General features: G+C 39.8%; 8 protein-coding genes across 17 annotated transcripts; 3 read left to right on the top strand and 5 right to left on the bottom strand.

The window, feature by feature from the left end:
- Positions 1-16,871: 16,871 nt before the first annotated feature.
- On the bottom strand, positions 16,872-31,096 carry LOC122990497 (E3 ubiquitin-protein ligase RNF38-like). Its single transcript, XM_044363863.1, has 12 exons — positions 29,574-31,096; positions 26,018-26,070; positions 25,658-25,839; positions 24,436-24,862; positions 23,058-23,198; positions 22,678-22,866; positions 21,343-21,504; positions 21,082-21,185; positions 19,818-19,899; positions 19,597-19,718; positions 18,709-18,808; positions 16,872-17,992 (listed from the first exon to the last, which is right to left on the bottom strand). The coding sequence occupies exons 1-12, from the start codon at positions 29,860-29,862 to the stop codon at positions 17,930-17,932; spliced, it is 1,914 nt and encodes a 637-aa protein (XP_044219798.1). The 5' UTR covers positions 29,863-31,096; the 3' UTR covers positions 16,872-17,929.
- A 300-nt stretch (positions 31,097-31,396) lies between these two features.
- Positions 31,397-38,618, bottom strand: LOC122990989 (zinc finger CCHC domain-containing protein 7-like). Its single transcript, XM_044364578.1, has 9 exons — positions 38,357-38,618; positions 37,639-38,034; positions 36,163-36,215; positions 35,876-35,986; positions 34,777-34,947; positions 34,493-34,528; positions 34,134-34,238; positions 33,598-33,715; positions 31,397-32,372 (listed from the first exon to the last, which is right to left on the bottom strand). Exons 2-9 carry the CDS (start codon positions 38,018-38,020, stop codon positions 31,873-31,875), a joined length of 1,476 nt encoding a protein of 491 aa, XP_044220513.1. The 5' UTR covers positions 38,021-38,034; positions 38,357-38,618; the 3' UTR covers positions 31,397-31,872.
- A 1,379-nt stretch (positions 38,619-39,997) lies between these two features.
- Positions 39,998-43,770, top strand: LOC122990678 (paired box protein Pax-5-like). Its single transcript, XM_044364125.1, has 7 exons — positions 39,998-40,451; positions 40,571-40,736; positions 41,151-41,348; positions 41,424-41,464; positions 41,541-41,645; positions 43,364-43,507; positions 43,604-43,770. The coding sequence occupies exons 1-7, from the start codon at positions 40,409-40,411 to the stop codon at positions 43,624-43,626; spliced, it is 720 nt and encodes a 239-aa protein (XP_044220060.1). The 5' UTR covers positions 39,998-40,408; the 3' UTR covers positions 43,627-43,770.
- A 2,511-nt stretch (positions 43,771-46,281) lies between these two features.
- Positions 46,282-49,246, top strand: LOC122990679. 3 transcript variants are annotated; one of them, XM_044364127.1, is made up of 6 exons: positions 46,282-46,559; positions 46,765-46,876; positions 47,365-47,585; positions 48,438-48,510; positions 48,623-48,663; positions 48,832-49,246. In XM_044364127.1, the coding sequence occupies exons 3-6, from the start codon at positions 47,373-47,375 to the stop codon at positions 49,126-49,128; spliced, it is 624 nt and encodes a 207-aa protein (XP_044220062.1). In that variant the 5' UTR covers positions 46,282-46,559; positions 46,765-46,876; positions 47,365-47,372; the 3' UTR covers positions 49,129-49,246. The 3 variants fall into 3 exon arrangements, 2 of the variants coding, with proteins under 2 accessions (XP_044220062.1, XP_044220063.1); XR_006405438.1 differs by lacking the exon at positions 46,765-46,876 and having other exon boundaries at positions 47,528-47,585; XM_044364128.1 differs by lacking the exon at positions 46,765-46,876.
- A 753-nt stretch (positions 49,247-49,999) lies between these two features.
- On the top strand, positions 50,000-55,450 carry LOC122990675 (signal-transducing adaptor protein 1-like). 2 transcript variants are annotated; one of them, XM_044364119.1, is made up of 12 exons: positions 50,000-50,319; positions 50,492-50,563; positions 50,894-51,010; positions 51,245-51,301; positions 51,875-52,092; positions 52,363-52,494; positions 53,287-53,356; positions 53,910-54,012; positions 54,098-54,286; positions 54,488-54,595; positions 54,800-54,907; positions 55,142-55,450. In XM_044364119.1, the coding sequence occupies exons 1-12, from the start codon at positions 50,218-50,220 to the stop codon at positions 55,276-55,278; spliced, it is 1,413 nt and encodes a 470-aa protein (XP_044220054.1). In that variant the 5' UTR covers positions 50,000-50,217; the 3' UTR covers positions 55,279-55,450. The 2 variants fall into 2 exon arrangements, with proteins under 2 accessions (XP_044220054.1, XP_044220055.1); XM_044364120.1 differs by lacking the exon at positions 54,800-54,907.
- A 595-nt stretch (positions 55,451-56,045) lies between these two features.
- ankrd13d (ankyrin repeat domain 13 family, member D) lies at positions 56,046-68,211 on the bottom strand. The gene is made up of 16 exons (XM_044364118.1): positions 67,288-68,211; positions 67,059-67,194; positions 66,304-66,428; positions 66,106-66,151; positions 64,220-64,363; positions 63,834-64,023; positions 63,402-63,468; positions 62,389-62,470; positions 61,208-61,269; positions 60,978-61,108; positions 60,033-60,190; positions 59,540-59,653; positions 59,132-59,307; positions 58,793-58,872; positions 57,870-58,103; positions 56,046-56,589 (listed from the first exon to the last, which is right to left on the bottom strand). Exons 1-16 carry the CDS (start codon positions 67,369-67,371, stop codon positions 56,526-56,528), a joined length of 1,893 nt encoding a protein of 630 aa, XP_044220053.1. The 5' UTR covers positions 67,372-68,211; the 3' UTR covers positions 56,046-56,525.
- Positions 68,212-68,617: 406 nt separating this feature from the next.
- Positions 68,618-82,304, bottom strand: kdm2ab (lysine (K)-specific demethylase 2Ab). 3 transcript variants are annotated; one of them, XM_044364116.1, is made up of 23 exons: positions 81,999-82,304; positions 81,641-81,678; positions 79,690-79,828; positions 79,377-79,455; positions 78,572-78,618; positions 78,156-78,334; positions 77,777-77,883; positions 77,514-77,607; positions 77,111-77,264; positions 76,907-77,022; positions 76,219-76,345; positions 75,830-76,107; positions 75,580-75,657; positions 74,829-75,083; positions 74,226-74,354; positions 74,021-74,107; positions 73,621-73,845; positions 72,901-72,930; positions 71,568-72,601; positions 71,203-71,366; positions 70,761-70,907; positions 70,377-70,592; positions 68,618-70,287 (listed from the first exon to the last, which is right to left on the bottom strand). In XM_044364116.1, the coding sequence occupies exons 2-23, from the start codon at positions 81,671-81,673 to the stop codon at positions 70,106-70,108; spliced, it is 3,900 nt and encodes a 1,299-aa protein (XP_044220051.1). In that variant the 5' UTR covers positions 81,674-81,678; positions 81,999-82,304; the 3' UTR covers positions 68,618-70,105. The 3 variants fall into 3 exon arrangements, with proteins under 3 accessions (XP_044220051.1, XP_044220050.1, XP_044220052.1); XM_044364115.1 differs by having other exon boundaries at positions 82,117-82,304; XM_044364117.1 differs by lacking the exon at positions 81,999-82,304 and adding an exon at positions 81,793-81,941.
- A 1,647-nt stretch (positions 82,305-83,951) lies between these two features.
- Positions 83,952-100,487, bottom strand: stx3a (syntaxin 3A). 5 transcript variants are annotated; one of them, XM_044364124.1, is made up of 12 exons: positions 100,071-100,487; positions 93,408-93,482; positions 93,208-93,307; positions 92,725-92,799; positions 92,506-92,576; positions 92,270-92,378; positions 92,092-92,165; positions 90,665-90,799; positions 89,761-89,871; positions 89,366-89,476; positions 84,712-84,804; positions 83,952-84,609 (listed from the first exon to the last, which is right to left on the bottom strand). In XM_044364124.1, exons 1-11 carry the CDS (start codon positions 100,098-100,100, stop codon positions 84,727-84,729), a joined length of 969 nt encoding a protein of 322 aa, XP_044220059.1. In that variant the 5' UTR covers positions 100,101-100,487; the 3' UTR covers positions 83,952-84,609; positions 84,712-84,726. The 5 variants fall into 5 exon arrangements, 4 of the variants coding, with proteins under 4 accessions (XP_044220059.1, XP_044220058.1, XP_044220056.1 ...); XM_044364123.1 differs by lacking the exon at positions 89,761-89,871; XM_044364121.1 differs by lacking the exons at positions 83,952-84,609; positions 84,712-84,804; positions 89,366-89,476 and adding exons at positions 85,199-87,449; positions 87,856-87,975 and having other exon boundaries at positions 100,071-100,484.
- Positions 100,488-102,575: the final 2,088 nt, after the last annotated feature.

Here is a 102,575-nt window from a genome sequence, read left to right as displayed (position 1 = left end):
TGCAGTTGTGGCAAGGAGTCCTTCCCTCACAGAGGCTGGTCAGGGTGTGGGAGCGGTGAGGGGGTCATGACGTGTGAAAACCTTTAGGTCTTGGCAGCCATTTGAAATAAAAAGAATGCAGCAAATGTGATATTTTATTGATCGCTGTGGGGCAATTGTCCTCCTCTCCACAGGGAGGTCAGAGGTCAGGGTCAGCTACAGGACAACATAGACAGAGACACTGAGAAGTAAAGACAGTCTTGTAATCATCATGAGGTAGGAAAGCTGATGGCTGAAATCATTATCAGTTCATCTAAACAATTGTTTAAATTCATCACAAACACAAAGACAGCACTGCAAGAACAAACCCAAATTATTGTTCGTCAAATTTGCCTTTCCCAGTCAAAATAGATTCAGCCTCTTCTCTCATATGAGCTTCATGTCAGGTTACAGAGAGTCAAAGTGTGTAGAAACCACATGCTGAAGCCTTTGTTGTATAACACTAGATCAACAAGGGTGACCATGATGGGCAATACTTTTTCTTGCACACTGATGTGGTGAGGCAGCCACAGCTGGTGGGTCATGGGTCTGTCTGTGTGTGTGTGTGTGTGTGTGTGTGTGTGTGTGTGTGTGTGTGTGTGTGTTGGTGTGTGTGTGTGAAGGCTGCAGGCTCCCTTAGTCTGCACACTTCAGTGCGGTATAACTGCCCCAGAGGTCCCTTCAGTGATGTGAGGAGAGGAAAGGGCAAGAGGAAGACGTGGCCTTAAATGTGCTTCACAAAAGGATTTCCGGCTACTTATTTCATAGAGTGGACAGAGGCGAGAAGAGGAGAAGGAAGCAAAGGGGGGGGGGGTATAAAGAGTAGGTTGTCTATTACAGATTGTGAAGAAGAGAAGGGGGAGGTTGTTTTTCGAATATAATCATTGTGGAGAAAAAGGTGCGGAGACTGTTACAGGAGTAGGAACAGGAAACAGCTAGCCTGACTCTGTCTAAAGGTCTCTGCCCACTGGCACCTTTAAAGCTCACAGTTGGTTTCATCACTCAGCAGTGACTTTCTGTAACCTTGTTGTCTCCACGAGGTTGTTGAGACTCCACAAAGTTACTGCTCCCAACCAAGAAATAGTCCAGCACATAATGTACTGTAAAACAACAGTGTGATGTGTTAATTCATGAGCAGTAGAGGTGCTGGTAGGGGGATTTTGTTACCTTAATTGGGACAATAACAGGTTTGCTGTTTCCCCGTTGCTTCATACGGTAAATATGAAGCTCTCCTCTGCTGGCAGCTGGGAGCTTCATATTTACCGTACAGACATGAATCTCATCCAACTAACTCTTGCCAAGAAAGCAAATAAGCGTATTTCCCAAAATGTCAACCATTTCCTTTAAGCATCAGTCATGGCTATAAATCCTAAGTAAGACAGTGTTCATCAAAATATTAGCTGCTCTATACTGCTGGAGCTTTTGGAGACGTACAGTTTTCCTGAGTTGGATCAATGAGCAAAACTTCTGCCAAACTGCTTCATAATATGTGACTCCTTTAACATGTGCAGCCAAGAGAAACTACGGCAAAACAGGTCTCACACTCACCTGAACTTTGGCTTTACTCAATCCCAAAACAACCGAGGCACTTTACGTTTCATACATTAATGCACACACTCTATAAAATTAACCCCTAGTCACAACTCCAAATGAATCCAAATTGTATTACACTCCCATTTCTCCCCATTACAGCCACAATTTAGCAACATGCGAGCATCTCGAATCCCAAAGTCCCCGCCTGTCTCTCTTAATGAACATTATCTCTGCATTCTAAAAGCCGTGTAGAGGAGCAGAGGGAGGCCAAATTTAATCTGAGCTACTTAGAGCTCGCTGTGGGGTCGGCCGGGGCTCTGAAGAGCCAGGCCGAAAAACACACACACTCACACACACACACACACACACATACACACATTAAGGATAAAATCTGTGAAGATTTTGTTCCCCTGTTCTGTACATAACATAACTGATAACTGGAAGATTAACATTATCTCATGCATGCACTCATACAAATTAACAGACACACACTTGCACATATACTGTACATATTGTTTCATTATAGCATTTATAACATCTCAACATCTTTAACATTTATCCAAAAGTAAACCTTCCTATAATTCTATTAAAAAAACTATACTGGTGGTTTTGGATGTTTTAACTCATTAAGTACAAATTGTGGCAATTTTAAACCAGTGCTGACCATTTTGCAAAGCACAAAAAAGAGTTTAGACTGATTATCTGCTATTGTTTTCTATTCATTTGTGGTACTGGAAACACCTGCTGAGACTTAAAAGTTGTTTGGAATAAGTAATCTATTAAAGTGAAAATGTATTTTGCTTATCAAAGTCACACAATTGCAAGCAAAGATATTTTTCTTCCTGGTTCGCACTTTTAGAACTTGTGGGAAGGTTTTGAGAGTTAGCTTCCATATAACATTTCATTCATTGGTTATGTTGTTGAAAAAACAAACCCATAAGACGAACAAGAATAAATCATGTGGGAGCCATCATGAAAAACAAAAGGATGTGGATTATCTTGCTTTTTGCATTAAGCAACAATGCTGGTGACAAAATGTTTATTTTTTTAAACACCTTGCACATCTGCGATACACCCACACAGGTGTTTTCACTTACCTTGCCTGATTAGACCTCCACTCAGGACTGTGTAGGCATGTGCAGACTCAGCTTGTTTGGAATCTTTTGTGTGTGTGTGTGTGTGTGTGTGTGTGTGTGTGTGTGTGTGTGTGTGTGTGTGTGTGTGTGTGTGTGTGTGTGTGTGGCATTTTTGCTTTCATTGGACAGTCGATAGTGAAGTGGCAGACAGGAAACAAGGGAGAGAGGTGGCATGCAACAAAGGACCCTGGCTGAATCAGAGACGTGACAGTTATGTGACATGCGCAGCTACCAAGGCGCTCCTTGTCAGTTTTGTTGCACCAATTAGGGCAGGACAACTTTAAAATATATCATTCCTATTAAGCCATGTGATATTATGCCTCTGTCATGTGGCAATTATTGTACTTCTTGCAAACTTGTAAATAGAATTTCCTGAAAGCTGTGATATATCCAACTTTATGCCCACGAATACAAAACATCCTGAAAAGGCAAACAAATACAGACACCTCAGGTTAGCCAACATTTGATTTTCAAGATAATTAAACCCAAATTTAATAGATGTAGTTCTACATAGTCAATACATGTAGTACATGACCAATTCAAATCATCAAATCATACAAACATTTTGAGTTGTCTGAAGATGTGAATGCTCACAAGTCATAAACATGGGAATCTCTCCCATCTCTGCCATACCTCCAATACAACATGAAGGCAACATCAGCACATACGGTAGCATTCGGAGATCTCTCTCATCCTGTGCTAATGAAAACACCTTAGTGGGTATGCAGCAAATAGTAGCTTCCTGGAGGGTGAAATATTCACATAAAAAGTTGTGAAACATTGGCAAAACAACACCTTTAACCTTTAATTGAAACTTTAAAAAATGAATCATAAAACGACAAAAATCCTCATTTTGGAGGATTTATCTCATTTTACAGAGGTAAAAAAAACTCATACCTTTGGTTCAGTCTGGTTGTCACATTTACATCTCTCTTCCTACAGTAATGATAATCTGATATCTACTGGAGCCAAACCACTCAGTCATCATAATCCAATTAACCATAGGTATTGCACACACTGTGTGTGTGTGTGTGTGTAGTGTATCCTCCCTGTACCCACACACAAAAAACACATTCTACACCTTGTGTCTCCTCCTCCACACACTCCTTGGAGTGACAGCAAACTCACAACATCTGCATCTGTTTTCCAACAGCTGCATCATCATATTGTATATCATTCAAGTGGATTAAGTTTGTTTAGTTTACTCCTCTCCAAAGACCCTCCTCACCAGCTTCTTCTTCTCATCTAACAGTGTGTTTGTTTGCCTCCAGGCAGCATAGTCGGAGACAGTGTGCCCCGGTGTAGTGGCCGATTCCTCCACTGCATTAATGTTATCATAAATTCATGTCACTAGGGGGCATTTGTGTCTTGGACTGACAGTATGAGATGGGGCTCGGTAAATTCCAGGCTGGTAGGCTGTCACAGCTGGTCATTGTCCTGCTCCGGTGGGGCAGAATCAGTATGATGGGACCTCCCGGATGTGTAGTGATAAGTGCATCTCATCATCTATCTTTATCTGTTTCTCATCTTCCTATTGCTGGTATGTGTTCTTGCCATTGTCGCTCGCCCTCGGTCTCTATTTGTCTCCTTTATTTGCAGTCTTGGTGCGCTTCTAGTCCTTTTGTTCCGTTCATGTGCCTGCTCCCTTTTTCACCTCCTTCTTATCTCCACATCTGCCTCTCAGTGCTCCTCTGCTTACTTATTTCTTCTTGAGTCCTCTGCATACCCTGTCATTCTCCTCTTATCTGTCTTAAACTAAATAGGCATAGAAACCCCTGCTGAGCTCCCAGTGGGTGGGGGAAAAATGTTGGAAAATTTGTAAGAATCTTATCATGGCTGAACTCAATTAAATGTTCTGACGGAGCCCGCAGCCTTTTAGAGCATAGAGTCTCCAAACTGCTTGTGAGTGTCCCTGCTGCTCTGCCACATCCTGGCTCATTTGGTCTTCTGTAATGTTAAAAAAGGAAGGTGGATGTCCAAAACTTTGGAAAGTCTAGGAAGTGAGAAAATCCAATGTACAGTATACGCACAGTCCTTCCTACATGTACATACTACTAAGTGTTAGTACTGAAAAGCATTAGAAGCTGTGCAACCTTTGGTGATGTGAACAATTCCCATCAGAGCAAATATTTTCAACCACACAACTGCAAGTATGTAGGTCGATCAAATTTTAAAACGGTCTTATAGGGCTGAGGGTGTGAAGGGTGGTGTGTACATGCATGGCTGTGCTGTCTCTGTGGCAGCCCTCCTCCACATAAAGCCTCTCATGTCATCTTTACTGCAGGCCAAGAAGATTCAGCACTGCACATAATCCAGAGGCACCAACAATCTGACAGGCTTGGACCCCGCGCACATGTACTATAGAGGAAATATGACAGCGTTACACAATCCAGCATGTTCCTATGACAGAGACATGCTCCACTCTCAGAGATGAGCGAGGGGGGATGAAGAAGAGACTAAAGAGAAACCAGATAATGGAGGTTGAAAAAAAAAAGCTGGTGTTCTATCATATATATGAACATCTTTGGGTTGTTTATTGATTTTAGGAGACATCTATGATTGGACAATGAACTGACGGTGAGCAAGCCGTACGCACTCTGCATTCGGTTTTCTTCAACTGTAAAAATGTTTTGGTCGGACAACTACGACCTGCAAGGAGAGGATCACGTGACCGATGGAGACAGTTTAAGGTGTGAGTAGGCTAGTTTTTGATAGCCTTGCTAGCTTGCCTAACATGAGGTAAGCAGCGAAGAAGAACAAAACACAACTGTCACTGGAAAACTTGTTAATCAACCAACCTTATTTCTTTTTTCTCGTCTGTTTAGTTTCAACCAATTGCAATCGGAACAACACTAAAAACATTTGCAAATGTTACAAACGGTAAAACGAAAAGAAAACAAACTAGACAGTTGTAGAAGCCAGCCTTCCTCCAAAATATGACATACTCATTATGAATATTTATGCAAACAAAACGTCAAATTTATGAGATTTTGAAAACCACATTCAAGGATCCTTAAGTTACTTTCCATTAGTTCTACAAACAGAATTTTCCCTCAAATTCCCTCAAAGACTTTGTCCAACTCTGATCAGAAAAACACAACAAATGTCATTTTTAATAGTACCCAGCCTGCATTTCAAAGTATATTCACGGATGAATCAACGTCGTAGATCAACGTTGAATCACTACTGAATTTTGTTTCTTCGATTTTGAAAACCGAATCTACGTTGATATTGAATCGTTTCAGCATCTTGCTTTTCAACGTTGAATAAACTACAGATTGTGTTTCCTTTTCATTCTACTGTACAAAATTGTGCATTCAATTATATTATAACCTAGTTGGCAATTGGATCAACACATGACAATACTGACTGAATCAGTGATTTACATATTCCATGTTTTCAACCCATTGTTCAAGTTTTGATTACATGTGTGCAACTGGCTGTGCATAACTTGCAATACCACTATACCAATACCTTATACACAAAAAATAAACACCTCTGAATAACTCAGTAATAAAGCTTGAATAGGTTCAAATGAAACTGCCTGGACAAAGAGATTATGGCACCTTCCTGAATCAATATGAGGGAAAGCAGCTGTTACAATTTATCTTCTATAGATGGAAAGACATTCTTTCACTGACATACTCAGATTTCTAAACTATTCTACACACCAAAAAATGCCGGGTTCAATATAACCCAACTTGGGTTGTTTCTGCAACCCAATACTGCATCAAATATTGACTAACCCAGCACTAAAGTCCTACTAAAATCTGTCTGCTTTACATTTTGAATTAAAAACCCCTAGTTAGTGTGTCTATAAGATGTATCAGCTTGCAAAGTGTTCAGTCAGTAGTTAATCTAGATTAGCTCACTAGCAGAAGGGCTAGCTTGGCTACCCTCTTCAGTTACATGAATTGTCCTTGCCCTTGCTTGGTAAATGCTAGACTGGATGGGCTGGAGGGACAAACTCTTGCAAATGCGGTTAGGGTCAGGGTCAAGGTTAAGGTTAGAGTCAGGGTCAAGTTTAAGGTTAGGATTAGCATACAAATCTTGTGAGAGTTTCGCAAATCGTCCCTCTGGCCCATCCAATCTAGCAGCAAACCTTGCAAGTGGTAGTTGTCCGTCGGGAGCATGTTCCTGTCATCATGAGATATTCAGCCAACTGACCAACATTACCATCCATAGAACTACACCTCTAGAATGAAAACACACAATACAGGCTGAAAAATTTACTTAAAATAATCTACCATCGCTGATTCAAGAGCCACAAAACAAGATGAAGGGAGTATAAGTATGAGTATAAGTAACATTTCTTATTTAAATTTAAAAACCTATTTCTGACAGTAATGAAGGGCTTTTTTTTAAGGGATCTGTTTTCGTTTTACCACTTTTTCACACAAACAAACAACTATTAATGTCTTTAACTGATGACTGTAATTATGTAATTCTCCTAAGTCATCCAGTAGGTCAGTGCCCAATGTTTAATGTTCAGTCATCATCATCATCATCCAAAAATGATAACACAAAATAATAAATTGGAATGTTAGCGCATAGAGTCATGGTTGAACGGGAAGTTTGTGTTTCATTAAATCCATACAGCTCTCACTTAGCATGAAATTTGAATATCTAAACTCTGCTTGCATGTTGGTCTCATAGGTTGAGATGCAGGTGTTGCTTTAAATTCCATATATCCAGGTGCACTTATATGAACATGAACACTCATGAATAATAAAGTGCTCCATACTGTCGCTCTCCCCCTTCTTCTCCTCTCAACACTAGACTTATGGGTGGATCTGTTTATTACATGACTGGTTACTCACTCATGGCTAATTGAATTAAATAGAAGGTGAGTGGATTCAAATGGCTCAAAGCAGCATCTTCACCTTCTATTTGCAATGCTTGGATTGTAAAACAGAAACAGCTGGTCATCACTAGAGATGCCTCAGGTAAGGAAGAGATCCTCAGATGAGTTGAAAACATTGTTGATGGTAATGGCCTCTGATGCAAAAGAATGCAAACTGGATAAACAGTTAAGTAGCACTTATGTGCAGAATTAATTGCTGGTATAAAATCTTTTGACCTTTTTTAATGTTCAAAATGTAGTTTCTGATATTTGCTTTTGCAGAGTAAAGTCACTTAAATTGTTGCAAATTAATCACCCTCAACAGTTTGAATTTGGTTTGATACTGCACATTTTTTCATTCTTCAGTCTTTCCAAATTGATGGGGCAGAAGGTGAATGAAGCACAAGTCTAGAAGCACAGAAGTGGCCTAGTTAAAACCTCAGACCTCCTGTTCTCCATGCCATATGTAAACAGATCAGCAGAGATCCCATAGGTTGAACCTAGCTTGCACTACAGCGTAAAAAACAAGATGTGAAGTAATTATCTGGGGCAGAACATACACTGTGCCGTGGAACACATGAGCCCCATGGAATAGGTCAGAGTTGGAGCATGAAAAGGTTGCTGCCGCAGTCCAAGTCACTGCCGAAAAACAGCCTGGCAGACCTCTGGTGCTTTGCTTTGGGGTTTTTTTATGAGGAATGTTGATGATTTAGATCACATTTATACAATATCAGCTGGCTATTCTCTCCATTGTACTGTCATGGCAGTAGATGAAATACTGACAACATGATGTAACAACAGTATTTGGGGTCAGATACATTTGAGTTTTTACATGCATGTAGAATATAGTTAATATACAATAATAAATTACTAAATGTGAATGCAGATTAACTACTTTCTCTATATTTAAATTACCAGTTTAATCACACAGAGTGAAAACGCTGACAAACTTCGTGCTATTTAGACGATTAAAAAAGCCGAGATGGGGCTCTAATCCTCGAAGGAAACACCAGGTGACAGCAAATTAGTTTTCCATTTGCCAACAAATCAAACACAGGTCAGCGAACAGACAACAAGGAGACAACATACTCCTGAAAAAAGTCTTCATACACACACACCAATGCTTTGCAGGGGAAGAGAACTAGAAAATACAAAACTCTGTGCGTGTGTATTCCATTAAAGTTCTGACTGAGATGTTTACACCCTGTGCAGTGTAATGTCAGCGTGACTCAGTCCGTGTCTGACCTCCACACACCTGACTCAGGCTGCTACGTGGCCTGTAGCCTCGTCCTGAAATGACGTGTCTACAAACACACACAAACAGATGCACCGCTTACATGCATAGGTGAGGGCGCATTCATAAACAGACACGCAAAAGGAGACACAGAAAGCAAATGTACTGATGTACGTATTCAACGGTGATGTGAACGAACTATATAGTCAGTGACTCTCTGAATTGAACTGAACAAAACAACTCAAATCTGGAACGTGATTCATGATTTCCACCTTTATCCAAAAGTTAGATGAGAAGATTGATACCTCTCTCTCCAGAAAGCACCCAGCGAAGAAAATAGTCCAGCTCATTACTGCCTGTAAACCCAACAACATGTCATTTTACATATACATACAGTTTTTTTCTACAGATTAAACAAACAAGATACAAAGTGTTAATCAGTGAGCTTATAGGCTGATTTTGTTACCTTTGAAAGACACAGCCTAGATGTTTCCTCTATTCTATTATTCTATTCTTTTAAGCAAAGACACATTTTTCTGTCTCTTAACATGCATCATGATAACCGTGTTTCTCTTTATGTTTATATTTTTCATATCTTTTATTTCTCATCCACCCACTGCGTATGGGTATGGATATACATATAGTAAATAATATATTCTCTACTTTTGGTCTGTATGTGAGTTGTAGAGAGAGACAGCAGCTGATCCTCTGGGTAAAATGAGTGTGTTTATTTACATTTGAGATATATTCCACTCATGTTGCACATAGACACGCACTTTATACTGAGCACTGATCTGTTTAGAACCTATATGACATATTTATGTATTATCTTGAGTATTATTATAATCATTTACTGTTAGGCGTCCTGCTAGCCTAGGGGGGGGAAACGCGTGGACGTAACTGTAGTGTCCCTGTTTTGAATGCGGCCAGAGACCTTTGTTACATGTCATTCCCTTTCACCCCCGTCTTCTGTAATTCTCTACTAGCTACTATCAATAAAGAAAAACATGCCCCGAACAATAATAATAATCTACTGTCATATTAATGCAGATATGATTATTTGAGCCTCCTAAGAACTTACTGAGCTCTTGTTGAAGATATAATAAGTTAGTGAAGTTATAATATATAATACAAAGCCATGAGAGGCAGCAGGCTGACATTCTGCAAAGCTTTTACATAAGATAAAAAAGGATTGAATGTAAAATTTGAGTGACTACTTGAGCATTAGAAAACAGCAGTTTAATGAGGTTAACTGCGACAAGGATGCAGCGTGGGCTTCTACATTATTTATTCAATTATTTAAGACCATAAGTTCCACATAGCACATGTTCTTTTTGTCTTCAAATAATAACTGGAGCCATATATTAAGGGGGAAGGTCAAGATTATATTTGTTACATCTAAGAATGAAAACAGAGTTGAAATGAATATTAGACTTACATTCATCAGGTGGACAGAAACACAGCTCTAAATAAATAATAATGTTGATCTGTGTCTCCTTGATATGTAAATATAGGCAACTGATTGCTTTGTCCACTTTTATAAGGTAGCAATATGTCATTGTTTCATATTTGTCATATTTCTGAGCGATGGTCAACACTTCAGTGGAGAGAAGCACATACAAGCCTTTGATGTCTTATTGCTGAGAATGTTTATTGAAGTTACTTGATCAAGGAGAACTGTAAACAGCGAACATCCAAGTTGGTGTAACTCGGATACTGTCTCTTCCCGTTCTGCCCTCTGACAGTCTGAGTGTCAGTATTTAACCCAAGCAGATTGGCCTATGATATGAAAAATCAGTCTAATCGGTTCACTAGTTTCTATTTGGCTACACATACCACCTATCTTTGTTGTCTAGAAGGGTCCTCTCTGGCCTTGGCCTACCATCGCAGTGCTGATGTACTCTTTATCAGAGGTTTCTGCTTTCACCAAAACATCACAGACAACTGACGTCTTGAGGAGAGATTAAGAATTACAGCGAGGCCAAAATATCAAACCAAAAAATCTATTTTTGTAAGTTTAAGTTAGTTATAGAATTTGATGGTTAATTTCAGAAATTAGTTGGTAAAATTTGCCTTTCTCTTTTATCCAATTGATTTTTAAATTCTGTGAACATAAAGTGTGTGTAGATGTTTGTCGGAGGTTTCCATCAAAACAACCAGAACCTCACAGCTCTGTTCAATTCATAGATAGATGGTGTCATATGCTGTAAAGCTCCTAGAGGCAAATTTGTGATTTGTGATATTGGGCTGTATAAATAGAATTGATTTGACTCAATTTCATGGCACAAATTGTAGCCATCATCGCTTTCAGGAGGTAACATATGTGGCTAATATTTTCTCAGCGCAACTTTGACCTGTCTACCAAACCTCCTTGAGACAGAGCGTAATACTTTTCCATTTTCAGTGTCTCAAAACGTTGCCTTGGAGCCATCACTTACACAGTGCTATAAATTTTGTTTCTATGGCCTGATTTGCTATACTGGCATGAGGTGACATAAACCCCTGGACAAAAAATTACCCCCAGACAAATTATCAAGCCAGCTGGCATCAGATGTACTTTTCAGCCTCTTAAATAATATCAAATCACTGGAGAAAACTGATGTAACACCACATGATAAATAAAATGATAACCAAAGGGACAGATACATATATATATATATATATATATATATATATATATATATATATATATAGCAAGAGAGAGAGAGACAGAGAGAGAGAGAGACAGAGAGAGAGAGAGAAAGTGAAAATATGGCTGATGTCACTCACATTAAAGATGATTTTGTATTAGAACATCAGTCACATTTATTGCATATTTTATTTGTCTGTGTTTGTTGATTTATGTGTTATGTGTGTGTGTGTGTGTGTATTCATAGATTCATAGAGGCATGAATGTGTGTGTTCTAATACTTCCATCAATGTGAGAATGAAGTTAATTTGATTTAGACTTTCTGAGTCATTTTTGCAGGTTTTCATAAGATGAAAGTTCATTGTCAGGGCTGAGGTTTGTTTTGAGGCTAGAATAAAGATAAGGTTTGGACCTGAGTTAGGATTTGGATTAAAAAACATGAAGGTGCAATTTTGTTAAAACCTTTTGAAGAAAAGTAAACTGGGATATGAGTCTGCAAGAATTAATGAAGCCTTTAGATGAATAGGGTGAATGCATTTTCAAACATTAAAGAGTCCAAAAATGAATAAAGCCATTTTAAATAATTTTCATAATCAGATCTTAAGATCTTCATGTCTACAATCAACTTGTACTGTATAGTACTGGAGGAATTTAAGATATCTTTCAGGGTTTTGTCGAGCCATTTGATGGAAAATTGACACTCTTAAATCATCATAGTATGTACATTACTATTTAATAATCAGAAATATATGTATGACAAAATGGCAACATAACAACAATTGTCTTTCATAATCTTCATTATCTGTCTTCAGAACAAAATGTATCTCAGATTTCCCAGTTCAATACTTGATGAGTACATAAATACAGTCTTAAAATAATCTACATTGTAATTGTTTCATACTGTGAGTTTTACATTAATTTCAAATGATTATCATGTAATATGCTAGATTTTATTTCTGCGTAAGGGGCATGATTTGAAAGTTTTTCTGTTTTGGACTGAAACTCTTTTTAAACTGAAAAAAGCTAACTGACAATGATGGCTTCATGAACTTTGCTCCTCTCTACATGGCTCATACCAGCTCCCTGGAGAGGGAATTATCCAGTAGACTGGGAAGAAGACCGGAGGGTCCTGCTGTCCGTGTACAGTGCATACAGTATATCACACAGTGTGTATATATCACAAACACGTGGGGTGCACTCTGCCTCCAAGCTCGCCTCTCCTCACCGACTAAATGTGTCAAATGGAAAGCCTTTGCCTGACGCTGCCACTCCCACTGAGCCCTCAATACTGCACTGTTTCCACTCCACCTATCCTCACACACACACACACTCTCACGTACACATACACACATCCTAGTTCCGTCTGTCTCTCTGTTCCCATCTTGTCTCTCCCTCACTCTGTCTCTCTCTCTCTCACACACACCTCATGTCCCACAAGTGACAGTGATGTCCTTTGACAGCTCAGAACATGATGACATGGCCAGCAGCCACCCAGCATGCAGAGGGGGAAATCCCTATGAAATAAATATTACACACACACACCCACGCACACTTCACTCTGGGAGATAGGCAGGAAACAACCTGCCTTGCTGACGTTACCACATTTAACCCTCACACTGCTGAGTGCGTTCATGTGTAGAGAGTGAAAGAAAGAAGATACAGTGCGTGCAAGCGTGCACATGCGTGCGTGAGCATGTGTGTACCGTATATGAGTGTGAGTAGAAGTGAAGCGGGAAGAGCTTGATGCCCTCACTTTCTTTTTATATACAAGCAGGATGGAGAATCCATGTAGCCTGTCAGCTTGAGACAGTCTGCACAACACAGAAACACACACACTTAAACACACAGTCTTGCATTTAGACATTAAAAGTGTGGGCTGTCTGGAGGAGAGGAGCAGAGACAGCTGAGGTGTAAAAGCTTCTCCTCTGTTGGTTCAGAGGGAGGAGAGAATGAAGGAAGACAAAAATATGAGAAATTAAGTACTTTTTTATTGTAGAAAAAATGATGTAGGTCCTAATCATTGCAGTATTAGTATATAATTTTGTACATCACAGAATTATTTATGGAGTTTTTTTCCCTGTTGAAGCAACTTGTTTTTGTCCCAAAGACTTATACATTCGATAGAAACACAGCACAGTTAAATATGGGCCTCAATACTTTCATCCAATAGGTGTTTGCTGCTGCTGGTGAGGTTTGATTTGTGACTCTATGCACACAGAGGAAATAGAGACACTGTACTGACATTAATTTATCCTGACCCTTGGCCTAACTGTAATCCTTTATCTGTCCTTTTTCTACCTCCTTGCAGTCTTGACAACTAACAATTCATTGTGAGAACAGACCAAAATTACTTCACAAATCATAATGTTCTTCTAAGACTGTCACAATTCAGTTCTCACAAGCATAGAGAGACTAAAGCAGAAATAAAAAGCCAAATAGAAGCAGTGCCTGAGGTTTGCCCTGAGTAGTCGTCAGCAATGACGTCATTGCTTTTATTTTCACATTGTAACTAGTCCAGAGCAGCAGCTCCTTCACTTTAAACTGTTAAAATGCTTTAAAAAGTCAGAGCCTTCAACACATGCAACCACACATTCTGTATAAATACACAAAAACAGCCATATATCAGCAGAGCAGGGTTCTACATTTAGTAAGGTAACTCAAGGAAGTCATAATAGAATACAGAGGCAGTTTAGGCAATGTCCCTAATAGTCTCCTGAAAGTTTATATATAGAAACAATAAGCTGCATGTGCAAAAATACAGAAATTCAAGTGGGTCTTCTTGTTTTTCTTGCTCTTGTTCTTCTGCTGCTTCTTCCCCTCTGTTTGACCTGCAACTGACAGACTTGAAGAAAGTTCCTCTTCTTCACAGTCCAGGCGCAGCCTGAGGACAGACAGACACGAGTGATTGGAGTGCAGCTACACATTTAAAGCAGAATTTTTACCCGTGGGACCCCTCTTGGCAGCTACAGTGTTACTGTAAGAAGAAAGTTATTTTGGTAAGTTTATGCAGATTTTACACTGCAGTCAGGGTGTAAATGTGAATATGATGCTGTTAAGATGTACAACTATACACAACCAAACTAATACCTGGTCATTGCTGCATTTTGAAGTATTGAGTGTGGGATCATCTGCCATCAAAGTTTAGGCGAATGATGGCCTCATAAAACCCCGGTCAGAAAATTAGAGATGGGCGAGTGAGAAAGAGAAAGCAAGACAAGACAAATATTGTTTGCTCCCTGAGGTGGGTAACGGGGCAGACAGTTTTAGGCAGAAATCCCCTAATCGCTTCTACTTCACTGCGCTGCAGCGCAGCTGCAGTTAAAGGAGTGGGTGGTGATCACAGCAGAGGCAAGAAGAGAGGATGCATAAGTAAAAAGACAGCAGAGGAGAAGGAACAGAGTGGTGAGAAAGTAGAAAACAGAGTGGAAGGGGGAAAGTGCAGGAGGAAGACAGGAGAAAGAAGAAGATCAAAGTCATTGGAGGAAAGGATAGAAGTGGTAGAGGAAAGATAAACAAAATCAGAAAAGGGAGGTGATAGAAGGATGAGAAGTAAAACCAACTAAAAGGAAGAGAAGCAGAGAAATGGCAGATTAGAGGCGATAAGGAAGAATTGAAAGATAGAAGGAGACAGGAGGCAAACAGTTGCACAGATTGAAGCACAAGGAAGAGAAGACAGTGAGTCATTAGGCCAGGAGGCTTCTCATTTAATTAAACATGAACTTGAAAAATATACACTCTTCTCTCTCTGAAACTTTCTGACTTTTGCAAGTTTTAGATGGCATAAACCTGCATCACCCTATTCTGTATGTTTTGACTACTGTTGTGCAGTTTACATCCAAGGCTGGACTCCAAATAAGAAAACTGGCTACTAGACCGTGTATTAAAAAAAAATCATAGTTATATCTACACTTTGATTGAATGCATATCTGACACAAAATCTTACTGATGAAAGCACAAAACCAGTATCTTCAGCCTTAGGTCACCATAAGTTCTTCCACAAGTTGAAAGACAGCAAAAACTGCACCAAAAACAGGGTGTGTTTATATCTATCAGGATGAATGGCACTATGAATAATAAAATTGTCCTTAACTTCTGTCGTATTCTTTGTAAATGTGCTCTATAAATTGTCTCCAGTGGAAAAACAGTGACATTTGTGTTCTCTGTGCCTCAAGCAAGTTACTTTCAAAACTGCAGCCATTTCTGCTGTAGAGCCTAGAGGTGACATCTGCCTTTTAGAATTCATCTGCAGATTTCCTGTTAAATATACTGTATTCATACGTACAATAACACGACTCCTGTAACTGTTCATCGACAGAAGGCACAAGACAACAGGTGTGTGCTGCTAGGGGAACAGCTGTGTGCGGTCAGGGAAACAAACAGTGACGGAGGAGAAACAGGCGCAAGCTGTGAGTGCCTGTGTGTAAACCAACTGTATGTTGACATTTATATATTAATATTGTTTTAATATTTAATGTTGATATTTAATATTGTTATAGAAGATAAAGGAGCAATTCACTGATAATGCACTCAGTTCATCAAGTTGTTTACAGTGGTCTTTAATTGATTGATTGGTTGCTCCAACTCCTTTGTTTGTTGTTCCGTTTGTTCTTTAACTTTCAGATTCACACACACTCATAATCTTACTGTACTTGTTGATTTATTTTAACTTATCTAGTTTACCTTAATCATTCATGTTGTGGGTTTGAGCTGTATAACGCACTGTAGTACATTATACATTTTTGAATGATTCAACTGTTGGACTGTTTCATATTTTAGGTCTAATATATTCTTATTATTTGTCACTTACATAGCTGTAACTGTTATTATTGTTTGTGTGAAGCCTTTAAGTTGCTCGTTCATGCCCCCTTGATTCAGGCTGATTTATTTCCTACCTGTGGTTGTTTTATGGATATGTACAGGCGTAACTGCAGCGTCGAGAGTCTGGTGTGAACCTCAGAGACTGATGTTGGGAAAGCTTAATACCTACAGCCCAGAGTGATCGGAAAATGAAGAACTCCAGGTTAAACAATCTGTGTGTCCCTGTGGAAGACGGTTACTATTTAGAGTCACCACTGTCTCACTTCATCCAAGGTCAACAAGCCAGCTCAAAATGTATTTTTATGTATAAAGGCTGTAATGTGCACTTTCTGTTTAACAAATCCTATATAAATAGTGTTAAATACATACTGTTTACCTGTAAAACAAAATATATATATATCAGGAGAAATAAAACACTAGGACCACAATTTGGGCAGATGTGGAATGATGGTAAAGAGGAAGAGCAGTGACACCACCTAGTGGCTGCTTGAAGCCATCGCAACACCAGACCAAAATCTGAAAAAAATCAAACCATCTGAATGAAGCACCAGTCTGCAGTCGACCACCAATACAAATCTAACACAGAAATCCGGTACTAGCTCTTTATCTGCTGCTAAGAAAAAGCAAAAAATATATATACAAAATGCAAAGTTTAAAAAGTTCATATCAAGCCTTTTATTTGGTATACAGATATTCATAGATTTATACAGTATATATAGATATATATATAGATATATATATATATATATCTCACATGTGCCACTGCAAAGTCACAGACAAACTTATTTTTGCTAAGAAAAGAAAGGAAAAGAAAATATATATAATGTGCTTAATTTCAAAGTAGTGCTGTGAAGCGCTTGTAATGAATGATGACCAAAACCGGAATGATGAGGTAACTGCCAGGCAGGAAAACAATCACTTAAAATGGTCGAGTAATAATAATAATAATAATAATAATAATAATAATAATAATAATAATAATAATAATAATAATAATAATAATCTACTGAAACAAGCGGATCAAATAGGCAACCGAGAAGTATAGTGGCAGCATGGACCCTTAGTGTCAAACTAGAGAAAAGGCTTAAAGTCTATAACATACATACACACATAGTATGCATACAGACAGACAGTGCATAAACGTACAAACAGGAAGTAAAGTCAGTCACTCATGAGAGCAAAAAGTCTCAGATGTCATTACTCTTGTCTGATACACAACAGACACTCAGGCATGCTCCAGGACGTCTAAAAATCTCTCACTCTCACTCTCACACACACACACACACACACACACACTCACTCACTCACACACATACTGAAAACACACACTATCATGTAAGGGCTGACGTTGTTTGGTCAGCCCAATTTAGGGCTGACTAAACAACATTTGCACAGTTGTGGTGCATGCACGTGTAGACACACACACAGACACACAGAATTCAAAATGGTGGGTCAGGCAGGTCATTCACTGAAAGAGGTGAGAGCCTGCATGCATGTGAAAAAGGGAGAGAAAACGACTCAAGAAGCAAAAAGGAGAGAGGATAGACACAACTTAAAACAGGAAGGATGAAGGAGCAGAAAGTGTTACACAAAAAGGTAAGGAAACAGTGTGTGAATGTGTGTGTGTACAAACACGTGCATGTGTATGTTTAGATCAGGAGCAGGCAGTGCTGAACGTGTTCGACAGACAATCAGGAGTGTCTGGCTCTGTCATGTGATCACTCTGAGTCTCTCTGGACCTCAGAGGCGTCAGCCCGACAAATGGGACACGTCCTGTTGGCCTGTGGACAGAGAGAGGAAACAAAAAGTTAGTCTAGAGGCAGTTCATATCGTTCAAACAGGTTGTGAATCACAAAGTGGACATTTGAACATTAACTAAACTCAATACTAGGTTGCCTTGTAAAAAAAAAAAAAAAAAAAAAAGGTTTTGGCTACAGATTTTAAATTAGTGATTTGTAATCCTTATAACCCAATTCAGACTGAGGCTTTGGGCAACATCTCATGCTTGTAAATCACAAGACTGTGTTCTGATTAAGGAAAGAACTTGGATGTTCAAGTGTGTCTTTTTTAGCATTTTCAGAGGGAAATCACATGTCGAGGTATGTGTGCAGCTTTTTTAGATGTTCCTGTCCTGGGTTTAGTGTGGTTTACACATTTTACTGACGTTTGTGTAGTCAGACATAAGTCTGATTCTCACAACATTTCTATAATTAAAAAGGTGCCTGTGTCACTCAGTTAATACATACTTAGAGAGTGTTTGCAACGTTAACCAAAAGTTTTCTCTCTTTTAGAGACAATAAACAAGTTATTGATGAGTCCCCAGATGAAGCAAAACAGTTTGCAAGAAGTCATCAATGGGTTATTATATGATACTTCTGTTTTGAGACACACATTCAATTCCCAACAATGTGTAATAAGCCTCAAATTAAGTCATGGGTTGCATATCTGTGTTACGAGCTCAGTGTGAGTCAGCAGGGTCTATGGGAGGGGTACTTACCCTCAGCCACTTGTCGACACACTTCCCGTGGAACTCATGGCTGCAGGGCAAAACTCGCAGCAGTTGGCGGGATTCAAAATCACTCATACACACCACACACCTGCAACACAACAGGTATTAGCATGTCAAGTATGGAAACACAAGAAGCCTCATGTTTAACACACTTTCCAGATGACACACAGGGCATTAAGACAGATTTAGGTTGAACTGTTACTGATGAGACTACAGAATTCAGGAGAGATTATTTCAAAAAGACCATGTCTGTTTACTGAATGATATTTAGATGATCAAATAAACATTTAATCATAGAAGCCTTCACTATTAACAGCGTTTCCCCTAGGTGGACTGCTTTTGGGTGGTGGCACCGGCCTTGAGTGTGGGGGTGGGGCAGTGTACTGAGCAAAACTTGGGAGAGACTCAGCAGCCACACATTTCTCTGTTCTCTGTTTCTCTGTTTAGTGTTGTCAGGTTAGACTGACCCATTGGTGCAAACTTTGGAGATAACCCCCTTCACTTTTCCAACAGTTGGGGAAACAACAGATGAGACTTTTCTTCATCTTGAGAAGCTGCCAGATTGACAATTTACTGCTAACCTTTTCCTCTGCTCCGCTCACATTCACTGTTACTTTTCTGCTGCTTGCACTCGCTCAACCACTCACTCGCTACGCACACACATCACACACTTCTCTATTCCTTAAAAAGGAGCAACACTACTAAGAGTTTCCCGGGCAACGACACAGAGGTTGATTCACACAAATGATTTCCAAATGAGTGGGGTATTTGGTGTTATTTTTGGCATTTAAAAAAAAGACTTTTTTTGGCCTGGCAGGGGTTCTTGTTGGTACAATTATTGGGGAAACACTGCTATTAACATGTGATGGCACTTACAGTGTTTGTTCAGACTGATGGTTATTAGGATTGAACCGATAGGAGGGAAGCTGTTCAATGTCTCCCTTGGTCAGTCCTCGGAGTTTGGCCTCTCCCAGACGCTCAGCGAGGTTCAGGAGGGCCTGTTCATCAAAACATTAGCAACACCACAACAATCAATCAGAGTCTGCAATCTAGCAAACATATAGACAAAAGAATAAAAACATTTAAAAAAGACAAACCTCATAATTTTCCACTTCTCCATCATCAACATCCAGCTCTAGACTGATCGCAGGACCTGTGGGCTGGACTGGCAGCATTGAGCTACAGAGGGAGAGATTTAACACAGAACTTTGATGCTCAGTGTCTCAAAAAAGCAAATTAAGCAACTAAGCTGTGTAGATCTTAACTTTCTCTTAAAACTTTACAAATAGAAGCTCTGATAACATTCATATTCATGTTCTATAGGTGATGATCAGGGCTGCACAATTAACCGAAATTTTATCGAAATCGCAATATGGCCTACTGCAAGTTTCAAATCGCAGGAGGGACAATATTTGTTAAAGGCGAAATGTGTCAAATGTGTGACAATATTTAATTAAATTAAATATTGTCATGCTGCAGAGATGTCCCGGCCTACACACCATATTCTACAGACTTAGAAAGCATCTTTGTTTGGTACAGATTCCCACAAAAATCACACCATAATCATTTGAATATGTTATTCAATGAAAATGAGAATTATAATGTAAAAATTATAATTCCCTCTAATATCACAAATCATATTATAATTGCAATTAGATATTGTTTCAAAATCGTTCAGCTCGAGTGATGACTCAAAATGTTTTTTCCCCCATCCGATTTAAAATATTTAAATCTTGCTTAAAAATATTTTTTGAATGATTTCTATGTTTAAGACTCAGGAAATGTTTCACCTTTTCCCTTTATCCAATGATTCTGCCTTTTTATAGTCCAAAAAGCAACAATGCAACAAATCCTTTGTTGAATCATTAAATTCTCTCTGTTTTCCAGATGTAATTAACGTCTAAATTAGTAAGACCTCTAAAAAGTTCCTTATCCTGCAGACAACTTTCAACATGCTTGTCTCTGTAAAACTTTAATTATTGAAAGTTTGAACAAAATAAAATGACATGACTTTATCTTCAGTTTAGAAATGACACAAAAGATGATAAGAAAAAATAATCCGCTCTGACGGCCTTCTTTTACCTAATAACTAATCAAATGAGTTCTCTGAAAATACCAGATATCAACCAGGTCAAATTTATCCTTAAGATTACTCATTTTCGTAAGGACGACAGCTGGGGGATTTCCTTGTCTGTTCGATCTTAAGTAATATTAGTCACGCAACATAATCATCAACATCATGCAACTGGTTGCAAATTTCAAAAATAAATATCAGGTCATCTACCACCTTTACAAATTAAAAATACAACCTTTTCTTCTTAACTGTCTTCTCTTTGTATGTTAGTTTACTGATCTACTTACAGGAAGTAAGGCAGGAGGCTAGGGTGGTAAGGCGAAGGTGGCAGTGGCTGTTGCGAGCGGTACCGTCGCCCCGGGAGACGTCGAGGAATGAAGTTTGGATAAGACTAAAGACACACAACACATACATGTCAAATCATTCATGTGGACTTTTATTTTCGCCAGCAGTTAAATGATTAAAAAAAAAAACCTGAGTGCATCAATAAAAACTTCTGCAAAGGAAGGAATGAATAATTCATTCATTAATTTATTCTTATTGCTCACCACTCCGAAGAACTCCTGCGGCAGGGGATCATGGGAGAGGAAGTGAAGCTGTGTGGAGTGTGGGGTGAGGGCCGGGTGGGTGGCAGGGGGATAGTGGAGCCCCGCACCCAAAGACAGGTGCTCTCCAAGCAGCTCCACGTCATTCTCTATCCTCTGTAACGGCTGGAGGAGATGAGTGGAAAAGCAAAGGTTGATGGAGGAGACAAGTAACCATCCGTTACGTTACCATCCGAGTTGGTTTCATGTGATCACAGCAAAAGGAGGAATTGAAACACTAGAAAACAGACACATTTTTATGAGGAATACATGTGTGAGATGGAGTCCTGTCAAAAATGTGTTTTTTCACTTTTTCACTTGGAGGTTTGAGCTTCACTTGACACTAGAAAACTGTTTTCACATTCACCTGCTGAAGAAAGAGTTTAAGGTGTTTACATGCACATGATTCGTGACATCACAACTAGTTTGGAGCCAATTGTGGTCCAGTATACAACTTACAGAATTGTGATGCGAAATCTTGAAACCTCAAGTGCACAAACACTGAGAATGGACTTTTCAGTGAAGTAGGAGAAATCTTGAGTCCAGTAGTTAAAGATCCCCTCTATGTGTATACGTATATGTGTCGTCTTTGAATAATAACTGTGTCTGATATGGCTTTACCACAAAAAAAAGTTCAATCATCTTGTAAAAGTCCTTAAAATTGCATCTCCTCCTTCTACCTCATTAAAAATTCCAGAATCTATAAATATGTAAATATATTTAATTTCTGTTGGACACAAGATGTCTCCTACTTCACTGTAAAGTCCGTTCTCAGTGTTTGTGCACTGGAGGCTTCCAGTTTCTACATCACACTTGTTGAATATTAGACCTGAATTGGCTTCCAAACCATTTGTGATGTCACAAATCATGTAATCAGTAGGCCCCTTAAAATTGGATTTTAAAAAAGGAGCTCAGAGAAACTTTCCTCCTTCAGCAGATGAATGTGAAAACAAACTCTGCACAAACATCATTCTGCACAGTGAAGCTCAAACATTCAACTGTAGGAACAAGAAGAAAAACATATTTTTGAGTGGAGAGGGACTTTAAACTTTTAAAACAAAATATATTTGCATATTTGTAGATTCTGGATTTTTCAATGGGGGAGAAGGAAGAGATGACATTTAACATTTTAACATACATTTGACATTCAGTAGTTATTATTCAAATAATAAATGACATTATACTGTAATTTAAGAGGCTCAAACAATTGTGTGGTTTGATCATTATCTTAAAAATGTATCACTAAAAAGATGTGTCTTTCAGTATATATATTTTTTATCCATGTGCTTTCCTACTCACTGATCGGGCCTGCTGTGTCGGGTACGGTCCAAACTGTCCAGCCTGGGGCAGGTGAGGTGGATGGTGGGAAAGGTGTGTGGGAGGATGGGGGAGGTGAGGAGGGGGAAGCAGGAAGGCCGGGTCACTGGACAGCAGAGATGGGAATGGGTAGGGCATGGGTAAGTGCTGCACAGAGCAAGTCTGAAGGACCTAATAGAGACCAGAAAGAGATAGAGGAGAGTTCAGTATATGTTGCAAACAGTATTTAAGAACTGCATGAATACACAGAAATAACAAATACATGATGCTGACTGATAAAATGAAAATAAAGACCCTCAAAAAAATGTGCAATTGACTACTATCTGGAAAAATTACTTTTCCTTTCTTATACAAACGCTTACAGGAGGAGGTACGCTGCAGACGGGATAGTGTTGTCCACTGAAGACCACCGAGCATGCTGGGATCTGTTGCGGGGCAGAGCGAGGCGGCAGGCCGGGTGGAGCTCCAGGAGGAGACACAGGATACGATACTGGAGCTGAACCCTGAATGTGGAAAGCAAAGGTCCTCAGCTTTATTCAGTTGGACTGTGATTTAAAACTGGAGTTATGACACAGAGGACCTATGAACATCCTCCAGGTAGCAAATAAAGCATAAACCTTGTCTATCAGCGATGACACAACAGATGTGTCTTTGGTGTTAACCACCTATTCAGATTTTTATTATACCTGACAGACCTCTTTCTATTTGTAATTTAATGATGCTTATGAGAGGACGTAGCCTGGTTCCAGACAACTGAATCTCTGGCCACAGCTCCGATTTCTCCAGCAATTCAAATAGTAAATGAATTCAAATGAAACTGATTGAGGTCAAACATCTAAACTCACTTATTCATCCGCAAACAGCCTCCAGATGACGATTACACCCGTAGCAATTCTGACCAACATGAGTTTATCTATTCACGTGAACCGCTCCTATCAAATCAAATTAGTGCCATAATGTGTTTCACTATTTCTAGAGTCAACTTAAATGTACGTATTACCACCAGAATTAGTGATAGCCAGAAACAATTTGTTAAATAATGAATATGAAGCTTTAAAATTAAATTTAAGTCCTGCTTGTATCTGACTTTATGAATTGATTGATGATACCAGCCAAAATTTCTCCAGGGGTGAAGTTTCCATTTTGCCAATAAACTCCACCACCCTGGCCTATTAGAAAACTTATTTTAACTGAATCATCCTCCACTGGAAAAAAAAAAAACAAAAAAAAACAGACAAGTCAGACATGCCCACATTAGTTAACTGAATCTTTCATCTACACAGTGATGAGTTTACCTTGATAAATTATAGGAAATGTAGCTGCTGATAAAACTGCTTCAAGATCAAAACAGATCTCAGTGAAACATTGAAAAAAAACACATTAGTCATACTCTCTGTAGTCGACATCTTCAACTGCAAACAAGTTAATATTCCCATGAGTAGCTGAGCTCACATTTTAAATTGCATTGCTTTTTTTTTTTTTTTATATATGTCCTAGAAGTACATCCAACTGGTTCAATGGTCATATCCACACATATGAGCTGCACAGGAAGATGACTTTTCATCTTCACACTGTTTCCTAAGCACACAACAACAATTTAAAAAAAAAATAATAATATTTATATATATATATATATATATAAATAAACTCTTCACCAAAACCTATCTCAAGTGTAAAACTGCTTGTGTAAGTCAGTGGTAAAACTTTTTTTCCACATAAACCATCATCTTTTATACTTACCTGCTCATGGAGGTCCAGCACCACATTGCTCTGCTGCTGGGATGGGTGGGGGTGGGGGTGAGGGTGCTGTGGATGTGCCGCAGGATGCAGCAGCCTGGGAGACAGGTTTGGTGACTGATGAAGGGGCCTTGGAGAGGGGTTTGGGGGATGGTAACCCGGGCGCTCTTCAGGCCCGGGCCCTGGCCCTCTGGGAGGCTGCTGGCTGTAGGGTGGGTAGCCCTGAGGGGGAGCCAGGTGACGATAGTTCTCATCCTGGTGGCCTGGCGACGGGCCGTGATGGGAGTGCAGGTGGTGGTGGTGGTGATGGTGGGCGTTTGGGTGGTGATGGTGGTTGTTGTTGCCGTTGTAATGATGGTGGTTGTTGTGTGCGTGGTGGTGGTGGCGGGTCAGACGGTCTCTCCGGCCACGCTGGCGTCTCATTGGAGGGCTGAGGTGGAAGAAAGAGGGGAAAACTAAAGAAGAGGCAAAACGAGCTATATGATCATGTGCATCATCATAAATACTAGAGCTGTCACCTATTGCAAAAAGTTAGGTCTGACTATGAACACATTTAGATTTTTGACATTCAAAAATCTAAATTTCATTCAAAGAGCCCTAAAGAATAGAACAGGTTAATCAGTGGCATCACTAGACATTACTGTGTAAACACCACTATTTCACTGCAATATATTTAAGCAGTTTGTTCTGTGTGAGCTCATCTGGTTTAAAACCTTGAATCAAAATCTAAATGTTTTCAATGTAGGGCTGCCACTAATAGTTATTTCAATTATCAATCTCAATTCAATTATTTTCTCCATTCACTGATTAAATAATTTAATCAATCTTCACTTCAAATGTCTTTTTTCCATTTTTTTGTCCAAAAATTATCAATATACAATTATATAAACCAGAGAAAAGCAGCAAATCTTCACATCTGAGAGTCTGGAACCAGAGAATGTTTGACATCTTTACTTGAAAAGCGATAAATCTGTTATCAAAATAGTAGATACATTTTCTAATCTGCAACTATTTGTCAGTTAAATTTTCTGTTAATATAAAATATATTAATCAGATAATTGTTTTGTAAATTAAATAATTTCACTAGTACCTATTTAGCACTTTGAGGTGACACAAATTATAATAAAAATTCAGATAGATAGATTATTTTTGACATTTTATAGGCTGAACAATTACCAGATTAATAATGAAGACAATGTGTTTTTTGTCACATACACACACTTACCTGCGACGGTTGCGAACAGGCGTGTGGCATCTCTCTGGCATGTAATGGGGGTGTGGTCTACGACTGGGAGGGAGCTCCCAGGGGCGAATGGGAGAGGAAGGGGTAGAAGGAGGGGCGGAGTTTAGATCCAACATGGACTGCTGGGAAAGACGCTGCCTTTTCGGGCTTGGGCTGTCTTCCATCTGCACACAGAGGTGAAAGAGGAGGGATGGAAGCAGGAGGACGGTGGGTCAGGAAAAAACAAAGGAGGACAGACACAAAAAAAAAGAATGAATAAAAGAGAGAAAACAATGACACACAAATCCTATTCAAACCAGGAGCAAATCAAGGCAACAGGCCGGGGTCATGTTTCATACTTACTTTGTCCCGATCCTCACTGCACACGTTATCTGGATGAAAATGTAGCACTCCTCCTGCAGGCCAGAGAGGAAAAAAAAAACATAATCAGATAAGATAGAGCTGAGAAAAACATCAACATCACAAGACACATGGCCATACGCTTGCTAAGCCAACAGAAATACAACAACACACAGGCAGCTGGGTGCCTTTGATTTTGTTTTCCATTCTACGAACACAGCAGATGCCAAAAAAAGTGATTATTGTGATGCAGCGCAGCTTTGGCTGATCTGCTTTAACAGTTCTACCACCTTAACGGCACTAAATCCAACAGTGATGATAAAAATGCACATCTGACATCTCGCTAACCAAACAGTACTACACCCCTCCTGTCTTCAGCTAGGGTGTCTTCCAAACAGGCTTTTCAAATCCCTGCTTTAAAAAAAAAAAAAGAAAGAAAGAAAGAAAGAAAAAAGCAGCACAAGAAAGGAAGCCATCTTCATAGAAGTCACAATGGACTCATCTTCTCTGGCTCTCACAGACAAATCATTCCCTCTGATCTACCAAGAAAAGCATTCTGCTCTCAGCTTTCCAAAGTTAACACATTAGATTGTTTGAATCCAGTCAATAACTCTTCATCAGCACTAGAGAGTAGTGACGATTGGACCTAACCATTAACAGAAGGCCTGGGTTCGAGTCCCTGTGTTGAGAAGTGCCCCTGAGCAAAACAGTGAACCATTATCAGCTCTTTAGCAACTGCTCAGTAGCGTGTCTCACCCTATTCGTTGATCTCCATGTGATAAAAATCTCTCTCCAAAGACCAAATGACATCACAAGAAAGAGATCTGCATAACAGCTGGATTTCTTTCCTTACTTACATGATTGAGATTGGCATGTCCAAAAAAAAAAATGTTTAATGCTAAAAAAAAAAAGAGAGAAATCACATCTCTGAATAAAGCAGTAATGTCATAAACATAATCTCAGAAAACCACAATGCACTCCCAGCTGTTTATCTGACAGTCCACATGTGCAATCTGGATGCAGCATGTGCACACAGACATTTCTGCAGCTTAAGAAGGATGTCCTTGAACTCAGCTGACAAGAGTTTCCTCTAAGCAGGGCCCCAAAAACCTTTAATCACCAAAAAGATGGGAAAAAAAAAACTCTCCTCCCCTCATCTTTCTGTTTCTCCCTTTATGCCTCCCTCATCCAAACAGCCTCTTCTGCCTCCTCAGAAACAACAGATCTGAGAGCAACCCCCCCACCCCTTTTTTCGTCTTTGCGACGCCTCTCCAGAGCCATGTGAAGTCTGCCGATAGTGACAGCTCAAAGACGCCCTGCTAGTGGCTGTGGAGAACAGAGGGACAGGCGGTTGACTGACTAGCCGACAGTAGGGGCAACACGCTGGCTTGCATCTTTATTCATCTACCGTCTCTTTTCTTTAGACCTCATGGGGTCCTGGGTCTTAGCCGCCTATGTGTTTTGTGGAGAACTAGGTCTGTTAATGCTGATTCACCCCAGGGGCCATAGGAGAGGGGATGGTGAGGCGGACTGGACGGGTTCTGTTGGCGAGAAGACACGACCTTGTTTCCTCCGAGCATGGCTGCTGGGGAAGACTGACACCATTTTTTTTTTTTTCCTACAACTGACAATTGAGTCAAGCAGGGTAGTAAACTTTGAGTATCAGCTGTCACCTAGTAGCAATTTCTTCCTGGTCTTTCACTGAAATACAAAGACTTGAACTATTATTTAGGAGTAACATGCCAAAAATAGTGAAACAATCTATTTTATTTCACATAACGGTATTAAAGAAAATCTGGGGAAAAAAAATGGTTGCTATGCCAGGAGGTTGTGGGTTGAAACAATCACTATTAAAGCTATACTGGGTGATAACGTGGTTGAAAGTGGAGGAGTGAAAGAGAAGGAAGAGAAAGAGGATAAAAAATAAAAAAAAAAACAGGGGTAAAACAGAGGAACACAACTCCCCCAAACCCAATCCTGACACATTCTTTGTGATGCCAAAAGGCGTAATACAAAACAAGCAAGTGCAGACAAATACTCTCACACACAGCACATGTTACACACACACACAAAAAACACACATACAGAGCAGAGACCCCAGCCATCGAGGAAGAGGCAATATGCAGCTGCTGAGAGGAGATCACACAGCTGGGAGATACACTGTTTAAGTCATTCACACAAACCCCTCTGTTGTCTCTCAATTTAGGAAACATGTGTTTGTGTGTGTGTGTGTGCGTGTGTGTGTGTGTGCGCCCCCCCTCTGTGTGGGTTATTTTGGGTGTTTGGCAACAGTGTTGCTATTAAAACAGGGGCCCATTAACAGCCTGCTTTCATTCATTCACTGCACTTTTTTTGCCTTTGAGGCAATCCAATCTGGTATTACAGAAGGTTCCTCTAGTCACTTTCCATTGGTCAGCAATAGGAAGCTGCTGAACATTACACAGACTGGTGTCAATGTTTAAAGCATTGAAAAACTGCTTTTAAAAAAAAGGAGGCTGAGATGCAGTCTCTCCAGAGGTTTCATACGTTTTTCCCCACATATTCCCTGAGGGTTTTTAGGGTTTTGGGGGGTTGGGGTGAGTTTGGGTTGGGTTGGGTCAGGAACCAATGCTATTGTGAACTTAACGAAATCCAACAGCACGTCAACACAGGTCAATTGTTCATTTGTCTTGGTTCGTTTGTATTTGGATAATGTTTCAAAACTACCACACCTTACTTAACACCTTATCTAACACTACTCCACAATAAACCACTAGATGAGAGATCTGTTTTTTGTTTTTTTAGGATGGTGGAGGCAGTACACAGCTTTGCAAAGGCTAAAGGGTAACTTTAAAAACTTGAATAGCATTAATGCTTAAATATAATAGGGCTGATGGTGAAATTAGATGGAAAACTGTGCCATTGTTGTAAAAAAGATAAAATTGTTATAATGGAAGAACTTAGCTTTCACAGCATCTACAAACATGTTCAGTGCTCTTTTCAAAGATAAAAATTGCTCTTTTAATCAGTTTACAAAATTTCCATTGACCAACCAGCAGACATATTTATTTCCTTTTCATTCTATGTATGTCTACATATTGCTGGGTATAATCATCTCAAACTTTAACTCTAATTTAAATACCTACAGGATTGCTTCCTTACTTTAGCATGAGCAGCATAATATGATCTGCGGGCCTTCAGCACCACATTTTCTGGACAATCCAAAAGAAAATCCTGCAGTGCTAAACTCCCACTGAGGGCCAGGATAATTTGCAAGGTGCATTGTGATACAAGTATAAAGCCAAGCAATGATATACAAATCCCAGTTGCCCTTATTTACCTGAGTTAATGCTATCCAAACCTCTAAAACAGAGCCTCCTCTACAACACCTGACATAGCACACAGCTGGCCGTTCAAGCAACAGCTGGCAGTGGAAGCACCAAGCCTTTTAGTTAAATATCTCAAAGCCTGCTAGTGGTCTTCCTCCCTCCCTCAGGGGGTGTATCTTGTGTGAGTGAGTGTGTGTGTGTAATGATGCATCTAGCTGGGCTGCAGGCCCTGTTTGCTGAAGCCTGCTTACCGGCCCCGGGGTGTCTGTGAGCTCCGTGCGAAGAGTGGCGCTGTGCCCCTGCGGACAGGTAGCTCCCCTGGGTGTGCTGCTGCTGCTGGCTCTCCGGGTAGCTGCGGCCACCGTGGTGCGGCGCCCAGCCGGCGTTGCTCTGCTGCGTGTAGTTCACCCCTCCTCCGCTGGCGTTCATCATGCTCCCGTTACCGACTGCGTTACCACTGCTGTTGCCTCCAACGCTGCTGTTCATGCCGAAATGATAGAAGCCAGACCGAGACCGCGACCGAGTCCTCGGGGGGTCCATGGCTGGAGAGGAGGAGGGCGGTGCTGGATGGACGTGATGAAGGCAGGCTGGAGAGATGGACGCTCAGAAACGGGCAGGAACCTCCCTTTTCAGTCCGCGTCTCTCTACCCAGCTAGTTACCTTTGATGACGGCCGGATGAGTGTTTTCTAATGCATCTAAAGCTGGTGTTTTAAAATGAGATGAGATACCTGGAAGCAGCTCAGGGAAGCTTATGTCGCACAAGCACCATCCACTCTTCGTCTCCCCCTTAATTATTTCACCACTTTTCAACGCCCACAAGTAAATCAAAAATATTCTACTTATATAAGCATGTAGTATAACAAAACTGTGATGAAATACTATTTTTTCTAAGCTCGTTATCTCTGGTTAACGTCGTTACCACAACAACAGTCTCCGGCTCTCTTTTGTCTTTTCACAGCGGAGCTCTGACTGGCTTTGACACAGTGAAATAAAGTATTTTTATAAGCATTAATATAAAGCAATTAGGTCCCAAACAAGTGAGCTCATTACCGACGAATATATTAATAGGAAATTGCAACTAACTGAGGTGAATATCGGCACCAGAGAGCTGGCCAAGTTAAATACTTAAATCCCTCAACACAAGCAAGATGGCTAGCTACCGAGCGTTAGCAAACTAAAAGAAACCAGCTGCCCTGATAGCTGGCTGTGAAACAAAGTTATTAGCATAAGTTCGTGAAAAAAAATACAAATAAACTGCAACAGGTAGCCCACTCTACGTAGTTAAGTTACACCCCTTTGCGTTGGCTAACTATACCTGCTCGTTCATTAGCATAATTTCTGATTTTTCCAGCTAGCCCAAGGCTAACAGGAAGCAGGATCTGGCAGGGAAAACAAGTCCAACAGTGCCGACATTACCAGCTAGCAAACGTCGCTTTGTATCGATGTTAGACTACTAGTTAACTAGTGCTACTAGCGGATTAGCTCATACCGCATGAGCGAAAACGATAGCTACCTTATGCGTCAAGTAAGCTGGACAATATTTGTCCAATTTAAATCCCCTCTCGTATTCGCTGTCGAGTGTTTTCTCCGGTCAGCGGGGAGTGTAGTGGAGATCAATCAATGGGAGTTTCACATCTCTGCCGAGTCACTCCCAATCGATCACAGAGAAACATGTAGCTCGTAACAGGCGAGATCCGGTTTGTATTTGCGAGCAAATCACACAAACTTAAAAGCCAATTAACGCTAAAATCCGTACAACACGCCGCAAAACAAGATTCCTTTGATCAGCGGCTGTCAAAGTCGATTTTTAAATAGCAGCTTGTTATCAGGTTTGACTACTTCTGTCTGGCAATCCGCGGGCAACTGCTGAGCTCATTAATAATTCAGCAGCTTCATACCAGAAATACTATAAGCTTTGAAAGAGATCAGCTTCATACAGCTTTTCTACACACGCTTAAGCTGGAAGACTAAATGAACCTTTACCCCACATGTTTTATTACTACCCTAATATGTTTTAACGTATCAAGCATCACACAATAATCCTCTATCGTTAAGCACAAACGCTACATGATGTTATTTGTAAATTCATGTTTATTGTCGTTGTCTTTACAATATAAATATTAACCTTTACACTTGCCAATTTAAGGTGTGTGACCTGGTTTCAAGTATTTTAATGACAGAAAAGGCTACAGCACCGTAAAAATATCTTTATATTTAAGAAGATAACAAACCAGCCCCAAAACACACGATACATATGGGTCAAATAAAACAGGCACAGTGTGTAAAAACATATTCCAAAATATGCTGAAAACTGTACATGCTTAAAATTTGGCCCCGCCAGTTTCATAGTAGTAGATGCACACACAAACCAAGGTTAAAGTACTAAAATACATTCATACAGTTACACTAAAAATTAGCATCCTTCAACTGTATATCCTCCTATTCTACAGGTCTTTGTATTGACATTAAATAAATGAATTACTCAAAAGAAAACAAAACACAAAATCTTTTTTGTTGTTATTAGTTACAACAAAAGAAAAAAAATTACTTTATCTTCTTCGGTGGCGTACCCTCTGCTTTGGGGAAAGAAGGTTTTTACTACCGCTGTCGAGGTCAACATAGGGATATAAATCCCCACGTTTCATCCCTCCTCTCTTCTTCCACCTCTCTGCCTCTCTGCTCTTCCTGCTCCTTCTGCCACCTGCCTCATCCTTCCTCTTCTTCTTCTGTGGAGGGGGTGTGGACTGTCCATGACCATGGAGGGGGGACCTTAGGGGATCTGCAGTGCAGGCTTCATCATCAGAGTGACCCCGGGACCTCACCAGTAGTCCTCCTTCACGTCTGGCCTGAGCCTCCCTCCTCAGCCTCTTCACCTCCTGTCTCTCTCTGCGCCTTTCAGGCCAAGTCTTCCTCCTGCCGCCATGGCTCCGTGCCTCCTGGTTCCTCTTGCTCCTCCCCTGTACCGGCTGATTCTCCTCGCCGCTCTCCCCTGTTGGTTCGGACAAGTGCTGCTGCTCTGAGAGCAACAGGGATCCAGCACTCACAAGCTCTGAAAATAACATTGACAACAGGATTTGTTGTTATATTAAAAAGGGAAACTCTTTAAAATTATGGGTGCTGGAGAATATTACTGCATGTGAAAAAAGATGTATAAAGCCTGAATGTGGTTCTAGAGGGAGCTGCGCAAAGTCTGATAAATTGTCTCAAGGGATATCTCTTGATCTCACTTGAGTCAGCATGAGTTGCAGCTAAAGACTACAAGTCTGCAAATGAAAACGATCTGGGCTGTGGAGTTAGAAAGATCAAGTGAGGTTACCAGACCTCGGTAGCCCGCTCCTAATCTCTACTTAAAAGCTAACGGCTCAGAGCTACATTAGCTTCTACTAGCATAACACACCAGAATCTCTGACCAAACTGTTGGTGGTTGAATTGCATTGAATTTTTTACATCCTCACACAGGCAGAAAAATGAAAGTCACATGTAGTCTACCTATTGAAATGTCTTTGTGAGTTTTGTTATGTGGGCAAGACAGAAAGGGGAATTGAGAATTAGGATCTCTGAGCATAAGAGTAGCATCAAAAATATGGATGAGAGGTCTCCTGTAGCCAGACACTTTAATTCTGCTGGCTATGGAGTTTGTAGGCTACTGTTCACGGGTATTAAGGCTGTTAGGCGACTGATGAGGGGAGAAGATGAAGAGAGGAAACTTCTCCAAAGAGAAGCCTAATGGATCCACTACTTACAGACTAGGTATCCTGGCAGCTTAAATGATTAATTGTTTTTGTCTTGTTTTTTTATGAATACAGATGGGTATTATATATGCATTTGTATTTTCTATGGAGGTTCTAGACATGATGAGTTTACATACGTATATACATGCATTTTCTTATTCTTAGTGTGTAAATTATTTGGTCACTTATCTGGTTGTTGCAATAACAGAATGAGATGTTTTTCTTCTTATGACTTAATTTTCTTTACTACTATTTTTCTTACTAGTATTTGCCTTTTGAAGATGTTTTTTGATGATTCGTATCAGCTGGTTGTTAATGACCAGCAGGTCCCCGGCTGCTGTTTAATAGGGGTCACACCCACATATGTCTCCGAAACGCTGAGGAAAGCCTAGGGCTGGAACACGTCCGTTTCCTTCTGCTGCTGTGCATTATTAAAAGTGTTACATACTTATTTGCAAGTGCTGACAACTTAATTTGCTATTTGTCTGTGTGTGTCTGTGTGTGTGTGTGTGTGTGTGTGTGCACGTGTTTGTGCAGTATTACCTTTAGCTCTCCTCAGCATCCTGGTGCGACGTTGGAGGATGTCTTCCATGGTGTCGTAGTGGCAAACATAAGGCAGGGAGGGAGACGAACCACTGACCATCCTCCTTTTAGTGCACTCCTGATACCGACACAGGCACAGAAGAACGGAGACGACCAAACAAAGAGAGGTAAGTGAGGGATGGATGCACGATATTAGAGAACGGTGCTGTTGCAGAGAAATAATCAGAGATAAAGTGATGGGGGAGAGAAGAGAGAATACTGTAGATGTATTGAAAAAGTGAGGGCGCAAGATTATCAAAGCGGGGCAGGTACAGAGAAGTCTGACCCAAAAGGAGATGCAGAGAGAGAGAAGGGGAGAGCATGTTGGACAGAGGTATATAGAGGAGTAAGACAGTGTTACAGAAAAAAGAAAGAGACACAGAAGAACTATTAAGTCTTAGAAAGTGAGTGTAGGCAGATGAAGATCAGTCAAGTGGAAAAAGAGAGATGGTAAAAGTAAGACTGACAGTAAAGGATTCCTTTCATTGGCCACTTACATAGCCATAATGTCCCCTCCTAGAGCAGTTGTAACAATGAACAGGGCGTTTCTTATGTTTGAGGGAGTGGACTTTCCATGGCCCGGGGGGAATCTCTAACCGGATCTGGAAACAAAGTCAAACAAGGGAACATTTTTAAATGTGGAAAAAGTTGATTTCTTGGAGGTTTTATCAATACACACCCATGTTTTCAGGATTACAGTTTCACCAAGTTAATAAAAAACACCTGATTAACACCTGTTTGAATGATTTTAATTCCTTGATCCTGAGCAAAATCATTAAAAAACAAAATCAGTGACATTTTGCTTATTAAAGACAGCGAGATGAGAAAGTGTACTAAACTAAAAGCTTCAACTCACTGTCATGTGATACTGTCTCCATATATCAGGGCAGGCCTGTGGAAAACAGAGGAGAAAATTAGTCTTCTGAGCAAGAATACTGGAAAAAAAAAGCATTGTGTAACTGCACTGAAGATGAGGAACTGTTTGCCAAGTTCAAACAACACTTCATAAATGCGGCCCACACACGCCTGAGGCTAAAGAATCTGTCAACACACAACTGACAACTGCTTCAACGTGACAACACACACTCCAACACAAACACTCACAGGGGCCAGGCCTAGGGGGCTAACGGACAAACTCACATCAGAGAGGTGTCCTGTCACCCCACAGCGCTGGCAGTGTTGGTTCCATGTTGGGGGATTTTCACAGGGCCTGAGGCCATGTGAGGGCAGTCCACAGCTGGGGCAGGGGCGGCACGGACAGTCCCTCTGGATGTGGCCCTGGATCCCACAAAGGATACAGGTGGGACATTTCTGCAGACACAGAGACGAAAAATTGATTTTCTTACAAGGGTGTTAAGATGGATGTTATTATCTTTTCATTAACAAAAAAAAAATCTACAGGTGGCCTTAAGATTGCAACAACACTGATATCTCTAGTGCAGCTTATGGCAGCCTGTAAAAGACAGAAACATTGTGTCTAATTATGTTTTTTCCACAAAATAAGGTTCAATTATCTTGTTAAAATTCTTAAAATTACATCTTCTCTTTCTCCCTCATTAAAAATTCCAGAATTTATGAATATGCAAATATTTTTCTTTTTGAAGGTTTAACTATTGGACACAAGATGTCTCTTAATTGTCTGAAAAAGTCCACTCTCAGTGTTTGTACACTGTAGGTTTCAAGTTTCCACATCAAACAATTGAATTCCAACAAGTTGTGATGTCACAAACCATGCTCATAGGGACACATCTTAAACTCAGATTTAACATGAGCACAGAGAAACTTTCCCCCTTCAGCAGATAATTGTGAAAACAGCCTTCTAGTGTCAAACTCTGCACATACATCATTCTGCACAGTGAAGCTCAAACATCCAACTAAAGGAACAAGAATCAAAACAGTGGAGAGGGACTTTTAAAGACTGAATAAGCTAGTAAATTAGAGCAGCGATCAATCAAACAGAAATATGTAGTGACATGTATTTCACAGCAATATCCTCAATATTTCAATCAACATAAAAGATAGTTTTAACATTTTGCCATAACTGGATAGTTTAAAGTTTAGAGCAGCTTGAAACATTGGGAGGGCGAGAAGGTGAACTCACACCAGGGTTGTCACATTTACACGGTGAGCATTTTAGACCATTGGGACACCAGGAAGAATACATTAGTTTTTCCTACAAGACCATGAAATCTGGATCTGTAAGTATGTCAAGTTTATGTATGTGTGTGTGTTACTTTACCTTGTGGATGTAGCAGCTTTTGGCCTGGTGTCCCGTCCTGTTGCAGATGTGACACATCAGAGAACGGCCGCGCACGAAGTAGCGGCTGAGCAGAGACTGATCAGCAAAACACTAGATAATGTAAGTGGATAAAGACATGAAAGGCAATATTTGAAATTCCACACTGCAATATTAGACTGCAGGAAAATGAAATTACGGGATGAAAAAAAAGACAAAGAACACACATATTTTATAATAAATTTGCTTCCCTTTTGTATTCCTGAACATTGGTTGATATTAAAAGTTACCTTGTCTTTCTCCGATACAGCCCAGGTATCTTCAACTGATTTTATATTCTGATCTATGATGGAGAGAATGACCAAAAAAAAAATTATGAAGTCATAAATTTGTTCCACCATGACAAATCTAACTGTATGGCTCTCAGGCAGAGATATTTCTTGAACCCTTACAAAAACAGGAGTTTTCACAAGCCTAATAAACGAAGTCTTTCTCAGGTATTCTGTCTTGTAAAAAGCTGTAGCTCTCGGGACTTTAAAAATTGATGAAACACACTTGACCTTCCTATAAAAACTATCACTGAGATGTAAGGAAATACTTCAACTCCCTCCGCTCCAGTGGAGTTGTTGGCTGGCAAGACAAGATGAAGTGGTTGTGTAGGGCAGCTTCTCGGTGTGAATGCGAGTATCTTCATTAATGTGAAGGTGAAACCCAGAGTACATGCTCAGCAAACCTTCCCTATATGTTTAAAAATAAACTGCAACTCCACAGATTTACAGAAATCTCTCTGTACTGTTTTTGCATAAATGTATCCACAGAAATTATCTTCTATCAGGATCTATCTTTTTTTGTCTATATCTCCTAACTAGAGTAAATCTGAGCTGAAAACTCCACAGTCTATAAAGTATCACTATTCATGGAGTTATTTATGTCGTATAGGACCTATTTTTCAGGGGAGAACAAAAAATAGTTGTACAGGGTTTTTAATAAAAACTTTTTTCCAGCTCAGAGTCCCTTAATAGCAACAGTTTTGTCTTGTATCACCTTGAATCTTTAAGTGAAAATATACATGTAGACACTGATGATAATGGGACAGAAAACTAAGGGACAACTGAGAAGTGTTTTCACACAATTTCAGCTAAAATCACAATATATTGCACCTAATTTGAACAAAACTGTTGTAAATAAAAGTGCAGACATTTCTGAGGCCTTTTCATTTAACAAATATTTTTTTCTTACTAGTTTTACCCTTTGTATTGCTCCATGCCACTGGCTATCAGCTGTAAACTGTAGCCATTCACTTTCTCATGGACGTTATGTGAACAATCGATGATTGACCAAATGTGTGTTAAAAGAAAATAAGGAAATGACTTTGCAGAGTGGCAAGAGCACCTTGTTTGATCACATTTCTATTTAAGACCCCCTCCAGACGTGTTCTGTTCACAGGGCTCAAAATTAGCACCAGCCACCAGTCAAGTGCTGGTAAAATATGCAAGTGGCTGGTAGATGCTGTAGCCTGTATACTGTAACACTAGTATACAGTGGCTGAGCCCAAACACATGTTACTTTGGGACTAAATGGTTTCCTATTTGATTCTTGTTTTGTTATTTTTCTTACTACCTTACGTGGCAAATTGAGATGCTGCTTGTACTTCAGTGAGATACATTTGGATCCCACAACATAGACCCCTATCAATACTATTTTCTTGCACTAGCAGAGAGACTTTTGAGTTAGTAGGACAGATTGAGGCACCCAAAAGCTCTCACCTTCATCTCCAGAGTCATCGCCAGAGATGCTGCTCCAGTAGCTCAGATTGAGCTGGATGCTTGAGTCTCCCTCCTGCTCTCCTCCTCCCAGGATCATCCAGTCCTCGATGTGCTGGTCACTGTCCTCCTCTTCCTGTAAGTCGGAGCTGGGGCTGCTGTCCTGCAGCAGCCGTCCAGTTGTGACGGAGAAGGCCAGGAGGAGCGGAGGAGAGCTTCCCCTGCCCCGCTCAGTGGCTTGTTTGCAGCTGCTGTGCTGCTTCTGGTGACTAAACTTGGTCTTTTCTTCACTTTCTGAACAGCTGGAGCCCTCAATAAAGAAGCGCTCATCCTCGCCACCGGCTTCTTCACCATCATCATCTTCGTTTTCTTTCGTGAAGTCCATAATACAACCTTTACCTGGCAAAAACTGCAGCTGAACAGCGCCACCCAACGAGCACTCACGGCACTGCTAGCAAACAGCGGCGGCTAATGTTGCTCATTTACCACAACTTTTTTCTTAATAATTAGCATTGTGGCCGATATAAAAGTGTCTGACTGGATGCAGGATTTCTTTCGTACATATAATGCATGAGGTGGTTGGGAAACGTCTTCATATCTCGACACGTGGGTTAACATTAGGCTAACCGGTGCTATGCTAATGCTAGCTAGCTCCGTAGTAGCCTTGTCAAATTAGCAAACACAACTAAGATAAAGTCTGTGGACATTTTCTGTTGCTTACCGTTTTAGCTCAGTATATCTCGGCTGCAATTTCACACAATACACCATTTAAAATGTTCCCTCCAGGGCTGTTATTTACTTCCACGCGTGTTTACATGTTTGAATAAAATGTTGGACAACCAAAACTGAACCACGACGCTCAAGTCAACTTCCGATTCGGGTTAAAGAGAAAGTTACAGGAAAACATAAATAATTATATTTAGCGGCTGTTTCTTTGTTTTTGCACCACTTACACAAATTAAAGAGTGTTAGACATCGTGGCAAAAGCCTTAACGCTGTTTAAATCCTATACTACACTTACTTAAATCTTAAGTAAATTAACAAGGAGAAAGAAAATGTTTAAAAGTCTAGTATAGTGGTTTTTGATCTGGATCGGGATGGAGAAATATCATTGAAATCGCCCCTTTTTCAGTTTTCACGAATAGAATAAAAGTTTCACAAATCTGAAACTATGTTTTTAATGAGTCTTTGGAGTCTCCTTGTCAATCTAGTCCAGATTTGACAAGTCTAAGTAGGCCTACTGTGGTTTTTGATCTGGACATGGTCTGATGAGGTCTGGATGGAGGGGAAAGCAGTGAAATCGCCCTTTTTCAGTTTTCACAAATAGAACAAAGGTTTCACAAATCTGAAACTATGTATTAATGAGTCTCTGGAGTCTCCTTGTTTATCTATTCCAATTAATCGAAATTTTATCAAAATCGCAATATGTCCTACTGCAATTTTCAAATCGCAGGAGGTTTGTTAAAGGAGAAATGTGTGTCAAAATACTTTTTCAAATTAAATATTGTGGTGCTGCAGAGTCATCCTGGCCTACACGATATTATACAGACTTTGTTTGGTACAGATCACCACAAAAATCACATCATTTTTATTTTTTTCAATGAAAATGACAATAATGAAAATGTAAAAAATATCATTCACTCTAATATCGCAAATCATATTGCGATTGCAAATTCAAAAATATATAGTCAAAATAATCACAATTAGATATTTTTTCAATTTTGTTTTCAAAATTGTTTTTTCAAAACCGTTCAGCCCTAGTCTGATGTGGTCTGGATGGAGAGCAGTGAAATCACCCTTTTTTGTCTGTTTTCATAAGGAAAATAAAGGTTTCACAAATCTGAAAGGAGGTTTAAACAGCATTAAGGCTTTTGCTATGATGTCAAACACTTTTTCATAAGTGTAAGTGGTGGAAAAAAACACAGAATCAGACGCTAAATATCAGTATTTATGTTAATCTTAACTTTTCCCTGAAACAGAGTTTGCCTGCTAGTTCCATCCCCAAAAGCCCTTAAATTGAAAGTGGCCCGGTCATTTGGTCAATTATCAAAATAGTTGCAGATTAATTTCCTGATCATTAGTCAATTGGCAGAAGATTAATCGATTAATCGACTAAGCATTGCAGCTCTAAATGTCATAATTAAAAGGATTTCTTTGGCCATTTCAGGGCTTCCACTCATACAAACCAGTTTGTTTTAATCAGTTGTCATTTTAATAATGCTTGTCTACTTATTTCAAAATACTAACATTACTATCTGTAAAATCTGAAACTGCACTTTGTGGGAACAACTGAAATTATATCTCACACTCCTTGTTTTAGAAAGTCTTGAATTTTGAATCTGAGTGGGGAGAAGACATTGAAACAATATTTAGACCTTCATGTTGGGAAAACTATAACCTAATTAAAAAAATAATTATGAAAAATCCAAATAATGTATCATTTTAGAGACTTGTGGGTGGTCAGGGGGACTTTGACTCATGACTTCTGTATTTCTAAAATACTGGCTTCTTTACCACTAAAAGCAAGAAGGTAACTCAGCGTGTGTGCACAGTGCGCGTGCGTCCAATCAAAGGCTCCTGTCGCTGTCCGGCGCTCAGGTGCTGAAAGCAGCAGAGAGACAGCGCGTCCTGACACTGCTCACCCAAACAACAGCAGAGGCTCTTCACGGTGCTCTCATAAAACTTTTTGTTTTACTTTTCTGTTTGAATGCGTAAGAAATGTTGCGTCTTCGTACCAAACTAGACTGTAAGTAGCCTGAAAGACTTTTTTAACATGGAAATACACTTTGGACAGGTGCCACTCACCGTTACGCACAGTAAGTAACAGTGATGTATCTCAGGTGTCACCGCCGTACGCGTAGTGGCGCTTATTAACAGTTAATTGGCTTGAAAGTTTGTGTGTAGTGATGTTTCTTTGATCCGCTCCGGTGCTCAGGGCACGGCGGGGTGAACCAGCTCGGCGGAGTCTTCATTAACGGGCGCCCGTTACCGCAAGCGGTGAGACAGCGCATCGTGGAGCTCGCGCAACGGGGCGTGCGTCCCTGTGAGATCTCCCGCCGCCTGCGCGTCAGTCATGGCTGTGTCAGCAAAATACTGGCCAGGTAAAGAGACTTCAGTCATTTAAATACTTTAATTCATATTGAAAGTGATGGAATTAGCCTATTTGTAATTAAGAAGATAATGTATAGGTTTGATGTTACTACACATTCAAACAACAAAAGCCTGTTGTAGCCTGCATATGTACACAAAAGAAAACCAGACTCACACATAGACCTATATACTGTGGAAATGTACAGTATATGAATATAAAAAAATATCCACTTTTATGTCAAATATGGACAGAAAGTCTTTTCGGTTGAGAATATTTAGATTTATCTGATCACAGGAAATATGATGTGTTGCTCTTTGTTTTTTTGTTTTTTTTACCATGAGCATCAGCATCCATATTCATCAAACCCCCTTCTCGCAGGTAAAACATCAACATCTCCTGATAGATATCAACATTGTTTATTCAGGTACAATGAGACGGGGAGCATCACACCAGGGGCGATTGGAGGCTCTAAGCCTAAAGTGGCTACACCCAGGGTGGTGCAAATGATACTGCACCTGAAGCACACAAACCCCACCATGTTCGCCTGGGAGATCCGGGACAGACTCCTGCTGGAGCGAGTGTGTGGTGACAACAGCGTGCCCAGCATCAGCTCTATCAACAGGTAACATGTGTCATTATGTTATGTGAGTGTGTTTCAACTTAAGAAGAACGTTTAGTGACTTCTCTGTTTTTGCAGGATCATTAGAAGCAACGTCCGGTCAGAGTCTTGTGAAATTGGTAAGTCTTTCTCTCTGTTGATCTCTCAGTGTCTCACTCTCCAGTGTTTCATGACACCGCCTTCTGATCTTTGCAGTGTCATCGGCATCATCTGTTGCCATGGGAACAGCCTGTTCTTCTGAGTCCACCTATTCCATCAGTGGAATCCTGGGAATCAGAAAATGCTGCAAACATAAGGAAGGTAAGATAGTTTCAAAGCGTGCATGCGTGTGAGTGTGTGTGAGCATATGAAAGAATCACTACATACAGCTTTCCATCTCAACGACAGACTGTAGAAAATACATGAATGTAGGATCGGTAATATCAGCCATAGGTTTCTGAAGCCCAAAGTAAGTAGCCTAGTGAGAAGACATTTTGGCACAAAGGTGTGGAGTCTGAGCAAGCAACATCCACCACGGTTGACTGTGACACCTGACATTCACACTGACATCCAAAATCATCTATATCTTCTTACAGTGCAAGATACAGTACAGAAGTAAAATTAATAATCTGACCTCAACCTTTTGTGGATTTTGAGGTTTGGATGAAGCTGAATGATGTTTCCATCAATTTAGTGTGTTATCTTGCGTTTAGTGGGTTTTATATATAGATTTCTTGTCTCTTCTTCTGTATAAAGTGTCTTTCAGTACCTTCAAAAGCGCTCTAGAACCTAAATAAAATATATTATTATTAGTAGTAGTAGTGGCAGTAGTAGTTGTAGTTTAAATAACAGTCCCAACAACAGTATACTGTTATACAGGAATCAAGAAATTGTTGTAGTAATATAAAAAAGATGCAGACAAATACTGGCAGATGTCCCTCACACTGCTATAGCCAGTATTAAATGTGGAAACTTAACCAAGAAAAATCAGAATGTTTTTTATTTATTCATTTATTTATTTTTCAAGCTGTCTCTACATCATCCACAATTTGGTTTAATTGTTTCCTGTATAATGAAACAATTATGTCTTTCAATATCCCAATCAAAAAACACATTTGGTCTGCATACTGACCACTTTGAGTATTCACTTGTTCTGTGTGGGTGCATCAAATCAGTGAATTGAATTTGTAATGTCGTATCAAACTGGGACACAAGGTTCTTGGAACAAGCATCTAATGACTAATGGAAATGTACTTAAAGACACTTCACAGATTAGTTGTGCTGTTTGTTCCTTGATTTCAAAAAGTAATTCAGTTTCACACTCGGTTATAAAATCTTCCAATTTCTTGTTTTCTTTACTTCAGACAATCTAAGGGTGATGTCACTGATCCTCATGTTTTTCTGTGTCCTTGCATTTTGCAGTTTTCTCGGAATTAATATCCGAAAGTAAAGCAGAAGACAAATCGCCCCACTTATATCAAGAAAATGATATTCATATTTAAAAAAAGTTGTTTTTCATTGCAACAAGAGAAATTGACACCTTCTATTCCTGTGTTTCAAAAACAAAATGTAAGACTCCACAGGTAAAACATTGTTTTGAAGATGGATGTTTTGCAGAGCAGACACAAAGATTACACTGGATCCTCTGTGGTACAGCAGACTGATGTGTAGAGCTGCTGGCTCTGTGTTAGTATTAGTCTGACCGAAACAGCCTCCACAGCAGGAAATCCACCTCACAGCCCCAGGCTTCTGTCCTCTCAGTCAGCAGGTTGTCTCCTCCTCCTTTCCTCCCCTTCACCTCGGCCTCTCATTACAGGCCTGCTTTCACCTCCAATCCTCAATCACTGAAACCATTAGAATAGGAGATCACAGAGATAAATACACACAGTTACACCTGGGACACGTGTGTGCACATGTATGTATTTTGTCATTCTACTAATTAGAACAAGTGAATATAGCAGTGGGAGGATAGAGGTAGAAAGGGGTACTTTATATCTGAAATAAAAGCAAACTTGTACAGAAGATGTTTTGTTTTCCAGACGGGGACGTTTCCTGCAACGTCTACCACCAGCAGCCATGTTCCTGTAATGACGCCTGGGGGCGGTCTGACCCCTGTCTGACTTCTATCTCCAGCCTGACCTTTTACCCCGGCCTGCCAGCTAATCAAAATCCAGACCTGTTAGGTCAGTCTGCATCAAAATATGATCACTTATCTCTAATAAGAGTTCAGCTTTGATGTGTTTCTCAAAGGGTTTTCTCTCATCTGTGCTCTTGTTTAGGGTCTTCATGTCATTACAGCTGAACGAGGCTGCAAAAGACCTCAGCTGGAAAAAATATCATCTTCTTGGTGCCAAAAAACGGATTGACTGAAATTACATTTATTACAACACAACTGACATCAAGATAGAAACCTACAATATATCACAATTACAAGTATGTTCAAATAAAATGGAAATTACATGTCACTTGTTTTTCATGTTTTATTTACATAAATTGATGTCAAAGAATATACACATGCTGTTGTCTCAGAGGCTTAATAGAGCTTCATCAGTCCGCCATATTATCCTCTGTCCCTGTCACCCCTGTGGCCATTTTCTCCTCAGTCAGTGGTTGAAGAGAAGCATCATTAGGGGCCCTGTGATGGAGAACAGTGACTGTTTTTCTCTCCTTAGTGTGCATCTCCCTGGCCTCCCCTCCAGGATGAGGGATTAAAGGAGAGGATGGGAGCTGCCAGAGGGACCAGCAGGGTCAAAGAACACCGCTGAGAAGGAAAATCTGTGGCCAGCAGTGGGCATCAGTCTACAGTTTGCATGTAGAGAACAGACACATGGTGGCAAATGTTTTTAAAGTTTACCTACAGGCATATGCACACGCCAACATGTATAAGCACACATGTTGTATTTCTAAAACGGGTTGGGAACGTTGTGTCATAGAAATTGGACACTTTGCCAAAAGCTGTCATCCGAGTGCAAACTATAGAAGAAGGTCAAGTCGATTTTATTTATAGAGCACCAAATCACAACAGAAGTTATCTCAGGGCACTTTTCACATAGAGCAGGTCTAGACCGTACTCTTTATGTCACAGAGACCCAACATTCTCCTATGAGCAAGCAGTCGTTGACAGTGGCAAGGAAAAACTCCACTTTAAGCAGGAAGAAACCTCAAGCAGAACCGGGCTCTAGGTGGGCGGCCATCTGCTTTGACCGGTTGGGTTGAGAGAGAAAGAGGGAGGGAGGGGGAGAGGGGACAGAGATAGAGAAGCACAACAACAACAATAATAACAATAACAACTATAATAATAATAGAAATATGACTACGACCACGGCAGCACAGTGTCCCCACAGCCACAACCCACGGAAGCTCTCAGTCCATAACTAGGTGGTCCACGATCATGGTCCATAGGAACCTGTGAGATGAGAAAGCATAAAGACCAGCCAGATTTTTGCGTACAGATGTGAAGGAGTAGGAGGAGAGAGGAGCTCAGTGCATCATGGGAAGTCCCCCTGGCAGTCAAGGCCTTCATAGTTTAACTAGGGGCTGGTCCAAAGCAAGCCTGGGCCGGCCCTAACTATAAGCTTTATCAAAAAGGAAAGTTTTAAGCCTACTATTAAACATATAGAGGGTGTCTGCCCCCCAGACCTAAACTGGATGATGGTTCCACAGGAGAGGAGCCTGATAACTGAAGGCTCTGTCTCCCATTTCACTTTTGGAGACTGTAAGAACCACAAGTAAACCTGCACACTGGGAGTACAGTGTTCTAGTGGGGTAAAAGGGTACTATGAGCTCTTTAAGATATGATGGTGTCTGACCATTAAAAGCTTTGTAGGTGAGGAGAAGGACTTTAAATTGTATTCTGGATTTTACAGGGAGGCAGTGCAGAGAAGCTAAAATGGGAGAAATGTGATCTATTTTTCTAGTTTTTGTCAGAACACGTGCAGCTGCATTCTGGACCAGCTGGAGAGTCTTTAGAGACTTGTTAGGGCAGCTTGATAATAATGAACTGCAATAATCCAGCCTAGAGGTAACAAATGCATGGACTAGTTTTTCTGCATCTTTTTGAGACAGGATGTGACAGGAAGAAGGTGTGTGTTTATTTAACATGTGTACATATCTGTACACACATACACATTCAATATTGACTCAGTATAGAATCATGAATGAAAACAAACCATGCAGACCAGGTTGGGACATTTACTTCAAATTCAAAAGTTACAAGCAAAGCGTGCTTCAAACAACTTTTTGCATAATGAGCCTTCACGCTGGATGCAACTATTTTGACATCTCACAAAAGTCAGATCAGTTTTACTTATAAAGTCCTAAATCACAAATTTTCCTCACAAATACATCTCTTTCTTTACAATCTGCATATTATAAAACACCTTCTGTACTCTAAAAAACATTCTGAGGAAGAGCAACAGAGAATAGATCCTTTTTCCAGGACGGATAAACGGTGTTTTACATACAGAGTAGATAGAAGAGGCAGGAGTAGAATTACAGCATGGAGAAACAGAATCTCTATTAAATGGAATAAAACAAATAAATTATCATTATTGGTGAATTATTGATTAAATAAAGTACAAAGATGATATTAAGCATCAGTTTCAAGTTTCTTCAGAAAATGGTTCTCATTGACACCTAATTGGAAGGAGTCATCATTCATATAATTAGTTGCACCTGTGCTTTTAATACTGTGAGAAGTCAAAATGTCTCCTGTGATTAAGGTCTTTAAATTCCCAGTTGTAACATGGTTGCAGGGTTCTTTTACTATAAATTGAAGATTGTACTATGTGAACACCACTATATCTAGTAGAAGTTTGCATCAGTAATACAAAGAAAGTACTTTGCTTTGTAAACTTGTTCGGTAGCCATAAAGTTTGTTCAGAACTGTCACTTTCAAGCTGCAACTCGTTAAGACATCTCGTTAAAACAAGCCAGATACACTTGTACAAACAACAGGGGTGTGCTCTGCCTACAGGCAAACCTTTGTTTTTAGGTGTTCATTTCGTACAGCCAATTCTTCAGTGCACTTACATTGTGAGACAAGCTGCGGTTGCTTGGAGAATAGTGACACGCAAGTGCACAGCCAGACAATCAGAGGGGAGCTCTTATTTTAGGTCTAGACAACAAAACCTGCCAGGACCTGACCATAAACCTCAGGCTGTGTTCTGTGAGCCGGGACTGGAGCCAGGCCTGTCAGTGTGTAAAAACTGATTAAACCAACTCTGAAACTAAAATGTAAACATGAAACAAATCACTGAGATGTGTTAGTCAACCTTTAATTATCATTCACTCTCACCTGCTCCCTCAGCAGAGCCTCCCTCACTTAAATTACTTATATTACTCGTGTGTGTGTGTATGTGTCTATGCATAGACAACCAAAAACATTTCCAGATTTTTTTAAAAATAAGCCTGTGCATTTGTTTTTTAAATGTGTTGTTAGTGAGATGTTTGTTTAAGGGTGTCCTAGAGGATGATAATGTGAAAGGCAGCAATGCACCCAGTGTGATATGCAGACAGACCAGTTCCACCCACTGAGTCATTCCTCCAAACAGGTGCCTTTTACAGAACACTGAAACAGAAATAGGACACATAGAAGTTTGTTTTTTGCTCACAACATTGAAGAAAATACACCCTAAAACTGTTTTCATTGGGAATTAGCAGGTTGGTATGTTGTAACATGCCTACTCATTGTTTTACCTGCATAAAGATATAATTTACTGGATATTTTTAAAATACATTATGAGAAACATTACAAAAGAAAGAAGACATAAGTACAATGTTTACTTTATTGCACATGATAATGTTTAATACTTGTTCTGTGTTTCATTCCTGTCTGAAGTTGAAAATATAATGTGGCTTCAAAAGAAAAAAAAAAAAGTTTTAACAGTGACATAGTGAATGCAACACTGTTAAGTATTTTACATAAAAGCACCACATCAGAGGCACTGATCTGTTCTTCTAGCCTCCTGTTAGTTTCATTTTCCCGTTCCTTTTGGCCCAGAGAGGATAAACCTGCTCTGTCACCTCTCGACCGTCACAGTAGTAACAATGTGCAGCCGCTGCCCAGACTGCTGTCTTAACAACCTGAGGGACACTGGTGGTGGTGATGATGATGAGGATGATGATGATCTTTGCCCACTGTGTCAATCACCCAGCAGCTGTGATGACTTTAAACACCACCGCTGTCTGTTTCACATTATTAGCATCTGCAGGAAGTATGAGCACACAGCAGAGGGCGTTTTCTGTCCAGGTGTTTCACAGGTAAGAGGAAGTAAAAAAGCTTTATGCTGCTTCTGTTGTTATTACTGCCAGCAGTGACTTATGCAACTCTTTATAGACCAAATATAGTTTTATAGGAGTGGAGTTGAAACATGTACATGTACGTACAACAGGTAGGTTGTTTCTATTGATACCAATAACACCACCAGTATCTACTACCAATATCAGTTAAATGTAAACTACTCCAGCTTCTGAAACTTAAGTTATTTAAACTTACTTAAAATTAGGCTATAAATAAATCCATGGAAAGCTCATTTCAAGTTTTTAAGTGACTTTTTAAAAGTTTCAATGCATCATAAAATCAGATTTTGTCCATGTTTTGATTTAGTTTGATTTAAATTTCAATTGTAGCCTACTTTCCTTTTTCAAGACCAGACTTAAGTCAAAAAACTTAAACTTAAAAAAACACTTCAAAGCAGTTGAACAGTAGGCTATTTTAGTTTTTTGTTTGTTTGTTTGTTTGTTTGTTTTTTTAAAGAAACAGAATGGTTTTGATTCATTTTAATGAAAAAACTTAGGTTTTTAGTTTTAGACTTAAGTTTTTTGACTTAAGTCTGCTCTAGAAACTAAAAAACTTTTAAAAATAACACATCAGAGCAAGTGGACAGTTTTTTTTAAAAGTGATCTCTAAATGGTTTTGATGAAGTTGAATAATTTTAATGAACCCAGACTTTTCATATCAATGTTGGCTTCCCAACCACAAATCAATAAATGGTGATGGATATATGTATTGATAAACTCATTATAGATTAGTAGGAATTATGTTTACAAAATGTCTGTACAATAAAAAAAATACATATCATTCAGATTTGTTCTGATATAAAAACACTTCAGGTTCAACCACCAAGACAAAAATGGCTGCTGATGATCTGTGGACTACTCTTCCTCCTGCTCTTCACTTTCCTCAGTAAGTGACAGAGTTGGCATGTTGATAAAAAAAAATATGTTCACAGCTGAATTTCCTTAATATGCACAAATGTGTATGATTTATGATTGTTTTTGTCTTTTTCTTGCTAAAGTGGCAGCTGTTAGCAGGGAAGAACATGATGCTCAAGACTATGTAAGCACACAAAAACCCAAACACTCTGTCAACACATTCACAGCTTCCTAATAAACAAAAACAGAGTAATATTCTCTCTCTCTCTCTCTCTCTCTCTCTCTCTCTCTCTCTCTCTCTCTCTCTCTCTCTCTCTCTCTCTCTCTCTCTCTCTCTCTCTCTCTCTCTCAGGATGCAGATGTTGTTCTTCCATCCAAAGCCTTGTGGTTGTTGGGCTCTCTGCTGTTCTGGACCATTTGGTTGCTCCTGCACCTCCTCCAGATGTTCCTCCGGTTGATCAAAGTTCTGCTGTGGTTCATCAACGTCTTTGCTTCCCCGCTGTGTCACTGTTTGTCGTTCATTCTGTCCTGTGTGCTGCTGCTTCTACATTACACGTGTGATGCTGTGTATTTTGCAACCACAAGCCCCGTGTACATATATGGCATGCTTCTCAGTGTTGGCTTTTCACTGCTCATTTTCACCAGGTGAAAGCTGTAAATAAAATATTTATTTTATAGAGACAAATCATGTTATATAGAGATTAAATAGATCATTTCACATCAATCAATGGGCTCTAAAATGGAACTGGAAAAAAATAAAATGATCATAATCACATGCAAATTGATTTTTTTTTTATGACATAACATCACATCTGATGTATTACAGAAATGTATGCATGGAGTAATGTGATTATAGATTTATTATATAATTTATGATCCAATCAATAAATGATACATGCAGGAGTTTATTAGAAAAGTTTTCAATACGGCTGCAATAAGCATCTTACTCTACAGTACCAGTCAAAAGTTTGGACCTTCCCATTCACTTCAATGAGAAAGTGTATCCAAACTTTTGACTGGTTGACTGGTTTGACTGGTACTGTATGTGAAGGTTGTTGTTGAATACTTCACATGTATATCTATTAATAAAAACAAATTACTACATTTATTTGATATTTTAACTAATTGAATATACATTTCTCCGACAACTGAACTCACAGCCATCAGCTGCACCAATGAGTGTCCAGTCTATGAACTGGGTGTGTATAAGACAACAACAACAACAAAACACTCGTGTGAGTGTTGCCTTTAAAACGTGAGCTGTTTTAGTGCATGTAGGTGATATTGTGCCCTTGTGTGTGTGTGTGTGTGCGCACGTGGACACATGCCTGCATGCTTCCTTGCCTCTTCTTGTATGTTGTAAAACTGTCCTCCTTGAGTTATACACAGGTTCAAAGTACAAGAGATCTACTAATTTATACTAACTACTTCCTTTTTTGTAAATCATTGCCGCATTTCCTCATTGTCAGTAACAGCACAGAGACTGAAGGGAAAGGGGGAGAGAAGCTTATCAGTGCAGGTTTATAGACCAATAATCATCTCAGGTATACTGAAGACGCAGCTTTAATCCATCATTGCTTTGAGAGCCCCACGAGAGAACAACAAGGAACAAAACTCTCAGGATCCAACTGCACTGAACTGTTTATTAATGACAACACTGCTGGACTGAACAGACGTGAACTGAGGCATATCAAAACCTGGTCAGAAGACGTACACAGATCTGACTGAGCTCTGGAGGATGTCTGTGCACCCCAGAGTTGTCCACAGGAGGAGAGCCACCATCACGGCTCTGCCTCTCTACTTCTCTGGACCCCTGTTGAAGAAAAATAACAAAGAGAAGGTGAGAACAAGGATGGAAAAGTTCCAGACTGTAAAAGCTAGAAAAGAAAAAGTAACATCTCTAAATATGTGAAGAATAAAATAAAAAAAATGTTTATGTAAATTCTTTTTAATTAATTGATGTGAATTTTGTGTTAAAAGCAGAAATTCAAAATGACATTTATGATTTTCAGGATTTCAAGAACTACTATGGAGAGCTCCGCGGAGCCACACTGTTTCTGTACAAAGATGACACACAAGATACAGTAAGCAAACACTCTTAACTTTACAAGTAATTACAAACATTAGAAATATTAAAATGTAAGTATGATTAATTAAACAGTGAAGGCAGCATGTGTTTCTCCATAAATCAATGTACAATGCTGACAGTTTAATGAACCTGGGGAAATAGGAGTATAAGGAAGTGGGTATAAAAGATGCAGAGGGTGCAGTGAAGACCAAAAACATACATCATTTTTACATATAATGAAATTACAATTAACCATTAACCTTACTTCAGATGAATCAATGCATATTATAGCAATCAAGCATGTACCAAGTGTTAATTTGCATATCTGTCTGTTTTACTTTGTCAGTACACAGAGAAACTGGACCTGGAGCAGCTGAAGTCCATGACATTAGATTCTCCGTATCGGAAAAAGACGGCGACCATCTTCACCCTCAAGCTGCACACAGAGAAGGTGCAGCTGAAGGTGTGTAGTAGTGAAATCTGACACTTCTTTGCTCATTGAAACAAACATAAAAAGATGCATATCCAAAGTAATTATCAGTGTTACCTGAGCTCCAGTTTCAAGGATTTGATTAAGAGGAGAGGGCTATACATGGTGTATATAGAGAATATCATTTTTCTGCCTTTCTTTTTCACATTTCATTGTCATTCTTTGCAGCACGTAACCAAAATGTCTGTTGTTTGTGTGACTGTGCAGATGGACAACCCTGACACAGGAGAGGTGTGGAGGGGTTACATCCTGACCGTTGCCAAAGTAAGCAAACACACTTACAGACACAGTGATACTAACAGACCTACAGTACAGTCGCTGGTGCTAATAGTTGAGAATATTACAGAATTCCCATGAACAACAACAACAAACGCTTTTAATGTCTGAGACCTCTCAAACCTGCTCCAAGGACAGATGTTCAACTCACTGGTGTTGTGTTGTGACACACCTTGTAGTTTCAAAATTCTTTAGAAAATAATCATTTTCTGTATGCAATACTTCACCTACTTGACACACAAAGTCAAGCATAACTAACAACAGGAAACAAGTACTTCCTGGTTAACAATAAGCCGGTAATTATTCTCATGATTCTTCTAGGAACAAACTCTCATTGAGACTAACTGAAAATAAGACTACAAATAATTTAATTACAGTATGTATCAGATTATTTCGTGTTTATTTTCAGTGTTTGTGTGTTTAATTTCTTATATTATCATTTCAGGGATTATTATAAATTTTACAAGACTATACCACGATGTGTCTTGTTATAATCTGTGTAAAATGTTATTGGTAATAATAATGAGTAAACCGGTGTTGACGAGCTCCGTTTCCCTGTAGAAAGAGATTCCCAGTAAGCTGCAGCTGCTGCCTGGCCAGATGTTGCTGCTTGAGGATGTCCTGGTCGAGGAGAAGAGGAGAAATCCCCCAACACGTCCACCCCTCCCACCCCGTCCATCTTTCCTTCGCCCAGCCTCCTCCCTCTCCTCCCCCTCCTCCCGCGCCCCCCCTCCTCCGCCCAAAGACAATCCTGACCACAGCGGCTCTGAGATGCCTCCGTAAGTCAGTTTACAGAAATGTTTCTTTTCAGATCCGTCCTCTTCATTAATGCTCTTTCTCACAGACTGCAAGTCATTCTTCCTCTTCCTGCAATTTCTATTTTTCTGACAACAAATACGGTAAAAACAGCAAAACAAAACATGACAAAACACAAATAAGACAGGATTTGTGTGTGTGTTTTGCCCTTTGCCCTCTAAAACAACATACCTGTCCTTTTATTGGCGCCACTGCCAATAAGGAAGTCTTCACATTTTATCTGATTCCTGTAGGTGTTTCTTCAATGTGACTCGGAGGGAGGCGGAGGAGATGTTGGAGGCGAACCCAGAATATGGAAGCATCATCCTCCGCCCATCCACCATGGTCAACAACTACGCCCTGACCCTCAGACACCTCACACCCAGGTCTGATGCTCCGGCTCAAGCTCTGAACTGTATCACTGACTAAAAAATAATACAGAAGTTTATAGTCGTATTTCGATTCTCACAAGACTAAGTGGCAGAGCGTTTTTTAAAAGAACTAAAACAATAAAAAGGTAAAAGATATATAAAAGACACATAAAAGATAGTATATCATCCTAGTCCAAGATAAAGTAAACAACAACAAATAGAACAAAGTCAGAGTAGTAAATATCAGGTTTTCTTTCCTCGCCTCAGCTTTTGCTACTGTTCATTCATCACATAAATATGGATATTTGGTTTTATAGTTTTTCTTTTAGATCAGAGCTGTGTTATGTTATGCCATCTAACACACATGACACATTGGAAATAATTCCTAATCAATCAAAATATTTTGCCCAACAAACCAAAGCCACATCCGGGTCTTTTTATTTGAATCACCTGATTAATCGGAGCTGGAATTCGTTTCAGTTTTGCACAGGAGTTAATTTGAAGTTTGTTTTGTAAAATCTGATTGTAAAAGGGTGATAAGCCTAAATAAAAATGTAACAAGTGTTACTGTAGACTTATTAGTTTCTTATTGACAGTCCCTCATTGGCATTATCATTGTAACTTCCTGATAAAAAGTAATCATGACTACATTTGATAAAGGGCTGAATGATTTGACAACTATTTATTATTTTTTGCTTATTCTAGTTGTTAAAATGTCATATGAAAATACAAAAAAAAAATCAACATGTTGTTGTTTAAGCCCCTGTCAGCTGTAAGCAAATAATCCTCCTCTTCCTTGTGTTTCAGTGGTCCCATCACGAAGAACTTCAGGTTGACGTCCACAAACACAGGCTTTGTCATTGGACTGGAAACAGCAGTACGTCCCACAGCTCTCACCTCCCCACAACTGTTAACTAATCAGAATTACACTCAACTACTTTTAAATTCAATGACATTCAATGAAGGAACATCTTAATTTGCCGTAACATATGTTCCATGTTGGCTACTAAAAATATACTTTGTTTGAAAATTAAAACTGGAAGGCAAACAATTCATGTCCTGCAAAGAAAAGCATGGATCAGGCTCCATGTGTATCAATTTAAACAATAAGTTAAAACTGAATGGCTTAACAATTCACCCATGCTGTATAAAAGTGTAACTGTGAAACTGTGGGGTAAATCTTCAAACAGTCCAGTCTATGTTTCCAGTAGCATTAGTGCCTCAAGATGGAAAAGTAAATAATTTTTCAGTGGATTATGACTTGTAGTTACAAAATAGGATTATACAGATTTCATTGACTTTACTCAGGGGGAATACAAGGACAATATTCAATGGCCACAGTAAAGGAAACTGCAATCAAATATAAATTTTCATACATGTAAAACCTATTCTTCCTCTTTGCTTTTCTTCATGTGTCTGTTTCTCTGTAGGTGACAGTCTCCTCCTTGAATGATGTACTTCAATACTTCCTTGAGAAGACAGAATACCGTCTCCAACCTTACGCGGTGTCTGACATCTACGACATTCACATTGGTGAGAAAAGCATTGCTGTTAAAAACAGTCTCGGCTTTACTGACACCTACAGGTGCACAACTCCTAACATGTGTTTGTTCAACAGGGGCGTCACCTGCTCCAAAGCCTGTCAGCGTCAACTCACCGTCGGCCAAAACTCTACCCAAGGCACAAGTAGCACCCATGATGCGTTCGCAGACCAAAGAGGAGCTTCTGCCCCCTCCAACCACGCCAGAGGAGGGTGAATACGTGGTTCCTGAGGACCAAAGTCCGGATTACAAAAACCTAAAGCAAGGTATGAATGAGTTGGAGTATATGGATATTGCATGTCAGTGTTGTTACATGAGAAAATATTTTAACATTAGTACTTATGTGCTATTTGAGATTTGTTTGAGTGCCATACAAATAGAATTATTATTATTTATATCGAGGTGTATGTATGAGTGAGTAAAGTCAGTCTAAATCAGTGACATTTGTGTGTTTTTGTCTAAACCAGTTGAGTTGGCAATTGAAGAGGAGCTTCTGCCCCCTCCAACCATGCCAGAGGAGGGTGAATATATGGTTCCTGATGACCAAAGCCCGAATTACAACAACCTAAAGCAAGGTATGAATGAGTTGGAGTATATGGATATTGCATGTAAGTGTTGTTACATGAGAAAATATTTTAGCATTAGTACTTATGTGCTATTTGAGATTTGTTTGAGTGCCATACAAATAGAATTATTATTATTATTTATATCGAGGTGTATGTATGAGTGAGTAAAGTCAGTCTAAATCAGTGACATTTGTGTGTTTTTGTCTAAACCAGTTGAGTTGGCAATTGAAGAGGAGCTTCTGCCTCCTCCAACCACGCCAGAGGAGGGTGAATATGTGGTTCCTGATGACCAAAGCCTGAATTACAACAACCTAAAGCAAGGTATGAATGAGTTGGAGTATACGGAAGTACATTAGTGTCAAAAATCACACGCGCACATGATTGCATGTCAGTGTTGTTACATGAGAAAATATTTTAACATTAGTACTTATGTACTATTTGAGATTTGTTTGAGTGCCATACAAATAGAATTATTATTATTTATATCGAAGCGTATGTATGAGTGAGTTGAGTCAGTCTAAATCAGTGACATTTGTATGTTTTTGTCTAAACCAGTTACGTTGGAAAGTGAGCTTCGGGAAGTTTTACAAATACGGCGGGGAAGCCTCTATGCTATGACCAGCAAGGACAAAGGCAACATGAACAAGAATGAAACCACTGGAAAATCCCACTGTGCTGTGCGGTCAAATTAAAATGAAAGCAATTATTTTTTATTTTTTGAAACAGGGGTCTCAAACCTTAATTACCTGGAGTTACTGGTCAGGTTGCTAAATGAACAGCTAGCTAAATGCTATAAATGGGATCTAAAATTATAAAATATATTGTAAATACATTATTATTATTATTATCATATATTAATTATATGATTATAAAAATATTAAATAGTTTTATGTTCATATTTTGCATCCTTCCCAGAAACTTTAGTGATTAATCTAAAAAAAAAAAAATCTAAGTGGGCAAAAAAAACATTTACAGATTTAAAGATGAATTTTAAACATGTGGGGGCATAAATCCATTATATCCGACCTCCACGCTGTTAGTTTGACATCCCTGCTTTAGAGGTTTGGACATTTTGGACACATGAGATTATATCATTATTGTTGATGGAGAAGGCTGGTTTACATACCACTATACTAAACTGTAAGTCAGAGTTTAATCATGTGATAAGGCAGATAGCTGTAGATAAGACCTCTTTGTACTTTATGTCCCAGATTAGATTACAATATGGTTTCAACTACACAATTCATACTTTTTGTGTCTCAAAGCTTTAAAAGCTTATGAAGCTTTCTGTTTTTATTCATAATGGAACATTAGACCAACATTGAATGAGCAAAATGTTGTACAGATCACAATTATTGTCCATTTTTGATATGAAAGAATGATCAAACTGTAAAAATAAAAAAATTCTGACGCATTTGAATCTTTTGTTCATAAGCATTAAAGGAAAAACATACTGTAATCCAGGATTATCATTATTCTTTATTTTTCACACATAGGAGTAAGTCAACATAAATGTTTCAAATGTTATAATCATATTTCTGTAAGATATTCCATTAAGATTGTATTTTTTTAAATTTTTCATCAGTATCATATTATAGGTTTAAAGTTTAAGGATCATTCATCACTCAATAAAGACAGCAAGACTGTGAAAAATATTCAATAAAAAAAGAAAAACAAAGACTCTCCCTTTTGTCTCCTTCACTGTAGTGTTTTTCAGAGTACCTGTTTCCCCTTTTCTTACCCCTTCCACCTGTTTCACTCACACTCACATTGCTTTTTCTGGTCCTTTATACTCTCTTTTAGCAGCCTTCATGTGAGAAAAAGATAAATAAAACATTTGTAATAACTTAACATCTCTGGATTTAAAAAATAAAAACAGAATAATTTAAGAGGATTTGTTGCCCATTGAAAACCCGCCTCCGTCGCTGTTGACGTGACATTACTTCTCAGTGAGTGACAGCTGCAGGATCCTCTCCAGCTCCTCCTCTTCCTCTTTCTGCTTCCTGTGACAATGGAAAGAGATACAGTTCATCAGAGGAGCAATGACGGTGATTTACCATTTTTTATTGTTTTCATCCACATACGGTTTGTTTTTAGCTGCAGAAAACACAGCAAAGAAGAAGAAACAGAAATTGTATACAGAATCATTTGATCCTCTGTTTTTTTTTAGCGTTTCCTCTTATCAGTTTAAATTTGAGTGGTTATACTGGAGCGTCTCAACATCTTTATAGTGCTGAGTGACCTGATGTTATTACTGGGTGCAGAGGCAGGGAAGGATAATCTGTTGCATCTGTTCGGCATGTTGTTTTGCTATGATGGCAGTGGATTGAAGCACGGCAGCACTGATCCTGGATGCCTCGCTGTAACGTGGGCTATCTTATGTAATCATTGCTCCAGTTATTGCAAACCTTGTGTTGAACCACCTTTACTGTTGGTGTTTACAGATTTTCCTTCATAATCATTCATTCACACAGCTGTCATTTTAGCTTGACAAGTGATTGAAAGAAACTGCTACAGCTGAAAGCAGTTATATTACTGTATTAACGGCATTTCAAGGTCACAGTTTAGTGTTTTTTTAGTGCTACAGTAGCAGGCTAGTAGCATCAATATGATCTGGAGAAGGTAAAGGGGAGTAGATGTTAAGGAGAATTCCCTGTAAATACTTGAATCTTAATTCCTGGTATTCGACTCTAGTCACAGATTAAAGAAGCCTGGGGAAAAACTGTCCAAAACTGAAATTGAAAGCCGCAGAGACGGGGGAAACTTTAACCCTAAAATTAACTACCTTGTTTGAAAAAATTAACAAAGGTATAAATGTCAAGTTTAAGTGAATCTGACTGTTTTATCCAAGCAGCCAATGAGCAGTCATCTTAGGGTGCCCACTACATGGCTGTTGCAAATTACAATATATTCTTGTGCCGTCTCTGTATTAATGCACGCAATTAACAACATGGAACAGATGAGGAGCTCCCTGGGTGAGACTCTGACACCCTACTATTACAAAAAACAAACCCTACTGAGCCAAAGTGGAGTGAAATGCAAGAGCACACTGCGGCACTAACTGTGTGCTCACTTACTTGTAGTGAAAAAGAAAAAAAGAAGAGGACTAGATGACAAATTTGGAGAAGAGAATAGCTGTGGCTTAGAAGTTTTCCAAATGTGGAACGATTCCTTTAGTTCCAGTTAAAGAAACAGTTCCACATTTCAGCAGATACTCTTATTTGCTTTCTTGCAAAGAATTTTGTGAGAAGATCAGTACCACTCTCATATATGTCTGCCTCACCTGTCCATCTCCTCCTGCTCCCGGCAAGACAGCTCCATGGCGATGCGCAGCTGCTCGTCGAAGCTGCTCGCCACACCGAAGTGTCCCGATAACCGCGGATCTGTGGCTGTGTTGAAGGAGAGCGGGGAATTGGCAGCGGGGTCCAACGGGGAGACAGAGGAGGGCTGGCTGGGGTCGGACATGTCGTCTCCCTCTCTGCTGGCCAGCGAGATGGACAGGGACTCCTGGATTGCCCTGTTAAAGATACAATTAAAGAGGAAAGAACTGAAACATTGTTAAACAAAAGAAAGGAAAGTTTCACTGCTGGGCTTCATTACAGGATGTCTGGGAGGAACTGTTCCCATGAGAAGGTCAAAAGAAAGAGCTAATCACTGAGTTCTATTCAGAGAAGTTTAATTAAATTACTGCACATGCCAGAGGTTTTCCTGAATAAAAAAGAAGCAGACATGAATTGAACCTCAATGGTTTTACAGTAACAACTATAAATGCTCATACTTAGAATAAACTCTACATCTGGTTGGGGTGGACTGCATAAAAGTTATATCTTGTGTAAGGATATATTATACTAAGCAAAGCAAAGTTACACTAATGCACTAACATCTTGACAAGTAAGTTTTTGACTAAATTATTCACCCTTTTCTTTACAAAACGATCTGTACACAATACACAAAATTAAAGAAAAATCTAAGAGAAATGACAAAAAATATATTTTTTAGCAGATGTGTCAATCGTCATTTGGTCGGTCTATCAGTTTGTACATCAGTCTAACATAAAAGATGATCAGCATGGCTCTCTGGTTTCTATGCTTGACATTGACTTCAGAATTCAAGGCCAGAAAATGATTAATATACTGTCAAATGAGTAGTTTCCTTGAAGTTAGGACCTCCTGCCTGTTAGTGTAATATGACAGAAGGTTAGCTCACCTCTCCAGCTGAGAGTCTTCCTCATACAGCGGAGACTGGGGCACCGGGCGGCTGTTGGTCAGAGCCTCCCAGATGGTCACCTAAAAAAAATAACGAAAAACAAAACACACATATGAAGGTGTGAGAGAGAAAGTGGAGTTTAACAACTGGCTTCAGATATAAAGAGAAACCTGAAGAGACACTTTGTTGCCTCAACAAAACTGATCACTAACTTTTAAAAGATTTATTGGAGGCATATTTTGGATCAAACATAAAGGAAAAAAGAAAAGAAAGAACCACAAATAGCATTCTGCATATATAATAAATCTTTGACTGGTAACTTTCAGGCTGTGCTCTGACCTGGTCACTCTCTGTACCAGCGTCCAGCAGGCTCTGCTGGATGGCAAACTGCAGCAGGTTGTCGTCCTCGTCCCTCATTGGCTCGCTGCGACCCGGACCAAGGGTGGTGTAGTCTGGCGGGGGCTCAAACACAGAGGGGTCCACCTCACAGTTGAAGGGAGCAGAGGGAGACTGACCTGGATGAAGATAATTTACAACTTTACTGTACTGAATTATTTTTAGAATCTCATTTTGGAAACGACTTCAATTTTGAGCTTCTTTTTTATCCTCAAACAAAAATGCATTATTCTGTACAAATGTGAGTTTTAGATTCCTGCTCATTACAGGTCACTGTAATGAGGCACTGAAATGTATTTTAATCATTTAATGTTATTTTAATGACTTGTGTATGTGTGAATGGATTGTTACCAGTTTCTTCAGAGCCCTCCGGTTTGTGAACCGTCACCGAGCTCACCGGCTCGTCACAGCCACACAGGTTACTGAAGGTCACTCTGGCGTTCAACACATGAAACAAAGGAATCTCTGGAGGACAAACAGAGAGTTTGATTCAGTCAGAAGGTGTGATGGGGTCAAGTAGCAACAAGTATATAGTATAAGTATGTAGTAAAGAACCGGACAATAAAAGAGTTTTATTTCGTTTTGGGAGATTCAGATGGCTGATTATCCCTGTAGGAACAGTGGGCAGTAGGGATGAAAACATACAGGAAGAATCATGAATGCTAAGATGTGATGGCACCACATAAAGCGTGAACCAGGAGCCAAGAATGTCCTCATTATTTTGGTCATAACATGTCAAAATAAAAAGCTGCAGCCTAACTACAGGCCCAGAGCTGGTGGGGAATCTGTTTTTGCTCCGCATGTGAGCTTCAACCTATGTTAAAAAGTGACTCCTCACACTCACCTATCTTGACCGGGAAGCCTGGCGGCAAGCGCAAAGTGATGAAGTCACGCAGCTTGGCAAAGTGGGCGTTGGAGATGGCCATGAGGTCGATGATGGGTGTCACCTGCTCAGCCAGGGACAGAGGGTGAGATTCACTCAACCACAGGGTCGCTTTAAACCTGGAGACGACACAGAGAGAGACAGACAGAGGGGAGGAGAAAGAAAAGACGTTACTAGTTTAACTACATTTCTCAGTAGCGTGGTGGTAGCGTGGCTGTTTATTGAATCAAATAGCTTTTCAGTAGCAAAGCTCTTTTATTGATCAAGTAGTGCAGTAGTGTCACACACAGACACATAACCCACACTGTTGCACACTGCTCCTAATACCACTGTGAAGAGATATTCAGAGCCAAGTGTGCCTCACAATTCATCACTTTTTACTGTGCAACACCAGACCAGTTGTTGTTGGTAATCTGCCTACAGGCTGGTTTTAGGAACAACAATAATCAACTGACAAGAAGGAATTGATTTATAGGTTGGATTTAGCATAAACATGAATATTAATATACAAATGCTACAGTATGACATAACCCCCACAGATGGTTATAAACAAATATTAACAATTAATCTTCTTGATTGTGTTATGTATCTTTTATGTAGCCTAAATTAAACCTACCTGCCTCTAGCTAATTTGATTTAATTGCTTTGTATTTCTCCTCTCAGCTCCTGAATGTAACACTGTTAGCTTCAATGTAGCAAACTACTTTTGCCATGTTGCTGTAGCTTAGCTTGCTACATTATAGCATTTAATGTAGTGGAGATTCATTTAATGTAGAGTATCTGGTAGCTTGGCTCACTTCACTTTCCAAGTAGCTTCCCAACACTGACAAAGACGCATTAAAAAAGCTTTTAAGCGCTGCAGCTTTCTATGCGTGGTCGTGTTTTGTTGCCGTGGCTCAGTCATACCTTTGGACTTTGCTGGTAAGCTCGACGGGACGTCCGATGTCCCGGCCGTTCAGGTTGAACTCTGCGTTGAAGTATTCCTCTGCTGTGATGGCTGTGGGGTTGTGAGGACTGGCACACTGGGACACATTACTCTGACAGAAAGAGAGAGACTTATATGTGACGCTGTTCATCCAAGGAGGCTGCAGGTGGTGTATGTGGATGTGATGCAAAGGCACTGTGGAGATTCTTACCCCATTGTGAGCTGTATGCTGCTCAGCAATTCCTAGGAAGGACTGCAGAGGAGTCTTTGAGCCTGAGTGGGAATAATGTAGAGAGATCATTATCAACCTGCAATGAAAATTCATTATATTTTTGGCTGGACCAGCAACGAACAAGCCCAATGACTGCGGTTGTCCACGAGTGAGTGATGAAGCTACACCACTGGTCGGCCGGCAGAGTGTTGAAGTTGGCCGTTGCTCTTTCAAAATGAATCAGCTCTGATGCTCTCAGCTCCAGTGTTAAATGCAGAAAAGTCAGCTAAACTCCTGTTTAAAACAGTCGCATACCAGCGTGTCATCGACTCTCCGGCTGGCAGCGCTGTCAGCAGCCAGCAGGAGAAACACTCTGTGCTGCGCTTGCATTTTATAGCTGAACTAATACCAGGAGGCAAGCTTTTTATTTCTCTGACGTTTTCACATCACAAACGTTGAACAACAGCTTTAAAACATGAGTTTTGAAAGTAAAACATGCGACTCATGTAGCTGTTATATCAGTTTAGTGTGGGGTGACTGCTCTGCAGGTGCGCTTGATTTGGCTGTAACTGCAGTAACCAGGTGGAGATAAGCCTCATGAATTTGCACCCAAAATGCTGTCAAAACATTCATTTACAATTTCCACCGCAGCCTCCATGATCATCAACCGGAAAAAAGCAGAAAAAAGGTGCATAAAGGCATGAGGGAGTTAAAAAGCACCTCAAATAACCATCACTCTGACAAAACCCTCAATACAGAGTGAAAAACGAGAGACATCCATAGAGTGAAACACATGGTTTAACCATGTCATGTGATATGCTACTTCAGTACACTTTGACAATAAATATTACTGGGACCACTACAGAAAATTGAAGATGAATATTTAATATCCAGGAATTCACATTATAGACACTACCACCGACTATCCCTGTAGCAAACTGGCCACAATTTCACACACTGACCATGCACAGTGCAGCTGTATACAAGGTTTTGACCTAGTTTTGTTTGTCATCCGCAGCATTTCACAAAATTTTACATAACACAAATAACCTATGAGTCAAAAAGAACTAATATACTTTAAATGTTATTTTTGGGCCTAAAAAAGTGTTTATCAGTTGAAGTGCCACATGATATTACTTTACGACCACTACAAATGTGTGTGTATGTGTTTGTGTGTTCACCTTTGCTCCTCGACTTATCCTGGTCTGATAGATGCTCCGTCCTTGACCGAGTCACCAGCTCCACATTGGTAGCACTGTAAACCTGCACATATCAACACACAAAGGAAAAACAAACTGTTTTTACACTTAGTTTTACTGAAGCTTCATTCAAAACAGTTTTAAGGACCAAGAAAACATTAATTTACTGTAAAACAGCAGGAGGTAAAACTGGCCTTTAGTGTAAAGATCTAAATTCCTCCCTGGTTTATCTTCGAGAGAACGTACAGAATATTGTTACTGTTTTGTTTGTAACTTATCACGTTAATTTCTAAACCGCATCTTCTTTGTGATTAATTTTCAATCTCAGATAGAGAAACCAGAATAAATATAATATTTATGCTGAAAAACACCATAAATAATCTGTCCACCGACAGCTGATTTGGAGCTTCGGCGACCAAAGACAGAAAATTATAGGACCAAATTCTCACAATGTTACTGCTGCTACAACCCACATCTACAAACCAACCAATCAGAATATGACATGAGGTGATGCAGAATACACTAACAGGAGCAACGTTTCATTAAAAGGTTTAGTTTATGGGGGGGGGGGGGGGGCGAAAAAACACACAGACCAAAATGATCGAGGTAAAACGTACATTAAGTTTATGCAAGAGAGAAAACCCTCTTTGCTTTGCTGCATTTTGAAAACACAAGAGTGGCACAGATACACACATTCATCACATAATCTGACATGTCCAAATTCATATCATCGAGTCCAACACAAGTCATGATCAAGATTTTATTAGACACCACTGTGCCATGCAATAAACTTACACAATCATACTGTCTATATGTGCCTGAAAAGGAAAATTCAGACAATGCTGGACAATTTGCGGTCTCTGAAGAATGTTACTGTCAATTTTCAGGGACTGTCAAATGGTCTGGGCCACATGGTTCGGCTTTGTTACTACAAATAAATTAAAGCCTATAATAAGAATTATTTGAAAAATCTGGCTGGCTCAGCAGTCAGTTACCTTGGCTTCATATCCGCTGACCACCTCACTCTTCTCAGAGCGCCAGCCCCAGATTCCCGACTTGTTTCTAAAAATAAAAGAAAAAGGAAGCAAAGGGATAAAGTAAAGCTTATGGTAGTTTTTTAATATTTCATTTTAATAATTTCCATGCTAAAATAACTACAAGCTTTCATTGTTTGACTCAGGTTTGAACCAGGTCGATGGCCTCAAGATATGTTAAAAAAAACTCAACTGAAAACATGCCAAGAAAACAATTTAAGGTCAAGTTAGCAGCTCCACAAAACATTTAGTGACATCTTATAGTTTCATCTAAGCATATTTGAATCATAAGATTTCTGCACATGGCTTGCAGAAACACAAACAAAATCAAGTGTGCATGCTGGTGAAATGACTGTGTTTTGTGACTTTGTCTGCAGTGTGTGTTTGTTTTACCGCTCGAATGCAATGTTGCGTGTGTTGAGGTGTGTGGAGACGATGGGCGACGTGAGTCTCTGGGCCGTGTTCTCCTGCGACGGCTGCATGGCTGCCAGCAGGGAGGGCGCGTCACGAGGGGACAACACGAGCGGCTCTGTGTACACCACCTGCTTCTCATGGTCCACCTCCATCACCACGGCCCCGTCATCTAAGAGGAGCACACAGGCGGATTAGGACGGCAGAGGATGCAACAACCTGAACTAAGGATTGACTAGAAGCATGATATCTCTGCATTCATCCAAGTCCAAGTCACGTCTTTATGAGAAAAGTGCAGGTCGAGGTGCACACAAACAAAGTCTCTGTATGGGAACGACAAGTAATGCAGATTCTAGGAGCATACTAACCCCCGCCCTTGAAGATATAGCTGCGTCGTCCTTTCAGCCAGGTCATGTGTTCGAAGCCCAGGAGAGTGGTGTCCACACGTAGACACGAGCCACTTTTCCAGACCCGATAGACGTCACTGGGACACACTTTAGACACCAAGGGCACTGAGAGGGGAATTGAAGAGGAAATATTTTAGAAACAGCAAAAAAGAGGCAAAGAGAGAGAGGGAACCAAACAAGGAAACGCAGATTCACATAGGAAGATGAGATATTTTCCTGAAAAATTTCTAAATATCACTCACTACATTAGAGCTACAACTAATGATTATTCATATAAAAGTAAAAAGATAAATACCCATCATGCTTTACCGAAGTGAAGTTAAAATTGCTGTTTGTGTTCTCACTAAAAGCCAAAATACTAAAAGCAAGTATTGAACTTATAATGATATGAAACATAGGAAAAGATAAATGAACAGAAAGATTAATTTATTGTAAATAGTAGAATTGAGTAATTTCCTGCTGACAGATAAATGTTTTAAGATACAAATCATTTCAGCACATTATTTAAAAAAATGACTAAGATATGGCTGACCATTACAAATTCCTTGTTCTAAAGTCACTAATATACTGCAAAAACATGTTATTAATCTTAAGTACCAGCTGATAATTACTGTAAATAATATTAACAACATTACCCAGATTTCAGGTTGCAAAATTGAATTAAATGTTCATGTCAGCAGATTTTGTAGATTAGAGAAGGCAAATTAATCCACCAGCGACCAACTGAACTGAGTAATCCTGTCAAATACATGACAGACAATAACTCTAACGGGTCACATTCTGAAACCATCCTGTGTTAAACTTTCCCTCCCGTCACATCCCTCAAAGCCTGCTGAGCGACAGCTGCTGCGACGGGAGCTGTTCAACTGCCGTGGTGCTGAAACTGACCTTGGTTAAAAACTACGGTGGCCCTGAGAGCTCACTGCACTGTAACTTCAGTAAGCACAAGGCAAATTAAGAAAACATCATCAATTTGACAACACATGTGCAGCATTTAAAAAAAAAACATGCTGCAAATACAGACAACACAACACATTACAGACACGATGGAAGTGTTTCCAGAGGATACTTAAAAGTAGAGATGCACTGATATCGGATATCGGTCCGATACTGACTCAAATAGCTGGATCGGGTATCGGTGACATTGGGCTGATCTGGTATCAGATACCCTTATTTTAATACATGACAATTCAGTAAATGTGTATCTATGTATTAATTTGTTTCATTTTGTTTTACAAAGTTAGGAAAGCAACTTTTAAGTCAAGCCTGATGTTGCCTTACACATGATAGAATGATCCCAGTCTCTTCCACACAGTGAGGCATACAGCTTATTAATTCAACACTGGTATCAGTACTCTGTATCGGCCAATACCCAAAGCCCAGGTATCGGTATTGGGACTGATAAAGTCAGATTAGTGCATCCCTACTTAAAAGTGATGAACACGTCTGGACAAGCTTGTTGTTGCCACGGTTTGTGACTCACGACGTTATTGAAGTCGGCTATCTGTCAGCGGTGTTGGAAAATGAGCTGAGATGTAAGTATTTTTAGTTTATTTTAACATTGTGATCACAAGTTCAGACGTGTTCATCACTTTTAAGTGTCCTCTGGGAACACTTCCATTGTGTTGTCTAAAATGTGTTGCGTTGTCTGTATTTGCAGCTTGTTTCTGGAATATGTTGTGTTGTCTGAAAATGCTACGTATGTGTTGTCAAATTGACGTAGATGTTTTCTTAATTTTCTTGTGTTTTGTCTATTGGCATGTGTTTTCTTAAGTTGCAATGTGTTGAGTTTTCAGGGCCACTTTAAAAAAAAAACAAACACATATATATTTATGAAAAACACTCACCCCAACTGGTGAACTCCCACTTCATCTCAACATAGAAGTCCCGCGCCTGGAAGAGACCGAGGAAATCAGGTGACTGAAAAAAGAACTTTCCAGAAATCTTTAACAAAGCTTTGAGCAGTTGCTGAGCATCTGACGTGTTTCTCCGTGCAACAGGTAGAGTGTCAGACCCAGAGTTGAACCACTGTGAGGCCTTGATACCTGTCTTAGTTTGCTGAGCAGTTCTGGGATGCCCGCCAGTCTCTCAGTGGCACGCTTGAAATCTCTGTACTGAAGCACCAGCTGAACAAGCTCAGGGTCCCCGGTGCTCACCGCCTCCTGCAAGACTGGAACATACAGAGGTGTCTTAGTAAGGTGTTGGGCCACCACGTGCCACCAGAACAGCTTCAGTGCACCTTGGCATTGATCCAACAAGTCTACTGGAGGGATGAACACCATTCTTCCAAAAGGTATTTCCTCATTTGGTGTTTTGATGATGGTGGTGGAGAGCGCTGTCTAACATCTCCCATAAATCATAAAATCTCCCATAGGTGTTGAGATCTGGTGACTGTGAAGGCCATAGTATATCATTCACATCATTTTCGTACTCATCGAACCATTCAGTGACCTCTCGTGCCCTATGTATGGGGGCATTGTCATCCTAGAAGAGACCACTCTCATCAGGATAGAAATGTTTCATCATAGGATAAAGGTGATCACTCAGAACAACTTTGTATTGATTTGCAGTGACTCTTCCCTCTAAGGGGACAAGTGGACCCAAACCATGCCAGCAAAATGCCCCCCACAGCATAACAGAGCCACCAGATCCCCTCACTGTAGGGGTCAAGCATTCAGATCTGTACTGTTTTTTTACTTTAATTTGTCACCCATCTGTACATTTACGTTTAACAGTAGGTATTTGTTACTCCCTCAGCAGCCTCAGGACATGAAACTGGAAGCCACAGCAGAGCACTCACTGGTCCAGCCCTGTGCGTTGCAGTGTGTTGGGTCTGCAGAGTGTCTGAGCAGCACTCGGGTTGACTCTAGGTGGCCCAGACACACAGCCAGCTCCAGTGGGCTGCGCCCCCTCGGATCCAGGCGCTCCACATCCTGCTGCAGAACCAAACACACGAGCAGCGTCAGCGCAATGCAGTGCGACATAACAAACCACCAAGCACCAGCTGCAAAATAAACCTCCCTGCTCACCTCTCTCTTCTGCAGCTCTCGGTCCAGCTCCAGGTACTGATTGTTCCAGACCAGAACATGCAGAGGAAACGCTTCTTGAGCCATGGTTGTCGCTCGCTTGACAGTTAAAACAATAGTAAAAGCTACAGTATGTTTGCAATATGACAACAGATTGCAGTGACACCACAGCAGCAGCAGCAGCAGCAGCGACTTCAGTGCTGGTCTGCACAGCTGGTTGGGCAGCTAGCTCAGTTAACACAGCAGAAAAATGGACAACTTAAACGCCGGAGGGGAAAGTGTTTCACCCGCAAAACCTGTCAGTAAGCAAATATGTCAAAAGAGCCACCGTTAGGCAGTCAACAAACTGGTATGTTGTGTGTACCTATTTAAATTAGTGGGCTGAGTTAGTCTGGCTAACTCAGCCCACTAATTTGATGTAGTAACAGCTAGCTGAGCTAACGTTAGCTAACTGGCTAATAACAACATTGTTCCCTGTTCTTCTCGGCACCTGTTTTCCATTCTGCACAACGCAGGAAAATACTTCACACCGCTAACAATTTACATCCGTTCATTTTCCCCCCCTACACACACGATGGAAATGTTGTCGACGAAAGAAAAAATATGAGTGAAATTGCCGGCTGGTAAAGTTGGCTTAGCTACCCCGCCGCCGCCGCTGCTGCTGCGACCATCCCCTGTTTATATCGCAGAGCTCAAAATAAAGAGAGATACGGCCTTTATTATTCCAGTTTCACATCCAGGTCACTCCAGTTTAAGTCCGATGTTGGTGAGAAACAGTCCTGCTTGTCTTAAAGAGTATTAAAACCACATCACATCTGTTGTCTGCTGGCATGCGTGTAAAAAAAACCCCAGCTTTGTTAAGATGAAGACATTTTTTTTTTATAGCTGCAGCGTTATTTGTTTATTATTTATTTATTTATGTAGGCGTCGCTTCATTTCCAGGTTATAGAGAGATGCTGGGTGGAGCCAGGGAGGAGCTGATGCTTCAGTCCTGCACATGAACTGCAGTCATAACATAATAATAGGCAGTAATAACTACGGATACAGTCGATTGGTCGATCAATCAATTAGTCGACTGACAGAAGTTTAATTGGCAGCTATTTAGATGATCCGACTAATTATCTGTTTGCCACGTGCTTGTTCTTTTAATGAGGATTGGCTGCTTTTCTGTCACTGAATGTCTTGAAATTTTGGACTGTTGCTCAAACAAAAGATTTCTACAGATTAATCAATTAATTTAAATAATCAGCCAATTCGATAATAAAAATTGTTAATTGAAATGGTTGACATTATTATGCTTAATCAATCCCTCTGTAAGAATAGAAGTTGCCCATTGTTTATCATTTTTTTTTATTTTTCTTGAAAAATAACACAAATAACATAAAGTGAAAAACACTTCTGAAAATAATTACAATGCTACAGGATTCCCGTTTTGATAATCTAAAAGAGGAAAACACATTTACACAAAAGTATATATTTATATATTTATATTCATTTGAAGGGATATGGCCAGGAGAGCAGTCTGGGAGGAGACCTTTTGATACAGAACCACTATACTTGTAGGGAACAAAGAAATAAGCAACGCCTCCCCCCCAAAATAAAAATCTTACATCTCTACATTGAATTGGACAAGGTCATGAAATTCAGTGAAAAGTAGATGCTCACATTTTCATCCATGAAAAGAGAAAAAAAAGTGTATCAAAGAGGGGTGGGGGAGCAATTTTGCCTAGAATATTAATATTTTTGCTCTAAATGTTGTCTCTGTACAAAAAAACAAAGCAAAAAGGAGTTTGGAAATAATAGCACCTGAAGTCTAACGGTTGTTTGAAAATGCACCATTTATCTGACACCTAATCCTTGGCTTTACCCCCAACACTTAATGCAACCTGCCCTAGTTGGGGTGAGGTCTTGTTGCCAGTTGATTGACTTCACACATTGTCTTTTTTTTTTGTCCATGTATACTCTTATCACGCATACCACTGGAAAGTTGCACCCAAAATGCCTTTTTCAAGCTTAACATACAGCTGGTCAACAGGCAATTACAGAATCTCACTTTACACGTCACCTTTAGTCGTCATTAAAAAAAAAAAAAAAATCTCAACGCATAGTTTTTGTGCATAAAGCATAAGTCTTCAAAATGAGATATCGGCCGGTGAGTCCACTGTTGCTCTCAAATGTGACAGAAGACAATCCAACATTTAAAAAGGAGCATCTAAATGTAGCTGAAATTAAAAGAAGTTCAAATGAGTCACTTGATAAATATTAGTTTATGGGGAAAACAGCAAAACAGAAGACAGTTATTCCCCCCAAATATGAAACTCAAAAGTCTTTATCAGTTGCATTCGCAAGGCAGGAGTTTGTGTTGGGAGTCAAGATTGGCATTTGACCAAGGACGATTTAAGCCAGCTTTGTCATAAAGCAGTTACCCAATGACTGTGTAGTCTAGTACAGCTAATTAACTGTCCGTGTTCTCCCATTTCTGGCGATAAAAAAAAAAAAAAAAAAATCTGCTGTCACACAACATTTAAAAAAAAAAAAAAAAAGAAAAAAAGAAAAGCTCCTGAGTCTCTTTTTAGGTACACGGAAAAAAGAAATGTAGGTAACATTGAAAAGAAACCTTGTTCCAGCGTGACAACCCCCTTTAACCAACACCACTTAAGTGAGTTAAGCACCCCCAGTTAAAGACCCCACCCCTGCTTTTACGTGAAACAGGTGCATGTGAACTTCCCTGCCTTTCTGTGTCCTTTTGTGTCACACAGATTCACATTAGGATCCACTCCCCCCCGCCACCGCCACCTCTGCTATCAGAGGGGGCAGGTGCTTAAGATATCCTCTGGATCAGTTTTTCATCTGATAGGCAGTAGAGAGTGTTGACTGACAGCTCAGAGATGAAGGCCTCACAGGCCTTGCGGGAGACTCCTTTACAGCCTCGCAGGTCGAGCAGTGATATGCAAGACAGGCGGCGGAGATATTTGAGACACGTGTCTGTCAGTTTACTGCAACCTGGGAAAGAAACAGATACAAAGACAGATCAATACTCGTGAAATCAAATAAACACATTGTGTGTGTGCATATTTCCATCCATCTCTCACCTCCTAGGTTGAGATCTGCAAGTGTGTTTCGGGTGGACGAGCCCACAGCAGTCAGCAGGTTGATGGAGTGGTCTGTAAGGCTGTTGCAGTGGGAAAGGTCCAGTTTTGTTAAGTGGGGCATGTGGCGGATCACCAGGCGCAGAGTGGAGTCACTGATGTCCAGGCCAGCTAGTCGCAGACACTGCATGGTCCGTAGCTGGCTGCGATTGTCACAGCCTGGAACAAAGGGGTCATTTGGAAAAAGGCAAGGAAGAGGAAAATGCAGGGAGTTTGTTAAGGGATTTGAGAAGAAAGGTAGAATAGATACACAATAATTACTGGATAAATTAACTAATGCTACTATCATGCACCCACTTGATCAAACTGAAGCTACTCTTTTCTCACCTGGTGGGGTGACTAGGTCCCTGATCTGAGAATCTTTGACCCCATCTGCATACCGCAGGTCCAGAGAACGGAGGAGAGGGCAACCAGAAGAGCAGAGAGCTGAAATAGATGACCAGGAACAACCTGCCAGCATCAGATCCTTCAGCCCTGAAACAAAGACAAAGATTGAAATATACATACATTGTTGGAAACATGAATTCACTGGAAAACTCAAATATAAATAAAAGATATTATGGAAGAAACAAATTAATACATAAATATGGAAAGATATAAATACATATATGTTTACATACATGGATTTTTATATTTTACTGAATTTATTGTTATGATTATTACATCAAGTCTTGGCTGTTTTGGTATTCCACAGATATTGTTTGACAGAGAGAGAAAGTGGTGTTTTGTGTGTGTGTGTGTGTGTGTGTGTGTGTGTGTGTGTGTTTACCAGGCAGGCGGCCAACGAGCCAATTGAGCTGTTTTTTGGAGATGTTGGTCCAGGAGAGATCGAGTGTGACTGGCTGTCTCTTTATGATGCCTGTTAGGGCCTGAGGACTGATGGTGCGCTTGATGCTCAGGTCAATCCGCGCCCACAGCCGCTTGTCTAAGCACCTACAGACCAACAAATACTCATGAAGGAAACGTCTACCTATCTATTGTCTATTTACAGAGACATATGCTAACACAGACCTTATTGTTATACTGTGTGAAAAAAATAAATACAACGCACAGGGTTGCTTGTCACTTTGCACAACTTTACATGCTTTAACATTATCTCAGTAATGAGTTTGCAATAAAAAACAGAGGTCTTACCATTTGTACCAGTTCTTGCAGACGGCCATGCAAACGCAGAGATCTGCTCGACTTAAGTAGCGGAAGACAGAAACCCACACCTCCCTCTCACAGCCCGGCCCATTCCCACCGTTCTCCCTGTCTGCCTCGCTCCCGCCTTCCTGCAGGGCGGACAACGGGATGCGGAGATGAGGAAGCTCAGCGGATGAAGAAGAGGAGGCTCCATTGCTCAGTTTAGCTGGTCGGTTCAACCTTGTTCTTTTAGAGGCCTCTAGCCTCTCTGGGTGCGAGGGGCGAGTGTCTGTGTGTTTACTGCGAGTGAGTGGTGGTGTGTGCCTACTGGAGTGTTGATCGGGACAGCGATTTCTGATGGGCGGCCTGACGAGGGGTCTGGTCTGGTTGTGTATTGTGGAAGTGGCAGTTTGAGGGGCAATAGCCTCTAATTTGGGGACAATGGCTGACGGGTCCCGCTTGGCCCTGGTTGGCCTTTGGAGTGTCACTTTAAGATATGAGCCATCTTTGTCCCCCATTTGACTGTCCTGCTCCATCTCCTCCTCATCCTCCTCCTCCGCACCATTTTGGTTGGCCACCTCACTCTCTTCCTCTTCTCTTTCTTTGGCTCTCCGTCCTTGCCTCGATTGCGGCTGGTTCTCTTTATCGCCTCCCCTCCCGTTGTTCTGCCCCGTCTCCTCTTCCTCGTCATCGTCGCTGCTGCTGCTGTTGGTGCTGCTGCTGCTGCTGTCCTCGCTCTCCTCCTCCAGTTCTCCATGGCTTCTACCACTTGTGATTCCTCTTCCTGCTCCTCCCCCCCGCAGCCTCACCCCTCTTCCCCTCCCTCTGCGGGGCTCACCCGTCGACTCAAGTACCAGACCGATGGAAGACTGCTGCTGCTGTTGGAAGGACCCAGACCCTCCTGGAGAGCTGTGGTAAGGGGAGCCACTCGCCCAGGTGGGGCTCCGGCCTCTGCCCTGAGATAGTCTGCTGGTTGGGGAACGTAGCCGGGACAGTAGTCTGGAGCCCAACAGCCTGGGAGACCGATCTAGAGACGACTGTTTCTGTTGGGAGGGAAAAGGACAAATAAGATGACAAATGAGAGCAGGATAATGCACGATTCAAATATCAAATCCAGTCTTACAACAGGGTATAAATGGTATTATAAATGGTCCATTTATCATTTAAACAGTATTATTAATCATCTATCACTTATATTTACAAAAATAATCATAATGGCTATAATGCATCTTTGATGTACCAACTTGCTTGTACAGAACCACCTCTTAGAACAATACTACATACATACCCAATGTAGTATTAGGCAATACAGAATCATTGCAGAAATAAGTGCTTTGCTTACCGCTAAGATCTTGCTGCGCTCCAATTTTATCTGCAATGAGAGCAAAAGGGGTTGGGGAATGAGGTATACATCAAATAAGGAAAATAATCATAGTCAGTCAATATAGTCGTGGCTTTTCCTGACACATCATATATGTGGAATCTGCCAAACAGGTTTCAGGTGGTCTGCAAGTTACACAAAGATAAAGCAGAGATTCTTCAAGGTCTTTTTAATCACCAAAACAAAACTGAGAAATGAAAAAAGAAGAAGAAAAATCTCTGATGATGACAAAAGTCTGTATTACTGGACTGATTTCTCACTTCTAGGCCAGGTTGAATTTTCAGTGCATTAAAATCTCGACAATGTTTAAGCATCTAAAACTTTTTAAGACATGTAGATATGTGGAATTTGATGCCAAAATTTCAATTTGTCATAACTTGCTTTTGATCATTAGGAAAAGTCAGAAAAGCATCTAAATCCGAATTAAAAAAAAAAAAAAAAAATCAAAATCCAATTAAGTTTGCGAAGCTGGCAGCAGTTATTGTTTCTGGCCAATCATGTTGAATGTTTAGACAACCAATGAAGGGATGTCTTTTGCTGCTGTTCTTGTTTGGTAGATTAGAGCTGTGTTATTAATGCTTAATGCTGACTGATTGGAAACATGTAGCCAAAGTTAAAAGTCTTCCAACAGAAAAAAAATGCAGGAAAATGTTTCATGACATCTCCTTTCCTCTCCCTTACCCTCTTCTTCAGTCTGAGCTCCAGTGCATTTGCTCGTTTGCGGTTCTGTTGATGCTGCAGTAGCAGTCTCTGAGAGGGCGGAGGTGCTGTGGGTCGTGCTGGGGGTCTGCCACGTCTCGCTCGTCTCACCCTTTCGCCTACACCGATGCCTTCCCGATATGCAAGTTTGGACGGTGGCAAGGAGGTTGAGCCCTCTGACTCGCCACTTTCCTCGTCACTGGAAGACTGGTGTGGCAGGGACAGGAAGAGATGAAATGTGTCATTGCAATTTCAACATCAACCACATGGTGAAATAGTAACAGTAAAGGAAACTTTTCTGAGTGGAAAAAGTGTCTTATAGATTGAATAAACTGGGAACAGAGAGACAGATCAAGTTAAAGAGAGAATGTATGTTTGGTACCTCTGATGCTGAGTCTTTGCCTTGGTAACATTTGGGACATTCCCAGCAGCTCGGCAAATCCTTATTAACCTTCCCCTCACCAGGTTCCTGACAAAGAGAACAGATAAGAGTTTGAAACAGCAACCAGCAAACCTGAATTGTAAACAGCAAAACCAAACACACAGTAACTGTGTTATGGATTCAGTGTATACTGTGGTATACTCACCTTAATGCACTGACGATGGGCAATCTGGGAACAGACAGAGCACTCCATGAGTGTGTGAGTGCTTGGGTTTGACTCCTCCGATTCTCCCTCTCCACATATGGCACATCGCGCTGTGTTCGGCAAGGCAGGCTAGAGAAAGAGAAGGTAATATTTTCTAGTTAGCAGTGTCTGGTAATGAAACAGAAACTAAACTTACTTTTTGAAGTTACAAGAGGAATAAATAATTCAACTAGGGGTAAACTGAAATTATTTGATCCGATACAAATACAAATTATTGTGAGGTTTCTGAAAACTGATATATGCAGTATAATCAGTATAAATGTTGCTTTTTTTATGTCAGAGTTTAAAAATTAAAACAAAAGACAACAATCCCATTTGGTTATATTAATAAGTATCTAAGAATCATTTTGGAGGAAGTTCTAGAGATGTAAAAGAAAAGCAACATAACAACATAAGTATGACATCAGTCATAAAACACAGATTTGAGTAACTACTTCCTCCTAGAATGTACAGTGCACACACAGACAGATGGACAGCCTCAGCTGCTGCCCAGCTGGTCAAAGTGCCACATACACAGAAGCAATGATGGGTATCACAACTCACTGCTAGACACTGTCTCATGATGCAGCTCTTCTTCATGCGTCCAGGCCCACCAAACTTCCTCATGTCGTGGCAGTACTGGCAGATGCCGCACTCCTTTCTGCAGCAGGCGGTACAGCGCTTGCACCTCACCCGTCTGCGCCTCAGGGCAGAGATGGAGGAGCGTTTGGTGGATCTCTGACCCAGAGGCTTGTGGTTGTTGGGGCGGGGACGGTAAAGCATGGGAGCAGGAGGTGTGGGAGGCTGGTACCATGACGGCTGTATGAGAGACAGTAGCAGGAAAGGGCAAAGAAAAAAAACAAGGAGTTAAGAGTTGTGTCCAACCTTGTTTTGCTGAAAAATAATAAATTGTGAAAAAGAAACAATATTTGTAAAGTAATCAGATAGTAGCCGAGGTAAAAATATACACATTTTACTAATTTGTTAAAATCACAAATGCTGACAGTGTATGCTAAAAGCCAAACAGCAAGTTACCAAAGAGGGGTAAAACTCATTTTAGTACACTCCTAAACCCATTTTCCATCAAATACTATACTGAGATTACATAATTAAGACTGAGAGTAACATCAAGGTATTTCACAGCACTGTTATTTTATGTGTTTCTTGGTGGAGGAGGCAGTGCATGTCTGCAAAACATGCTGATGCTGCATTTACAGAAGAAGCAGAAGGGCTGGATCTGAATCATAATGAAACTGTGGCGTCATTTCGGAGAACTGTGTAGCTGAAAGTGTGTAAACATTTGTTCTTTACTCACCCTTTTGGGCCACTTGACAATTGGCTCTCCAGTGTAGGACAGCTTGGGGTTATCGTTGGCATGCTCCTTCAGAACAGCCTGAACGTAAGTTGAGGAGAAGAAAAAAGGAGAAGTAAGACAAATAAAAGATGAACCATATCAGGGTTTTCACCAAGGGATAGCAGCCTAAAAGAACTAATGACAAGCGGTGTAAAATCTGTTCATCGTGAAGTGAACCTACCACTGTACAAGAAACTTAGCTGACACTCACCCTCATGTCCTCTAGCAGGGCTGCAGCATTCCTGATCCCTGCAGGGACACACTTTTTGTGTGCCGGCAGCTCCTCCAGCTTCCCCAAGAGGTTCCACAGTCCCTCCAGCTCAAAGGGGGTCAGTGCGTGCTGAGGTTTGATAACTTCCGCTGCCTCTTCTACTTTGATTTCTTCTTCCTCCTTCAACTTGATCTCCTGGATTTCAGCGTCACTGTCAACTCCATTGGAGGCGCCATTCCTGGGTTGATCATTGGTTTCAAGGTCAGCTTGAGTCAGCCCTGACGAGAGAGAGGACATGATTAGTAGAGGCTCATCAGTCGACGAATCGATTTATGTGTGAATGTAAGAAAAGAGTGCAGCAATGTTTGCTCATGTTCATCAGTCCTCACCTATGCCTAGGGAGTATTTTTGGAACTCAGGGGTGAGGTGGGAGATGTTAGTCAGACAGTAGAGGTATCTCTCCAGAACATACCAGCACATCTCATAGTAGAACGGGTAGCGAAACTTTGCTGGCACCTAGAGGACGAGGACAGAAACAAGTCAGGGAAAATATTTCTCAGTTAATTTATACACAAAGGCATGTTTTCTGCTTCTTTAACAAAATGCTCTTAATAACATGAAGCATTTGTCCCAACTCTCCTAGGCTGTGTACTTCTGCTTGAGAGGAGATGGGAAAAATATGTTGCAGCTGCAGTGACTCGAGTCAGGATGTGTGTTGAGGGTTAGTTGTTGTGCTACTGGATATGTCTGAGAGAAGTTCCCAGTTGTTACACTGAGGAAAGTTGGCATCATGCAACTTTCCTCAACCCACTCACTGAGGCATCTAGACAGATTTAAGATCAGATTTCACTGACATCCACTAAAAATCTATTTCAACAGGTGACAGGATTTTACATTAACTTTATTATATGAATACACAGATTTAAGCATGCAACGTAAAGAGTGTTAAAAAGTCACATTATGATTCTGTCATTACAGTTTTTCTATTATTAGTATTTCCCCAGTATGTCAAGAGGGGGGCAGTTGTATACTGTATCAGAAGTGAGACATGTATAGTAAACGTGAGGTCTTACTCACCCGTGTGCGATCCTCAATACTGTAGATGTTGAGCTGCATGGGAATGTTAAAGCTGTGGAGGAAATTTCCTCCAAATACTAACGTATCCTCTGGGGTGTACACAGCATGGATCCAGCCTACAATGTACAAGAAACAGGATGGTTGAGTGTGTGCGTTTTTTTTATATAGGGAATTGTACAGCCAGTGTTTGTGTGAGTGACAGACCTGACGGGATCATGAAGGTGTTGCCCTGCTTGAGCTCTATCCTTTGACAGTCATGACACTTGTCTCCCAAGAAGATATCTCCCTGTTTTCCTGATAAAACCCAGTTCTCATACATCTCCAGGTTCTGGGGTGTGGGTGGAATCAACCAGAACACCTGCAGTAGTCACAGGTAAAAGGTCATGTATACAATCTCAATAGAGACATAAAGCAATGTCCATGGCACCTAATATGCACGTACAGGATGTTGAAAAGCAAGACTGAGTGTTACCCCAGGACCACATTTTATTTTCATTTAGTCAGCATGACTGAACTTAACAGAAACTAATGAATTTCAAGGATTGTCACAACAAAAAACCAACCTCTACAACTGATAAATCTTTAGGGATGTAAGACTGAGACTGACCTTTCCTCCTCGCAGTATGTGGTACCAGACTGAAGTGCCACCAAAGTCAATATGGAAATCTGTGAAGCAGCCCTGCACACTCATTAGACAATACCTGCGAGAAGTGAAGGAAAGAGAGAAAACACAAGGTAGAAATAAGAAAACAAAGGCATTAAGAGATTTATGAATCAAGAGTATCACTAATGTAGGGGATACCGTCGATATTGCTGTTAAATTAAAGCACATCAAATGTAATACATTTCTGATGTCTTTAAGATACTCACTTCTGTACTTTGGGATAATGCATGTCTATGATGGCATTAGTGGAGTCCCTCTGTCTCTCCTTGAGATGGCGGGGCCACATGTTGTCCACCCAGTCAATAAGATCCACCTGGATAAAGAGAAGAAATAATTGGTACAACTCATACATTCAAGTGGTCTGAAGCAAACATCAGCCTGTGATTAATTACTGACAATACTCTCTGTATGTAGAGAAATGACATTATCTTGGGATCACATAATGTCACTGACACATAATCATATAATGACCACACAATAATGTGAACTTTGTTTAAATATATCTAGTTTATATGTATCTGTAAACTATGTGCACATTTGGATACGTTGTAAAACCCCACTTTGGGAGATTGTTAGTCTTCTTACCGAAGCTGGTCGTTGTACTAGATTCTCCAGTCTGGTGTGGCTGAACTCCAGACTGATGACATTGTAGAGTTTCTCTCTTTCTGATGGTGGCGTCTCATAGTAGCGCCGCCACTGAGCCATTGACATCTCGATTCCCTTCTGAGTGTTCACGTCCATCACGTCTACAATGCGTCGACTACCTGTGACAGAATTAACAGGAGTTCAATAACTGAGGCCACTGAGGGATTGGTTGCATAGCCAAATGAGCAGGCAAAGACATCATATTGCAAGTATAAGGGATTCAACTGGAATTAAAAATGTACGCAATACCCATTATTTTGGATTAAAATACCCAGCAACAGACACTTTGTATGTTACATTAAGTGGACAAAAAGCAAAACCATTTACTCCGTAAACGCCTTGACAAGAAAACTTACCAACAAACACCTTGACATCACTCACACTGAAATTAGGGTCTGGCATTCTGCAAAAGAGATAATTTTCAATTTATTTTCTGAACATGAGAACCATGAGCTCAAAGTTATAAAAATATATATATATATTATAAGTATTTATTAAATTAACTTTCACCTCAACATTAGCATCAAATAAAATCAGTCAATAATGCCATTAAAATGAATCAATTAATGTAAAAAATTAAGTTTAATTTCCAAAGTGCCCATTTTTATGTTTGAGGTAGATTATGTCCGTCTTTGCTGTGTGAACAACATCAATTTGTATTGTTCTGACTAACTGAATGAAAAGCTCATTGGGAACATTTGGGAATTGTTTTGTTCGGTCTATGGCATCATTTTTGTTGGCAGGTGAGATTTGTCCATCTTCCACCTGAATCCTTGCTGAATGCGCTGCGATGAAATAAGTTACCATGACACCAAATGCCACAATTGGTCCAAATCAATCTGGTCTGGTCTGTTAATTTGGCCAATTCATATGGAAAAGTTGCTGTAATTAGTTGAAAGTGCTTCATTAGCTCACTTTAACCTGCAGGAGTTTATGAAGGCTCATGTGGCGTGTTTTCTGGCGCGGGGGAAATAAAGTCATGTTGAGTGAAAATGAGTCAAAGGAGTCTCCCAACGTCTTTCCTGCAGTCTGTCTTGTATCTTAAAAATGTCTTTTTTTACACAAACAGGTGTTGGAAAAGGGGGGGTCATCTTATAATCAGGGTCATCTTATATTTGGGGCAATATGGTAATTTATGACTGAACCAGGTAAGCTACTTACTGTATGCCGAGGCCATCAGCTTTCTCAAAGATAATGGGATCCCTGAGCCCTTCCTTCTGGATGTATTCAAATGTGAAATCTAGAAACAAGATACATACAGACACCATGACACAGTTATCAAAAACCACAAAACTTGCACTGGGTAGATAACACAAAATTACAAGGACAATATTCTAATTAAATTAGTACATATCATCAAGCAACACAGCACACAGAGCAGAGGGTTAGTCTTAACAATCTTCACATGACATCAGATATGTATAGGAAAGTATATTTAAAAAAACATCTGTCAAATTACAAGTTGACGTCTCACCTTCGCCTTCCATGTGTTTGATCAAGTCAGAGCCAAACCTGCAGCACTGCAACTTTTCGTCTAGGTCAAATGTCCGTTTCCCTTCGATTTCATCATCTGATATCCCATCGTCCTGGTAGCGGCGCCGCGTACCTGTACGCTGTTGACAAAAGAAGATTTCTGTCAGCCTCTGAATCAGACATCAACTATATGATTTGTAGTGAGCCACAGGAAGAGGACAACACAAGTCAGTATTAACTTGTGGTAAGCAACATGGTTTGTTTACCATGGTGCATTTCAGCCGAGTCAGGTCAATTTTATTTGTGTAGGCCAACATCACAAATCACACATTTGCATCAGGGGGCCTTACAATCTGTACTGCAATACAACCATCCTCTATTCTTAGACCCTTAGGAACCTCTCACCCCCCCTCCCAAAACCTCAGAGTAACAGAGATCCCTCTTCCAGGATGGACAGACATGCAATAGATATGTGTACAAAATAGACCAGATGCCTCTGCCACAGCTCATCCCAGCCCCACATCTTACTGCATTGAAGATATTTTAACATGAGGACAAAGCTGGGTTATAGCAACCTATCAGCCAAGATGCTGTCAAGATTACATATTTATAAAGTTACATCATAAAAAGTGATTCAAGTGGTTGCGCTTGGAAGAACACCACATATGAAAGCTGTCAATTCTTTAAAAAAAAAAAAAAGTGTGCTCCAACTCACAGCCTGGTGGACAACTGGTACCACATTAATACTTTTTCACCAAATTATTCTTAATAAGAAAACCTCTGCGACTCACACAACCAAGAGTAAGTACATTTGAAATGAGCATAGATGCAAATATCCACAATCTATTTGTAACATTGATTGACATATTTTAAAAATATTCTTACTTCAGTCTAATTGCTAAGACATGAGTTGTTAAGACACCCACGGGAGCTGTTTCTTACATGTCTTTAGTAAAATGGAACCAAAACTGCCAACCATGACTAAACTAACGCATTCACCCCAGACAAGGATAAAAATCACAACAAATTAATCCAAGCTGATCAGTCAGCCAACTACCAAATCAGTTCATGTGGGAACCAAACAATACAGCATTACAATAGCAGGGGTTAATCTTCCACACAGTGCCCCTCCTTTTACCCCCCCTCCTGTCATTCACCCTATGCAGCACTGCTTGGCTAGACAGATGGATCAAGCACAACACCCCAGCTCTGAGATCTCCCCACCCCCATCCCTTTACCACGAATGTGGCATTATCTAAACTCTGATGCTCCTTACTTCAATAACTGAGGGCTGCAGAAAGAGGTATAATTTTGTTTGAAAATCATTTAAAATCATGACAGAAAGCCACACGGCTGTTTTAATGTATAGCTATAAAAAAAAAAACAACAACAAAGGGAATTAATTAATTACAATTAAACTACACTATATAGTGTGCTTCTATAAGGTTTTTATGTGTTCAACAAATAGGCCTAGACATGCTTTCAAAAATCTATCAAGGATAACAGCAAAAAGCTTTGTCTCACAAACATTTATCTATGTATCCTCTATTTTTAATAACATTCTCTTAACCACTAGTATCAATAAAACTTAACTGTGTACACACTAGGAAGTTTCACCCCACTGATGTTAATTACTTTACAAGCAGGGGAAAGCATTGTTAGGAGGTGAGGCAAGGTCACAGCACAAATACTGTCCGGTTAGACACTGAACTTGACCTTCTCTTGAACCCGACGTCTTTAGACAGGTTCATTACTGTTATTAGGATGCCACACTTAGCAGAAAAGGACCACTGACTTGACACAAACTGTCCATCAGTTCAATCCAATACAACACTATCTATACTTAGTGTTTTTTAAAAGGCTAACCTTACACACACACACACAACTTGGATGAAAAGCAGAAAACAGTTGCAACTGGAAACATAAAACTAGTGTTCCGGGAAGCTACTCACCAAGCGTTTGCTGTACCGTGTAGGATCCTCCATAATGTCTAAAAAGAGAGGCAAAGTTTCATGAGCAGGGTTAAATTACGCTGGTTAGATATCACATAGGTGTCACGACGTTATACTGTGTTTTATCGCACAGAAAACACACACACACACACCTCTCTCTCTTAGTGGACAATCTAGCTAGTTAGTTAGCCCTGCTAGCGTGTTGTTGCACCAGCGAGCTAAGGTTAGCAACACGTACAAATATGACAAACGTTCACGTTGAACTTGCGTGAATATATAAAGACAAGTGCCGGTCACATCGAGTATATTCAAGGAGCAATATTCCGGAGAAATGTTTCTACTAACTGACGGTATTTACCTGGCGTTATCGGCTAACGTAAACTAGCTCAGTTGACAATCCCTTTCATAAGTCGTCGGCTAAAACAGACGCTAGCTCGCTAGCTGACATTAGCAGTTGTAAGCTTCTTTATCGTCACCTCTTCTTGAAACTCAGTCGCGGTCGTCAAGGTAACGTTTCCCAACTACAGTGTGTGAGGCCTCTCCGTCAAGTTTCCTCCCATGTTATGTGACAGCGGCTGTGAATATTGTTATGTTTATTATTATTATTATTAGGCGATAAAGTTAGAGCTATTCGATGCTCCGAGCCGCCATTTTCAGCTGGTCAAAACACACACACACATATATACACACAAACCTGAAAAAAGAAAAAAAAAGGCTCATGACCCGCCCCCCTATTTAGTCCCTGTTCAGCGACGTTTGCACACAGATGCTCTGATTGGATACAACATGTGCTATTTAAACCAGATTATAATATGTTAATTTACAAATGTGCTTGGTTTGTTTTACCCGGTGGAACGGTCGACGGGTTTTTACAGGGGCGGACTTTACCATTAGGTTAGGGAGGTAACTGTCTGGGGTCCCCAATTAAAAACGCCCCAAACAGCTATAAATTTATTATGATATTTAGATATGAAAAATATTGAATGTTACTATGATACTATTCTAACTCATTTTACCCGAAATTACTTACAAAAGGCCCCCAAAGCTCTTAAAAACATGCAACTGTATACTTCTACTTCTGAGGAAAACATTGTACCACTACATTAACCTGACAGATAAATGTTGCTGGTTATGATACAAATACAAATTTTACTCACAAAATTAGCAATTAAATATGATGCAGTATTATTCATTAAACCATCCAGCATTATCTAAAATAGTTAGAATTGAAAGCTCCACCTTGATCACGTTAAGTAAATTCAAGTACATTGTGCTGATAAAACCTTTCTTTCACACTTTAACTTTTAAGTACTTTTACTGTACAGTATTAATAGTTTTACTATTAATAGTTAACAGTTTTACTTCAGAAAAAAGGTTTTGAGTACTTCTTCTACCACTGCCAATTACCAACATTCACATTTAGAGAAAGGATAAAGCAAACAACACATCATTATTATTATTATTGTTATTATTATTATTATTACTGTTGTTGTTGTTGTTGTTGTTGCCTACTGTGATGTAATATATATCACACTATGGCTCTATGTTTTGTCTTACTATGTACACCTCTGCTTAAGTTTTGAATTTTAATTATAACTCATTATTGTAATGATGATGGTAATGCCAATTGTTAGCTGTTTTTTTACTTAATTATTTCACCTTCTTCCTCTTTGACAATATATTTAAGTATTAATCTTGTTACTTTTTATATCTATTACAATTATTATTATTTTTTCACTGCTATTACTAAAATAGTTATTATTATTTGTTCATAGGATGTTCATGTTCATATTATATTAGTGTAGTTATTATGTATGAATACATCTTATACATGAACATATCTTTCAAATATTTTATTTTTGTTATTATTTTCTGTCACTTTAGATTGATTGATCTGGAATAACATACAACTGCATTATTGGTAAATCATTTTTAGTAAATTTCCCTCCTATGAATCAATAAAGTTTTGTCCTTTCGTTTCACTGCCCAGCTGGAAACCCTGCTTATCTTCCAAACACGAAGCATGAAAACGAGCGCACCCTTATGTAGACTCCGCCCTCGTCGTGCTGATGGGCCGGGCCTGCCTCTGGATAGGAAGAAGATGGGGGATGAAATGAGGTCAGGGGAGCTCTCCATACACGGATGTTCATGTTGCACATCGCCATGCATTAGATGTGGCTTTCACACATGGGTAAAGAAAAGGGACGAATAACATTTTATGCTCAGAGAGTCACAAGTTGCGGTAATTGTAGGGTTGTAGGCATCCAGTGAGAAGCTGAACCACGTCCAAGAAACGAAGCACACACCAACACTTGGTACAACGCACAGAAATCATTTATTACATAACAAGCTTTACTGGGTTGACACACAGCCAGTGAGCTTCTGTTGCAGAAAAGACCATCATTACAAGCATTTCAGCAGCACAGACGCATACAGACAGATCACACACAACAAAATCACACAGTTTAATACATTTGTGACAACAAACAAGTCAGAAAATACTACTTAAATGGAGATTTTTATTACCAGAGCACAGCTGTTTGTAAGTGCATAAATGGACTTTTAAAGCCTAGACAGCACAAAAAAAAACATCTTCAACATCTTACTAAATGTTTAATAATTTCCTGATTCTTACAATTTCACTAAATATGATTGTTCCCTCAATGCACCACCAGGAGGCGGTATAGTGGTCCAAAAATGATTAAAAGTCCATGAGGAGCCACCTGGTTGTGAGCTGGCAGACTGAGAAGAATCTAGACATTTATTACACGTTATCAAACACTTCATACAGCAAGAAAATTAATTTAATTCAAATAATAAATAGAAGGGGAAGTGCACAGGACCAGATAAGGATCACCTTTTTTTTTTTTTTTTTTTACTTTACGAGTTTTAAAATAGATTCAAATAAGTCAGGGTGGAAATAGGTGGAGCACCTCAAGAATATCTTTTTCTTGGAGAAATCCTCTTTACTGGAAACACCACACAAAGACAAAATATATATATATATTATTTTAACATTTAAGGTGCAAGAACAAAATACATAATGTTGAACGCCGATCAAGGTGTTTTACCTTCTGTAAAAGCTTTTATGAGAAGAAGCTGTAGAGATAGGAGAACCCAACGATCCCAATGATGGCACAGCACAATGTAATCATCATCTTTTTCTGTGGATTTAATCAAGAGTAAAACAGAATGAGAGCAGTCTGAACACAATGCAGCCAAACACAAGATAATTGTTTACATTTATGGACACCGGTTTGAGGAAATGGTTGAGCAAAAGGAGAACCAAGGCTCGGAGAGGTTTGTGTGTGTGTGTGTGTGTGTGTGTGAAGAGGAAGAAAAGGTGAAAACATATAACTTACCTCCTCTTTGACAGTCTTGTAAACACAGTGGTTAAAATGCTGTATCAACAGTCTTCGTTAGTGCAAAGATCATCTGCTGACAACAGCTTTCATCCCATTAAAAAAAAAAAAAACTAACAAAGGTCAGCAGGTCAAACATGCTAAAAAAAAAAAAAAAAAAAAAAAAAACATTGCAAGAAAACACTACAACCAGAAATTAAAAAACATAAAATCTTTAATTTCCATTAAAATCATTTGCACGTCAATTTAAAAACAGTCTACAACAGTTTTAGTTTCCTCCTCTGTCTCTCTCTCATTACAGCCTGTGCTGATGGCTAAAGTGGTGTGAAGGAAAAGAAATTGAAAAGTGGCATCAGACTTGAACAGTTGTGGACAGAAGCCAAAAGAGCAGACTGCTAAGTCAAGAGGCCTCTCACTTTCAAGTGCTCCCTCCACAATCAGAATTAAAGGCACCGTTCAGGCTCCAGTCGAACAAAAACAAAGACTTCTTTCATTGATGGTGGCTCCATAAAGCACGGTGCATTTTTCAGTTAGGCCTTTGCTCTAGACACTACTCATATATATGATCAAAATCTAGATTATGAGGGTTCATGTAGGCTCTTCTCTTTATGATGACTAGTGGAAACAGTATCTCAGCTACTGTTCAAGGGTTATCGTCACCTGGTTTAATGACCTTATTAAAACCAGAGTGACTACCGGTACAGTGTGTTTCAGTGATTACACTGTCAGCTTGAGACATTCCCACTCCCAAAAAACACCTACAGTAATGAAATGATGGTGACCACTCAGAATTAAGCTTATTGGGTGCATCTAACTAAAACTAATGCAGCTGCCCTGCAATAAATCCAACCGCCATGAAGGTTATAATGTTCGTTTTATTCTAGAAAGGTGTTGATTCAACTTTATAGTCATTTTGGAGGCTGTAGAAGTGTATTGTGCTACACTAAAAGGTGTTTGTAATTACTTGTCTAGCCTTATTGATATAAATGGTTTAAACAAAGTATTAGAAACACCTTTCACCATAAATTAAATGAAATTTGAACAAAAACTACACATTATACCGTTCATTAAGGTAGGATTATTAGCAAGGGCTGCATTAGTTTTAGCTACATGTATCTAATAAACTGTAAACTGTGTTTATAGTAAAGAAAATATGGAACCTGAAATATGTACATAAGGAATTGCAGCCAGGTTAGAGCTACTGTAGGTCGGAGTGTGTACTGCATCCCATATGTGCAACTTTATTAGCAACATCTGATCAAAAAAATATAATAAATACAAAGTCTGTTCTGGCACCTGTGGAGAACACGTTCAGTCACTAGTGTTACTACCTGTGTCTCTTTATATCCTTTGGTATTGAAACATTGTTATTTTACAGTATTTTGACAGTACATAACATAAGCATTATCATGGCTAACATTGTAAGAAGATTTTTTTGGATCCGTCTTCCTGTTGTTGCAGTGTATCGACAAAGTCTTCAAGAAAAGTATGCATGTTTATCTCCCTATCCTGTCTTTTTTTGTGGCTTGTTTGATTATTTTAGCTCCACCTGTTCATGAAATGTGTTTCCATAAGCAGCATCTTTCACATTTAAAAATCACTCTCTACACAAAAGAATCATAGCTGAACACGCAGCTCCTCTTTTCAGCTAAAGAACCGAGCCATAATCATGCTTAGATATTGACAACACACAAAATAACAGCTCTATTATTTACATGATCATCTGAGCTTAATCCAAGGAAGAAGACATAATCTAAATGTCAAAGTGCTGGAGCTCCCCAAAAACCGACAAAATCCCAGTACAGTGAACATAGCTAGCTTTTCACAAAATGTGTCAAGGCTCATAAAGGCAAGAAGTAAAGATAAGGGAGGTGATGTGCTTATAGTGAGGGTTGGGCGTTAAAACAAATTTCAGATGACAAACACAGGTTGTTTCTTTGGCACTGAATGTTTAACAATTAAATGTTGAGTGACATTTATGATATTTTTTCAATTCCCTTTTCCCTTCCTCAAGAGATACAATAGGTATTGTACCTCACATCAGCCTCAGTCTCATTTCCTCATTTGCAGCAGAGCATCCTCAAACTGTCCAAAGCCGCCTGATGGAGTCAAACAGCTCCAGGCAGACCAGGAAGGATGGTTTGGATTGGTATACACGGGTCAGAAATGATTTTATAAAGAGTCCCCTGGAGCCTCTTTTTTCACACCGTTTATCTACTAGCTTAACGATGAGATGTACATCTGTGGGTGAGATGTTATTACATCCATACGGAGTGATCATTATCAGTCTTTTCTTTGGTTTGCAGGTAGATGGAGGGAGGGACGGAGTACAGATGAATAAACATAATGCTCGTAAGACTGAGGTCCTGCTATAGTGTCTGGGTGAGGATGATGGTGAGGATGATGAGAACAGCCACAGCACAGACTGCACCAATAATGATCATCTTCTACAGAGAGGGAGATAGAGAGAGACAAAGGGAGAGCAGTGTTAATGACAGGGGAGGTGAGCATTGAAATGAGCCCACAGACCAAACACCACCTCCAACTGTGAAACTAGCGCACCACTAGCACTGCTTTGTTTGCTCAGCAGTTAACCAGAGGCAAGTGTTGCAGGAGAGGAGAAAAAACACACACCCAGGAACTTCAAATACACACAAACACACCTCATATAAGCCCTCTGCGGGGAGAGAATACACACACACACACACACACACACACACACACACACACACACACACACACACACACACACAGAGCCTTAACAGAAGAGCGTGCAAACCCTTTTCCAACAGCAAGCCTCATACTCACACCCATTGTGGCAGCACAGAGGTTATTTGCTCCGGAGTTACTCACCCTTAGCTCTCCTCTTACTTAAATAGCTCATCAGCTTTGCTTCAATCCAACTGACAAACCGATTATGAGAGCTAGCAGTGCCAGCAAGATCACCACAACCACCACTATTATCACCACTTTCTGTTGGGAACAACCAAACAGCGCCATCAGGACCATTCTCAGTGGGGAAACAACAATAAGTGTATCTTCTATGTCTGTTTTAATTTATGTTTATGTGCAATGATTATGGTATGTTCTACTGTGTGTTATAAACTATGTGTACTAGTTTTATATGAAGGGAACAGACATATCAAATAACAAGAATTCTCTTTGTAGCTTCGTAACCACATAAACTTAATCTTGCATCAATGTTGCTTCAGTCAGATAAACTAGTTTCCTCTTGGCACAACAGTGTTTACGATGATGTTTACTTTATGTAAAAATGTCAATACAGGCTTTATTTTCACACACATGCTGTACTAGCCTGAAATAAATAAGCAATATCTTCAAACACAGCTAAAACCAAAGAATAATGCAGCAGACATATGCCAACTGTAAACAAAGACAAAGTTGAGGTTAAAACTGAACAGCACAGACAGAGAGAGAGAGAGAGGAAAGAGTAGAGTGTTGCAGCTGTGAGTGTGTGTGTGTTTGTGTAAGCAGGTGGAATGGGGTGGTCTATGTTCTGGTTCTTGGTGTTGGGGGGGGGGTGTCACAGTGGTTTTTCTAAGCACAGGGATCCACAGGTCACAGGGTGGAGGTTCAGGAACAGAGGAGGCAGAAGGCTCGAGGGTCACAACAGGTAAGGATCAAGTGAAGATCAGGGTCTTGATGCTGGAGGAGGTCTTCATGTTGTCAGGCAGGTTTCCCAAAAGCATCTTTGTGTTTAAGAGGAATTCCAGTCGTTGACACTTTTCATGTGCTAACTTGGTGTTCAGACCAGAAACTGCAAAAATACTATCAAACCATTTAAATTTGAATGCCACTGATTCAGGGCATGGATATATTAAGAGAGCCGATACAGCGCTGCTACTTAGCCTTGCTGCCATTTTTTCCTAGTGGTATTTCCTGAGGTATTGCAGCAAAAAAAAAAAAAAAAAAAAGAAAAACTGCAGCCCAAAAAGCATTTTCCTCATAAACCATTATAAAAGAGACGTCTGTAAAACTGTTGACAGGATACCTCAAACTGAAAATAATGTCAATTATTACTCTTTGTATTATGAATTTTTAATCCATGAAGGTTTTATATTTGTAAAACCTTCCTAGAGCCTTGAAAAGCAATTTAAAAATTCACGTTATCCTAAAGTAAAGTCTATGGGCTGAGCAGGAACTCACAGGGAAACACTACTGCGCACATTCAGTGGGATGTACAACGCAGAAGCTGTTTTCATTCAACTGAATAGGCGCCATCTTTCAGTCCAGTATCCACTTCATGTAATATATCCATAATTCAGGTTCATCGCAGCTCTACTGTAAACTATTTTCATGCTTTTGGGAAACCGCACTGCTATTCTTGACTGTAGTCACTCACACGTCGAGCCTCTTGCTGAAACTTGGCAGCTTTCTTAGTGTCTGCTACGGCCCGCTCCACAAAGCCCACCGATTGGTCCATGTTGCTCTCAATCCTGTCAATCATTCCGCCCTAATGTGGTGCGCGGTGTCAGAGGTGACGGAAAGCAACAAAAGTAAACATATAAAACAAGAGGGAGAGACAGAAAGACGAAGCACACAGAATGTAACAGCTGTGCATGATTGTAAGTGTGTGTATAGGGCAAGGGAGTGTGATCTGTAGGCACACTGCGTGGTTTCAATGTGTCAAACTGTGAAAAAAGTCTTATTGTATCTAGAAAATAAGAAATAAGCAGGAAAAAAAAACAGGAAGAGGTCACATGCAAACTGATGTGGCAAGTGGCTAAAGTACATTACCTTGCGTGCTTTGGTCTGGTACCTTACAGCTTTTTTGGTCTGTTCCTTAGCAGCTATTATGTGGTCCACTGATTTGGATACATTCTGCTCTATGTTGTCTATTATGTCACCCTGAAAAACACACAACAAATCAGTAAGATACAGTGCAACACAGAACAAGCAATACAAAGTCATATTTGACAGATTTCATTCAAAAACAAAATATATTCTGATACAGAAATCCTATCTGAAGGTCTTAATCTTCAATGACTCCAAAAGAAGCTTTTCTTTCATGTGCCCTTAACTTTAATGACAGTAGCATTTATATTAATGCTGAACATTAAATCATTTTAGAACAAATCTCTTCAAAAAAAATACTGAAAATAGCATGAAAAGAGTTTCCTGGGAAATCACACAACACAAACAGCAGGAATGTGCCCTTACCTCAAACGAGGCTTTCCCTCAGAAAGCATGATGCAAGCAGCAAGAAATATGCGGTTATACTTGAGTGTGTGCACATACATACAGTGACTGACTGATCAACATGTGTTTGACTCTAGTGTGAAGTCTGCTGTGATGTCTACCCTGATGCTTTATTTACACATTGTACTCAATGCATTGATGTTGATCCAAAGATGGGTGATGAGATGGAGGTGGCAGAGGCAGAGGAGAGGAAGAGGAGATATGAAAAAGGCATGGAGCTGGAAAAAGAGGAAACACAAGACAGATGCAGATTGACAGTCAGAACACCACACAGGTAGCAAGTGAAGTAAACAGGAGAAAAGAGTTGAATACAGTCAGGGAAAGAGTTAAGGGGGAATGGAAAGTCAATTGATTAAGTGAATGAAAAGTTTTTAAAGTAGTTGAGGTTCCGTTAACTGATTGATGGATGAAATGATGAGCAGATGGATGTAGAGGAGCGTACCTGGCTCTCCACCAGCATGGCGATGTCTACAAACATATCGTGCAGCTCCTTGATGCTACTTTCCAGACGAACGATGTCTTTGTGTCGAGCTTCGATCTCACTCAGGGCTTGTTTGGAAATACCAGAGTCCACAATCTGCAGAAAGGAGAGGTTCACTGTTCAGTACAGACAGACATGTACGCACAAACGTCTTACCACATCTGAGTCTTGGTGTCTAAATGACAATTTGTCATCTGTCACTTGATCCTATCTAACATCTTGTCTTCTGATCCTTGTAGCTGAGATAAGTCATGGCCTGATTTAGTTTGCATCTTGGCAGAAAAGGCAGCTAGCTAACAAACAAATACAAACAGCAGAAACTGAAATTAAGTGCATCTCATTGCTATACAGAGAAACATAAAATCCCCCCATTGGAAAGTCACACTACTGCTTTAATAAGGAAATGACAGTTCCTTTTATAAAACCTGGCAACCAGTGTTGGCTCACTGACCAAGACCTGTTTTTATATAAGAGGGCGACTGTGCCAAGTAGCTTGCATGGTAGCTCGCTGCCATCAGTGAGTGAATGTGTGTGAGTGTGTGAATGAGAGGCAAATTGTAAAGTGCTTTGAATAAAAGTGATATATCTATGCAGTCTATTTATATATAATAACAATGGATCAGAGTTTAAAAAGTGTTGTTGGTTTAATATATTCAGAGTGTACCTTTAAATTAGTATTTAGATCCAGCATTATAATCGATAAAGCAAGACATACAACCTCATTGCAATATTTATCTAATCTGATAGGATGCATATATATTTTTATACTGTCATTGTTAAAAGTAGCTCTCTGCCAAACCTGTTTACAACCCAAGGAAAATATTATATATTAGTACAAATTTCCTTAACTGTTAAAGCTTATGTCAAGGTTTGGTCATGTCAGGACAAGACTGAAAGGCATTGGAGAAAATAAGTCGTTATCAAATCTAAGAATGTCAACTTGAGTCGTGTGTCCTTGTGAAAGAAATTCTTCAGGAGCTATTCTGGTAACAACCACCCTTCTCAGAAAAGTGTTAACAGAGAAGTTTTCTCACCAGCTTAAATGCAATGTGCAAATGTGGTTGTCTGATCAACTGAGACACGCTGGTGCTCATTTACCTCATTTATCATTCATGCAACTTTAAAACTTTTTAAGAATCTGCTCTGACTGTTAGATATTATGTCAGATTAAAGTTGGAAGACCCAAAAAGGCACAAGAAAGAAAACTGACTTTGAGTCCTACATACAAAAATCACCATTACAGCTAATCTTTAACCACATGATGTTTTGAGTTTTACTAGGTCTTGGTTTTCTCACTTTGAGCACATGGTGATCAGTGTCAAGTCAAAGGGCGATGTTAGGGTGCTGCAGACACACACACACACACACACAAACACACACAGACTTACCCCCGCAGTGAACACAGCAGCGTTGCCGCTCTCCAACATCTCCTCCAGTTCGTCATCTGTCGTTGCTTTTCCAGCTGGAGAGGAAAGAAAAGGGTTCATGTGTAAGTTCATGAAAAAAAAAAAAAAAAACGCAAGATGATGACATGAGTTTGTGGACTTGTATGTGAGCATCACTCACTAATCTCTAGCTGTCTCTGAATCCGTCCTTTACTCCTCTCCCTGAAGTCCACCTGGGCTTCATTATACTTTGTCATTACCTCCACAAACTTCCTGGACAGCACTGCATGCTGGGAGACAACAGGAACATTTTCAATGAGCAGAGGAGCAATGTGCTCACTCGTTTATTTAACGAATAATGAATAATCGCACATTTATTTTTGGTATGTCCAAGAGCTTCAGATGGACATCATTTACCTGTGATTTACGTATCCGCATGTCAGCTGACACCCTCTCCTGCTCTTCTGACTCCAGATTCCTCTCGATGGCTGAGCAGCAAAATAAATCATGATTCAACTTAAACATCACTGTGTCATTCAACAGTTACATTTCATGTTATACATCCCCATTATTCTGAACGGCATGGTGTGTGTGTGTGTGTGTGTGTGTGTGTGTGGTAGGGGGAGGTACACTCACTCTTGAGTTTGTTTCTCGCATTGTTGGCCATCTTCTTTATGTCATTGGTGATTGCCTCCAAGTCATCTTGTGTTTCTGGGAAGGAAGAGACATGTGGCAATAAACAGTGAGAAGTTAAGTTGTTCACAAATTCACAAGTTAAGTAACATTTTGATGCAAAGGATTGATGTACCAACAACTATCACTTCTTTTTTGTGAAATTTTCAAACCAGTGAACCTGCATTCATTGGCATATTTATAATCTTGCTTTAAGGAAACTTGACGTAACATATTGATTCATTGTCTTGTGAAAACTGTCAGATTTACTTCAATTAATAGAACAAAAAATGCAAGTGAATATAGCTGATGAAAGAGAGACATTATTGAGGAGGAAAACATTCTTAATATTGAAATAGTTGAATACATTTATAGAAGAGAGAACAAACATTATACAGGAAGATAAAAAGACGACAAGAAAAGTTGAATGGTGGAAAGATATCTCACTCTGATCTGATGTGGGAGCAGACAGGATGACCGAGTAAAGCTTTTTGACTTCAGCCACATTCTCATCAATTTTATCAATACTGTTCCTGATGTCCTCAATCTGAAACATACGCACACAAATGTAAGCAAATGACAAAACTTAAGAACGATGTACGCCACTGTAAATACAAGCAAAACAGTAAAATGATTACACCTCTCACCTGACAGAAGAACTCATCCATGAAGGCTGCGTTGTCCACAGCGATCTCCACATCGTCATCATCTTGATCACACGTCTAACAGAATAAAAGTAAAGACTGTATCAGACTCGTACTCGTGGTTCTCATGTTTCTCTTAAGCACAAAGTAAACACCTCTGTGTTCCTGTATAGCAGCTATTTATAATTTATCTGCTACTTCATTTTTCTCTTCTTAATTCCTGTTTATACATGTAATTTCATACAGCCATACGTTTCTTTTATATCTTGTAATGTCTTTTAACTCTTTACGTAAAGTATGTTGAACTACCTTGTTGGTGCTATACAAACAAACTTAACTTGCCTTTAGAGAATAGATAACAATTCAACAGTTGTAGCGTAAACCATTTACTGCTTTGTACCCAGAAAAATAAGCTGAATAAATACACTCAATGTTGTTAAAGAGACGTCCTGTTGAACAAACTAACCTGAGGCTAAAACATGACAGACAGTTTTGCGCTTGATGGTTTTTGTGTCTTTCGATGCTTCACTAAGTTGGCTAACAAAACCTCAGTTTCAGTATTGATACCAAAAGAATACTTTTTTTTATAACTTGAGGAATACAAACATGTTTCCCTACAATAGCTATTTGGGGATTTTGTATAATTCGACAAAATTATCAAAAGCATCAGCGTTTAATTATGTCTCAACAGAAAGCATCTGTACAGGAACTTTGCTTATAGATATTATAAAATTATAGAACATATTATAGAAAAATGATCATTTAAACCACAAAATATCTGATAAAAGTATAAGTAAACAAAACTAAGGATCTGATCAGACAACCCATAAACATTTCCGTTTGTAAATCACAAAAGTATTGAGATTTCGTACGCACCTTGGTCTAAATCTCAAAAACAAAACCACCCTTGAAATGATCAACTTTGTTATGACTGTCTCACAAATCTGAGTTTTTCATCAGCTAACATTTTTGAATATCAGTGTGGAAATGCTGCTAAACCGCATTTAAATCATGAACAACCACTGATTGCCATGTTAATGACATTGCCTCCTGGTTAGCAGCTGAACATGATACACCAGCCACAAATATTTCTCTGACCCTGATCAGCCTACACCCCATAAATTTTATCAGAAACTCCTTCTCTGCTGAGGTCATAAATATGTCACGAGGGACAGTCAGTAAACACGAGGTAGAACAGTGGATTGGCCACACTGCTGGTGAATATTTACAGGCTGAAGGACAAGGGACAGGCTCCAGGAACTCAACCTGCTTTCAATTGATTATAAGAAACCACAGCTAAAGTACAGTGTAAACAGACATCATGACGTTGTGCTGTGACGGTGTTAGGTGGAGACAGTGTTTGAATTACATCGTGGCTTATAACAAAAACCACAGAAACTATAGCATATTGCTGAAAGGCCCATATAGCTGACACAGAGCTTTTAATTAAAGTTCAAAGGTAGTTAAAAGTTGTGTTTATTTCCTGGTCAGATCAATGTTTTGGTGGTGATACATACAGGAGGAACACCTGTGTACTCTCATACAATCTAATACAACAGCTCTACCATAAATTCTACATTTATGAAGCTGATATATTTTCAGTTTTTGTTGACATTGTCAGAAAGGTGATAACTCTACTTTATGTTTATTACTGAGGTTGTAGTGGGTGGTGCTGGTGGTGTACTGGAGTGCATTATATTGAAAAGTGTTCCTAATATGTTGTCCAGCCCCTACGGGGAGGGGGGGGGGGGGACTTGTTAGAGGCATGGACAGCTTCAGGAGGGGAGGGAGTGAGAGAGACTTTATGAAGCTATCCACTTCTAATACCACATGTTACAAGGAGAAATAAATGTTGAACTCACTACATAGTGAAAAATTTGGGTCTGTTTTTAATTTTATTTATCACGTTGTGGAAAATTAGCTATGGGACGACATGTTTTCCAAATCCATTCTACTCGGAAAATCTTGTTTTTGCGGCTGACGTGTGATCAAACACTGACCAAACTGAGAATCGCTGATCTGAGGCCAAATCATCAGTAATCGACACAGTAATTACCCATAGACATGCAAAATAATACAGGATGAATCACATTAAAAACACCTGCACGTGTCCAGATTAGGCATATTACACACTCTGTTGACAAAAGATAAAGTCAGCCGCACTGACCATGAAGCAGAGTTGCACACATGTATTTAAAATTACAGATGACAGGACATTGCAGTAAAAGAAATGCTAATGTTTATTTATTTGAGACCACTGCAAACTCAAAATTTTGTTGCCTACAGGTGAGCTCCGGTCTCTTTAAGGGGAGTTAAGGCTTCCCTGTAATTTGAACACTGGTGAGAAGGGACATTAAACTCCCTTTGTTCCCTCCCTTTCAATTACTTGCAATTACTGCATTTTACAGACAAATGTGTTTACAGTAGGCGTCTGTGTCTCTGTTTTGCAATGAGTGACTGAGAGTCTGAAGTCTGCACACTTGACTTTTCCTGGAGAAAGTCAGGTGTCAAGGCAACAAACCTGTTGACTTCCCTGCACTCCGATATCAGCAGACTTCTCCAGGGTCTCTGTGAGTCACAGTACTCCTTTAACTCAGCCTTTATTTCTAAATGAGTATTTAAATATTACATTTCATTCAAGCTGCACTTCAATAGCTATTTAATAACTTTCAAATAGAGTTACTGTACACTGTTTCTTGGTTTCTAATTGGTATACACAAGGCACAACAATCTTTTGGACAAGGAACTTACTAGTTCTTTGTGTTCAACTGTTGAGTTGGTGGACAGTCTTTAACCTTCTACCCCTCATCTAAAATTTGAATTGCAAATGAGGCCTTGACTATTTGGTTCAGGCTGCTGTACTAACAACAGTTCCCCTGGACGCACACGCACACACACACTCTGCCACACTGCTTGCGTTTGGATTTCTCAGTAAATTATTCATTGAATACAGCACCCTCGCACACACATTATGCTCACTCACACAGCATTTCTGCAGTTGTGAGATAAGAGCGAGCGTTCACTTCCTTCCAGTGTCTCTCATTCAGCAGAATAAGGGGAAAGGCACATGAGCAACAAATGGTTTAACAGTCAAAGGCCACACACAAGAATTTGATGCAAGAAAACAGTTTGATACTGACAGAAATAGTCAGAGGGAGTGACTTTATCTAAAACTTTTACAAGATTGCTTGTTAAACCCACTTGCTCATCTTATGACTAAACATGGAGACGCCTCTCTGTGACAGAAGACATGAGCAGAGACTTGAGCCAAACACACATTCGCTACATTTTGGATCAAAATGTTACTCAAAACACATGAACCTCTTTTTGTCTCTGGTCTCTACATAGATATTAGGAGTTGCACAGTTTAACTATTTGTGATTGGTTGTAGTTTTTAGAAAGCAGTGAGTTATCAAATGTTTGTACTTTTAGACATAGATTTGCTTTATCTATTTTCTGCAATACTGTCTAATGACTGTGGGAAAATACCGCCCATCCTCCCATCACCATTTCTGAATAACAAATATATAAATTGTGAACAAACTAAATTAAGCAACTGTGCAAAAACGTGTCTGACACAAAGATACAGTGACGCAGCAAATTAGATTTTGGACCAAAATCTACAAAAAGCTATAATCTTGTGCTTAGATACACGAATATTGTGTAATCATCAAAAGAGTGAGTAACATTTGGACAACTGGACATCAAGATTAAAAAATGGCACGCACATCGATGTAGGAATGATGGGAATGTTAGCTTGAATTCAGGCTTTTTTTCTTTTATTCAAAACACTTAATTATGCTTGTTCTGCATACAAAGCACCGCATGTCATGTTGCATAATCCCCCCTCAACAAGGCAATGACTAGACAGAGGTTGTACAGTGAAGCAGACGGTGATCCTCGGCCTCAACTGACTGGCTTTCTTCACACACTGTTTCATTCACATACACACACGCAATAAGCCTAAAGTGACCTCCACGTCTTTATTATCATTTACGAAACCACGTACACACAATCTGGCAAGCTCTACTCCGATCATGGGCCTTGATTCATGTCCAGCTCTCTTATCTTTCCCGTGACTTCGTCATCTTAAAGAAACTGGGAGGTGATAAACAGTCAGACTTTGTCTCTGAGGACCATAAAACAGCACCGGACATAACACATTCAACTGAACACCAGCAGTCCTTAGAGGTTGAGACAAGAGGACAGTTGAGAAAGATGAGGGCGGAAAAAGACTAAACTGGGCTAAAACAGAGTCAAAATAATATTTAAAGTAGACTTTCCTTAAGCTGAAACAGTTAATCGATTGACAGAAAGTTAACTGGCAACTACTGTGGTGATTAATTAATCATTGGGATCATTTCCTGCTAAACATTCAATAGTTCCAGCTTGTCAATTGCGAAGATTTGCTACCTTTTAACTGTATTATGTGATAGTAAACTGAATATCTCTGACAAAACAAGCAAGTTGTGAGAGGCCTTTTTCTGACAAACGATTAATCAAGAATAACAATAATTGTTATTTACAGCCCTAGAATATTTAACAAATGAGCTACTAGCTATCACAGTGTCAGGATAGGGACATGTGATCAGATTTATGGCAGCATAGTGACAAAATCCAAATTACTCCATTGGCAGTTGTGTTAATAGAATGCTAAAATCTGACAAGGGATTTAAAATCCTCATGTGACGTAGAAGAAGCCTCGTTAGAGCCGTTACAATTCTGTCCATTCATTGTGTTAATGTTGAGCCATGTGGTGAAGTAAAGTAATACAGGTGGCCCAACTGGCCTGCAGTACATTGTGGGGAAACACTGAACACAGAGGTGAAAAAGATATGGCTTTGACTGAAAGAAACTTTGACAATACTACGAGGGAAATGGAAGAGAAAGCAGAAAATAGAGAACTCCTGTTACATTAATGGCCTCATTCAGTCTGGCTCATAGTAATAGAAAATGGCAAGCATAATTATCCACTTCTGCTGTTGATATTTATGTCTAAAATGCTCCGAGCAAGCCAGTGTATTCAAACAGCACATATAACCACAGCACCAGGTGAAGCTACTGTTCTGGATTTCCTGTTGCACCTCTTTCCCAAAATTCTCCAAGACTAAAAATATGTCTGGTGATCACATGAGCCCACATCCACATGAACATATGCCTGCTAACACACACACACACACACACACACGTACCAATATATAGGCTAGATTACAGCCAGCAAGTAAAACATTAGAGAGGAAACATGAGGAGGAAAATAAAGATGATGGGTTGAGTGTGGGTATGGAAGGAAGATAAAGAAAGAGGGAAGGAAAGACTGGAAAAAGCCGTTAGGATGGAGACACCCATTACAACAGACAGGTCTGACGGAATAATACTGATAACTTCCCGACAAACGAGAGGCCTACTTCACCTGGTATTTGTACTTCCTTTCCCTGAAAAGAAGCCAGCTGTGCGAGATACAGATGCCTGAGGGGGATACAGCAGTTCAGCTACTTTAAACACAGCAAATATTTGGCCAGTAGTTTGGGGTAGCTATGGCAACACATCCCGACTTGGGCTACGAGAAGATCAAGGCCTCACCCACATGGACAGCAAATGTATTTAGTGTTGAAAAGGGGAAAATATGAATCAAACTGAGGTTTATGTTGCTAATGATTACTCTGCTGCTGCTGCTGTCCACCATATGTACAAGATAATCTGACTGTTTTGGCTAAATAGAAAAGTACAATATAGAGGATTTGGGTTTTTGGACCCAGGTTCAATCTACCCCAAATGTCTCTATATCCATATTTGTTTCTAGCAGTACTGACAACTAGTGCTGCAACAGATTTTCATTATTGATTAGTCTGTTTTTGTTTGTTTTTTTTTAATTTTCGTGATTGTTGATTAATCACTTAGTCTGTAAAATTTTCTGAAAATACTTGATTTGACTTGTTTTTGACTGGAAAACAATCCAAAAGCCAAACATATCAAACTCACAGTGACAGAGAAAGGCAGAAATCCTCACATTTGAGAGGCTAAAACCACAGAATATTTGACATTTTTGCTTGATAAATTATGTCAGCGATTGATCCATTACCGAAACTGTTCCAGCTTGATTTTCAGATGATCGACTGTTTCATCATTAATGGACACTATTCATCAGCGACCATGAAAACAGAATGATTCATCTGTTGTCTGTACACTGGTCACTATTTGTATATACACAGGCCTACATCATATTATAGGAAGCAATAATAGATAGTCAGGGGAACAACTTAAATATACACCTTTTAAATGACTATTAAAATGACATCTTGGAATACAACTCAATTAATGACATTTATTACAACTCTGACACTTGATTGTCACACCATATAAGATGGCTGCATATATAGAAATTGAAAATGATGTCTGAATGACACTTTTACTCAACATCTCAATTTCAAATCAACCGCCAGTGTTACTACATCTATATTGAGTTATGTCATCACATAGGACAAGTGTTTCAAATGATTAGTATATTATGCGTCAAGTATTTCGATTAAAGGCTTCAGAAAATGTTTTTTGCTTGTCTTTACCTCTCATTTCTACAAACAGAAAGGTTTTTCAGAGGACCATCAAAGTGTACAGTGAGATATTACAGAAAAAAAATACACTTTTTCATATTTCCTGGACACTACTTACCGCTTTAAGTTGCTCCAATCGGTCCTTCATCTTTCAGGCGGTTAATTTAAGACTTCTAAACCAAACAAATAACCACAATATTGCGCGAAATTGCTTTCAAAGCTAGTCCCAATCTCTGAATTCCTCAGCCAGCTGGCAAGCTAGCTGTCCGACAGAAACCCACCGCCAGTTAGAAAGAAAATTAAACTCCCCAAAAGTCTTGGCAGAGGTGTGTCAGAGAAAACGACTTTTTTCTGAAAAGAGGAGTCTTGCCGTCGTTTTTCCATACAATATGGCTGCTGGGTTTAAAGCCAGTGTTTTTTCTTTGCTAAATCTCCTCGCTCCGGGGATTAAAACAACAGTTGTGTGGAGCCGTTTAATCTGCCTCTCCGCTGGCCAGTAATCATTCTAAAACGCACTTTTCTGACTCACGCATGCGCATACGAACCCCAGTCCACAAGGATGAGGCCACGCCCTAAGCCACCTGCACAGATGAAGCGTTCAGGTGTTGTAGGAATCCCAGGGACTTTCAGATGACAACTAACCAGTAGTGGAGAATAAATAAGTACATTTACTCAAGTGCTGCACTTATTTCCACTCCATTTCAGAGGTAAATATTGTACTTTCTACCCAACTCCATTTATTTGACAGCTTTAGTTACTTTTCAGATTAAGTTTTGACACAATGGATAATATAACAAGCTTTTAAAATACATTGTTAAAGATGAAACTAGTGGTTTCCAATCTTTTTGGCTTTTGACGTCTTACAAAAAGCAGTGTCTAGTTGGGTCACATTTCAGATGTCTATGAGTTGTTAACAGCTCCACCAAAATAGTGATTTTTCCCTCTAAACTTCTCACATGGTTTCATTTCAATAAATATTCAAATGATCCAATATTTCACCAAAAATCAATAATAGAGAAAAAGTCCAAAAACTGAAAACAGATTTGTGTATCAACTTTGTTTTTTCCTCTTCTTCTTCACTTAATCATCTCATGACCCCTCATATTTACGTGGTGACTCTTTGGAGGGGCCTGACCCCTAGATTGGGAACCACTGGACTAAACTAGCTAACTGTATATAAAGTAGTTCAAACTAGCTCCACCTCCAGCAGCTACAACAGTAACATGCTGCTTACACACTGATGCTTCAGTATTAATAATCTAATGATGTCATATTTAATAGTATATCACTCAGAGGGACCAAACCACTACTTTTACTGCAATATTTTCACTACATTTAGCTGCTAATACTTGTTTTCCCTTGATGTCTTTTCAACTGTCTTTATTTACAATAGACAAGAATCTTAAAAAAAACACTACAAACATTGTGTAAGTCATGGCTGACCATGACAAAGCACATTGAAGTCAGTTCATTACAGATCAAATTAAACCAAATTAATCTAAAATATTCTGGAATTTGAAAATGTTTTACTGGAGCTTTTGATTGAATCACATGATCTTCCTCAGCAGATGGATTGTCATGGAATTGTAACATCCATATTGACAAGATAATCTCACATGGTCTCCTCAGTAACTCTTCTGGAGCTTTCGATTGTATCATACAATCCTCTTTAGCGGAAAGATTGAGGCAGTTTGATGATGAAGGCAGGGTTTTTGGAGCCAGTCCGTTTAGATTTGTGGATGTGAAATTTACCCAGAATGATCAGCAACTGAAATATCTGCACATTAGTGCCCATTGTTTCCCCCTGATGTCTTCCTTATGTTGAGCCCGCAAGTGATAAAATGTGTGATGTAAAAGAAGCTGGCCCCTCTGTTTTTTTGCAGAACGACAAAACAAGAGCAAATGATCACATAAAGCTCATTATCAAAGGGATAAATACAGTTTGAGAGTATGAAAGTGTGGACCTGAGGGAGAGTGTGCTTAAAATGGTATGACACTACAGACCAGTTAGCAATGTCAGTAAGACTTTAGAAATTCAAAATGAAACTGTGCCCTGATGTTTGAGTTAATTTTTTGCCCATTGTACTTTTTTGACTGTTGTTTCCTTATTCGGCTCATTTAGTTTGTCTGTGGGCGAATGAATATACAGTATTTACTACACTTTAATGTATAGTCTAAAATATTCCACCTCGAGCTCCCAGTTCAAATGTACTATTATCTAAAAGCCAGAGTGTGCATTTTGGTTATTACGTTTACGCTTTGGTAGTGTAACCTGAATGCAGCACACACTGTAACGTAGGGAAAAGGAATATAACAGGATAGGTTGTACTTTTTAAACCAGTGTATTAAAAGCAGGCGCGAATTAGTAAATTTTAGTCTGTAATTTAAATAAATAACAATAACAACACCTGGATCTTATAGAATTAAACTCAGCCAATCAGAGGAGAGTAACCACCTGTTTTCATAAAGGTGGGAAAGCTGACTGATGATGCTAACAAGTCAGATAACAAGATTGTTTTAAGCAAACTAAATACATCATAAATGTATATTGCATGTAGACCTAAAACAGATAGGTAACCTGTGATGACTTCCTGATGATGATGAGGTGTCAGGTGACGTAAAT

Source organism: Thunnus albacares, chromosome 10 (genome assembly GCF_914725855.1).
Source record: "Thunnus albacares chromosome 10, fThuAlb1.1, whole genome shotgun sequence".
NCBI classification, from domain to species: domain Eukaryota; kingdom Metazoa; phylum Chordata; class Actinopteri; order Scombriformes; family Scombridae; genus Thunnus; species Thunnus albacares.
This window is presented reverse-complemented; position numbering and strand designations above follow the sequence as displayed.

Bases quoted from the DNA above. Each gene is read 5' to 3' on its own strand.
- LOC122990675 (XM_044364119.1), top strand. From the start codon at position 50,218: ATGTCTGTGCACCCCAGAGTTGTCCACAGGAGGAGAGCCACCATCACG. The intron at 50,320-50,491 runs GTGAGAACAAGG...TATGATTTTCAG, and splicing joins AGAAAAATAACAAAGAGAAG to GATTTCAAGAACTACTATGG. The intron at 52,495-53,286 runs GTCTGATGCTCC...CTTGTGTTTCAG, and splicing joins CTCAGACACCTCACACCCAG to TGGTCCCATCACGAAGAACT.
- ankrd13d (XM_044364118.1), bottom strand. From the start codon at position 67,371: ATGGCTCAAGAAGCGTTTCCTCTGCATGTTCTGGTCTGGAACAATCAG. The intron at 58,873-59,131 runs GTCAGAGCACAG...TATTTTTTTTAG, and splicing joins CTGGTACAGAGAGTGACCAG to GTGACCATCTGGGAGGCTCT. The intron at 56,590-57,869 runs GTGAGGCAGACA...CCATTGTCACAG, and splicing joins GAGCAGGAGGAGATGGACAG to GAAGCAGAAAGAGGAAGAGG.
- LOC122990989 (XM_044364578.1), bottom strand. From the start codon at position 38,020: ATGGACTTCACGAAAGAAAACGAAGATGATGATGGTGAAGAAGCCGGT. The intron at 36,216-37,638 runs GTGAGAGCTTTT...TCTCCATCATAG, and splicing joins CGATGACTCTGGAGATGAAG to ATCAGAATATAAAATCAGTT. The intron at 34,239-34,492 runs GTGAGTTGAAGC...CTTTGTTTCCAG, and splicing joins GGAGACAGTATCACATGACA to ATCCGGTTAGAGATTCCCCC.
- LOC122990679 (XM_044364128.1), top strand. From the start codon at position 47,373: ATGTGCAGCCGCTGCCCAGACTGCTGTCTTAACAACCTGAGGGACACT. The intron at 47,586-48,437 runs GTAAGAGGAAGT...AAAACACTTCAG, and splicing joins TCTGTCCAGGTGTTTCACAG to GTTCAACCACCAAGACAAAA. The intron at 48,664-48,831 runs GTAAGCACACAA...TCTCTCTCTCAG, and splicing joins AACATGATGCTCAAGACTAT to GATGCAGATGTTGTTCTTCC.
- kdm2ab (XM_044364116.1), bottom strand. From the start codon at position 81,673: ATGGAGGATCCTACACGGTACAGCAAACGCTTG. The intron at 74,108-74,225 runs GTGAGTATACCA...TCTCTTTGTCAG, and splicing joins CCCATCGTCAGTGCATTAAG to GAACCTGGTGAGGGGAAGGT. The intron at 70,593-70,760 runs GTGAGAAAAGAG...CCTTTGTTCCAG, and splicing joins GGACCTAGTCACCCCACCAG to GCTGTGACAATCGCAGCCAG.
- stx3a (XM_044364124.1), bottom strand. From the start codon at position 100,100: ATGAAGGACCGATTGGAGCAACTTAAAGCG. The intron at 92,379-92,505 runs GTAAATGATGTC...GTTGTCTCCCAG, and splicing joins TGCGGATACGTAAATCACAG to CATGCAGTGCTGTCCAGGAA. The intron at 84,805-89,365 runs GTGAGTGACTAC...TTAAATCCACAG, and splicing joins TTCAGCAAGAGGCTCGACGT to AAAAAGATGATGATTACATT.
- LOC122990678 (XM_044364125.1), top strand. From the start codon at position 40,409: ATGGAAATACACTTTGGACAGGTGCCACTCACCGTTACGCACA. The intron at 41,349-41,423 runs GTAACATGTGTC...CTGTTTTTGCAG, and splicing joins AGCATCAGCTCTATCAACAG to GATCATTAGAAGCAACGTCC. The intron at 43,508-43,603 runs GTCAGTCTGCAT...GCTCTTGTTTAG, and splicing joins TCAAAATCCAGACCTGTTAG to GGTCTTCATGTCATTACAGC.
- LOC122990497 (XM_044363863.1), bottom strand. From the start codon at position 29,862: ATGGACCCCCCGAGGACTCGGTCGCGGTCTCGGTCTGGCTTCTATCAT. The intron at 21,186-21,342 runs GTGAGCAATAAG...GTGTGTCTTTAG, and splicing joins CGCAGGAGTTCTTCGGAGTG to TCTTATCCAAACTTCATTCC. The intron at 17,993-18,708 runs GTAAGTACCCCT...CTCTGTCCACAG, and splicing joins GTGTCGACAAGTGGCTGAGG to GCCAACAGGACGTGTCCCAT.